At 33.1% G+C, this 123,760-nt stretch overlaps 9 protein-coding genes, 1 long non-coding RNA gene and 1 other non-coding gene across 15 annotated transcripts; 6 read left to right on the forward strand and 5 right to left on the reverse strand.

Moving 5' to 3' along the window:
* Positions 1-6,162: 6,162 nt before the first annotated feature.
* Positions 6,163-9,668, reverse strand: LOC112695350 (uncharacterized). Its single transcript, XM_025747664.3, has 3 exons — positions 9,428-9,668; positions 8,523-8,638; positions 6,163-8,276 (listed from the first exon to the last, which is right to left on the reverse strand). Exon 3 carries the CDS (start codon positions 8,172-8,174, stop codon positions 6,333-6,335), a length of 1,842 nt encoding a protein of 613 aa, XP_025603449.1. The 5' UTR covers positions 8,175-8,276; positions 8,523-8,638; positions 9,428-9,668; the 3' UTR covers positions 6,163-6,332.
* Positions 9,669-11,168: 1,500 nt separating this feature from the next.
* Positions 11,169-15,940, forward strand: LOC112695351 (uncharacterized). Of its 3 annotated transcripts, XR_011862075.1 has the most exons (9): positions 11,169-11,571; positions 11,679-11,808; positions 12,084-12,157; positions 12,514-12,603; positions 12,702-12,753; positions 13,457-13,516; positions 14,371-14,465; positions 15,000-15,045; positions 15,737-15,940. It is a non-coding gene; the product is annotated as an uncharacterized lncRNA (long non-coding RNA). The 3 variants fall into 3 exon arrangements; XR_011862076.1 differs by lacking the exon at positions 15,000-15,045 and having other exon boundaries at positions 15,737-15,873; XR_003150378.2 differs by lacking the exons at positions 15,000-15,045; positions 15,737-15,940 and having other exon boundaries at positions 14,371-14,895.
* A 1,413-nt stretch (positions 15,941-17,353) lies between these two features.
* LOC112695352 (putative F-box protein PP2-B12) lies at positions 17,354-18,965 on the reverse strand. The gene is made up of 3 exons (XM_025747665.3): positions 18,441-18,965; positions 18,215-18,333; positions 17,354-18,088 (listed from the first exon to the last, which is right to left on the reverse strand). The coding sequence occupies exons 1-3, from the start codon at positions 18,732-18,734 to the stop codon at positions 17,518-17,520; spliced, it is 984 nt and encodes a 327-aa protein (XP_025603450.1). The 5' UTR covers positions 18,735-18,965; the 3' UTR covers positions 17,354-17,517.
* A 19,386-nt stretch (positions 18,966-38,351) lies between these two features.
* LOC112695353 (receptor-like kinase LIP2) lies at positions 38,352-41,097 on the forward strand. The gene is made up of 5 exons (XM_025747667.3): positions 38,352-38,677; positions 38,780-38,955; positions 39,056-39,248; positions 39,324-39,715; positions 39,814-41,097. Exons 1-5 carry the CDS (start codon positions 38,569-38,571, stop codon positions 40,813-40,815), a joined length of 1,872 nt encoding a protein of 623 aa, XP_025603452.2. The 5' UTR covers positions 38,352-38,568; the 3' UTR covers positions 40,816-41,097.
* Positions 41,098-51,386: 10,289 nt separating this feature from the next.
* Positions 51,387-55,007, reverse strand: LOC112698026 (probable serine/threonine-protein kinase PBL28). The gene is made up of 4 exons (XM_029298795.2): positions 54,405-55,007; positions 53,855-54,301; positions 53,650-53,765; positions 51,387-53,501 (listed from the first exon to the last, which is right to left on the reverse strand). The coding sequence occupies exons 1-4, from the start codon at positions 54,874-54,876 to the stop codon at positions 52,944-52,946; spliced, it is 1,593 nt and encodes a 530-aa protein (XP_029154628.1). The 5' UTR covers positions 54,877-55,007; the 3' UTR covers positions 51,387-52,943.
* A 1,558-nt stretch (positions 55,008-56,565) lies between these two features.
* Positions 56,566-58,850, forward strand: LOC112695354 (violaxanthin de-epoxidase, chloroplastic). Its single transcript, XM_025747669.3, has 5 exons — positions 56,566-57,091; positions 57,172-57,326; positions 57,410-57,506; positions 57,589-57,980; positions 58,095-58,850. The coding sequence occupies exons 1-5, from the start codon at positions 56,828-56,830 to the stop codon at positions 58,594-58,596; spliced, it is 1,410 nt and encodes a 469-aa protein (XP_025603454.1). The 5' UTR covers positions 56,566-56,827; the 3' UTR covers positions 58,597-58,850.
* Positions 58,851-75,147: 16,297 nt separating this feature from the next.
* LOC112695355 (uncharacterized) lies at positions 75,148-77,421 on the forward strand. The gene is made up of 4 exons (XM_025747670.3): positions 75,148-75,990; positions 76,074-76,268; positions 76,615-76,869; positions 76,959-77,421. The coding sequence occupies exons 1-4, from the start codon at positions 75,967-75,969 to the stop codon at positions 77,013-77,015; spliced, it is 531 nt and encodes a 176-aa protein (XP_025603455.1). The 5' UTR covers positions 75,148-75,966; the 3' UTR covers positions 77,016-77,421.
* A 3,263-nt stretch (positions 77,422-80,684) lies between these two features.
* LOC112695356 (U-box domain-containing protein 9) lies at positions 80,685-83,437 on the reverse strand. Of its 3 annotated transcripts, none has more exons than XM_072196534.1 (3): positions 83,365-83,437; positions 82,544-83,149; positions 80,740-82,019 (listed from the first exon to the last, which is right to left on the reverse strand). In XM_072196534.1, the coding sequence occupies exons 2-3, from the start codon at positions 82,829-82,831 to the stop codon at positions 80,943-80,945; spliced, it is 1,365 nt and encodes a 454-aa protein (XP_072052635.1). In that variant the 5' UTR covers positions 82,832-83,149; positions 83,365-83,437; the 3' UTR covers positions 80,740-80,942. The 3 variants fall into 3 exon arrangements, with proteins under 3 accessions (XP_072052636.1, XP_072052635.1, XP_025603456.1); XM_025747671.3 differs by lacking the exon at positions 83,365-83,437 and having other exon boundaries at positions 82,544-82,897; positions 82,993-83,216; XM_072196535.1 differs by lacking the exon at positions 83,365-83,437 and having other exon boundaries at positions 80,685-82,446; positions 82,544-83,301.
* A 662-nt stretch (positions 83,438-84,099) lies between these two features.
* On the forward strand, positions 84,100-84,172 carry TRNAA-UGC (transfer RNA alanine (anticodon UGC)). Its single transcript has one exon. It is a non-coding gene; the product is annotated as a tRNA-Ala (tRNA).
* A 9,348-nt stretch (positions 84,173-93,520) lies between these two features.
* LOC112695357 (germin-like protein subfamily 1 member 7) lies at positions 93,521-94,600 on the reverse strand. The gene is made up of 2 exons (XM_025747672.3): positions 94,412-94,600; positions 93,521-94,277 (listed from the first exon to the last, which is right to left on the reverse strand). Exons 1-2 carry the CDS (start codon positions 94,530-94,532, stop codon positions 93,727-93,729), a joined length of 672 nt encoding a protein of 223 aa, XP_025603457.2. The 5' UTR covers positions 94,533-94,600; the 3' UTR covers positions 93,521-93,726.
* Positions 94,601-112,239: 17,639 nt separating this feature from the next.
* On the forward strand, positions 112,240-112,993 carry LOC112698046 (germin-like protein subfamily 1 member 7). Its single transcript, XM_029287750.1, has 2 exons — positions 112,240-112,357; positions 112,458-112,993. Exons 1-2 carry the CDS (start codon positions 112,240-112,242, stop codon positions 112,991-112,993), a joined length of 654 nt encoding a protein of 217 aa, XP_029143583.1.
* The last annotated feature ends 10,767 nt before the right edge of the window (positions 112,994-123,760 follow it).

The raw sequence follows: 123,760 nt of genomic DNA on the forward strand, positions 1-123,760 counted from the left end.
AAAATAGTAGTCTTTAGCTAGATGGAGAGTTGTCCAACAAATAGAATCTTCTTGCATAGAGTGGTCAACCTCAAAGATAAACTTGTTCCGCTGAAACCAGAGGATATTCATTGTGCAAATGAAGATCAAGGGTCAAGGGACACCTTGGTGGTAGGATTGAGCTGATAGATTTTTCAGGAGCCATGGATAAAGAGGCTTACTGAAAAAAGTATCCATACTCAATGAATTATCTATGCTTTTCCATGTCTCATGTGCGACTTTACAATCTCGGAGGACATGTAGCACAGATTTAGGATAAAGACCACAAATACAGCAAAGATCATCTGGTGTCATTCTTCTTTGAAAACAAAGCTCATTTGTGAAAAGAGCATTGTTTGTTACTAGCCAACAAGATGCACGAAGTTGCTATGAAGCTTGCTATTTCTAGACCTTTGTGAAAAGCATAGCTATAGAGTGTAACCAAGCAACTTGGTCCTCTCCCATACCACTCTCCGATGGTTTAATTGCAGTCAAGATAGGAACCCAATCTTCATCTAGAAAATTACCAAGGAGATTAAAATTTCAGCTTGAGCCAGACACATATTCTAGCACCTTTGTTCTCCATCTTATTTTCTATAAGAAATTTAGGGACAAGATCAGCTAGTCTCTACACACTAGGTATCCAATGATTAGTCCACATGTTCACCTGCACCCAATCTCCAAATGAGATTTTGCCCAAAAGTTTTCCAAACCTAGTAGATATATTTTTATATATTAGAACAAGATTAAGGCTTGTTAATGATCAAAGTTTGATTACTTCCACATCTATATTTGCTCTGTAGGACTTGTACCCATAGAATATCCGAATGGTGAATTATCTTCCAAGCTAGTTTCATCATGTGAGCATTATTAAGAGCTCTGGCCGGTCTTAAACCTAGTCCTCCCTGCATCTTTAGTAGACAAATTTTTTTCAAATAAGGAGACGAGGCTTCTTACCATCAGAAATTTATCCCCATATGAAATGTCTACAAATGCCATCAATTTTGTCACAAACACTCAGCAAAATTTTAATTGTTTGCATTAAATCATGGATGGTAGCTAGCACGGATTGCCTGCAAGAGAAAGATTTCGAGCCTTCCAGGAGCTAATTCGGCTGGCCATTTTATCCAGAATAAATTGGAAATCTTCTTTCTTTGTCCGTAATGACACATCATCTTAAGCGATTTTTAGAGTTCTTTTTCATTAATTTTCTTAGATTTTACTCAAATTTCTTATGTTTCTAATAAAATTATATAAATAATGAAATATTTGGAGTTAGAAAAGTGTTGTTGTGTTTTTAGGAGTTTATAGCTCAAAATAAGCAAGAATTAAAGCTTTTATTACAAGAAAGACAAAACTACAGCAAAAACGTGGCTTAAGGAACAAAAGCGTGTTGTAAGGAAAAATGAAAAATGGAGCCAAAGCACCTAAGGACACATGCCTGACGGCCAAGAGCACACGCTCGACGGCCATGCTACACACCTGGTGGCCCTCTTTCCTTGCTTTCATCCGCCGGGCGTCCCCCAAGTTTCCAAGATATACACGCTCGGCGTGTGTGCTCCTTAAAGGTGTATGTTTGGGCTTACGCCCAATGATTGTCTCTAATGCAAGATCGGACGTAAAGACAATTCCAACACTAAGAGGTAACAATTAAGGCTCAATCTTACTTATTCACATCATTAAAAATCTTAATCACATCCAAAACATTTAAGATTCTAGAAGTTTAGTTATTGATTCTTTCCAGAAACATAAGAGATTTTGTTATTAGGATTTGATTTGAATTATTGTTTTTTATTTGAAATTGAAGTCAGTAATTAGTTATCTTATCTTTTTCTCCGAAAGATGAGATTAGGATAATTTGAAGTTAAATTCTATAATTAAAATATAAATAAGTGAACATTGTTCACAGAAAGGAGACATTTCGTCCTTCGATACAGTCTTCTTTTTGTTTTTCTTTCATTCCATGGGTAACTAATCTTCTCTCAAAGGGTTAGGAGCTTTGTTTATGTTTTCTATGGAGTATTAATCTAAGTTTATTTTATTCTAAAGTCTTTCATTGATCTATTTCATGATTGAGTTATTCGTTTTTCATTCGAATTAGTAGCATGAGAAGGTACCCTGATTTCTTTTTGAATTCTTCTTTCATAATTGGAAAATTCGATATTTGGATTAAAGTTTAAAAACTCTTTCACTTGACTCTTTGAATTTGGCTAGCGATAGTGGTTCAATCAATGTGCGACATATGCATGATTTTCAATCACTTTGATTTTGAATAAGTGATATATAATTCAGATTAGAACATTTTTTGAAAATTATGTTTTGTTCTAAGGTTTAACTGGACAGAACTAACTTGAATATGTGACATATAATTCGACCTAAGGACTACTTTTAATTCTTATTAGAAACTAAATAAGTTTTTGTGCTTAAACTCTTTAATTAATTAATTGACAACTATTGATCAAAGAGAAACTGAGAAATCAAGGAATTAGAAATCAGCTACTAAAGATTTGTCGTAAAAGATCTTTGCATATTTCAAAATAAGTAAATAAGGTTTGGTTTTTCTAAGAGCATAAATATCTCCGAAGCCCTTGATTTTTACTATCATTGTCTTCTCTCAATCAACATCTAAATTCACTATCTCTCAAGTACTCAAGATTCCAAGTAAGATACAAGTTTTGCCCTCATCAATCTAGGTTATTTTAATCTAATTAGGTATTTAATCTAACATTTGCTTGCTCAATCCATTAATCCTCGTGGTAACGATATCTACTTACTGTGGTATTACTTGAACGATTTGGTGCACTTGCCAGTATCTATGAGTTTTAATTTTTGCTCATCAAATTTTTAGCACAGTTGCCGAGAATTAATTGAGATTAACAACATATATCTGATTAAATTCTAACTTAGATCTTGTTTATTCTATTTACTTTTGTTTCACTTTCAGTTCTTTATTTTCTTTTCTTCTATTCTACATTCTTTTTTTTTCTTTTCTTCTCTTTTACTTTTTTTTACATTCTTTTAGTTCTTTATCTTGTCAAAATTATTTCTTTCTCCTCTTTATTCCACAAGGTACGTTTGATCTTTTTTTATTGTTGTCTTGCATGCAAAAAGAAGATCACACACCTCCTCTCCAATATGATCCTAAGATATAGTTAACTCTGATTTGATTGAAAAAGAAAGCAAGAGCCAAAGAAGAAGAAGAAGAAGAAGAGAAAATGGCAGACGAGCAAAACAATGCAAGGAGGACTCTTGGAGACTACAACACACCCACCCTTAAAGCTGTGGAGACAGCATAGCAAGGCCCATGGTTCAAGAAAATAATTTTGAACTAAAGCCTTTACTCATCCAATTGGTATAGAGGGACCAATTTAGAGGTAGCCCTCAAGAGAACCAAAATATTCACATAGAAATTTGGTCATTACATACTTCATCCGCCTCAGCTTCGACAATAGGTTTAACCGCCTCAGCATCGACAATAGGTTCATCGCCATTGGGTTTGGCCTTCTTTATATCTTGTCGAACCAAATTTTTTTTTGGACGAACTTCTTACCCGCCACCGCCGCACGTCCGCTCATGTGGAGAGAAAGAGAGCAGACCCTCGATTGCTTGCACTAATTTGATTATTCGCTGCACCAAAGAGAAAGCCCTAGCAGAGCCGTAATAGGAAATCACTAGTCTTGTTCCTTTTAAGAACTTCTGTTATAAAAAAAAAATCAAAGTTTTAAAAACCAATTTATCTTTCACTTAAATAATCTTATTGATTTGGTTTTTATGTGAAATTTGACGTGTTGATGCAGGAGCATATATCTTTACGTTTGTATCGTTAATTAAAGTAATATAGTTTAGCATATATTGTTATATTGTGTTATAAGTTAGTCCCATATTTTCCAATTTATGAAGGTTTTTCTCTCCTACTAGTATAAATATACATATGTACCCCTTTTATTATTCTTCTTCGTCTGAAGATTTGTCCACACGAAAAGCACGATACAACACGACTCACAAAGCTAAAAGACTTAGGAATTGATATTCCTGAGTTTGAAGGGAGACTCCAACCTGATGATTTCATCAACTGGCTTTGCACAGGGGAAAGAGTGTTCGATTTAAAAGACATTCTAGACGACAAGCGCATGAAGCTTTTAGCAATCAAGTTGAAGAAGCATGCGTCAGTATGGTGGGAGAATCTCAAGCGTTAGCGAGAAAAAGAAGAAAGAAGAAAGATCAAGACATGGGATAAAATGCGTCGTGAGCTCAAGCACAAGTTCCTTCCTGAACATTACAGGCAAGACACCTTCGTCAAATTTCATAATTTGAGACAAAAATAATTATATGTAGAAGAATATAGAATAGACTTTAAAGAGTTTCTTATGAAGTGTGACATTCAAGAGCTTGAAGAACAAAAAATTACTCGTTATCTTGGAGGACTGAATATAGAAATTTCTGATATCATTCAACTACAACCATATTGGATCTTGGATGACGTCGTTAGGCTGTCATTAAAGATTGAAAAGCAAAGAACACAAAGAAGCAACGCTCAGTCACCGAAAGACAAAGAAATCATCCTTGATATTCAACAAGAAATGAAGACAGGATCTTTTAAAAGCAACAAGGAGTGTGGATCATCAGGTAAGAAATGCTTCAAATGTCAAGATTTTGAGCATATTATTGCTGATTGTCCAAACAGAAGGGTTATTACTCTTGTCGAGAAAAGGGTTAACAAATAACCAATCCAGGAACAAGAGGAGGAAGGTGAGGTTGCTTATGCTATTGAAGAAGTTCCAGCCAATTGTGGAGAAGTTTTAGTAATTCGTCGAAGCCTGAATACTGCAAGGATAATAGAAGATGAGAGTTGGCGACGCCACAACATCTTTCACACAAGATATATTGTTGAAGAGAAAGTTTGCAAGGTCGTCATAAATAGCGAAAGTTGTGAGAATGTTGTTTTAAATTATATGGTAGACAAATTGAAGCTTCCAACCGAGTTACATTCTCATCCTTACAAGTTGCATTGGTTAAAAAAGGAGAATGAAGTTAAAGTAACAAAGCGATGTTGTGTTCAATTTTTCTATGGGAAGCAAATGCAAGGATAAAGTATGGTGTGACGTCATCCCGATGGATGCGTGTCACTTACTGTTAGGACGTCCTTGGCAATATGATCGTCGAGCTATTCATGATGGTTTCAAAAATACATACTCTTTTATCAATGATAGCAAGAAGATCGTATTAACTCCGTTACAACATATAGATAGTCAAAAGAATTAAGTTGAGCTGTACCTTTTCACATCTTTCAAGACCAAATGCACTCACCAATGGAATCTTTCGCCAATACAAGATGAGCCTTTTTCAACTCAGGGAGGATATGCAAGAGCTCTTTCCAACCCAGGAAGAATGATGCAGGAACATATATCTTTACGTTTGTGTCATTAATTAGAGCAGCCTAGTTTAGCATATATTGTTATATTGTATTAAGAGTTACTCTCACATTGTCCAAGTCATGAAGGTTTTCTGCCCTACTAGTATAAATATGCATATATACCCCTTTTGTTTATGAAGTTGAATTGATTGAATTATATATTTAAATAAATTGTGTGCTTATTTTCTTTTAGGCTCTTTTAGAGTAAAAGGTGCATCGTTGCCTTAGCCAATCAAGATGGATTCTTGGTTATTTTCATCATAATGGGGTTGTTAACTCCACCAAGACATAATGGGATTGTTAACTCCATCAAGATTAATGACTCAAACGACGTCTCAGCGTCATGTGTAATGTTTATTGGTTATGTGGGTAGTCCCCAATAAAAATTGGACATTTGTTAAAAAAAAAAACAAATTAATAATAAATTAAATTTAAATAAATACATTTTTTAATTCTTATTAGTAAAACATGAATTAGAACATGATACTGAGACATGTGATCCCTTTGCCATACATTTTTAATTCTTATCAGAACATGATGCTGCACGTACTGCTGTGCCTCTTTTATTCCTCGGATCGCTGATTAGGTTTGAGTCAGTGACTTGGCTTCCTCAAGCTGAACTGTCATGGTTAAGACAGCAGCATTTTGAGTAAGGATGATGAACCAATTCATTTTGCTTCAGCTTGAAATCGTGAAATTATGTCACAATCCCCGTAACAGACAACAGATCATGCAAACGGCCCAACAACCGAAATGTGGATTAAGCCAAAAATTAATTAACCTTATTCGCCACTGACTGGTTCAGCATACATTTAGTTTAAATTACAATACTAACACAACATTCATTCTACTTGCTCTGATGTTGCTGAATCGAGATATTTTGACATGTAAAGTACTTTTGTCAAATGGGCATTGTGCACTTCTTTTGAGAGTGTCCTAACATATGGCAGCGACCACATTGAACTACCCTTTTGGGTCGCTTAAAGTTCTCCACTCGTAGAACCTTCTTTTTTGGCCTTCCAGGTGGTCGGCGAGTCTTTGGTGGGCGAATCATAATATCAACCCTTGCACCTCCACCTTCTGCTCCTTCCCCAAGTTCTCTCCATTCACTCTTATCTGGAATGGGATTTATTGTCTGTGAATAGGTCATTCTGTAACTTTGTACAGTGAAGCATGGTTCGGCAAACATATGGGCATTGTGTCCACAAGATATAAGGGCAGCAGCAGCATGGGCACAAGGTAAACCATAAAGCTGCCATCGACGACAAGAACACTCACGGCTTCTTATATCCACAATGTTGGTCCTCTCAGTTGAGACAATCTCAAACTCAACTTCATTTGCCCGGAGTACTTGATAGCAATGAGCATCAGCAATTGCTTCCATAATCCGCTTCTCAGCCGAGGGTACAAGGATTGATGTATACCTCATGCCCGTATCTTGCCGATCATTAAACCAAGACACCATCTGCTGCCGGATGTGTTCCATCATCTGCACTATAGGAAGCTCATGACATTCAAGGGCCCAGTTGTACAGCAATTCAGTTACCCCAAGAGTAAAATGGCCATATCGAACACCCTCAAAGTATGCCACAGCCCAAAGATGGGGAGGAAAGTGTTGAAACCAAGGTATAACATCCTGCGAGATTTCTATCATCTCACTAATCTTGCTTTCAAATTCAGCAGCTGTAAGGGCATAGACAGCATTCCAGAAGATATTCACCAACTTTGTATTTTTGAATGTATCGCGAAAATTTTCGCTAACATAGCGTAGACAGAAACCATGGGAAGCAGTGGGAAAATGTGTTTCTACAGCCTCCACAATGCCTCTTTGCCTTTCAGATAATATTGTCAGTCTAGGCATGTTGTCAGTGTTTACTCCAAGAAGCTTTCGCAATTCCGACATGAACCACATCCAGTTTTCATCACTTTCAGTATCAACAATAGCAATGGCCAAGGGAAACAATGCATCATCAGCATCAACAGCAGCAGCACAAAGCAATGAACCCAAGAACTTCCCTTTAAGATGTGCTCTGTCAAGCTCTAAAAGTGGCCTACAAGCATTTATAAACCCATAAATTGATGCACGGTAAGAAATAAACAGGCGCTGAAAACAGTTTTCTTGTCCAGTGGCAACAACAGATGCAATGCTACCAGGGTTGGTTTTCCTTATTTGCTCACAGTATGCAGGGAGAAGACGATAACCTTCTTCAAATGTTCCATGAAGTGCAGCCATGCTCCGCTCCTTCCCACGCCAAGCTTGCATGTAAGAAACAGCAACTCCATGCTGATCACGGATATCTTGCAGTATTTCCCTTGGCTTGTATTGTGGATTGTCTCGTATGCGCGCTTCTACAGATCTTGCAACCCAACCTACTGATGCCTGCTGATGATGAAGGTTGCGAACTCCCTCACAAGTATGGTCTCCATGTAGGGTTCTAATAGTAAAAGTAGAAACCCCAGGACATTTTGCAACATGAACACGCCATGGACACCCTTCTTTGGAGCATTTTGCTATAAAACGACTGCGATCTGACTTAACTATCCGAAGGTCAAAATGCATAGCTATGGCAATATCTTTCAATGTTCTTCGGCAAGTTTCTACATCTGGAAACTCTTGCCCAATGACTAATGGTTGTTCTTGCCTAATGATTAACGGTTGTTCTGCTACAGTCTGAGAAGCATTAGTTAATGCTAAAGAATGAGTAGCCATATGTCCACCAAAACAAGGAAGGAGCTGTGTCATCTGAATCTAAGGGTTTCCATCATACTTATGAATTACTAGGGGCTTCCATGGATAGACACCGAAAAATATCACCATAATTAAACTTTCTGCCGGTTACAGACACTGCAATTCGTTGGAGGAGACATGATTAAATTCTATAAGTAGCTCAAAACAGAAGACAATCAAGGAAAAAAGAGAATATGGAAATGTCCTATGAATAAAGAACATAAAATGCAGTAAATTAAGTAACCAATAAACTTATAACAAATATTCAAAACGGGAAAGAGGACAACAGAGGGAAGGAAATTGTAGAAAATATCCTGATCCACCATCAGACATGAAAAATAAATCTATAAACAATGCACTTACATAAACGGGGGAGGGCTGTGAATGACTTATTTCTTGTGCAGCATGAACATTGTGAATACTGAATAGACATTCTCTGAACATGGCCTTGCCTAAACTGCTGATATGGTTGATTGGCCCTTCACACAATTAATGCAAAATAATTTGTTATCACTTGCATAGAACTGCTTCATTCATTTATTCTTTGTTTAACAAAAAAAAAAAAAACAAAAAAACAAAAACTGATTTCCAATCAGTTGCTCTCATAAGTCATAACCAAAGCACACTCTTTCTACTCAATACACTGACTTCTCATCTTTTCGGAACTCAAAACCAAGATTTCGTGTTTATATTCCCTAGCTCTCATGTAAGGGTTTCTCTTCTGAGAGAGAAAATGAGCATGGAAACAGGATCAACTGCCAGGGAAGCAGCATAAAACCGATGTATAACATAATCCATTGAGAACATATATGAGTGATTCAAGTTTCCAATCACGGTTACAGTGCCCTACATTACTCACCTAAATACCTAGGTCACAAAATCTGCATCAAGATAGGGGTTTGAGCACAACAACCGCTAACACTCACTGCGGATCCGACAATTACAAATCTGGATACCTCAGTTTTGGTGTCTATTGTCTGGAATTTCGTGAAGTACGAGGCGGGATTTTCCATTGACAAAACAATTCTATGAGCGAATGAACAGGCTACCTAAAGATTCAACAAAAATCAATTCCATTTTGGACAGAAACAAAAATCGAAACTTCTAGAAGTTTGTATGTGGAACTAATCGAGGGTATGATGCGGAAGAGAACAAACAAAAACGGTGAAGAACGGGCTTCCATTGAGAACATGTAAAATTTAATTCTCCAAAAAAAAAAAGTAAAAAGACGGGAAAGAAGAAGAGAGAAATAAAATTAGAAAAAGCACCTTAATGATTATTACTGTTATAATTGATTTGATTATGTAACGGTATTGTGTGAGTGGTGAGCTGCTGCTGATGCTGCTGTTTCTCCTTCTCCGTCTTTTGTTTGTTATTTTGTTTTGTTTCAGCTTTCGGTTCTGCAATTTGAGGAGATTATGGACTATACCAGACAACTCTTTTTCCCCTTTTTTTTAATGTTTCCATGATACGCACAATTAATTCTAAAAAGTATTACACTAAAAATCTAAGACAAAATTTACTTGTACTTACTTAATAATAGATAAATAAATATCAGTACAATTCTTTCCAACTGATAATAATTGATAAAGAATTACATTTTGTATTGGTAATTAATTTTTAATTTTTTTATATAGATCATAGAATATTTATTAAATCTTATTGTTAACTTTAAAGTTTTATTACTTATTAAATAAATTTAATTTTAATGTGTTAATCGTATAAATAATTTTTTTATATAATCATATGATTAAATTCATGAGTTTAAAAATCATGCACTGCTAGAAGAAAGGAAAACTAATTTTGAAATAATTAAGTATATAATAACATATGTTTAACTCTCCTAATTTTGTTATGATGGGTATACGTAATAATACTATAGTTTAATTTGGTATTTTATAGAAGTGTTTTGACACAGAAAATTATCAAGGCTAATTACTGAAAGAGAAAGTTTAGAAGGTCAGTACTTTTATTAAAATTTGATCCGTATTTAATTATAAAAAAAATTATAATTATATACTATTATATATTATCTTAGACAATTAAAAATATTGATGACGACTTTTTACTGACTATACATCACGAATTCTAATGACTTTCTAGCACTCATTTTACTAAAAAAAAATAAACTTATGTTTTTATTTTTACTTTATTTAAACTAATATTTTTTTAAATATACTTCATCTCAATTTATTTACTTGGCAAATAGTAAGATTATCAAAATTTATTATTTTTAGACAATTATTAACTTAATTTTTTTAATTTAATAATTTAATAATATATTTTATTCTATATTTTTAAATATTAATGACTAATTGACTAAAAATAATAAATTCTAATAGTCTTTTAATATTTTTTTTCTTTCTTAAAAAATGTAATTCATCCTCATATTAAAAAAGAAAACAAATTCTACTGTGGGAATTTTGTTTATTTTTAAATCATACAAAAAGATTAGATAAAATATATTTTTGTCTTTAATATTTATAATTTTTTTAAAAAAGATATTACTAAAATTTAACTTTATTTAATTTTGTCCTCTAATTTTTTTAATTTGTGTCAAATTTACCACTTAAAATCTTTAATTTTATCTCTAATATTTTATATAGAATTAACAAGATAATTTTGACACAAATTAAAAATATTATAAATAAAATTAAATACAACTAAACGTAAGAAGCATCTTTTAAAAAAAAATCACAGACGTTATGAATAAAAAATATATTTTATTCAAAAAATTTTAATCAGTTGTCTTTTGAATTAAGTTCTATTTTAATCTCTGACATTAACAAGTTGTATTAATTTAGTTTTTGAAATTTTAATTACAATAAATTAATTTTTTTATTCAAAAAAATATACTACATTATGTCATATTTAAAATTTATATTAAATTATAATTATATTTTAGAATATTTATTTATAATTTATTTATTATTTATTCTAAAATAATTTTTTAGTTAAATTATAGTTAAATTAATTAGACTAATAAACTAATAAATTAGTAATTAGAGCGATTTAATCACCGGTGTGATTTTCAAAACCTTGAGTCAAGTCACCAGGATCGGCTGGGTAGTCCTGTTCATTAGAATAGAGCCGGAAGTTGCAAATGTCTTCGTCTATGGCAGCAAGGGAAAGCCGTGTGTCAAAGGAGAAAGAACTGAGTGAACCCCGATGAAGAAGAAGGTTTAGCTGCAGAGACTATGAGCACAAGGTGAAGAGAACAGCGAAGGGTATCCCAGTAACCAGTAGGGTCGAGATTGTAGCTGAAGATTTGAAAGTCGGACTAAATGGGAAGGGAGATTTCGGATCGGAAAAGTGGAACGGCGTTGGAATCTGCTGCACATCACGCGCTTGAAAGCAGGAAAATATTCTTGCATACGTCTTCTTCTTCCTCCAAATACATACTGTTTCTACTGTTAGTTATTTATTCCAAAGTGGGATTAACACTATCGGGCTTCAGGTTTCAATATTTGTGTTCTTTTCTTTTGCTGTCTTTTTCAAGTATTCATTTTTTTTTTGCAGTTTAGGGTTCCAGACATATTCAAACGAGTTGCAACTTAAAGTGTTGTCGGTAATGGTTCTATAATTCACGGATAAGCATAGGATTCTTGCATAACTCAAGCGCCTCGATCATGACATCAAATTCCTTCAGGTTCTTTCTTTCTTTCTTATAATTTTGATTTGCTTACTAAGAAAGTGGAATCTAATTTAGTTGCAAGCAAACTTCTTTGCAAATTCTGAATTGTCTGTTATCCGTCAGAATTTCTTGCCAAGTTTATTGCTATCCATTTTTCTTTAAAATTCATTTTCTGTGTTTTCTTAAACTATGCAGGAAAAAGCAGATAATGTGTCAGTCATTTTATTAATATCTCTGCCTCTCTTTTTTTTTTTTTTTTGTTCTTGACCATTTTCCTTATCTTCCCTTAGGAGGAACAAGGTGTAGAACATCTCTTCAAACACTTGCAGGATTTTCCAGACAATACGTACAGCATTTTGATATTGTATGCATTATTTTTTTATTTCCTATCATACCTATTATTCATTTGTTTGTTTCAAGTCATTCATGTTTGATAAAGATATGTTTCCAATGAAAATTGTGAATCAAATAGGTATCTAGTTAGAATCACCCCTATAGTGTTTTGACAAACCCCAATTCAATTTCTAATTGGTTTGGCTGAGCTAATTACTGCTTCACATACTTGAATTTCATATGCTTTGTATTGCTCTGTGATACATTCCATTATCACATATAAAAAGTTCTCATCGTTTCATCAAGTTTGTTTATTTATTTATTTATTTGAATTCTATTATTTTGGTGACTTTGTTTTAACTGATATCGTGCATGCTCTATTTTCAGGTCCTTTATTTATTTAATTAATTTTGTTCATTGCAAGAGGTCCGTTAACTCTTTCAAACCTCTATATTTAGGAGGATAGGTGGGAACATGGTAACTAACTTCATCCATTCTAATAAATTTTTTCATCAAATCTATAATTGTCCTTTATTTATATATTTGGTCATTTATTTGTGTTTTGGCTTCTAAAGGTTCAAGTTGGAGAATAACCTTTGTACAAAGTTGACAGTAAATTGGGTGAAGGTGAGCGTCTATTGCAGCCTCTGGGTTTTCAAAGTTATTTGAAACTTTTGGTTTGAGAATTGAGATTGATTTTAGTTTTAGTTGACTTCTACTTTTTATTTCTCAAATGGCACTAAAATTTGGGATAAGATCAGCAAAGGCAAAAAATATCTTGATTTGGCAATAAATTTGGGCACTATAACTATAGCCCTTCTTATGAGTGACAAATTCATTATATATTCCTTTAATATCTTGATTGTAAATATCCTTCATTACACATTTCTATATTGATGAGGTAGAGGATACTAGCAGAGATAGAGACAATTGACAAAAAAAGGTCAATAAAGTTTGTTGTCATGTCTGTGTATTACAATTTTCTTCAAGATAGGTATCTTTTTAAAATGGGATTTTATCTAAAATGATTGTATATTCAAAAATATTAGAAAATACTAATTTTTTTATCTTACAATAAAATACATAACAGAAAATGAGTGAAAAGAGAGAATAAAAATGCCAGATAAAAAGAGATAATACTGGTAATTTTTTATCAAGGATCTAATTCATTTAAATTAAGATGTTTTTAATAATTTGATTAGTTCCAGTACATAATTAATTTGAGACACTTATTTTGAAATTGATATACCCTATAGTTAATGTATATAAAGATGAATTATGTTTGTATCTATAGATTGTGATTTGAGTTGAAATGATATATCAATTTCAGGTTATGGTTACATCCTGACCTTTAGATAAGCATACATTGGTGAGAATTGTGAGAATTGCGGTGAGTGAGTACTTCCTTGCAATATTTACTACAACTAATCTTTTAAATACTGCCATAGAAACTGTGGTCACTATCTAGATCCAAAAAAAAGATCAATAAGGTATACTGAAATGACTGCACCACCATTTCTTGTGAATTAAATACAATTTTCTGATTTGAACTGTTGACAAAATAAGTCTATATTATTTAGCTTGAGCTTGATACTTTTGGTTTGAGATGGATTAAGGTTTTAGTTGATTTCTGTCTTTTAAGCAGCTCAATGTTTTCCCCTCAACTGGAGGTTCTATACTTATCCTTAGAAATGAAAATTTCATACTGATATATCTGCACCACCACTTCCTTTGAATTAAATACAATTCCTAATATAAACTGTTGACAAAGCTATCATCATATGCACATAATGTTACATTAGTATTATGGTACTAATAGTAACATCCTCAGTCACACCAAAGATCGAAGGCTTGGTGTTTATTATTTCAGGTTGGGGTGAAAGTGATGTTATAGTAGAAGCTTAGTGATCTTTTTCTTTGATTTTGTAAATTTATCTTTCGTAAAATTTTGTTTGTTTTTGTTTATTTTTTTATTTTCACCCTTCTCCAATAAAAGTGCTCTTATTAGTGTATTTTCTATTCCATGTTTCACATAAATTTGAAATAATGGGAATTACAGTTGACTTTATTATTTTTATTAATTTGCATAAGCTTGGAATTTTCTTATGTTTACTTTTTAATATGGTGAAGTTTTGCTTCAGTTACTATTTGCCCTTTGGAATTATCTTAATGGCAATGTGCAGGGATTTTTTATTGCATTAATGCCCCATTCCCCTCATATGTGTATATACTATCATTATGTAGGTTGTGCTCAAGGGAGAAGTACTTGGGGTGGATTGTTTGATACAGATGACAATGGCATTTTTTATTCCAATGACCCAAACTATGACAACACTGAGGTAAATAGTGCAAAGAAATCGAGCATTCAAGTGCATATGACTAATATTGGAAGATGAGCATTCAAATGAAAGGAAAAATTAATCACCACCACCACCTGATTTGGTGGATTACAAAGAAAAAGCAACCGTAGATATGGACGAATAATTTGTAATTGATGATGTTATTGCAACAATTGATGAACTCAAAGAACTTCAAATGCCACAATGTAGTTACTATTTTGTTTCATTGTTTATTTTTCATTAGTTGAAGTTAAGATGATGGCATTGATTGTTTTTAACCTTTTCTTCCTACTAGCTGCATCTTTGATTGGTTCATTTGCCAATTCAAAAATTCTTGCTGCATTTTCTGTTCCTACTGGGAAGAATTCATGTAATATTTTGAAATACAAGAGTCTGATCCTGAAGTAATTTCAAGACCTTTGCTATTTTTTAGATTTCATTTGATATATACATTTTCTATTTAAGAGGCATAATCTATTGAATTTGCATATATGTATCATTAGGTAAGTACTTTAATAATTGTCTCTTTGATAGTGTGATTGCTTGAATTGGTGGCATGCTTTTTGGCTATGATACGCAGGTATTTATTTCATTTCATTTTGGATTTCATATACACGATTTAAAAAAATCATTATTCCTTCTTTAAATTCGTGTTTATTATCATCTGCCTCTAATGATTCTTTCTGTTTCTGATTGTGTGCATCAAAGTTACTGATTTCATCTGATTTCTTACTTATAGTAGTTTATTTGTGAAATTCTAACGTGTGTTGACTGAAGATATGAGAGATATATCAAGGCATTTTTCCTCCTTCAATCATACTCCAAGTGTAATTAATAACCAAAACTTCTATTTTACAATTCATTCTATTTAAAGTAAGAACTGAGTTGTCACAATCAAAACAAGAAAATTTTGATGCAGCTTTGTCTTTGGTGCATCTATTCTTTTATAATATTTGTTTTATACATAAAAGAAAATTGTAATCTAACTTTATGTTACTTACATATATCATATGTCTAGACTGATAAAAAGGTAAGTGAGGTGATATAGAGTTTAAAATAGTTAAATTATGTTATTCACCTAAGGCTCCGTACCATCCCATCTAAATTGAACATTGCTAATTGCCATTGTAACCGATGCAATTTTCAATTCTCATGGCCGCATTCAATTTTTTTTTACATTTTTGAACTTCTTAAATATCAGTTTGTTTATTTATTGTTGTTTTGATTGGTGTCGAATGACTAATATGTGATTAATGACCCGGCTTTGTCAGGTTGAGGCTTAATTGGTCACGAATCTCATCTCGCACAACATTGTTTAAGTGGCTAAAGCAAATTACAAATTCCATAAAAGATATTTTTTTGTTGGTTTCATGGTTTAATTGCTAGATGCAGAGAAGATAAATCTAATGGCTTCTTAAGAATATGTGCTTTTTTTTATCCAAAGAACATTGGAGGCCAAAAAACAGGTAGATTAATGTCCACATGATGCTTCCAATGAGCCTTTAGGTAAATATTGCAAGTTTGTTCTTTCTTTTTGTTTCTTCTTACATTTAATTTTTGTATTTTTAGGAATACATTTAATTCTTGATGATGACTCGATTTTAGAGAAGTTCTCCGCAGCAATTAGTGCATCCATCATTGGTGTAATTAGAATGGAGACATCACTTGGAAGATACAGTATTAGGGATGTTTTTTGTTTAGTTTGTGTATAATTTTATATTCCATGAATTTTGTTCTTTTGTTTCCAACTTACCAAGTGACTACATGGAAGAGTATGTTAAACAACAATGTTAAAAGAATGGAGTTAACTTTGAGGGTGTTTAAAAGTTTTTAATAAGTTAGAATTTAATAGAATGTTTGAGAGAATTGAATTAATTATGGAGAGAATTCTTTGATTAGGAACCAAAAGAATATAATTGAAATAGAACATGTAGAGTGTGTTTGAAATAATTATTTTGTCCTTTAACTATTACCACTAAAGTGAGGATAATTTTAATAATATCATAGTTCATGAGAATAGTTCATGAGAATACAATTGAAAGTGGTTTGATTTAAACTGAATCATGATTGATTTCTTACTAGAAATTAAATCTGCGTTACCTTTTACTAAAGTATAAAAAAGAATTTTAACACTGGAGTGAATTAAAATCACAATGTTTCTAAACACATTCCTTATCTTACATTTTTTTAAGTTAAGAATTTTAACACATCACTGCATCTACAAACACTAGAATAGTCTAATAATCTTCATGTCTTCTTTTTTTTTTATTGAAATGATTACAATTTACTTTAAAATTTACAAATATTTTAAAAATAATAAAGATGATCATTTTTTTTACACCAGATAAAATAACCAACAATTTTTTATATACAATTCTTTATATTCATGTTATTCTAATCTATGTATGTGTTGCCCGTGCATAGCGGATACCTTATTAATAAAAATATAAAATTATGCCTAATAAATAAAATATAAATAAAATTCTTATATTTTAAAATATTAAATTAATATATTTTATATTATTTTAAGAAAATATATAAAAATATTAGACAAAGATATAACTTATTATTTTCTTTTTATTTATTATCATTAATTTTTCATAATTACATTTTTTATCCTTTTATTTTTTTCTAAATTTTATATTAAAAAATAATTTTTTTATTATTTATTTAATTTTATATTCAATTTATTATCAAACAACATATAAAAGCACTATTTATGTCTTTATCTTATTCTGTGAAACCAACCGCAGCCATTTAGTACAAGAAGACGGGATACAATTGATTTTGGGAGCTCAATATTGCATGGTGTAAAAGATCAAAAGCACAACCCAATGAAGTTGAATGAAGTTGTAGGAAATGCAGAGAGCGAGATACATAGCAGTCCATGCAAATAAGATCATATTTCATTAAACTACCCAAAAATTTTGGTCTACAGAGACACTATTAAATGGAAGAAAGACATTGAAAACGAAAAGAAAAGAATGCAGAAACATGTACTAATCATAAAGTGATCAGAAGAAAACATGCCCTTCTTGGGTATAGATTATTACTAATTTGATTTGATTGAATTGATTGGGTTGAACTTAGACCTTATTTCAATTCCTTGAACGACAAGCCCACCCTTCCAATCGCCACTCTTGACTTCATAAACAGCCATTTCCATTTCCCTGTCTTCACATCCTTTGTTGAAGAACTCGCCCAATTCAATCTCCCACCACCCGTCATCTCTCTTCTTCGGACACTCACTCCCACCTTTGCAATTAGGAACACTCTCCACAGAAGGTTCAGGAGATGGCGGTGGCGGCAGTGGGGCTGGCTCTTCAACGTCGGCCATCAATCGATAACGACGACGGGATCTGCGAGGAATAATTTGGCGCATACTTTGCCCCTGGGGCTTTTCTGCGTCCAAATAGACAGTTCGCTTTGGAGGATCGGACTCTCCGGCGATGCCAACGGTGACCTCAACCGGCTGGTAATCGAAACCGTAGGATCTACCCATCAGGCTTGGCTTGTAGACAAGATAAGCTCCGTACATTGTGTCTTCAGAGAGCATGGCTGTGTTGATCCACCCCCTAATTTCCAGCCAGCATACACTTACAAGTTCTGCTACCTCCGAAAACCTGATATCATTAATCATCATAGCATGTTAGGTGATTCAATCTCATTGATCTTCCTGCCCACCAACTGTTCGATAGAATGTGAAACTCAGAATTAAATAGAGAGGAATGGATGGTGAATTTAGTCACCTGGTGTCTGGAAGAGAAATCCATCTCCAGTACCTGGGTGAATCTCCCCATACAATAGAGAGAGACCTAGCCGAGAGCATGTAACATTTCTTCCCGTATTTCTTATCCAATGCAAAGCTCTGATTTCACAGGCAAAAAAGATATACAGCTGAGTCAATATCACTAGTTCAATTATTGCATATAAAGGTCAAGAAAAAGAGAGAGATAGAGAGTTAAATTATTTTACTTTTTTGCCGGAGTCAACGAGGAGGGGCTTGTGGCAGAGATGGAAAAACAGGTCCTTCTTGGAAGAGAGATGAGGGAATTGCGATTGGGAGAGGATGGATAGGTAATCGGAGGGGAGGAACCTCTCCCAAACGAGGTCAGATTGGGCCGCGGAGCGGAAGGAGGAGGAAACCACTGAAAGGGCGGAGGCGTCGCGAGGAGTCGTGAAGGATAGCACATTTGCAATGCATCCTTCTGGAAGGTTATCAAACTCCATTACTCTCTTTGGCTCTACCGCCTTTGCTACCATTATCATTATATGAATGCCTTCTTCCTCTGTGTTGTGTTGTGTCTGTCTTTGGGTGTGTTGCTGTGGTTTATATTGGGGGGAGTGCGAAGAGGTGAAAGTGCAGGGTAGCTTAGCGGTTAAGAATGCATTATATACTTCGCATATTTATTTTTGGTTGCCGCACATTTTGAAATAAAAAGCCTATACGTATGCTGCCCTTCCATGTAATATCTGATAAAAGGAAAAGTAGAGCGAGATAAACTATTTCCGTTTTATCACTTAATAAACTCTCTCTTTTAATTCAAGCTTACCTTGTTAAGCTTCGTCTAATTAGTCAATTAATTAATGAATTATGTTGAAATCCATATTTTTATAGCTCTTTGGATAACAAATATTTTAAGAAGACGCTAATAACGAAAAAAATAAAAATAAATAAATTTTATATTTTTAATAAATATATTAAAAATTTTTAAAACTTTTATTTTCATTTGTTTAACAGGTGTCAAGTTAGTTTTTTTCCTGGTGCCTAGGTGTCAAGTTAGTTTTTTCTTGGTGACTAGGTGTCATTTTAAAAAAATTTCAGATACGTAACATCTTTATATTTACATTACATTTAAATTCTAATATTTTTTGTTTTTTAATTAAAAATTGCTACTTCATAATATTTCCTACTGTTTTGTTATCATATCAATATAATTCTAGCAAATTAATTCCAAGTATATATACATTCGTTCTACATAGATTTATTGATTTCTATTTTTATAAAGCAAATATAAAACTCAATTTCAAACTATTCTTATTCTATGAAAAGGAAAACCAAAGAATAAATTAAAGGAGCAAAAGGACCTTTATCTTTATAGCATAAAAGTATCCGTCTAATGAATCCCACGTCAAACAAGTCTTTATTAAGCATTTTAAAATGCCATATTGCTAAATTGCAGCCTGAATATGCCTTATAATGAGTTATGCACTTACGCCTTCAATTTCATATAACTGCAGGATAATGTGGCCTTTTGTACACTTGTTTGTAGGAAACATGTATCGATCTAGATCAGCTCAGCTGTTCTTTCCTCCTATTGCAGGAAAAGAATTGAAAAAATTCTTAATAGCAATTTTAAGTTTATCTATTATTTTTAATTTAAATAAAATAAAATAAAATAAAATAAAAACTAACATTAAATTAGCTCATAGGACTAAAATGGAACTTTTTCTACGTGCTTTAAGAATCCGACACACTTCGACGCTCTAAGTTAGTTTTTGTAAGGGAATATAGTAATTCTAATATTTTACTATGGCAGCAATTTTTGAAATTTATAGCCATCAAATAATTATTTATGAGATTTTTAATAGTATGAGATTAATGTAAAATTTTATCTAATGACTAATTCTTTTTTGCTGATTATATATTGATCAGAATTTGATAAAATTACTAATCCTTTAAACTTTTCCTATCTCAACCTATCTCTTTATTTTATTCAAATATTTTTTTTATAAAAGGGACTGTTCATGTAAAGATTGCAAAAATAACTTTTTTTAAGTTGTTTATTTCATCACAATAAAAAATTATACTCTAAAAATGTAAATTAATATAAAAATATAAATTATGAATAAAATTAAAAATTTTAAAAAAGAAGTAATTATATTAATAATCTAACTAATATTAATTCAAACGACACTGAATTTTTTAAATTTATACAAAATCAAGTTTTTAAAAATTTTTAATTTTACAATAAATGTTATTTAAAGAATTCAAAATAAATAAAAATTACTAGACTAAAAATAGAACAATTAGCAATATAAATTAGTAGATTAAAATATAAATTTTCAAAAATAAAAAATATTAAAAGAATTATAAAAATTATAAATAAAAACTGAATTCGTAAAAAATTATTAATTCGCAATATGAGAAAAATATCAAAATATAATAAAATAAAAATAGAAAAATAATATTATATATTTTATAAAAAATAATAAAACAGTCTTTTAATAAATTTTTTATTAAAAATTTAAATTTTAAACAAATTAAAAAGTTGATATTAGAATTAAAGTAACGATTTTAAAAATATATCAATATTTTTTAATAAAAATAATATTTTTAATCTATATCATGTATCAAAAATTTAATATATAATAATTTATTCAATAGACGAAATTAAACATCTCTTATTTAAAAATGTTTTTAACGATTTTGACATTTCTTGTAAACATATTGTTTGTTCAAAATCCTTGTTCAGAATCATCAATTACGTGACCAGAAATAAGTATCTATCAAAATGTGATTAATTTCATAAAGTCTGACATAAATCGTATTATTTACAATAATAAATATCAAAATGTAAATCTATTTTCGACCAAATTATAACATATAGATTAAAAAAATAAATAAATGAATGACATAGAGCAAAATCAAACATTTGCTCTCATAACATAGAGAAAATTCTCAAAAAAGAAAAAATTATCTCTATACCATGATTTAAAGAATTACACAATCTTTTTTTTAATAAACTTTATATCACTATTTTCATCTAGAGAAGCTTCAACAAAATATAAATAAGGTAATACTAAGAGATCAATATTTTTATTAAATAATAAAAATAATTAACATTAACTCAAATATAAAAAAAATTGTTGACTCTTAAAATTTATAATTTCACAATATTTTTGTCTATATTTTAAATTTTGGCGTGGTATAATATAGATTCATTCCTAACTAGAATTATTATTAGTTTATATTTTACGCAATCTTTTGTAGCTTATCTTAGTAGTACTAATTGCCTACTTGATCTTGTTATTTACTAAAACACAAATTAATATTCACCAAACAAGCAGTGCAAATTAAAAAAAAAAACGAACCAAAAGAGACACGAAGCGAAAGATCGTGTGATGCATGCATTACTCTAAAAGATATATATACGATGATGCAAGACCACTTTAAAGATAAATTGTATCTGAACGATGGTTTTGTTGTATCGTATGTGACAAATTATATAAGATTAAGATGAAAGTAGTTCATATACGGCACATGGCTAGAATGAGAACGGTGGTTTCGTCCAATACACAATAGGCGGTTCATTAAGATACGGATGAACTCTAATGAATAATGACCACTTTAAAAATAAATTGTATCTGGATGATGATTTTGTTGTATCGTATGTGACAAATTGTATAAAATTAACATGAAAGTAGTTCATATGCGGCACATGAATAGAATGAGAACGTGGTTTCGTCCAATACACAATAGGCGGTTCATCAAGATACGGATGAACTCTAGTGGGTAATGACCGACTGAGGGGTGAAGAGTGATATAAGGGATTTTTTTTAGAAATAAAATAAAAAAATAATTATTTTTTCATATTTAATTTTTAACTTTAATTTTTTAAATACGATTTTTTTATTTAGGGCGAATTCGCTTCACCCTCCAGCGAAATTTATATTTTTTTATAGAGTTTGTCTAACTCTGCGAATTTTACTTCAATTTTTTTTTAAATTATGAAACGCAAATTTTTAAGCTATTATCATCGATTCTAAGAGTATATAGGAGTACACAAAAATATACCTATAACAACCGTCACTTCTTATAAAAAATCATTATTTTTTCGATAAAAATATAATTTATTTTTGTATATTTTTGTGTACTTCTATATACTCGAAAACGATAATAATAGTTGCTATTACCTGTTGTGAAGTTTAAGAATTTGAGTTAGTCATTTTTTTAGAATTTAAAATGAAGTTAGCCGAGTGCAGTTGTAGAAAAAAATTATATTTAAAAAATTAAAATTAAAAAATAAAATTTTAAAAAATAATAATTTTTTATTTCAATAAAAAATCTGTAATATAAGTGGCTTTTGAAACCATTGTTAAGACTCATCTTATATTGGTTTTTAAAAAAAATATTTTATTCTTTTTTATTTTTTTTAAAAAATTATTAACAAAAATTATTTTACATTTAAAAAAATTTTAAGTATTCAAAACTTTTTTTTTGCTTTTTTTTTAAATAAGATATTATTAATTTTAAAAAAATAATTTATTTTTTTAATAAAAACATTTAAAAATATATATCTAAATAAATTTTAAATTAAATAAAATATTTTATTAAAAAAATATTTTTTTAACCATAAAACTAATCCAAACTAACATTAAAAAATGAAAAACGCAATATTACTTACTGTATCTAATATTCACCATGTATCCTGCTTCACCTACAAACATGCTCTAAGAACAGCAACGCGGTGAATACTCTCCCTTTAAAACTGTCAGTAGTTCCTCCAAATGTTACATTAAATTTGTCATGGGTTCATCGTATTAGAGACAGAGAATCTTTAGGCGCTTGGGAGTCTATTCAAAGATACATTAGGTGCACATCTTCTGTTAGTTGGATACCACCTTCTTGGTGGATAAGTCAACGGCCTATGACCACGAGAAGTATCTACCACTACTCTAAAATTTTGAGCGGATGCACACTTACAGTTGGGGGCAGCAACGCACACTTTTACAGAGCACTGTGTGTCGTACATCACGGTATAATTGTAAGGAGATGGATAACCCTTTTAATTTGTTGTTTGTTTAGGAGTTAAGTATGATTTTGGTCCCTAACGTAGAGGCTGAAAATTTATTTCGTTCTCGACCTTTTTTCGCTACAAAATGGTCCCAAAAGTTTTAGTTTGTTTTAAAACCGTCCTTTGGACCAAAATGCCTCTTCCCCTTCTTCTCCAAAATCAAGCACAAGTAGAAGCACAAGCACAAGCAGAAATAGAATCAAAACCAGAAGCAACAACAACAATGAATCAACAATATAATCAAGCATAAGTAGGAACAGGACAACAACAACAACAATGAATCAACAATGGAATCAAGAAGAAGCAGGAGCAGGAGCGAAAACAGAAGCAGGAATAAAACAACAACAACAACAACAATGAAATAATATAATCAGCCCAGAAGCAGAAGCAACCAGAAGCAACAATAATAAAAAATTAACAACATAATAGTAGAAGAAGAAGAAGCCGGCAAACCACCCGAAACCGCCATCACAGCGCCGATACGCCATCACATCCTGCGACCCTTTTTTCTTCTCTCTTTGTGCTACCATAGCGCCACCATCACAGCGCAACCTCTTCTCCTCTTTCAGCACACCACAGAAGCCTTCTCCTGTTCTTGCCTCAAACTAGAACTCACCGCCATTGAACACCTCTGTCGAGCCTAGAGGAGCAGCAGTGAGATCCAGCCAACGAACGACGACGAGCAACGGCGGCGGATTGGAGCAGCAGCAGTGGCCCTTCCTCCTTCCCCCCTCTTCTTTCCTGAACCAACTCTCCCCCCACCCCCGCGAATCCCTCCCCCATTTCCCCGCTTCCTGTTTCCCCCTTATTCAACGTTTTTATTTTTTTTATAGTTAGGGGTATTTTTGAAATAAAAATATAAAATTCATAAAAAAGACGATTTTAAAACAAACTGAAACCTTCAGGATCATTTTGTAGCAAAAAAAAGGCTGAGGATGAAATAAATTTTCGGCCTCTACGTTAGGCACCAAAATCGTACTTAACCCTTTGTTTGGGTGTGGGAGCGAATGTCGTGGCTTGCGCCCATTTTGAGATAACAACTTGCACCAGTTGAAATACCAGGTACTCAGAGGTAACAATACAATATTTAATCTGTCTTTTACTTTATTTTATTTATATTTTACTGACAGTACATAATTTTACCTATATTTTAATGTTATGTGTTGCATGTGGAGTCATTATCCATGAAATAAAGCGTGGACATCAAAGATCACAACGTCTTTTAGGTAGGAAATAGATGACATGGACGAGGTCAGTATTTTTATTTACAATATTAATTTTCTAATAATATCTTGTAGTTTGTTTAGCGGTTGTATGAAAGACTAGTCATACACGCCGACTTATATGGATATCTTGAAGTGTGTGACACAGTGCTTCCATTGCTATCATTTGAGTGTGTCGAATGACACCCTGTGGATGATTGATGCGCCAATTCAGATATGTACAACCCATCCTGGAGCCAGCAAAAGTCATCGGAGTGGATCAATATTGCATCACTCTTCGCAGAATACAGGGCCATGAATGGAGCGGGTTACATGCCTAATGGATAAAAGATTGGCACAGACGATGCATCGCTCGATTGCAAGAGCAGCATCAGCTTCTAATCACTGATTTTAGATCCTCTGCTGATTACCAGACTTGGTACTTGGCTGCCTTCGGGATGTAGATGAGGTTGTCGAAGGGAGTTCCTCAACAACCACCTCAGCAACCACAACATGATGCAGCATTTCAGTTATTTTCTTATTACCAACAATAAACACCACAACCACCATAGCCAAGCCTAGCCAAGTATTTTGGTAATTGATGGTATAGCTAAACCTAGACTAGACTTCTACAATTATAGTTTCACCTTCATGGATGGGTTGGCTTCAACTAATGGTCTATTAGCCTCAGCAATCGTGTCTGAGTCTAACTTGGAATGATTTTGTGAAATCGTTCCCATGGTTCACATGTGCCTCTTGTTGTATCTCTGTATCTCCTAACAATTTTTTTTTTTCCATATCAAGCTATCTCGAATAAGCCAATCGCACCCACGACATACATCTTGCATAGAATGTATGTGGCTCAAACTCATAAATAGTGTAATTGACTCCACTAGAGATAGTATAACTCCTAATTACCGCGATGACCAATTTTCTATAACTGTATTCCATTCTGATCTTGAACTCCTCGTCCTCAGGATTAGTAATATCTACAGAAAAAATAAATCGCACTCATTGGTCCATCCAAAATATAAATTGATAAAAATGTATTCCTCACTCCTTACATTCTTATGTTTGCATATTCGAAAAATTCTGGTGCATACATGGTGTCAAGATCCAAGCTACACATAAAAGATAGAACATCCATGGGTTAACTGACTGCGGATGAAATCACTACATTTTTCACCATTGCCTCACCTCCCCCATCAGCTTCCTCCTCTTCATCACCGGCTCCGTAGGTAGCTTTGAAGTACCTAAGCTTAGAAAGCACCCGAAAATGAAGCATCGAGAGGTGTATGATTGGTTTGTAAAAAAATGTAATGTGTACCTCAATAGCACATGCATCACTAGGGCTCTAAAAGCAGCTAGAAAAGTTGTGGAGGGTGATGAGATAGCACAGTATGGGTTGGTGTGGGATTATACAAATGAATTACTTACTAGCAATCCAGGATCCATAGTACAAGTTGGTGTCATCCCCATGCCTGAGAGTCCTCCTCTATTTGATCGGTTCTATGTCTGTCTTGAAGCTTGTAAGCAGGGGTTTAAGACGGGTTATAGACCTTTAATTGGACTAGATTGTGCATTTCTTAAGACTTTACATGGAGGACAAATACTTACTGCTTGCGGACAAGATGCTAACAATCACATCTACGTGATTGCTCATACGATTGTCAGTGTGAAAAACAAGGATAATTGGCAATGATTTCTAGAGCTCCTTCACAATGATCTTGGAGACTATAGAGAGAACAAATGGTGCTTCATTTCAGACATGTAGAAGGTAAGAATGTAATTGATTCACAATAACATGTTTCAAGGACTAAATTGATTTAATGAATATTATATAAGGACTAAATTGATTTAATGAATACTTTGTTGGGGACTTAAATAATTTAATATCTTTTTGGATTTTGTCTTTGGTGCAGGATTTAATCCCTGCCATGCAGTAAATGTTTCCAAGAGTCCACCATCGCTTCTGCGTGTGGCATTTGTGGCGCAATTTCTCAAAGCAATGGGGTAGCTGTGAGTTAAAAGACCTTGTGTGGGAATGTGCTCCGTCAAAGACAACAACTAAATTTAATAGAAACATGAACAGAGTTAAGTTGATCAACGAGAAAGTTTGGGAGTATCTTGATAAATGGCCGAAAGAGGCATGGATAAAGGCGCATTTCAGTGAGGTTCCGAAAGTGGATAATGTATGCAACAACGCATGTGAGTCATTCAATGCGAAGATCAAGCACGAAAAGAGTAAGCCCATCCAAACCCTAGCTGAAGAAGTTCGAAGAATCATCATGAAGAGTATGGTTGATAACAGGAAGAAGTTGCAGAACTATCAAGGAATTCTCTCTCCTATTCAGCAAAGTATGTTGGAAGCAATGACAACGTTGTCTTGCCATTGGGCTCCTCAGTGGTCTGGTGATGAAAAAGAAGAATTGTACAAAGTGCATGGCTGGCCAACCAATATGGTGGTTGACCTGGGCAAGCACACATGCACTTACAGGTTTTGGCAGCTCACAGGTAACAACTTTTATTTGTTCTCTCAATTAGTTAATAATGTCTTCATTCATGATAACAAATTTAACGGTTCTTTTTATTTGGTTTGGAAGGAATACCGTGTATGCATGCAATATCAGCCATATAAGACAAGAATGACAAGAGAGCTGAAGAATATTGTCATGACTGGTTGAGATGGAAGCGTATAGGCAAACTTACTATTTCAACGTCAACCCGATTAAGGGGCAGGATCTATGGGAAAAACTCCACATCCAGCACCAGTCCCCCCCCCCCAATTAAGCCTAAACCAGGAAGGTCGACAAAGAAAAGGAGAAAGGACAAAGAAGAACAACCAACTGGGTCAAAAACAAAGAAGAAAAGGAAATACAACCCAATCCGGTGCATGTACTGTGGTGAGGTTGGACACAACAAAAGAGGTTGTGCAAAAAAAAAAAGCTGTAGAGACTGAGGAACATGCCAGGCAGATGCAGCTGTAACTGCCAGTTGTTGCCCCTGCTACAGAAAGTGCTGAACCTTAACTAAATGCTGTCCCTACTGATGCTGATATTGCTACAGAAGCAGAAGCACCTATGCCTTTACTTCCATCACCCATCCAGCTTCCATCTCCCATCTAGCCTCCATCAGAAATTGACATCAGCCAATCTGAAAATATCCCACCAACCCAAGATACACCACATGTAGTATCATCACTCTCATTTCTAAAAAAAATCAAACTTTAACTAATCATCTAACAAATTCATTTGGTACTGGATTATATAAGATCAATTGGTAGCTAGGCCACCTAAGTTACAAGTGATTAAATGAAAAGCGAGGTTAAGATCCTTCCCTAAGCCTACTGCAACTGGATCTGTGGCTGTTTCTGCTGAGACCATTAAAGGGACAAGTTCTAGAACTGCTAAGAGACTGGCCAACTTCATGACTTTTCTGCCTACTCTAGGCTTCAAGGCTCCAAAAAAGAATGATGATAAAGTTTGATTTGTTAGGAATGTTTTGTAGTTGATCTTTTTTATATGGGACAGCATTCTGTTTCTTGTTTTTTTTTTTGTATGGTATTTAAGTCTAAAGACAATGTATTGTGGTGACATGAGAACTTTATAACTTTGTTGTGGTATTTCTCTGTTAAGACAATGTGACAATTAGTCTTCAATGACAAGTTATTGCTAAGATTACTTACTTTGTTGCTTATTTTATTTATGGCTCAACATAATTCATATGAACAGCGACAGATAATTGTTTGCCAAATTTGATACATTTATAACAATTGACAGGGAATTGTTTCCAACTTCAAATAACTACTCCCGATCAAGACATACAATTCATTACACTATTACATTTACAATAAAGCATAACTGGGTTTATTTAGAAGTACATAACAAACAACAGAGTATCACAACTACTCCAAACATCAAAATCATTATCAGTTTCAAAACTCTAACTTCAGCTTCCAAGCTGCCCAATTTCCATGCCACCTTCACCTTCCATTCATCATAGTCACCTTCAACCTCCATGTCAGTTCCTGCATCTTTCTTTGTACCACATACTTCCATTGCTTCATAGTCATCATCATCGACCCACTTAAAATAATTGCAGTGACTGCCCTTCTGCATTTTCAGAAAGGAGTAAACAAAAAAAATCAAAGAACACCCAACAACACAGAACAAGATAAAAAATATTTAACTTCTTTCAACATCACTCACCCGATACCTTGGACATGCATGAAATAATCTATTTGAATTCTCTGTTGTCCCAGATTTTTTAGTTACAGTCTTCAGCCCACAGAAACATGATCCATCATGAGTATTCAACCTCCTCCTTCACATCGAAGCGCTAGAACCAGCACTGCCGTGCGATGCATGCGACAAACCATCACCACAACCCCCATTTCCTATCTCCATCGAGGCAGCAAATCAAGGATTACAGCTCCTATTGAGGTCTATTGCCACTGAAAGTGTTCACGGTGTTGTATTTATCATTAAATTTGGGATTAGGATTTATCCATTTCAAAGACTAATTTGACGTCTTAAACAAGACTTATCTTGTCAGCAACAACATCCTACAAGTTGGCATTTGCCACTTTGGCAGTTAACGGCCCACGTCAGCAGACGTTTGCCAACTCAGCCACGGAAATAACGAAAAGACGAACATGACCAGATAGGATATTTTTAGGGGATAAATTTGATTAATCTTATCTTTCGACGACGAAAATAAAGATTAAGGTATCTTTTAGAAATAGTTTTAACATACTTTTTATTTCATTATTCACATTTCCACCGGTTCATAGAAGTATTTGATATCATATTTGTAGATAATTATTCAATTTTTGTCCAAAATAAATAAATAAATATTCAAATTAATCTTAAGAAATTAAATCAAATGCTCTTAGTTTTTGATAGATTTCTATTATTTTTAGAAGTCTTTAAAAATTTTTCCTTTTAGTTGAAATAGATTTATCCATTAGTTTTAATAAAAATTTTAATATGCATATTAAACACATAAGTTCTTAACAAATTTTATTGTAAGACAGTTATATTTTAAAAATATTATTATAAGATAAATTAATTTTTTTAAGAGACCGTTTTGTTTTAAAATAATAAAATTTGTTAAGAACTAAAATTTAAAATGGTAAAAATACACGAAAATGTGTTAAAATTGTGCTTTTAATCTTTTTTAAAAATCTGAAACAAAAACTTAAAAGTTTTCAAGTCTTTAGACCGGTATGTAGAGATAGAAAATGGGTAAGTCCATGTTGCTCCCTTCCACCTAGCAAAAGCGCGCGACAAATTTTTTTGTAAAATTAAAAATATTATCAAATTAATTAAAATAAAAAATATAATTTATAATTTGATAACTAATTAAGGAAGAGGCGAAACATAATCAAGTTGAATTCGAGACAGCTATTCGAAATTTTAGTAAAAGACTGGATTTATTATCTCATGTTTGCTTTTTGTAAAAACATACCAATTGAAGTGAAAATTTTTTTCAAACAATAAGAGATTGGATCAACTGTTCAATCAAATGATATTGAACATATTTCCATCTCTTCTTGAGAAACAAGCGGGCTTATGCGAAATAATTAAAAAATTAATAAGTCTACAAAAAAATTGATTTAAAAATATAAAAAATAATTGATTTTTGTGCACTTTATTAAAGTAAAAAAAAATTGGCGACATGGCTAGCACTCCCTACCTCATTCCGTCAAAGTTAAGCGGGACAAGTTTAACAAAAATTTTCTCTTTGACAGAATTAATTTTTAAGCCCGATTTTTTGTTTTTAGTAGGATAAACGGGCCGGTCCAATAAATTTCGTCCTGTTTGTTACCCTTACTTGTATATATATAACAAAATAAGTTTGTGAGTAAGTTCAAAAGTTTTATTCTTTAAATTAGATCTTAAGATACTTAGATTTTGATACATATGTTCGGAAATTTTACAAAACATCATATTATTTTTAAAATATTTTCTAAGGTATTTTTAACAAAATTAAATGTGAGAAACTTACTTTCGAACACAATATAAATATTAAGCTATAAATAAGAGAGATAAAAATTCAAAATATATACTGATTTTGCCTAAAATTATTAGGTTCAACCCTCAAGTAAACTTGAAAGTTTTATTATTAGAATAAGTGTACAATTTTTTTTTTTTTTGAATCTTTTCAGATCAAACCTTGACTTAGACTAGATTTGACAATCCAAGAACTTTAGATATTTTCTTAATTTTTTAAAAAAAGACTTAAATTAGGTACCCACTAATTTAAGAACGTTGAATATTATTTCCTCAAGTCTTATCATAATACTTAGTGACTCATATTGACTCTTTACTAACATAAGAATCTTAAATATTTTTTTATCAGTTTTTTTTAAAATTAAGAAGCGACTCAAATTGGTAATCCACCCATCTAATATCTTTATATATTCTTTTCATATACTAAAAGTCTGAAACAGTTTACAAAAGAACTCTTTGAAGTATAAGACGTTGAAAATTTTAAAAAATTGATAATTTAATTCAAAAACTTATACTAATTCTGAGATGGTTTAAAGATGTTATCTCAAATATATACCAAATATTTTTAAATATAAAAGAATGTAATATAGACTAGAATATACAAGACAAATTGCTTAAATTACAATTTTAAATTTTTTTTCTAAAAACAAGAAAAAAAGATTTTTTTTTTCAGCATCTAATTTCACCATTCTCTCTACTAGCTTCTTATAGGGTTTGAGATCATATATATATATAAAAGATAGAGTGCATTAAATTTTTTTGAAAAATTCTTCGTCTATTTTTATCTCAATGTTCATTAAAATATGTATAATTGACAAGTATTTTGTGTTTATATCTGCGTTATTATCTTTTTAGATAGTTTTGCACTATATTTTATAGATGATGAGAAAAAAAACTTTTAAAAAATATTTAATTTATTAAATACACTGATATTAAAACGATTGTATTTTTAATTCTTTTTTACTTATAAAAGAAAAAGTATAAGGTGATAAGATATAAATCTGTCAACTGTCGCCAATAATAATTAAAAATAATTTTTTATATCAATTAGAAATTTAGTAAAGAATTAGAATTTAAATAATTTCATTTAAATTTTATTCTAATTTTATTTTGCTTTTACTCATCTATTACTCTCTCTGCGTTGCGCCTCCTTCTTCTCCTTTCCTCTTTGGCACCGACGTTGCCTCTCCGAGAACGCCACCTTACTCAACCCCGTCATTGCCTCTTTCTTCCTCGCCTCGCCGTTCTCCAACGCGCCGCACCCTGTCCTCGCGTCATTCGTCGTTCTTCAGATTTATTCATCGCGCCGTACCCTCACAGCACCATTCTCATCGCGATTCACAGCCTCGCCAGCACATTATTGCCGTTCTTGTCGGAATTCGCAACGCCGTAGCCCTCCTCCCTTCGTGGTTCGTAGATCACCGCCGCAGCCCTCCTCTCCCGCCACCCCGTAGCCTTCCTTTTGCTCCCCTCAAACAAAACAAGAAGAAAGTGTTGGCTTATTATTAAAGCATGATTTTAATCATCTAGTGTTTATGATATTTTTTTCAGGTTATCTTATCTCAGTTGATTTTTATACAAATTTGCAGGTGTATATTTTGAATCATTCTCTATTTGTTTGCTATTGTATAGTTTACTCGTGTTAGGATTTTTAGTTTCTAGCTACCAACATTATTATTTTTGTGTGTAGATGGATCTTTTTATAACTTGTTAACACTAAAGAATACATTGAGGGATAATTTATTAAAAATTTAAAAAAAAATTTAATAAGGTATGCACTATTCAAATTTTGGTACCTGTGATGCATTTACTTGTTTTTGCAGTAGCACATATATATTAATTTTATTTGAGATCTGAGATTATGAATTGTGACTTTGTATATTAATACTTACATTAATATATAAATTGTGGATTTTTGTGGAATTTGTAGGTTTGCTGATTTTTGGGGTTTGTGTTCTTTTATTGTTAATAAAGATTATTCTTGTTTTATTGATTTAGTAATTTTTTGTATTTATTGTGATAATACTTGTAACATCCTATGTTTTCTTATGATATCATGGTTTTAAAGTTGAAAATAAAAAATGATTTTGAGAATATGTAATCACAATAATAAATTTTTGTATTTACTATGATAACGTTTATAACATCTTTTGTTGCTGATGAATATTATTCTTGTTTTGTTGATTTGTGAAAGTTTGTAGTCTGATTGTTGTTGATGGTTTTGATGATGTTGTGGATGAAGTTTTTGGAGATGGTGTTGTTGCTGAATTGGTGTAAGAATAGAAGGTAGCAAATATGAGTAGAAAGAGAGATAAGGACAACTGAACATACTTCAGTTTTTATAGGAAAAGTATGAGGAGCCAGTAGAATATTTGTACAATATATACAATGGAGGTTTATGGAGAATTAGAGATATAAAGGTAGCGTTTGGTGGAGAGACAGAGACAGAAAGACTGATACTGAGAGACAGAGACTAAGAGACAGGGATTGAAATAAATTTCAATATTTTGTTTGGTGTAAAATGGGAGACAGGAATTGAAACAAGAATGAAACTCTAATTTAATTTGCACAAAGGGTAAAATTGGAATTAATTAATTGAAATGAAAGTATGTTAGGTATAAAATGTTATTAAAATTTCAGTCTCCATCTCTAAAAATTTCAGTCCTCTGTGTCCCTACTTTTTTGAGGTACTGAAATACTGAAATGTTAGAGACAGAGACAGAAATTTTAGTACCAGTCTCTGAACTAACAAACACGATACTGAGTCTCAGTCTCTCAGTCTCTGTCTCAGTACCTCAAACCAAACGCTACCTTAGTGTTACCTTTTCTCACCAGCTGAAACTTTTGGGATGAGTGGTATCATGGCGTGGTATTAGAACGCTAGATCCGAAAGATCAAGAGTTCCCTAGTACTCGGATGGTTATTCTAGATAGTATGGGAGATGTTTATTTTGTAACTTAATAGCCTATTGTACACATTGTACAAATAGTCCATTGTCTCTCTAGCGGGATCCATTTTTTATATAGTTGGTAGTCAAAAGATGAAAGTGAAGCAATTTAGTTTGATTCTTATAAATGAAAGGTAGTTAATTTAAGATATAACTCATCTATCACGGAGATAATAAATCTTTCATCTTATTATTATTTTTTAATTCAATTTTAAGCCAAACCTTGATGGATATGCTCTAAATTATTGCATAGATCCGCTTGTGGTGAGTTATGAATTATATACCAATAATATTTTGTATGTTGCATCAGTAAAATATGAGCCTTATAACTAAAGAGCATATACAAAACCTTAAGCTAGTTCTCATTATAATTTTAAATTATTATTATTATTATTATTTAGTAACATACCTTGCTTAGAAATAATTTAAGATTGTAGAAATGATTGGAAGGCAAAAAGTTTGTTAATTAGTTATAAAATTAATGACACATTTAATAAAGACACGTCCAAGCAAGTTTTAAATAGAACACAAATTTATTAATGACACATCTAACGAAAGATACATTTGAGTAAATTTTAAATAAAAGACACATCTATTAAAGACACATTTAAAAAAGTGTAAAACAAAAAATATAGTCATTAAAGATACTTTTAATAAAAACATATTTATTAAAGACACTTTTAATAAGAAATACATTTATTGAAAATACTTCCAATAAAAGATACATTCAAATAAATTTTAAATAGAAGATACATACGATAGAAAACACATTCATTAAAAATAAAATAGGGGATAAATGTGATTGTACGGTGAAAATTTTGGATAAATTAAGTTTATAATAATAAATCTGAGATATTAGAATTAATCTTAGATAATTAAGAATGTGACTTTTTGAATGAAATGGACTTTAGAATCCAATTCAATTAAAGTTGGTAAGAGTTGACAAAATTTTCGTTGATTATTTAACGAAATTGCTTATAAAATATGAAAGTTGTTTTTAAGGTGTGCTATTGCTTGAAGTCATATTCTTAAGGTGAACTATTTAATTACTCAGTTTTAATTTATGTGGTTATTTTACACTTTTTTATATTTGGATATTTGCTAGTTTGTTTATATTGCTTAATTTTTTTTTAAATATATTACACACTTGAGCGCACGTTAAATAATAATTAATAAAATTATTTTTTTTACACCAATTTAAATATTTATTTAAGAAAAAACTAATCTAATTTATCGTTTAAAGTTGAGAAATTTTAATAATTGTTTATATGTTAACTTTTTATAGTAATGATTAAGAATGTAAAATTAATTATTTCTATTTAGGATGAAAGTTGACGTTAATTTTTTGGGTAAAGTATAGTTTTGGTCATTAAAATATAAATTAAAAATATTTTTTGTTTTTAATTTTTTTAGTTATTTCTTCACACAAAATCGTCTTTAAAGTCTCTTTATTTTAAAATTATTCTTCGGATAATTATACCCTCACCTCACTTTATCACCATCTCACTCACCTGTCCCTCTTAATCCTGCTCTGCTTCTCGGTTTTTCCTCTCTTTTTTTCCCTCTCCCCCTCCCTTCTTTCTTTTTCTTTTTCAAAGAATTATAAAAAAAAAAACAAAGACGAACAACAAATTCCAACCTCAATCTCAACATCTCTAACAATCAGTTTAGTGACCACCTCCTTTGAAACTACTCTCCAACAATAAAAGTTTTAAAACAGAACCACTCAAATAAGGAAACAACAAACAACAATGAAAATTTTAAATCAACAAGCAGAAATAAAGCAGAAATGAACAACAAAATTGGCATTTCAAATAACAACAAAATTAACAAATCAACAAGTAGAAATGAAAAAAATTTGCAGTTCACAACATCAACAAGAAGTAGAAATCAGTACCTAAGAATCAATAAATTTACATTTCAAATTTATTAATAAATTTACAATGAAATCAGAAGCATAACAACAATGAAATCAAAGAAAAAGAATCAGAATCAAAAGTACAAAAATAATGAAATCAGAATCAAAACCAGAAGAAACAAAAAACAATCAGAAGCAGAACAGAACAAATCAGAATTAGAAGCAGAACAAATCAAAAATAGAATTGGAATCCTAGGGAGGACCAGTGGCGAAGACGCGAAGAGGCGGCAAGATTAGTAGCACCGGTGGCAGTAGTGGTAGCGGCAGTAGTGACAGAGTGCGACGGCTACAAGACACCCCTCTTCCTCTCCCTAGCCGTGCTTTTTCTTTCTCTCTTCGCGAGCTCTTCGACAGCAGCAGCAAAGCGTAGGTATCCTCTCTCTCGCGAGCTCTCTTTCCCTCTGATTTTGATTTCCGACGGCGGCTCCAAACCTCGCCAGCACCGTTTCCCTTTTTTCCCTCTTCCTTTCTTTTCTCTCTTCTTCGCTTCCCTCTTCTTCCTTTTTCCCCTTTCTCTTTTCTTTCTTATCCATTTTGTTTCTGTTTTTTTTATTTTATAATTTATTTAGTTAAAAATAATTTGATAATAAAAATTTAAAATTAAATTAAATCTTAAAAAAAATTTCAATCTATACTTTAAGAACAAAAATCATACTTAATCCTAATTTTTTCTTTTCTCTATTCTCTTCCTCTCGTTCTTCGATGCATGTATTGTTGAGCGGAAGTATAATCTCAATCTTTGAGGTAATTATCAATACATGAGCAATTATTATTATTTTATTCACTTTTGTTTATTTTATTTAGCTTGAATTTGAGTTTATATTAAGCTAAACTAGGAAATAAATGCATGCTCAGCAATAAGTTCAACAGGCATACAAATTCGTGAACAGAGCATTTTAGTTACATATTGTTTAATTAATTTTTGCCATCCTCTTGGTTCTTAATAATTAACAGATATGTTACACATTTAAATTTTATTTTCATCTAAGTTTAACCAAGCAGGCCGAATATTAACAAAAATTATTCTTATTAAAACCTATTTTGATGCTGCCTCTTTTTCTTCTTCCTTTTTATTTTCGTTATCTTTCTCTTTCGTTATCATCATCACCAATAACACCAACATTTTGCTAACATCTTCATTAGTTCTGATTTTTTCTGGTGTCATCATTAAATAATTTCGTTTTATTTGGATTTAAAAATAAATTCGATGTGTTTTTATTGATGATTGAGTTTTTGAATTAATTTCGGTTCATTTGTATATTAATTGAGGTTCAATTGATGTTGCTGAGAAGTATTGACCAAATTTTTTATTCCTTAAGTAATTTAGGTTTATTTTTTAGTTTAATTGATATTCATTTGGATTCAGCAATAAATTCGATGTGATTTTGTTGATGATTTAGTCTTTTTGACTACTTGTTTAAATCTGAACTAATTTCGGTTCATCTATGAGTTAAATGAGGTTTACTTGATGCTGCTGATAAGTATTGATAAAATTTTTTATTTCTCAAGTAATTTCGGTTCATTTCTTAGTTTAATTGAGGTTCATTTGAATCCAAAAATGAATTCGATGTACTTTTGTTGATGATTGAGTCTTTTTTTAGCGAAGAAAAATGAAATTATTCATTATCACTTTATTCATTGCATTAGATTTCATCCCATTCCATTCAATTTAAAATTGTTGAAGATGATGATAATAAAAGAGAAAGATAATGAAAAAGAAAAAAAGAAGATACAGCAAGAAGAAGAAGAAGAAAAAGAACCTCATTCTGTAAATTTAGAAATTCCAGCATTTTATCCAAATTCTATTCATTATCACTTTATTCAATTGCATTCCATTGCATTCAAAATCGTTGAAGAATGAACCAAAAATATTATCAAAACGAAACCATTGTGTAATACCAAATGAACCGAAAATTTGTCTATTATATAAATTCAAATTTAGAAACACTTGCGTTTTGAATGAACCAAAAATATTATCAAAACAAAACCATTATATAATACAAAATGAATCGAAAATGATGTTCATAAACAACTGAATTTAGCAATTGCATTCCATTCCATTGAATTTAAAATTGAATAATCTAAATCTCGTCCACTTGATTCGATTCAAAAGAATAATCTAAATCGCTCTCATTTAACTGATTTGAACTTGAATCATTCATTGTTTTGATACGCTATTGAAATCTAAAAATGAAGAAAAAATCTGAAAACAAAGAACATAAATGCAATGCAAATCAAAATCTGAAAACGAAAAAGAAAACAAAGTTTTATGTTGAAGAAAACTAAGAAGAATACGAAGAAGTAAATTAGAAAAATATGAGTAAAGAAGAACGACGAGAATCTCTAAGAAGAAGAATAAAGAAAAGCTTTACATTAAGAAAGAGAAGCTCTAAGTGAGAAAGAAACTTTACGTTAAAAGGTGGTGGGTGCATGAAACAAAAACAACTTAATTGATTGGTTAGGGAAATTACATGGATGTGGAATTTATTGAATAATTAATTAGATTTTGTTGAAGTAGTTGCAGTTACCAAACACCCTTTGGGTTTGGGGAAGTGAACGCCAACTGAAAGTACTAATTTTAGACTTAATATTATTAGCAGATATCGTAAGTTATAACGGGCTTGCCCAAAAATTAAAGTTTAACAAGGATAACAAACCATATCTGCATTATTTATGGAAATAAATGGACTGAAGTAAAAAATAAAAACCATAAAAACTAGCAAAGGCTGGATGTGAAACATTTATGCCCTGGAAAAGACAATAAATCCATAAAAGATAAAACCATAGTCCAAATTTTCATGAAACTGATACCAAACTAAAAACTGAAACTATGAATTCCACCTTTGTCGGAATTAACTTAAAAGGAAATGCACCTCCTAATCCATGACCACTCAAATCTTTATGCCCCTCCTTTTTCTCGTCTCCGAGAGTTCTAAGGGAACAACATCATACCACATTCACCATTATGCATGCATAATGGCTTCTTCTTCCTCTTAGTTTCTTTCACCTTTTAATTTTCTCTTAATTAAATCGTTTAGTGTTAATTTGTTATTATAGCCTCTGCTCCTCTCCTCGTGGGGTCCTTCAACCTTATTTGGGGGAACCTCCATCCATTTGTATTCATCATTTGCTTAGAAGGGAAGAACCTATATTATTCATACATATACCCAGGTGTATATTTGTTTAATTATTATATAGAGATCCTTAGAACTTAGAAGAATATAATGAATTGCTTTCCGTGCTTCACTTCTCAAAAAAGCAAGAAAAGCAGTAGCAGCAAGGATTTTTCTCCTCCTCCACAGGAACAGGAACAAGTTGTAGCAAGACCACCAGGTATTAAACTAATTGATAATTAATTAGCAAGATATTAAGAGGTCGTTGTATGTGTGTATTTTGATGAGGAAAGTAATTAAGCGCGTGCATGCATGCATGCAGATATAAAGAAACCAAAGGCAGAAGACATAAACCAAGTAGACACATCGAATATTAAAGCACACAATTTCACATTCCGTGAGCTAGCAACTGCAACAAAGAATTTCCGGCAAGAAATGTTGATGGGTGAAGGTGGCTTTGGCAGAGTCTACAAGGGCACAATCCCTGCAACCGGCCAGGTCATATATAAATTAATTAATTAACACAACAATATCATTCATTTCTCCTTTCAATTTTATCATTTTATGTTTTGTTTGTTAATAATTTGTGTGTGTACAGGTGGTAGCAGTGAAGCAACTGGACCGAAATGGAATGCAAGGAGGAAGCAAGGAATTTCTGGTTGAGGTTTTGACTCTAAGCCTCATGAGCCATGAGAATCTCGTCAAACTCACTGGTTATTGTGCCGATGGTGATCAACGTCTTTTGGTGTATGAATTCATGCCTGCTGGCTCTCTAGAAAAGCGCCTTCTCGGTAGCCAATCTTTCTTGCTTATCTTTTCTTTCTCTCTATTCTTGCTTGTTGTGCTAATTTATTATTGCGGAGCAGAGCGGGGACCGGAGCAACCTCCATTAGATTGGTACGTGAGAATGAAGATAGCATCTGATGCGGCAAAAGGACTATGGTACTTGCACGACATGGCGAATCCCCCTGTCATATTCAGGGACTTGAAATCCTCCAACATCTTGCTGGACAATGATAACAATGCAAAGCTATCCGATTACGGACTTGCAAAACTTGCTGGTAAAGATAAGATGAATATTGTTCCTACCAGAGTTATGGGCACCTATGGTTATAGTGCCCCTGAATACGTAAGAACAGGTCAACTCACCTTGAAGTCAGATGTCTATAGTTTCGGTGTTGTCTTGCTAGAGCTCATCACTGGACGCCGCGCAGTTGACACCACTAGACCCAACGACGAGCAAAATTTAGTTTCATGGGTAAGTAACTCATAACAATCTTTATGCTGAGAAACAGTTATGATTGTATATATTAACTTGGCATAGCTTGGTTTTATTTTTGTAATATGATTAAACAGGCGCAACCCATATTTAGAGACCCGAAAAAGTATCCAGAAATGGCAGATCCACTTCTGAAAGGCAAGTTTCCAGAGAAGGATCTGAATCAAGTTGTTGCAATAGCAGCCATGTGCCTACAGGAGGAATCAGCAGCGCGTCCTCTCATGAGTGATGTGGTGACTGCCCTCAGTTTTCTCTCAACAACTCCGCCTCCGGAGGCCAATCCTCAGCCTGAGCCTGAGCTTGATCCCGAGCCTGAGCCAGAGCCTGAGCCTGAGCCTGAGCCAGAGCCTGAGCCTAAGCCTATCCCTGCCCCTGCCCCTGCCCCTCTTTCTGCTGCGCGCTCGGCCAAGAGTGAAGCATCCGCAAGTGTGAGTGGCAGCGGCAGTGACAGCGCAAGTGATAGTGGAAGCTACAGCCAGAGCCAGAGCGATTATGATGGATCTGATGGTGAATCAGACTACTATGAAGAGGATGAAGATAAACGAAGCTACAGCCCACAAGATAGTATACAATCTAGGGAATTCTACTCCAAGTCAAGCCGCAAAAGCAGCACCAGATCATCGTCCAGGGCTCACAGCGATGTAACTTCGAATTCCGAAGATGAAAGGAGAGGACCATCCCCACGCAAAGCCAGTAGGAAACATTTAAGCCAGAAGATTAGCAAGAAGTCTTCCAGCAAGGAAAAAGAATTAGGCCAGAATAGCAGTAAGAAAGCTGCTTCTCGGAAGAACAGAGAATTAAAGCAGAAGAGTAGCAGAAACAAAGATAGAGAATTTAGCCAAAAGAGCAGTAAGAAAAAACCATCATCTTCTTCAAAGAGGAGAACCGGGGTGGGACCAGAGGAGTCAAAGTCAAGGGATGAAGGTGAAGCCATGCTTAGTGAGAGATCATCACGAGAGGATATATCTTACGGTCACGACAACCAAGAGAGTAGTGAGAGCATCCCATTCGAGTATGAACGCAGCAAGGAACCATCAGCTATCCCGCCATTGCCACCAACAGCAAGCACTCTCACATAATTTTTCTGTCCAAGTCTGCTTGTTTATTATACATATGGTTTGTTATGCCAGACAACTACACTTGACACTTAACCATCATTATATATACGTTCCTCTTCTTTTTCTTTTCTTTTTTTTTTTCATTTACTTCGTAGGCTTCAGGTATATTCTGTATCTAACTTTAGTTGAAGATCAAGAGTGAATGGCAATTCTGTATTATATATGTGTATGGCAATTGTATTGTTCTTGCTGTTGCTGATATACGCATGTTGAATCAATGAATCAAGTATATATTTGGTCCAATTGACAAATTATTCCTTAAACCAAATCTGTAATGTATTTGTTTAGTATATATGTAGCATCCTGATTCCCAAGGAGAATTATTATTGAATCTATCAACTATCATTGACTTGCTTTATGAATATAATCTTCTTTAATCTTCTCTGTGAACTGTGATTAGTCATTAAACATTGGAATTCTCATCTGAAACACTCATAACACTTGACAGCTAAATATCCTTCAATGAATTCAAGAAACTCTTCCGTTATAGATAGATGGACATACATAACATTCAGAATGTTTGGTTGGATCAAACCACACTGAGACTTCAGTCCATATTTCAATTGATGAAAAGCAATCAGAGAAAATTCAGGAAGGCAAGTCTAACCTGACATAGAACTCACGCTGCAATTCTTTGTAACCATTCATTTTACATTGGAAGAGAAAGAAATCAAAGGAAATGACTGCAATTAGAGGAATATTTATCTTCCTTAGCTTCCATTTATTATTTGACAAATCGCGGTTAAAAAGGCAGTGGTGTGAGATTAAGAAGATGATCATGTAAGAATTCCTCATCCTCTGGGCTATATGTTTGAAGTGAGGACACCAATCAAGATATTCTTATTATATATATAAAATAGAGAAAATCTAGGAGGCCAGCACTTTTATCGCACTCCTCATAAATATATTCATATTTAACAGATCATAATTATCTATGCACATGGTCAAGTTCCACTAATCTTTTTATGATACAGTCCCCGATTGCTCTAGGATTTTATTTATTAACTAACTTTGTTTGGCGCGCCTAATAAGATTGAGAAAGTTGTGATGTGAATGAGGTTGCGTGGTTGAGGTCAAGGTCGTCGAGGTCATGATGATGAGTGGAGGCAAATCTTACTTTAAGATTTCGGGATCTGGTAGCATTATTGTGATTTTCCTTCTTCCTGAGGCAGGGCTTTAACTCAGGATCAGAGAGGTGGTGATGATGATCGCGGCGGTTCAGTAGTAGTCCCTTAGAAGGAGAAACTCCTTCGTCACTGATACAAGAATGAAGCATGTTGGTGGTGGTAAAGCTACCTGCCGCATTGTGTTTCTTCATGAGATTTCGGATAGTGCGGCAAGGGACGATGAAGAAGACGTTGCCGGGAGTGAGGATGGACTGGGGGCTGACTACGATCCAAGGGAAGCGGAAGATGTCGGGGCGGGTAACACAGTGTCTAGGGTTCCGGCTCATGACGTCAGAAGCTCTAACTGGCTTGCTGTGAAGCTCTACGAAGCCTCCAGGGTGAACCAGTTTGAGCAAGTGGCTCTCTTTCTTGCATACTCTCCGCTGTGACTGTGACGACGCCATTAAAGCTGCCGGATCGGATCGGAACGGAGGTATTTGAGGAGTAAAGGGAGCTCAGAAAGCGGACAAGGTAGTTGCTCCCATGTATTCAGCGGAGATTGCAAGGATCACAATGTAACATGGAACTCTTCGTTCTAAGATATCATTTTTTTGTAGTAGTAGGACAAGCAGATGTGCCAAAAACTTTGTGTTCAACTTGTAAGTTTTTAGAGACAAAAAATTAATTAATCTTTAAATTTTTTGTGATATTTATGTAAATATTAAATAAAAAGAGAAATAAGCAGGTTATGACAAAATATAAGATTAGTCATCTTTATATTAATTTGATAATTAAAATAACTATTAACTTCACAATTACAAATGAATTTTAATATTATGTTATTATCAAATTTTATAGATAAATCTTCTCTAAAATAATATATAAGTTATTTTTTTATGTGTTATATTCTAATGGGTATTTATTTATTTTAAATTTTTAATAAAATTTATTAAATGACTAATTTATCTAATAAAATAAAAAATAAGAAATTGATTTCAAGTCATTAAAATTTGTTGAAAATTTAATAAAATATTTAAAAAATAATGTTATATATTACTTTTTTATTTTTCACACAAATTCTTTAATTTCTAACAAAAATTAAATAAAAATCCAGACCTTCATAAAAAAATTACAAACTAGCTACATTAATTTTTAAAAATTAAGATATAAAGTGTTTTAATTTCTTCTTTTTTTTCATATAATTCTAAATCAAATTGTATAGAATAAATTTTTAAATTATCTTCTTGACACGATAAACTTTTTAAATTGAAATTTTTACGGTGACACTAATTCGTGTTTCTATTTTTAATTTGTCACATTAATATTTTAGTTTAGAATTTAGTTAATATAAGAAAATTTTTAAATTCATATTTTAATAAATATATAACAAATATATTAAAATAAGCATTGAATTAGAATATGACACATCAGAATGAATAACTTACATGTTATTTTACCAATGAGTAATAGCTCAAATGGCATAATCTCCCCATACTCATTTAAGAAGTTGCGGATTCGAGTCTCCTATCTTTGATAAAAAAAAACTTAGTTACATTTATATTTAACAACTATGTTACATGTCAATCACTAAATTAATTACTTATATAAAATAAGTGTTAAAATATAAAATATATTTTAAAAATAAATTTAATAAAATATGATAACTGGTTTTGTGATTATCTTTATATATACATAATATTTTTATATTTTTTTTACCTTTTTTATGAATTTATAAGTCTAGTATTTTATGGAAATGATTTAAAATTTATTTAATATTTTATCATAAATTTAAATCTATCACTTTTTCCAAAAATTCTTAAGAGACCAATATTTTTTAAATTCTACTTATCCTAATTCTACATCAATTTTTTTAAATTTAATTATTTTATTAGTCTCTATAATTTTATTAAATTTTTAATTAAGTCTTTGTATTTTTTTATCAATTAAATTTTTATACTATATTAAATTTTAAAATTAAATTTTATGATGACAAAAACGTTATAATTAACAAAATATTCTATTAAACAAAATGAATATATATAACATTTGTCTAAATATTTTATTAATTTTAATATTTTTTATAATTATAAAAATTTAATAAAAATATAGAAACTCAGAAGTAATTAAAACTCTTAATCACTGGAAACATGATCGATCAACATTATTGAACATCACGATACCAACAACGACATCACATCACAAAACAATATAAATCCTTTATAGTAGTGTTTGCATTGTTACCCCCCTTTGCCGCGTCAAACAATGTGACCTTATGTGCTCAGAGAAACCAATGGGTGAGTTTACCGAAACAAACGAATAAAAAGTTTTCTTGTTTCTTTCTTTAAAAAAAAAAAAAAACTGAAAAAATGTAAAAGATAAGCTTTAAATTTAGCAAATGAATTAACGTAGGAGTGTCCATTTGAAATTAATATTAGTAATTTATTCCAATTAAACTGTGCTCATTTAATTCGGGTAAAACTATTTGGATTATACTGGATTTATCCAATTTGTTTACACTCCTAATTCTAAGAATGACAATGGAGCATAGCAGAAGCAGAGAATGCCTCCTTGCTTTTTGTTTTCCTTCTTAGATTTATTTTTCGTTTCTATTTTTAATTTTGCTGTGAGAGAATATTGTTTTCTCATCTTTATTTTTTATAAGCTTCATTTTTTGTGGAGTTTATTTTTTAATAATTCTGACTGATGATCAATTATTATAAGAGTAGAGTTGTAAGTATTTATTATATATAAAAATTAAGGGTGTGCATGATTCGGTTCTAAGACTCGTTCGGTCTCGAGTATTTTAGGAGTTAATTTGGTGTAATTTCATTAGGTCTAAGGTCGGATAAGGGTCTCAAAAATAGACCCTATCATTATTTTGGGTCGGATCCGAGCTATGGCTTGGGTCGCCCGAAGTCGGCCTGGTGGTCCGGTCATCATACACAATTAATATTTTGTATTATTAGTGATGGATGATGGCTATTCTTATGTGGAATTTAAGTATTGTAAACCTTAATATTTTGTGTTATTAGTTATTATAAGACTATAAGTTAATGTTTTATGTTTAAAATACATAAGATTTTAGACTAATGCATAATATTGTGTTATTTGTATTGATTTAAATATTTGGTGTCATTATACAATATTAGTATTGATTATGGTTATACTTTAATTTTAGAGGAGTTGGTTCTTGTTATATTTTTCTAAGTAAATTTTACCATGTCAAATAATAGTTGGAGCATTGGAAATTTGGATATTTTCACGTGCTAGCTTATAAGAAGGTATCAAGATAATGTAATGTAACGGCCCGGTTTTTACCCGATTTTTACCCGGTATAATCGTGACCCGAAAGTGTATAGGTTTCATCGAGTCTAGAACCGGGTTCAAGTCTAATAAATAGGCCTGGTATATATTTCGAGTCGAGTTTGAGTCACATCAAACCCGGTTTCACCCGGCCCATGCACACCCCTAATAAAAACAACAAAATTTTATATAAAAATGCTAAACGACAGACGGTAATTTTTTCGAACTGACGCGGTGGAGAGACGCAATGGTGAGGTGGAGCACAGAGCAATGAATGAAGTGAAAAATGCGACAACAAAAAAGAAAATGGACATAACGGCGGAGTTGTGGAAAAGAGAATAGACGGACCTCGAAGAGGAGAAAGAACATTGCGAACAGAGAGAACGGTGCGGTGAGGGGTGACGGCATGGTGAAGGGTGACGGTGTGGTGAGAAGGGAGAGTGACGAGGGAGTGGCTGCAGATAGATTGAATGGAGTATGGACAACGCTAGCCACTAGGGATATCCATATATATATATATATATATATATATATATATATATATATATATATATATATATATATATATATATATATATATATATAGTATGTGAAATTACTAAGAAAACATATATGAAAAATAAACTATGAAAGATAATTACGTAAATTTATAAATTTTGGGGATTAGCGAGAATGGGGCGGGATCTTTGCTCGGGTTCCTGGACCTGCTTTGGAAAAGTTTTACCCCATCTCCATCTCTGCAAAAAAAAAAAAAAAAAATTCATAGTTGGATCTCCATTCAAAGTGGTCTTTATGGAAACTTTTGTGTCTCAGAGAGAGAGATACGATTATACCTCGGATATGCATTCAAAATATTTTCAAATAAACAAACAACCCAATGTAAAAAATTGCCTCCAACCCTCTCAAACTCGCCTTGAAACTCGGAGATAGTGGTGAAAGGCCGTTCACTTTAAACAACGATAAATAGCAACGCTATACGACTAAAAGGGACAGATTCAGAAAAATAAATCACAATCCTAACATTTTTAGTTCTGCTTCCACTTTAAGAGATATATTATTGACTTGAGCGTTAGAGTTCTTTTTGCAGGTTCTACGACCAAGCTCAGGCTCCGAGGATCTCACATCTCTGCTATCCTGGAAGCTCGAAAGCATTCACCACACAGTAGCGACAAGTTATAGCTCGGAGAGTATCCTTGATAGAACATTTGGCACCCACCATGGGGACAAATTCTAATGTTACCCCATAATTCTTTTTCTTTTGCTTGTTCTATCTCCCTTTTCTTGTAGAATTCTGAGCATGGCTGATGACTTGTCACCACCACCCCTTCCTACTCATGTTGAATTGATAGCCATGAATGCAATTCTTCAGGCGAAAGTGAAAAAGATGCCAGAACTTCTAGCAGGAAGAACATGTGGAGATAGGGACGATGATGACAAAAAGAATACGAGCAAGGAAAACCTGGAGGACGAACATCAATCTGGAACAAATAAAGGCAACAGAGGTTACTCCCCCGAAATCTACAAAGAAAAGGACAAATCCTTTCTCCGCATAAATAATGAACTTCCAAATACCAAAGAACTTAACACTCCTGACCACATTAAAACCCTGTAAAGGTTTCGGTGACCCCAAAATCCACTTCACTAAATTTGAATCTATGATGTTTTTAAATGGCACTTCTGACCCCATCTTATGTTGTTCTTTTCTGACCCTTTTGGACGAAGTTGCTTTACTATGGTTTTCTAGTCTCCATGCAGGTTCAATTTCTACCTTTGATGAGTTCGCTGACCTTTTTGTCAACCATTTCGCAGCCTCGAAGATTTACGTCCATGACTCTAATTTTCGTAGTACCATCAAATAAGGACAACATGAAAACCTAAAAGACTACATGACAATATTTTTCAAAGTCGCAATGAAAATCCCTGACCTCAATTTAGACGTACACCTGCATGCGCTAAAAAGCGGATTACGTCCGGGAAGATTTCAGGAGACTATTGCAGTCATTAAACCTAAAATATTAATCGAGTTCAGGGATAAAGTCTCGGAACAAATAGAAATCGAAGAGCTGATATAAGCCAGAAAAGCCAAGAAACAAACGCCCCGAAGAGAAGAGGACATACATGGAAGATCAAGTCAGATGTGAGAACAGAAGAAAACTTTCAAATTGACGCCAAGGTTCAATTGGTACACAAAGTTCAACACAAAAAGAGAATACATAATAAAGGAAATTCTTCTTGCTAAGATCATAAAACCACCCAACAAAGCAGAAAGTTCTCAAGATAAAAAATATGTGGACAAAAGCAAGCACTGTGCATTCCATCAAAAGTTTTGCCACACCACCGATGAATGTATAGTAGTCAAAGAATTATTATAAAGACTTACAAGACAGTGGTTGCTAGATAAATACATCAGTAGCAGGATTAAAAAAGAAACAACAAGCCCAACAACAGATCAGCCAAACTATAGACGATCCTGTCGTAATCTTGATAAACATGGGAGACCTGACAGTCAGAAAGGTCTTACTTGATCTAGGAAGCAGTGCTGATGTATTATTCTATTCAACTTTTAAAAAGATGTAACTTAGGGAAAAATCTCTGCAACCTTCAATTGGAGAATTGGTAGCCTTCTTTAGGAAAAGAGTATCCATAATAGGTTATGTATGGCTATGAACGATACTAGGGAGCACCCATGCTCAAAAACCCTAGATATCCAATTTTTAGTAGTTGACTGCGTCAGTCCCTATAATGTTATTCTGGGACGACCATCCCTTAATTCTTTTGGAGCTATTATTTCTACTGTTCACTTGTGTGTAAAGTAATATGTGCAGGATAACATCGTTAAAACTGTACACACCGACCATAAGGATGCACAACAATGCTACAATACAGGCCTAAAATTGAAGCCACTGCCAACAAAAACCATTTGATGGGTCAACTCTGTCTATAATACAGAGGACATTCTGACCTTGGCTGAACTCGACCCTCGAGACAACATCTCCAACCGACGTACTCCAATGGATGACCTAAGTAAGGTATAACTCACCAAACTTGAAAATCAATATACTAATATCAGATCTGCTTTTTCATCTTAGCAGTGACATCTATGATAACATCTTCTTTCTCCTTCATAGACTTTTCCAAGTTTTTTATCTTTTCTGACACACCTTTATCGTCGGCACCTAGCAGCTCGGTGGTCTGACTTATACACAACAACCTCGACACAACTACCTATAAACAAAGAATCGCATCAGACTGAGTAAAAAGCAAACAACAAATAAACAAAAGAAAAAGAAAACTACCTGCATGTACTTTCCAATACCCTCCCTTCCAACTCTCTTTAGCATCCTAACATCACTAGCATGTTGAGAAAACTTATCAGAAAGCTCCGCCACGAGAAATTGTTCACTCTACAGAGACTGTGGTCCAACTCTATCAACAAAACCGTGTAATTTCTTTTGCTTTTCAAAAACAAATTGATCCCCAGTCCCCACATCTAACTCCTTCTCAGAAAAAATCTCTAAAGACCTCTCTGAGTCAATATTTTCGTTTCACTTGATGAACAGGGCGAACACTTGACTGAGCACCGTCAGCGCCAACCTCTTTCTCCATACCCGAAACACCACCATCTTTTTCACCTTTCTTTTTCTGGCTTAAGAAAGACTACAGCTAAGAAGTTGTCAAGTTCGGAACTCTTCCACCTACAACACAACAAAATACACATCAAAAACACGTTACAGTAGCATAAACTCCCTAAAACCATTCACGTATCTATATATACCCCTAGTGCCTCTTTATCTGATTCAACTTTTACCATTTCAGAAATCGACAACAAATTACATGCTGCAAAGCAATCTATCAAGAAATCCAAAAATAATTTTTCATCTTCATTCCTCCCAGTGGCTTCCAATATTTGCATTGGCTCTGGACATCAGTAAAGGAAAAAATTTTCACCGAACTCATCGTCTAAAAAGAAGGGGTATTCGGTCTCTCATGACTGAACTTTACAAACATAACTTTAAAATCTTTAAACGAAGATTTATACAAAATAAATAGCGAACGACCAGGATAGCTACTGAGGTTAATTCAAACACCTTTTCGATCACCCTTAGATTGAAATAAAGAGAAAAAGATATTTAGTAAAGGTGGGAAATCAAGAAAATCCATCAAGAAAATCCATTAGGCATTGAAAGGCCCACAGAAAAGCCCATGCATTTGGGTGAAGCTGTAAGAGTGCACAGTTCAACTGAGTTAAGACACTACACTCAAAATCTAAAAATGAAAATTTCAAATTTAATTCTATCAAACACGAAAAGTACAGGTAAAAGTACATCCAATCTCCTCTTCTCTCGCAGACTCTCTCCTCGCTGCTACAAGGGAGCAACTCTACACCGATAGCAGCACCAACCTTTATCAATTTCAAAGAATTGAGTCCATGCTACAACTCAACATTGTTGAAGGTTAAAGCGTGATGCTTCACGTCAACGTGAACCCAACAATAGATATCCTCCTTTTTAAATTTTACCACCTTATCCCTAGCCATTACTGAAAGAAACAAAGTCAAAAGACAAGAACTACTAACTTTTAGAAGTCATGTCTTTTTCTGCTTCACACTAAGATGCAGTAGATAGCCAATGTCATTTTTCAAAGCACAACAAGTAATAAAGAAATCCAATAAACCCCATCACACCTTCTCCTACTACTCAACAGTTAGATTTTAAAACTGTTCAGTTAGTGTGGCGGTAATTTTCTCGAAGTAGCCGCCAAAAACATTATTACACCCATCACACTTTTTGTATTCTAAAAATATAGAAAAACCAAGTTTGCCCATGCCTACCGAAGTGACGCGCGTTGAACTTGGGAGCTCAAAGGATAAGGATTAATCCGAGGTATAACACCAGGAGTAAAGCCTAACGACAGGATACAGATCCAGCAAGTCAAGTTTTGGGGGCTGTGTTCTTTAACTCTCATAACTCGGAGAGATACGGTTATACCTCGGATACGCATTCAAAATATTTTCAAATAAACAAACGGCCCAGTATGAAAAGCTGCCTCCAACCCTCTCGGACTCGCCTCGAAATTCGGGGATGGTGGTGAAAGGCCATTCATTTTAAACAACGATAAATAATAGCACTAATACAATTAAAAGGGACATATTTAGAAAAACAAATCACAATCCTAACATTTTTAGTTATGTTTTCACTTTAAGAGATATATTATTGATTTGAGCGTCGAACTCCTTTTTGCAGGTTTCACGACTAGGCTCAAGTTCCGAAGATTTCACATATATGATGTCTAGGAAGCTTGGAAGTATTCACCACACTGTAACGACGAGTTATAGTTCGGAGAGTATCCTTAACAGAACAATATATATACGATAAAGATGGCAATAACTAGTTCTATAATAAAACAAAATATTATACTATTGTAAGAAAATTTGATTATACATTTATAAAATATTTATTTATTTTATTACAATAAATTTGATTATTTTAATAATTACAATGTGTATAAAGATGAACAAATATATAACATCTAATTTTGTGTAATCATTTTGTATTTTCGCAAAAATATTATAGATGTGAAAATTAAAGAAAAATAATGAATTAATCCGTTTTCATGGATTTATGTATTATTAGTGTTTAAAATGATTACACATACACACAAGTTAAATATGTTAGAGATATAACTATTTAATAATTTTATAAAACAATATATATCAAAATTTTTATGATTTAAAAGTTTAGAGATGAGATCAAACCAAAACAAATAGAAAATGTATAACTATTAACTTTATCCTGTATTATTTATTTTGTATTTAGACGACAAATATTCACTTAAGAGTTAAGTATATTTTTAGTCCTTAATATATAAATCCCTTTTTGTGAGTTCGAAATCATCCCTAACATTGACTTTAGATTTAAAATTATCTTTCAGACAAAAATATCCTTATTAGTTTCTCTTTCTCTTTGTCACGGTCTTTTTCCCTCTTCACCTCCTCTATCACTCTTCATATTTGCCAGATTTTCTCAAGCTCTAACAACAACAACAACTATATAACTACTGTCATTTTAAAACTCAAGTAAATTAATTAAGCAAATAAACAAATTAATCAAGCATCTTAACAAATTAACACAATAAAGAGAGAATTCAGTTCAATTTAATAGCCAAACAACTGCAATAGAGACGGACGGCAACGGCGGAGATGGGAGAAACCGGAAACACACACAACGCATACAACGGGTCACACATACAATGCAAACATAAGACAGAACGAAGAGCAGAAATTGAGAGAGATACATTATAGAGAGAGAAGAGAGAATCCAAGAGCAAGTTTGTATCAACTTCAGTTGAAGAACAAGATGGTGGTTAAAGATACCTAGAAATCAAGCATCACTGACGACCAAATCACCGTAAACCCTAATAACGAAAACGAAGAACTTGAGGAGGGAGAGATCCTCAACGATAACTCCTTCACCACCTCCAGGCCACCTTCCTACTCCGGCGCCGATGCCCTTGCCCGCAACCCCGCCCCTATTCTCTTGAGAATTCTTCGACCTTCTGGTTCGATAACTCCTCTGCTAAGTCCAAGCAAACAGTTTGGGAAAGCTCCATCAGACTGATTTACACCTTTGCTGTCGTTGAAAAATTCTCGAGGTCAAGCTTCTTTCTTTTCCCATTTTTTTCATTTTTGGGCATGATCAAAATGGGATGGCGAAGGGGGAGAGGCGTGGGCGGAGGAGAGGCGGGAAGTTGGGATGGCAAGGAGAGAGAGGGAGGTGCGACCGGCGAAGTCAGATGAGACTGGGGAGAGGAGGATAGTAAATTGGAAGAAGTCAAGGAAGAAGGAGAGGAGGGCCGTGAATTTGGGAACTGATGATGGTGAGTGAAAGGAAAGAGGATGGTATTTTTATCAAAAATATTAAACAACGATTTTAAAAACAAGTTAAATATTAGGAATGATTTTGTGTATAAAAAAATGTTTGGAAATGAAAATTTTTCAATCTATAGCTTAAGAACTAAAATTGTACTTAATCCTTTATTTAATTTAGATAGCAACAATAAGAATATCATTGGTATAGTAGCTATAAAAGCATATGATTTGTTTATAAACAGGTTTTGATTCCGACGGAATACCATTGAAGAATACCCTTAAAAGGCACATGATGCCTTTCAGGGAAAACTCAAGTTTTTACTCTTTAGAATGATCACGAGCGAGTTGAAAGAAGAAGAGAAAAGAACGTCGCCGATTAATTGAGAAATAAAGTAAGTTCTATTAATCGGTTTCCGAATTATTCATTTCAATAGTCTAGTAGTACAATATTTTCATAATAAAAGTACAAAAGAGATTTGCTACCATAGGTCTGCAGCATTGTTGTTATGTTTTGTTTTGGGTGTATTTGCATAAGAGGAAGACCTAATGAACTCAATTGAGTCCTTTTGAGGAGTGTATTGGATCTATCGGTCCCGTTTAGCTGCAGTAGGGGCGCTATATGAATTACCATTGGAGGCGCAGGAGTATATAGCTTGTTCGCCAGAACAGAGCACCTTTAATGGGAGTATTGGGAGCATTTCAAGATGGAGAGACACATATATAGCATTCACACCACACCACTCCATCGCTGCATAGATAGAGTTGCAAGCTGCAACCTTATATATAGTCCATGTTTGTTTTGTTGACATGGATCAAACAGAGATCTGTTTGGGGGACTTGGAGCTTGAGCTGGTGGATGGAGTTGACGAAGATGGCGGGCGCTTATTATTGTCTTGCTTTGCGGCGGAGATGCGTAAACAGGTGTCCTTATAGACGGCGTCGAGCTCGTCAAAGATAACTTCAATGGTTGGACGACTCTTGCCGTGTTTTGCAACACACAGAACCGCTATGTGCAATATAGATTCGAAGTTCGCCTTGTTAACCTCGCCTCCTAGCCTCGGGTCCTCAAAATCCCTCAGCGGACGCTTTCCCATACTTACATCTCGAGCCTTTCTGGTCAGCTGGTCTCTTGCATCAAGATCCATCTCTATCACTTTCTGTCCTGAAAGGATTTGTAAAGCCACAATCCCAAAACTGTACACGTCACTTGCACAGGTTAGCTTCGCATTGCTCATGTACTCAGGATCCATGTACCCTATTGTCCCTCTAATGTCTGTGAATACCTTGCTCTCTTCTACCCCCATCATCCTTGCCAATCCGAAATCCGACAGTTTCGCTTGGTATTCCTCCGTCAGAAGTATGTTTGTCAGCTGAAAACATGCAAGCATCAAATTTGTTAGAATATGTAGGATAATATTATAAATTTACGGTCAAAATACAAAATATACATTAAAAATAAATTAAACAACATATATTTATATATAAATACATAGTGATTGAATTAATCAAGGTACATACCTTTATATCTCTATGGACAACGCAGCCTTCTATATGATGGTGGAGATACTTTAGTGCATATGAACAATCCCTCAAAATTTTCACTCTTGTTTCCCAATTCAAATGGCAGTCTTTTTCTGAATAACCAATGTTATGGTTTATTTTTTTATCACACTGAAGATAAAGTTAAAGGAGCTAGCTAGATAGACGAGAATAGATGACTTACTTAGTAGATGTTGAGCTAGATTTCCGTTAGCACAAAATTCATAAACTAAATATTTCTCGTCACCTTCAATGCAACAACCAAAAAGACAAACAAGGTTGGGATGGCGAAGTCTAGAAAGGCCTTGAATCTCCCGAGTGAATGAATCAGAAGGGCTGCTCTTGGTCAAATGCTTGATGGCAACAAGCTGACCGCTGGGGAGAACGCCTCTGTAAACCTGCCCGGCACTTCCGCGTCCTAGGCATATCTTCTCATCCCCGTAATTCATTGCCTTTTCGATTTCTTGTTTCGTGAAGCAGTATAGTCCTGCCCATGATGTTATCTCCTTCAATTGAAATGGCCTCAATGGCTGCTTCTTCTTCTTGTGTGTATACTTTACCAGTAGAGCTATCAACAACAATACTACCACCACTACTGGCACGCTTATTAACACTAGACTTGCCGAATATTCTGACACAAATTAAAGTAATAATCAACACTTCATACCAAGTTAATAATTAATTAATTCAATTTGATCTAAAGTTAGAGGTTGGTATTTAATTTGTTAAGTTACTTGATTTTTTGACCGAAATCGGTGGCAAGCAGCGTAAGAATTTGTCAGCGAGAGATGGGTCATTTTGTTTGCCACCCATAACAGCAACAAGAGCTGCCACCCCGCATACGGCTCTGTCTGCGCCATCTCCGTTGCCTCCGTTCAAAGCGTCTCTCAGGCTCAATATTGCAGTGGTACAATCCGGACATGCCTCAACAAACGGTTGATCGAAGTGTGAGCATTGGTTCAAGGTATCTTGGTACTGCGGCATGGATGCAACATCTTGCATAGCCAAGTTGGAGCAATGGTAGATTTCCTTGTCCATGAACAACGCGTCAAAGCCACACGAGTGTGCTGGCATCTTATATTGGGAGTAGAATAAGGTGCTGCAGTTCTGCCATTGACGCGGGGAAACGAAGAGTGGTCCATGTAGGCTGTGATTATGCAAGGCCAGTGCCTCCGACAAAGCTGTGAGGGCATTGCGGCAACACATGGTGGCCGGGAAGCCATCTGCGGTCCAGCTGCTTATATTCTCTTGGACATTCCAACACTCACCAAACGATGCCACCAACGGGTATGTCGTGAAATTCAAAGCACATTCCACTGCCAATTCAGAATGACAGCTTATATAAGGTATAATGTCAAATTTTAAAGTGTGTTATACCCTTAGGACAAAGGAAAAAATGTCATGTGAGAATATTTTTTTATTTGGTCAGCCACTAAATTAGCTGACTTTTTTTTTTCTTTTAATATTAGTGGGTTAAAAGTTTTAGTAACAAAATTTGGTTAAATATAAAAAGATATTTTTTTTTTACTAAAAATATCATCTTTTAATAATTTTGTTTAATATATTATCAATGTTAAATAGTCTAATCTAATTTAAAAATATAAAAAATACATCATTACTTAATATAAAATACAAATATAAGAATATAGTGAGAATGGATTTTACCTTGTGGTAGGTCATTAGGTGCAGTAGAAACAATCAAGGAAGAATCCAAGAACACTGAGAGAAAGATTAAGAAGGCAAACACAGAAACTCCGGTTGAATGAAATATTGTTTTCATATCCATACCAATCTTTTTGTTTTACTACCAACATATATTAGATTAGATAGAAAATGATTGAAGAATTGCCAAAATTTTCTTGAAAGGTTAGAGAAATTGGACATATATAATAGATCGAATACCTTAAGACATCGATTTTATAAGAATATTCTTTTTATAAAACTCTCATTGGCACATCACAGCTTTGTATCTCTTCTTGCTACCATCGTCATATCTTTTAACATGAGTTGTATAATTAACTGAATAAAGCATTTTTTTATAAATAATATTAATTTTGATCTAAATTTTCTTTAAATAAATAATATTAATAAAATTGAGTACGTTTTGTAATACATTGTACTAAAATATTAATATAAAAATTAACAAAATAAATCATGCAATAATACTAAATCTATTTAAAAGAATTTAAAAAAAGATAGACACAAATATTTTATAAAAAATATATTTAACATTCATTAATTATTAAATTTTTAAGACAGCTAACATTTATACCTTATACAATGTATGGTATTTTTTTATAATTTTGATCTCCAATTGCGGCTGTTATTATATTTCTATCTTATTATTTGTTAAGTATTTGTCCAATAAAAAGATTAGTTTATTTATTATCACCAAGTCATTTACACGGATATAAATTATTGCTTTATAAATCTTTATCAATACTTCTTTTAATAGCTTTTTTTTGTAAGATTACTCTTTGCTTTTAAGTAATATTATATTGAATTATTTTAAATTTTTATATTATTAATTTTTATTTTATAGTTTAGACATAACAGTTTTTTTTGTTTTTTTTTTTTTGTCTTTTAATAGAATAACAATTGAAAATTTTTCTATTTGTAAGTTTAATTTTTAGATATTATAATTAAATCATATAAAAGATATTATAATTATAAAAGTATTCTATATACACACCTATTATAATTTGATAAGAGATATAAATTTATTTTATTTCTAAATTAAACTATCTTTTTATATTTAAAATTCTGGATACTCATTTTTTTCATCGGATCCTAAAGTTTAAAACTTCTGGTGGAGTATGTTTTTTTTTTTTCTGAAAGAGAATTTTAGGTTTTTATTTTGTTATAGAGAAGGTTGGTTATAGTCCAATTGCGATTGTAAGGCCTTCGAAAAAGACCCAAAGAAACATAGTTGAAGGGAGGATGTATGTTATTATGGCAATTACAGCTTGCAAGCTTACGAGTTCGTTTACAGTCCACACAAAGTCGATGATGAATTTGTGTCTTATCTTATTCTCCGTCAATTTGTTGTGCCACGCGTTCTCTGTTGTTTCTCCTGCACCACTTATCCTTCCTTTATCCGCCTCTCTTTTCTGTGCTAACATTCCTTCGTTTTTCTCTTCCTATTACAATATCTCAAATGGCAATCTTGACTGCAAATTCAATGTTATTATCTTGTCACGAATCCACAGTCATAACTAATGTACCATTGATAATGAAGTTAGGTCAAATAAGGTTTCACAGAACAGTAGGTTTTCACTCCAGTAGTCTTGTTTTCAGACTATTCTCTACTACCACAAATCGAACTACACGCTTCAACTCCTTAGTATCTTTTAGAAATCAATCTCTCACTATCAAAGCCAAACTCCATCATCATTCCTCCTCTCATACTAATCGCCCATCGGTATATAACTCTCCTTTTTAATTCACTTGTTTTTTTTATAGTACTATTCTTCTGACTTTATTTTATCTGGATAATAATAGATGTTGACGAACAGAATACTTGAATTCATGGGAAACTGTAGATATTTACGCACATTGGAAGTGGCTAGTATTTTGGCCTGGTTTCTAGTAATTGTTCCTTCAGTTGATGCTGTTGACGCTCTCAAAACTTGTACTTGCTTATTGAAGGAATGCAGGTATACCATACCAAATATATTAACTATAATACAATAGAATAAACCTGGAATTTATCTTATTAATTTTGTGAATATAATTACAGGATAGAACTAGTTAGGTGTCTCTCAAATCCATCATGTGCAGCCAATGTTGCTTGCCTCCAAACTTGTAATAATAGACCTGATGAGACAGAATGCCAAGTTAGTACTCCTACTCTTTAGTCCAAATTCATCATCTTATAGTTAATTCTTCTCAAAACTTCTATTTTTTTTTTCTTTTTAGATCAAATGCGGAGACCTGTTTGAGAACAGTGTAGTTGATGAATTCAATGAGTGTGCTGTGTCACGGAAGAAATGTGTGCCTATGAAATCAGATGTGGGAGAATTTCCTGCTCCAAATCCTGATATCCTTGTTCAAAACTTTAACATTGCAGATTTTACTGGCAAGTGGTTCATCAGTAGTGGTTTAAATCCAAGTTTTGATACTTTTGATTGTCAATTACACGAATTTCACACAGAAGACAACAAACTTGTGGGGAATTTATCATGGAGAGTAAAAACTCCAGATGCTGGATTTCTTACTAGGTCAACCCAGCAGAGATTTGTACAAGATCCCAAATACCCTGGCATCCTCTATAATCATGATAATGAGTACCTTCACTATCAAGATGACTGGTAATTTCTTTAAAGTTATATTTTGAGTATTATATTATCTAACATGTATTGACAATGACAACTTCTTTAAAGTTATATTTGACCTTTCTAAGGCTTACCAGCAATGATATGCAGGTACATTTTGTCATCAAAGATTGAAAATAAGTCGGAAGACTATGTTTTTGTATACTATCGAGGTAAAAACGATGCATGGGATGGATATGGAGGTGCTGTTGTGTACACAAGAAGTAAAACTTTACCAGAATCTATAGTGCCTGAACTCGAAAGAGCTGTGAAGAAAGTAGGAAGGGACTTTAGCAAGTTTATCAAAACAGACAATACTTGTGGGCCAGAGCCTTCCCTAGTGGAAAGACTGGAGAAAAAGGTGGAGGAAGGAGAAGAAACTATTGCTAGAGAAGTCGAGGAGTTAGAAGGAGAAGTAGAGAAGGTGCAGAAAACTGAAATGACATTATTTCAGAGGTTGGCTGAAGGGTTCAAAGTGCTTCAAGAGGATGAGCAAAATTTCTTAAAAGGCTTGTCTAAAGAGGAGATGGAAATACTTGACGGACTCAAAATGGAAGCTACTGAAGTAGAAAAGCTCTTTGGAGGTGCTTTGCCTTTGCGAAAACTAAGGTAGATTTGAAAAGTGAACCAATTTTTTGTTGCTTCTTTTTTCTATGTTGCATGGATTTAGACAACCTTTTAAGCTATTCAAGTATTCATTGTATTCATAAGTTATTTTGGCACGATTAGGTGTAAAGATTTAGTGTACTGTACAGAACTACAGATAAAAGATTCTTCCTCTGGTTCTATTGAGATTGTATACTCCTTAACTATGTTAGTCATATTTTAATTAATGGAAAGATGCAACGAAATTGCTAAAGAGCAAAAGAATATGTTCTTGGCATGGGAAAATAGATGTAAGGCAGAGTACTAAGTACGGACTAGAAGTGAAATAGTTAATAATAAAATTTTATTAATTACTGGGAGTTAAATATATCCTAAATAAGTTTATCTTATCATTAACAAAACACATTCAATTTTCATTTATATCACGTGTTGATTTTTTTCTAATTATTTAATATTCAATCTACTTATAAACCAAAAGAAATGGTTTACTTTTTCTATTCTTTTTATTAACTTAAGTTCTTATTTATATGACAAGTTGAGATAATCTGATTTAACAATGGGTGGAATAAAAATATTTAAAATGTTTTTAATACAATAGTATTTTTATATATGGGTGCACGGAATCTTTACGCAAACATTATTTTTGAAATGCTAAAAATTAAAAACTTTTATTGCATTTTCATTAGCCAATAAAAATAACAGAAAAGCTTTACATACAAGTCATTAGGGCTTGTATGCTTTACAAGTTTATTAAGCAATAAACCCACAAAACGCGCTGCATGCCCTACGTCCAATACACGCGCTATATAAAGATCCCGCGTATATATAACTACCAAATTTAAAAGATTTGTTTCCTTCTTCGTTCTCTTTATCGTTCTTCTTCTTCTCGTTCTTCTTCTTCTCGTTCTTCTCTCTTTATTTCTAGATTTGTTTTCTTCTTCGTTCTTCTTCTCGTTCTTATTCTTCTTGTTCTTCTCTCTTTCTAACTCTAGCTTCGTTTTCTATCGATTTTTGTTTACTGAAATCAAAGTTTGGATTCGTTTTGAAGATAATGGATGATTCAATCTCAGATTCTCAGCTGAATCAGGGGGAAGTGGATTATGAATTTGAATCTAACGAAGTTCCTGAGGTTTGATTTACATACGTTTACTCTGAATTTTGTTGCAGTCATTTGTATAGCATTGTGTAGCTGAATAATTCGTGAACATTGACTGTGAGACTAACGCGTCAACATAAATCTGTGGATTGAATGTAATGTATTTGATTGATTATCTAGAATTTATAGCAGACGTTCGGGTGTAGATCAGAGCTTTCTTTGGGTGTATTTGTTTCGGTAGTGTGGGTGTATTTACATTTATGACTTTTTCTGTTATTTTAGCTGAGTTGTTGTCGTTCGGGTGTATTATATGAGACATGATTGGGTGTGTTTTTAGTTTTCATCATGGTGTATTCTGCAGCCTGTGTATTTACAACTTATGGCTTTTATTGTCATTTTGGTTGAGTTGGTGCCGTTCGGAAGTATTATATTACCAATGATTGGGTGTATTTATAGTTTTTGACATGGTGTATTCTGCAGCCTCTCTCTGTTGTTGATGACCAGTTTATTCTGAAGGTTGGAATGACCTTTACCACCCTTGAAGATGCTAGAAAATTTTACAGGAACTAGTATTTCGGAGATGTTATTTCATTTGACACCACATACAATACAAACAGGTAATAAACTGTCCCTTTTTATGATTCTAAATTAATGTGTTTTATGAATCTGCCACAGAGGTGTATATTGGGTGTTTTTTGGGTGTATACAAAGCATTTGTTGGGTGTACGTAATGATTTTCCATTCTGCACTATGGTAATTTGTTTCAAGTATAATTTGGTTGGTGGTTCTTTTGTCGGGGTGAATCACCACGGTCAGTCAACACTTCTTGGATGCTCTTTGATGAAAAACAAAGAAATTGAATCATTCAAATGTTTATTTCAATGTTGGCTTTGTTGCATGGGAGGAAATGCTCCGAAAAGATTTTTCGCCGATCAATGCACATCAATGAAAAGGGCTTTAGAGGCCTGTATGCCAACAACAATTCACCGTTGGTGTATTTGGCACATCATGAAGAAGATTCCAAGCAAATTAAACAGGTACAAGGGACATGCAGAAATTAAACAAGAAATGAGCGAAGTTGTTTGGAACTCTCATAGTAAAGACTCATTTGATAGGAATTGGAATGAATTTCTGCTAAATTTTGGTCTTGTGGACAACAAGTGGCTTTCAGGTAATGTTTGTTTAAAATCTGCAGCAGAGGTGTAAATTTAATTTTCTTCGGGTGTATTTATAGTCTGTGTTTGGGTGTATTCTGCAGATCTCTATGAAGACCGTCATATATGGGTTCCAATCTATCTGGATCACCACTTCTGGACAGGGATGAGAAGCACGCAAAGGATCTCTATGTTATAAAATAATGTTTATTTTTTTTACAATGTTTTAAGGGTTTTGGGTATTAGGGTTTAGGGTTTTATGGTTTACGGGGTACGGGTTAGGGTTTAGGTTTTAAGTGTTTCGTGTTTAGGGTTTTAGGGATAAAGCATCAGGGGGATAGATTTTTTGGTGTATATTCAACGTTCTTTGGGTGTAAAAAATGGTAAGTTATAGATGTATATTTGGTTTGATTTTTTTCTTTATATTATAGTACCTGTAATTCATACATTTTAAATACAGCAGAGAGATTTTAATTATTGAAAGAAATTTTACAATAAACAGAACTATAATTGAAAAATTTTTACAGCATGTGTTCAATTTGTTACAGGACTATATAACATTTATATTAAACAGTGTCAATATCCTCAGAATCTATCTGACAATATGGACTCAATAAAAATGAGGATGGCTTGGACAGTCTTATTGCATTACTTTTCCTAATGGCTTCACCTTTGTCTAGATTCATGTCATGGAATAGAATCCTGGAAGCATATTCCACTTTAAAGTGGTTCACCTCGTCCTACAGTTAAAAAGAATATTCTGTTTAATCAACCATGTTAATTGAGAAATGTAATACAGAGTTATTTACTTTTTAAACACATTTACCTAGCTGACATTTATTTCATCTAAGCACACTTACATTTCTTCCAACTTGGTTTCTGGCTGCCATTTTTTCTGAAATAAAAAATACACTCATATATATCAGCAGGATACACTCAAGGATATAAATAAGATACACCCATAGATATGAGTCAGATACACCCATAGATATCAGTCAGATATCACTCAAATATGCATTAATATACAAGGGCAAGCAACATTATAAGGTCAGGCAATATACACCCATGGACAATCAAATATTAGAATAGTGAAACTGTTGAATATATATTACAGTATATCAGTTCAGAAAAATACACCCATAGATATCAGCAAGATACACCCAAGGATATAAATAAGATACACCCATAGATATGAGTCAGATACACACATAGATATCAGTCAGATATCACTCAAACATGCATTAATATACAAGAGCAAGCAACATTACAAGGTCAAGTAATATACACCCATGGACAATCAAATATTAGAACAGTGCAACTGTTGAATATATATTATAGTATATTAGTTCAGAAAAATACACCCATAGATATCAGCAAGATACACCCAAGGATATAAATAAGATACACCCATAGATATGAGTCAGATACACCCATAGATATCAGTCAGATATCACTCAAACAAGCATTAATATACAAGGACAAGCAACATTACAAGGTCAAGTAATATACACCCATGGACAATCAAATATTAGAACAGTGCAACTGTTGAATATATTACAGTATATCAGTTCAGAAATATACACCCAACAAAGTATGTGATATACACCCAACAAGTTACTCCATATACACCCAGCAAATTATGCATTATATTCCAAACAATCAATTACCAAAAGAACTAGAAAAACAACTACAGTAATACCTAGAACAACTAAGAAGAACACTATAACCTAGAACCAAGAATAACAGTAAAACTTAGAACAAGTAGAATATTAAAAACTGTAAAATGAGACTTAGAACAAGAACAGTAAAACCTAGAAGAATGTAGAAGAACAGTAAAACCTAGTTCTTCGTTTTCGAAATCTGAAAAATATAGAATATGAGTGAAATAGTAACATAACATACCTTGAGTATTATAACTTCGTTTTTTCTTGAGATTCTTGATTGAGAGTTCTACGTTGTGTTGATGGAGAGTTCTGATCTTCGCGAGAAGTGCTATCTCTGCAGTTTGGAATGTTGCTCGAAAATGGACGGTTTGTATTTTCTTTGAACGGGTTGGAGAAGTGGAAGAGTGCACCATTAAGGAGCGCTATTTGCGAAGAGAAACCGTTTGAGTGGGACGCGTGTAATTTACGCTCCATTCAAAGTGAGATGAGTGTGCGTGTGAATGATGTGTGGGTTGGAAACTTGTAAAACTTGTAGGGCCTTTTTGCTTGTATGTGTAGCAGGCCCGAGTAAAAATAAATATGTCTTTTGTTCATATTCTAACCCAATAAATAAAGTCATACCCACTAATAAGGATAAAAGATCCAATCTAAAAAGGAAGCTTTTCAACTCACACTCGGCCTCTTTAAAGAGATTGAATACCGCAAAGGAGTCCACATCTACTTGTCCAAGTAACTAATTGTCTCCGCGAATTTCTTCCACTATCTTTATCTTTTTCTGAAAGATAGATTTCAACAAACTCCCAAGATAGAGGGAACGGTTATCTATCAATAAAGATAGAACTACTCCAACAAAAGTTGTTATCAACTCTACTTTAAATACACTAACTCCCCTCAGGTATAATTTACGTTCTAATCGACTAAAAATCTGCCTAAAGCCTTGCTAACTTAAGTATCGGAGTCTCTTGCAGGTACCACGTCCACCTCCTCACGAGGAACTCGGACGGCAGCACCTCGACGTAAGAACAAGTCGGACGCGGCCTCAGAAGGAGTCAGGACCTCACGTTCAGGCCCAAAATCAATGTTTCAGGTAACCTTCGGAACATTGGCGCTGTTGCCGAGGACCTTGAATTTGACCCTTGATAATGGCTGATGATCAATATGAAGACGGCCATACAGCATCTGAATCTAAACCTAAGCCCCAGCAGGAGGACCATGCCCTCGTCATACTCTCACCACAATGAACGCATGTTCCTCACAGAGAAAGAACGTCCAGAAACCCCCTTCCAAGGCGGATATAATCAGAGATACATCAATCGGAAGAGGAAGAAACCCCACATCCTCTTAAGATTCTAGGAATGGTCCATGGCCATGGCGGACGACTGGAGCATCTCGAGTAGGAAATTGAGTGACAATGGGAAGCGGAACGAGAATTGCGAAGAGAGGTAAGATTATGAAGGGAGTTCGAAGAAAAGTTCTTAAAATTAGAAGGCGATCTTCGAAAACGAAGTAACCGAACATATCAGGAAGAAAGCCCCCTAGAGGGAGAATATCTGTTAATAGAAGAGATCATGTGGACCAAAGTTCCAAGTCATTTCAAAACTCCCAATATAAATCTCTATGACGAAAAAATTGACCCTAGACACCACCTCAGTAATTTTAAAAGTCGGATGTACCTAGCTGACGCTTCCGACTCTACCCGTTGCAAGGCCTTCCCGACAACCTTAAATAAAGCTGTGACGAAGTGGTTTGATAACTTACCCTCCAAGTTAGTAACTTGCTTTGACGACTTGGCAAGGGAGTTTCTTACTAGATTCTCTATTCAACAGGATAAGGTAAAACACGCCCCTAAGCTTGTTAGGGGTTAAGCAATAGGTCGGGAAAACTCGCCGAGATTACATGGAAAGATTCAACAAATCATGCTTGGAGATTCAAAACTACCCACTGAAGCAGTAACAATGGGATTAGTTAATGGCCTTAAAGAAGGACCATTCTCTCAATCCATATCCAAGCGACACCCGGCCTCCCTGTACGAAGTACAAGAACAGTCAAAGAAGTATATCAACATCGAGAAGAATTCACGACTGAGAGAACCACTTCTGAGACCCAGCCTGCCTTATCCACCTCGGGAAAAATATAAAGAAGCTAAGAATAAGGAAGAATACAACCCAAAGAAACCTGGAAAACACCATAACTACACTCCCATCTGAGTCTCTCTTGTGGATGTTTACAGAGAGATATGCCAATCAAGAAGCTTCCACCTCCTTGTCCGATTAAACACAAAAAGGCAGAAAGCAGGATTGAATATTGTGAGAACTAAAAATTCTATGGGAATTCTACCAACGATTGTTATGATTTAAAGAATGTCGGAAAAAAGTTGGCCAGAGAAGGCCGACTAGACAGGTACTTGGCAGATAGATCGGACGACCCGAGCAAGAGAAAGAGAGATGAAGAAGGAGGACGACAAGAACATCCACCTCAAACTCTTGAGCGACACATACACATGATCAACGGGGGATTTACTGGAGGAGAAATATCCAAGTCATCACGAAAAAGACATCTTAAAGAAGTGTACCAAGTCAGAGAAGATAGCAGATTTTCCGACTTGCGTGCCATATCCTTCACTAAAGAAGATGCTTAAGGGTATAACACCTCGTCATAATGATCCAATTGTGATAACAATGATCCTCACCAATACAAATCTCCACAGAACCTTAATAGACCAAGGTAGCTCGGAAGATATCTTGTTCAAGCCAGCTTTTTACAAACTTGGGCTAGAAGAAAATAACCTAAAAGCATACCCAGATAATCTTTTTGGATTAAGGAACACGTCGATCCGATCTCTTGGGTACATCTCACTATACACCACTTTTGGAAAAGGTGCAAAGTCAAAAACATTAAGCATTGATTACATTGTGGTTGACGTTACTTCGGAATATAATGCCTTAGTAGGTTGGATAAGCTTGAATCGACTGGTAGCAGTTGTCTCTAAACCCCACCTGTGTATAAAGTTTCATATTGCTGAGGGAATTGCTACAATAAAAAGGGATCAGAAACTAGCACGTAAGTGCTACAATGAAAGCCTTAATTTAAAAGGAAATCCTGGGGGAAAGAAGGTCAACACTATTGAACTTGGTGGTATCCAAACTCGAGAAGAATTACGCCCCCAACATGGAGGCAAAGTAGAAGAAGTACAAATCAGGAATCACCCTAAAAAAACAACAAGTATAGAGGCTAACTTGAAAGAAGGTCTGAAAAAGCAACTCATTGACCTTTTAAGGAAAAATTCCCACCTCTTCACCTGGAAAGTCACCGACATGCATGGCATAGATTCCAACCTGATGTCTCACAAGCTCCCTGTTTACTCGGGTTCTAGACCTATCCACCAAAAGCGCTAGAAGCTTGGGCTCGAAAGGACACAGGTCGTGGAGGAACAAGTACAAGCCCTATTTGAAGCAGGATTCATAAGAGAGGTAAAGTATCTACTGTGGCTGGCCAACGTAGTTTTGGTAAAGAAACAAAACAGGAAATGAAAGATGTGCGTCGATTACACCGACCTCAATAAGGCTTGTCCCAAAGATCCATACCCCCTTCCGAGCATCGATGCTCTGGTCGATTCAGCCTCCAGCTATCGATACTTATCCTTCATGGATGCCTACTTGGGATATAACCAAATTCTGATGCATAAGCCGGACCAAGAAAAGATCTCTTTGGTAACCCCAAAAGTAAACTATTGCTATGTGGTAATGCCTTTTGGGTTAAAAAATGCTGGAGCCACATACCAGAGATTGATGAATAAGGTGTTTTCCTCCCACTTAGAAAAACTTATGGAGGTATATGTGGATGACATGCTTGTTAAAACCAACATTAACTCATTTTTGTTCGATCTCTCCGAGGAATTTTCTACCATAAAGAAGCATGAGATGAGGTTAAACGCTTTAAAATGCACATTCGTAGTAGAAGTAGAAAAATTCCTAGGCTTCATGCTAACCCAGAGAGGCATAGAAGTAATCCCGAAAAAATGAAGGGCTATTCTCGACATGAAGAGCCCGACCTGCCTTAAAGAAATTCAACAACTAATGGAAGGTTGGCGGCTCTATCCAGATTCCTAGCAGGATCAACACTAAAATCACTTCTTCTATACTCAATTCTCAGAAAGGAAAAGCAATTTGAGTGGAATTCAGAGTGCGAGCAAGCATTCTTGGGACAACCCCTCATACTTACCCGTCTAGTAGCAGGAGAAGAGCTTATCCTCTATCTAGTAGTGGTGAGCTGAGCTATAGCTACATCATTGATAAGAGAAGACAAGGACGGACATAAACCTGTCTACTTTGTTAGCAAGGCTTTACAAGGAGCAGAACTGACTACCAAAAGATATAAAAGTTTGCATATGCCCTTATCCTCAACTTTCGAAGGCTCTGACCTTATTTTCAAGCTCACACTATTAAGGTCCGTACCATCCAACTAATGAAACACATTCTACAAAAGACAGACTTAGCAAGATGGATGCTATAATGGGTTGTGGAGCTATCCGAGTTCGAGTGTTCGACCTAAAGTATGAAGCCCGGACAGCAATCAAGTCCCAATATCTCGCTGATTTCATCACTGAATATACTAAAAGTCAGGGAAGCCTAACTATATAGAGCTTGTATGTAGACGGATCGTCCAATAAAGCCAGAAGTGAGGAAGGAGTCATCCTGAAAAGCGAACAAGGAATTCGGATAGAACTTTTGTTAAGCTTCGAGTTTCCTGCTTCTAATAACCAGGAAGAATATAAAGCCTTACTTGTTGGTTTAAAGCTGGCTAAAGAAATGGGGGCAAAAAAACTAATAGTGTTCAGTGACTCTCAAGTAATAACTTTACAGATTAACAGTACCTATTAAGCCAAATACCCCACCATGAAGAAGTGCCTAGACGAAGCACAAGAACAGCTAGCATACTTCTCAGAAGGAGAGGTTTGGCATATAGCCTGAGAATCAAACATCTGAGCTGATGTCCTCTCCAAATTAGTCAGCACCAAGCCAGGGGGCAATAATAGAAGCATTATCCAGAAAACTCTACATGCACTATCAATATCAAAGGGAGTTGACAACTCGCCGGACATAATGACTATATCTAGTTAGAATTTAGGATAGATGATCCCTATAGTCAACTATCTTAAATTTGATGTCCTCCATAAAAATGAAAAGGAGGCACGAAGACTTATAAGGGAGGCACAAAATTACACGTTGGTCCACAATGTCCTATATAAAAGAGGAAGATCAACACACCTTTTGAAGTGCGTCCCGACCTCTAACACGTAAGAGGTCCTAGAGGAGGTACACAATGGCATATGTGAAAACCACCTGGGGGCCCGATCACTAGACAAAAAGGTAATCCGGAGCAATTTTTTCTGGCCAACTTTACAAAAAGAAGCGGCCGAGTTTGTTAAGAACTGCCCGCCTTGCCAGAATCATGCCAACTTCCATGTTGCGCCTCCTGAAGAGCTTATTAGTGTTACCTCGCCTTGGCCATTTGTAAAATGGGGTCTTGACCTCCTCGGACCATTTTTCCAAGCTCCAGGACAAGTCAAATACCTCATAGTAGGGATTGACTACTTTACTAAATTAATCGAGACAGAACCACTAGCAACTATCACTGCCCAAATCGAGTCAAATACATCCTAAGTGTAAAGCTCTGTGTGGTAGGGTGTTATAAATGGCACGTAAATCAGAGCATCGTATCTCAAGTTATGAGCAAAAGAAGAAGAAGAAGAATAGTGTAACCCTCTTCACTTTGTGAAATGTTTGGAATGTGATTAGGAAGTTTGTATAATGAAATAGCCTTTAATGAGTGTGTATATATATGTTGGGCCTAACTTGGTCTCGGTCCAACCGCATATCGTTTTTGGTTCATTTGGTCTAACTTTGGGCCAAGACCTTTAAGATTAGCGCCCGATTTTCAATTCTAAATATTTTTCTAAGTTTTCTACTGTTTTATTTTCTCTCACGCAGTACCAAACAAATTTAAGCCGGTACTGACGACTATTTTACCAGTATGTATTTTTACGCAATTTTCTGCAGAAAATTATATTTTTTCACTCGGAAAAATCTACTGAATCAAAATCTCACCTTTAAATTTTATAATTAATATTTTTAAATTTTTGAACCTATTTCTGGTAATTAAATTATTATTTTATTTTATCTAAGTGATTAATTTAATTCTGGTTCTTACAGTAAACACGAGCGTTCCCTTCCACACAGTAAAAGCAAGATCTTCAGAGGACCCAAGATGGAGAAATCTTGGAACTAAGAGCGGTAACGAAGCAAGGAAAGAAGGAGAAATAGAAGGTTCTTTGCGAAGAAGGGAGCAACGAAAGACTTTCAAAAATGTGGAAAATAAGAATAAGAAGAACTAAAGCGTTTTTATAAGAGAGAATGGGCAAAAAGTCCTTTCAACCCCCTCTTAAAGACATGAGCGGATCCCAAGGAGTACTCGACGAGAAGGCCACGAATTGCTCGAGTACCCAACCTCTAGAAGGCAGAGTACCTGACGTCGAAACAAAGGCTACAAATTGCTTGAGCTCGACCTCTTGAAAGCTCAAAACTCAAGTAAAGGCACTATTTATACCCTGACCTAACAAATAAAGCTAGCCCCAAAAAGGATAAGAGGCCCAATAAAAAAGGAGGCCTCTAACCCACACCCGAACTTTTTAAAGAGATCAGGCACTATGAAGGAGTCCAGCTCTACTTGCCCAAGCAAGTAACTGCCTCTGTGAACCTCTCCCATTATTTCTATCTTCCCTGAAAGATAGATTTCAACAAACTCCCAAGATAAAAGGAACTGTTATCCATCCATAAAAATGGAACTACTCCAACAAAGATAGTTATCAACTCTACTATAAATACACTGACACTCCTCAGGTATAATTTATGTTCTAATATACTAAAAACCTGCCTAAAGCCCTTTCTAACTTAAGCATCAGAGTCTCTTGCAGGTACCACCCCCACCTCCTCATGAGAAACTCGGACGGCGGCACCTTGGCGTAAGAACAAGTCGGACGCTGTCTCAGAAGGAGTTTGGACCTCACGTTTAGGTTCAAAATCAACATTTCAGTTAACTCTCGGAACATCCCTTTAGTTTAATCTCATAAAAATAAAATGCCTCATTCAATTTCCTAGAACTCCTTAATAATATCAATCTCCCTTACTCTCCATTTGCACAAAATTACCATAAAAAGGAGAAATAAAAGTGTTTTATGGCTTAGACCTTATCATTTATTTTTGGCAAGGTTGCAAGAACCAGACCGGTCAATAAACCGATGAGATGACTAATTTATTGGTTTAATGGTTCGACCGAAGTTTAATCGAGGTTTAACTAGGATTTGATTGGTTTAATTAAATATTAAATAAAATTTTTCAAAATTTAATATATAATTTAAATATTTAAATTCAATAATTTTTAACCTAATAAAATTCAAAATTTCATAATTTTACATAATAAATTATCCATAATTTATCAATAAAAATTCATAAACAGTTTTAAATATCGAAATTTATAACTAAGATAGATCAAAACACATATAAATAACAAATACATAATGTTCTCAACAGAAATTTCTCCAAAACTAAAATATCCATTCTCCTAAGGGCTCAAACTCCATGGACGCGTTGTCTCATGAGAGATTTGAGATACACCACTAACCACTAAATCTACCTGTGAAGTTCAGATGGATGTTCTTCCATCTATATAAAACAATATAAGGTCACTTCCAGTATTAGTTATTTGTTGAGTATCTATGTAAAAGCCATCCTTGTATTGTTGCACGAAGAGAACAATTATGGTGGATTAGGCATAAAAGTTCATGTCAGGAGATCAACATCAAGTTAATGTAAGAAAAAATATGATAAAAGCACATCCCAATGTTGATGTAAATTAATAGCAGAAAAAAGTATAGATCATTCCTTAAATAAGTAGAAAGTAAAAGAGTCATACTAATTGTCAATGTTTGAAAAGAAATTTTTAATTGTTATCTATAACAAGTAGATGACAATAACTTAAGTCATATCAACTATTTGTAGAACTGTAAGATTCTACATAATTCAACGACTAAGATAATTACTAAAACCAACAGAATATGAACACGTTGGTGAGATTCATATGGGTACATATCCATGTATTGAAATAACCTCACACAATTAATTAAAACAAAAGTGAAAATTTAACTATGAATAAGTAAACTCAATCGATTCGCCTTTCTAGAAAAGCTAAGTTTGGACATGACTTATACACATGAACTAAAAAAGAGCTACCAGATTATGGTGGCAATTTGAAAGGGGATGTATCTAAGATGCGAATTTTTTTTTTGAATTAAGAAAAAAGAAAAATGTATTTAAAAAAATAGAAAAGGAGATATCTGATAGGTGGAGTGAGAGGTAGAAGCACCGCAAAGAAGAGAGGAGGGGCTGAAGAGAGGAGAGGAAAGGCGACAGAAGAGGGAAAGTGAGCTCAGGCACGGAGTGGGATCGAAGATAAAGGCTTAACGCGCACGAGAGAGAGGGATCGACGATGAGGACAGAGACACGATTTCAGGGTGGCCGATGACGACGAAGACAGAGGCAGTGACGCCAACAGCAGCTCTGAGTAGAGTAGGTGAAAGGATCCAGGAAAAGAGGATTGCAACGGCGGGGCTCGACGCTTGCTGAGGAAAAGAGTTCGTCGGCGACAACAACACTAGCCGTTGGTTGCTGCTGGCTGGCTGGGAGAGAGAGGCTGCTAAGGTTCCGTCTTCTATGGAGCTCAGAGAGAGAGAGAGAGAGAGAGAGAGAGAGAGAGAGAGAGAGAGAGAGAGAGAGAGAGAGAGAGAGAGAGAGAGAGAGAGAGAGAGAGAGAGAGAGAGAGAGGCTATGTGGGGTGTGTGTGAGAGAGAAAGGGGAGAGTTTATGTATTTTTTATTTTGTTTTTTATCCAATTCAATCAGTTTACTAGTTAACTGCTAGTTTGATTTGTTTTTCACTAATTTTTTTAGACAATTTTTCTCTTCAACCGGATCGATTAGAAAACTGGTTTCCGGTTAATCCGATTAAACTAGTCGGTTTGATTCGATTTTCAAAACATTAATTTTTGGTCAATAAATTTGAAAAACCGAACCCTACTGGATATATATGGGCCTTACCCTTAATTGTCCAAGAGCCTCGTATACCAAAACTTTAAACTAATAAAAATTCAGGATTGAAGATCGCGGTAGGACCAAATGGTGGAGGCTTCAATTACATGGGTCCTGAAGCCCGGACAACACTACCAAAAGTTGAAAGGTCTACAATTTTTGTTTACGACACAAAATAAAAATATTTAAAAAGTCATTAAAATTTATTATTTTTAATTATTAATTGTTTATTGATATTTAAAAATATAGACTAAAATATGTTGTTAGATTATTAAATTAACAGAATTGAATTTATAATTAAAAATAATAGTAACAAATAATAAATTCTGATTATATTTTAATATTTTTCAAAAAATAAATATATAAATATTTTTTTTAAAGAAAATAAACAATAACCTTTTTTATATTTATTATTAAAGCTAATATAAGAACACAATTTATTTACTTTGTGGCCATCATCAAAACATGATTAGCTTAAGATATAGCAGTCATATTGCAAGGATTTTGTTTAGTTTAAGGTTTAAACTGACATAGATGTACTATAAATTAAATAATTTTATTTATGTAAAGTAGTTCTAAAAAATCAATATGCAAATTTGACAAGTTTAAGTGAACAAGCTCTGCGTTATCGTGATTTGACTTATGATTTATCTTTTTGGAAGAATGGCTTTTCACAGTTTAACTTTTATCTAACGAAACTCCAACCCGAAAACAAAATCTCGAAAAAGTCTGTCAGGCATTAACGAAAATATAATGGACTTCATAGTATTTTGCAAAACTTACGTTGAAATGAATGAATTTGTTGGGTAGTAAATAGTACAATAATTGAAGTGAATTGAATTGAATATACAACAGTAAGTAAGTGACAATGTCGTAAATTTTCGCTGCCCAATGCAATATTGTGAGATCATCAAAGTCAAGAGTTGCGCAAGCATAGAGGATGGGGATGATCACGTGGAGCAACTTAATTCCGCGGTGTGATTTGTTGGAGGTGAGTGAGAACTGATAAGGGGGACAAAACTTGCTTAGTTTCGTATTATGGAAGGAATCATAAAGATTTTGGCGTGTCATGTCATGTGCTCAATTTGCGCGTCCTCTTCACCTACTAATACGTGTGAAAATAATATTGTCAAATGTCAAAGTTTTGGTACTAAGAAAAGGCCCCCCAATTCCCAATTAATTAAAACTACTAGTATCACTAGTCCTCTTAACGGTGAAATTCAACGGTAGATCCTAGACTATACAGTAAAGAATAGAGTGGATCTGGATTGGGGGCACAAAACCCCATGGGTTTGTGTTGATAACAATGACAGAGAGAGAGAGAGAGGGGGAAATATGGTATTGTAAGTCAAAAGTCAAAACTTGCGACAATAAATCACTTCACGGGGCACGATGGGTTACTTATGTTTCGCGTTTCGCTTCCATGCTGCGCTCTCTGCTCTCCAATGCTGCCTGGCCTGCTCCAAACTCCAATACCCTACCTCCTTCATTCAATCCCCCTCAACAACTACTCCAACTCCATGACCATGCCTTCTAAATACTCTTGTCATCCATTTCTTTCTAAAATAACCCTTCTAATTTTACATAAATAAAATAAAAAAAGTATAGGTAACCAACAATATTTTTAAATAATGTGTAAACAATGTGAATTAATAAAATTAAAAAATAAATTTAAATTAGTAGCATTAAATTAGAGTGTAGTGTATTTTTATTTGAAATTTGAATTTCACTTTAGAGAGTAAAATGTGATTTTCTACCATTGAATAGTTTCTCTTTCATATTTATTATTGATCCCACCTATAAAATCAGTGGTGAGAGATCACACTTTATTCTCTAAAGTAAAATTCAAACTTTAGAGGATCTAAATCCTTTTATTTGATTGATAGTTGTTCATGTTGTTTAAGATAGTCATTGTCTACTTAACATTCTCAATAAAATAAATGGATTCGAAATTACATAAATATCTTAGATACAATTCAAAATTCAATTTTTATAATTATAAGTTTATCTAAAATTAAAATAGTTAAAATTATAGTAATATATTATTTGTATTAACAAAAAATTAATTCAAATTATATATTTATGTATGAATATATATATATATATATTATGTAATATATTTTTAATATATATTTTATATTTTATATTAATAATTCATTTAGTTGTTAATTTTTTTATACTGATTGTTGTCCTAAGTGTCTAAGTTTTACTTACAAACCATTTAAAAAGACAGACAATTCACAAAAAATAAGTGTGTGATATGCATGTTTAGAGTATTCAAATGAATGAGTGGAGATATGTAACTAAGCTAGTCAAGACTCAAGTACCAGTAGCATATAGTTGTGGCTGTGTGATCTAAAATCTAATATGTAGATTTGGTAGCATAGATAGTGTTGACTCGCTGTTCCTTCTCCTTTGACTACGGTTTTTATCTCTGGATCTGTCCCACTCGCATGGCATCCGTTTTCCCCGCTGAGACGCTGACTACCGCTATCTATATTTGACTATTTTTCATCTTTTTAAATAGAAAAAAAAAATGCATCCACGTACAGGTGGCATGATACTTCCTTAGTAGAAGCTAGAAAGTGCCTTTCTGGGAACAAAAGTAAAGTATTAAGCCATCCTGGCTTCCAAATCTGGCTGTTTATCAAAGCCATGAGATCCCGCATGTGCTAACTAAATGAGCTACGTTACTATTTTTCTTTTTAAAAAGATCATAGAATCTTAATTTAATTGGGGATCATTCAAGACAAAAGAAAGGTTTTGAATATTGTATTTTCCTTTTATGGTTAGTTTGAATAGTATTTTATTTTACATATATTTTGCACGTTGAAAATTAGAAATTTATAAACATTTATAAGTGACAAATTGATACAATATATTGAAAAATAGTTCTCGTGAATATTAAAATTTAATGGTTATAAAATTGGTATAAATACCAATTAGCATATCATAATATATAGATATGAACTTATTAAAGATGTAATTATTAAAAATATAATTATTCATCTTTTTGCATATCAATTTAAATTCTCAGAATGAATAATTTATGACATGATCTAATACTTTTAGATCTAAAAAGTTTAAAATTCAATCTTTACTAAATACTAGAAGTTAAAAAAAATATAAGACAAATAAAAAAATTATACAATAATTTTGTAACAGAACTTACCCTATAAAATAAATAAAGTTTTCACTTAAAAAGTTTCTTATGATTATTTAATAAATTACATTTATAATGTTTTTAATACATCACTAAATATAAATATGAAAAGAAAAAATATAAATAGATAATAAAAATATTAAATAATATGAATAATGAATATATCAAATATTTAATTTATTAGATATGTAAATAATTATTTTAATATTAAAATTTAAATAAATAATTAAAAAATATAATATATTTTTATTTTATTAAACTAATTTTAAAACATATTATTCACGTTATTTATAAAAATTATTATCTATATAAAGAAGTCCATATAAAAAATATAGATATAATATAACCTTGGTGATATCCGGACAAAGTTTTATTTGTTGATAGAAAAAGTTGGAGAACGTTTTTAGCTAATTGAAGGCAAAGAAAAAGACGGAGAGAGAAAAAAGGGCAGGGGGTATAAGAGGAAGAGAAGTGGGTCAAGAGGGACAGAATTGCAGCGGCCATTGGCATTCCACTTTGAAGCTTTATCAGATATTCATTCATTCATAGCACGTAGCTCATAGGCTCTGCTCTGTAGTTCTCAGTGGTCGCTTACACAAACACAGTAACAGTAATACCACCCACCCACACCTACTTGTCAGCAACAGTACTCACTCACTCACTCCTTCCTTTACTAAATTCCCCAAATCTAACCTACATACATACAACACAACCACCATCCTCTTCTCTTTTGTCATGTCCTTTTCCTCTTTATCCCATCTCCATTTTACTCCCCCTTCAATTTACACTTCTTCCAGGCCAGGCCCCCTTTTTGTGCCTCTTCTTCTTCCTCCTCCATACTTATTGCTATCACCGCAATAACTGGAAACATTATTATAAATTAATGAAAAGCCTTTCCCCCTGATACTTAGTCACCGTCAGCCTCGTCCTTTGGGTTTGCCTTTACTTTTTTGGTCGAATTTCTGAGCAACGAATTTATATCCCCTGTCTCAGTGTTTTTATCGGGAGAAACAAACAAAGCCCAGGCCACAGGCCCCAGGCCCTAGGCCCCGCTCCTCTCTTCACGTTTCTCCTTCGTTTTAAAAACTAACACATTCTAATCCACTCTTGTACTTCACTTCATCTTCTTCAATCTGCTTCTCTGCTCTGTGTGCCTGCATGTTTCACTCTCCAGCTATGGATGTGAGCTGAGATTTCTTTCATTTCAAGTTTCTCTGTAACCATGTATGTTGTGAATGATTGATGTGCTGTTGCGTGGTGTGCAGGAATGGAAGAGAAGTGCGCAGATACCGGCGTTTGGGAACTGGGAATTCGCGAACGAGTTGCCAATAACTCAGTACTTCGAGTGTGCAAGGCAAGCTGGCTTGGTTCGTTACAGTTCCTCTTCCGGAGAGAGTGATCCCTGCGTTCGCGACCTTTACTCTCTTGATTTTCACAAACCTCCTTCTACTCTCAAAAAGGTCTCTCTCTTTTCCAGTATTATCAATTTTTGTTTCTATTTTATTGCTCTAAAAAGCTCTTTGAAATTAGCTATGGAAATTAAATTAAATCGAGTTAAAAGGGCCTTGCTGTCATTCCTTGTCTTTACTCCTTGCACACGAACCCTCAAGATTTTGAGCAGTGGGTGGCACATAAATGTGTGTTGTGGTGACCCATGCCTCGTGAGGGAGGATCTGGTAGTTGATACAGTACGCTGGTTCTGTTTTTGAGTCATTTATTTCTGTCTCACCAACCACATTAAAACCCTTTTAATTTACCATGGTTTTGGAGTTTGCAAATAAACAAGGAATAGTGATTCTTGTGCAGGGGAATAGGAACAACAGGAACAGAGAAAGAGAAAGGAGGTGCTCTCATGGGAACGTTAACGTTAAGGGAAATGGAAATGGAAATGGAAACATGAGAAAGCTTAAGCAAGGGAAAGTATGGGACGTCACGGAACAGCAACGGAGCAAGCAACACGACGTCGTTCCGCTTCCGCAATCAGCGGCCCCTCCTCGACCAAAACCCGTTGACGAAGATCTTTATAAGATCCCTCCCCAGCTCCTTCGTTCTACCAAAAGGGTATCTTTTTTTTTTAATTATTATTTTCACTTTCTTTTTGTCCATAGCACTACTCTATTATCCTAATAATATTTTGTTGACTTTTGCAGAAGAAAGTGCTGGGCTTCATTTCCAAGTGTTTGGTACCCGCTGCATGTGTTTCATGACCATCTTTCTTTCTTCTAAGTGAAGCTGCTTGCTTATGCGGTGATTATAGTTTTTGATGCACCTCAGATGCTGAATGAATGCCCTTTTTTCTTTTTGTTTATTATAGTGGTAGTATATAAATTATAATGATCAATGTAGTAATAGTACTACTATTTGATATTTGGTCGTCTTCATTCATTTCAGTCGGTGTTTGCAATTATATTCTACTATTAATATTATTTTGAATTTAGAATTAGTAAATGCTTATTTTGTTGGTATTAGGTGGCAGAGTTGATGTTACAACTTACAATGTCGGAATTCACGGATGCTTATCTTCTTTCTCGTTAATGTTGGACTTTGTAAAAAGTCTCTTGTTTTTTACTTTTTCTTTTATCTAATAATGCCAAAACAACGTTGATATACAAATCCAATGGCTATGAGTAATTAAGCTATAGTAGGCCTTGCATTTGCAATTATAATTTGATTTGGTATCTACCTTTCTTCTGCCATAGAAAGTTCCTAGCTATAATTTCTAATTAGGGGAACTTTATGTCTAAAACACCCTGGCTAATGGATCTTTGTAATTATGTAGTTTGAAATATACTATTCTTTAAAAAAATTATATAATTTAACAAATATGGACACACACTGCAGTTAAAAGATAAAAATAAAAATCGTCACACACTGAAAAGGACAGAAAATCACTATTCACTAGTCAATTCCAAGAAAAACTTTTTACGTGGTCGCCAATCGCTAGATGGGGCTGTAAAACTGTTTGGCCTCGAATCACATTAGAACCGAGGTGGCTAATCAGGTAACAAATATCGAAGCCTATGTTATATGCACAGGAAACTCTGATAGGGATTATTTACTGTGATAATCGATGTGATTATTCATGTTTTGGAAATTAATAATAAAATAGTTGTACTGCCAACTGATATATGGACTTGAATTAGCTAAATTAGCAAGAGAATATATGTTCCATGAAAGATATAGAGTACCAAAATGCTTTCTACTTTTCTATTAATTCCATGAAAAAGATAGTACATAATTCCCTTTTCCTTTTGTATTTTTCTTTTGGTCAGACACTTGTATTTTTGCTACATATCCGCTGTTTGTAGCCTGTTTTTGGGTCGCAATCAGTGATAAATTCTTTCTTTCTAGTAGATGTTTTTTAGTGTCAAATGTATTATTGTATTCAGAGATTAGTGAGAAAAATGCAACTTAAGACGGAAGATTAAATATATGGGGAGTTGCATCAAAATAAATAGTAAGTGAGAAGAAAACTTCATGTACACTTTTTTTTTTTGTCATGACTTTCTTGTAGAATTGGTGAGAAAATTAAACTACACTGAACTGGGCCTCTACTCTGGCCTTTGTCCAAGAAGAAGGGCTTTAGCCTTTTGTTTCTTAAGTCCTAACTCCTTAGGTAGCCCTTAGCCATTACCATTGCGTCTCTTTAATCTTTTCTCGCCTCTCAATTCAATTCATCCATTCCCATATTGTAAGTTGGAACCCATTCAGAAAGGTCATTATGCTGTACCTTTTTCACCATTTCAAGCAAAGTAGCAAACAGAACTGAAGCTATAGTATATACACATCCATATAATATTATAATTAAGTAATTAACTTCTTGCTATGTGTTCAATTTACATGGAAGCTCTGCACAATTAAAATTAAATTTCATTTAAAAGAAAAAAGAGAATATATTTTCTAGGCAGAGCATCCGCTTAATTGTTGGGAATTGATGAGTAAGATGAAGGTGGTGTGCAATGTCAATCCTTTATGAAACAATAGAAATAAAAATAAGATACTTTTATTATTATTATTATTATTGTTAATTAAGAGACTAATGAGTATCATTTGGATTTAGGTAGAACAGGGAAGAAAGGTATAAAACCATATAATAAAACAAATGGCGGACCCTTTGTTTTTTGTTTTTGAATGTTAAATGGGGATTGGTTAATGGTTATTAAACCATCCTCCTCTGTTTGCTTGTCAAACTCAAAAGGATGCGCCCTCCACTCTCTAAGGACCACCTAACCGAAACAAACAACTTTTAAAATAAAAGGGGCCCCAAAAATGGTACTTTATGGTTTTTATATTTATGTGCTAATCATAGTTCAAGTGTTAATTTAAACATCACATTTTGTTAGCTTAGATGACAAGGAAGTTCATCTTAAAACATCATTACAATATAGTATACAATTCTCTCTGTAAAAAAAAAATTGGGACATGTGAATAAGACGATAGAAAGAAAGAAAGAATTGAAAACACACAGGCATTTCAAGTGATGAGATAGACACCCCCATTCGTCCATTTCATTGTCCTTGTGCACTATGAATGGTAACATTATCCCAAAGGCTGTGTAGCCAAAAAGTTGAAAGGGCCATATATTCCATTCCATTAATAATGGAATTGATTCCTTTAATTTTCATTTTCTGCTACCAAAAATAGCGAAATTATTGTGTGTGTGTGTAGGCACAACAATAATGGTGGCCGTTGTAGTTTAGTAAGTTGGGAATGAGCCATGTGGAGCCCGTGAATGAGTCTGAAGAAAGGACACGAAGCATGGCTTGGAATAATGGCTTTTTGGGAAGCAGTAGGTGGGGTTTTTAATGGTGGCCATGACAAGGACCTTGTAAATTTCTGTTTTTATCTCTCGTTTCTCAATTTTATTTCTGCACATCCATTTTGGTCCATCCACCTCCACCGTTTCAAAGCCTTAAACTCAACACGTTGAATTGTGTGACCGAGTGATCTCACTCGCACTCACCGCTCGTTTGCAACAATTATTGTATATTATAATATAGTGACGACAATGGGAATGCTGTGTGTGTTGAATCATTATTCATTGTCATCTATTTATTGTGGCAATGAATTGAATTGGGTATGGTATTATAACTCTAGGTACAATGAATCTTGTTCTAGAAAGGAAAGGAATCATTACATAAAGTACCACTGAGCACAAATGGTCCTTATTTTCAATCAATCAATATTTTATAAAGACCAAACAATTCCAATGCCTGTTTCAGAGGACGTTTTTGAGATAGATGGGTGGAACAAGTAACTCCCTACTCTACATAGGAAATGAACACAACACAGATACGATGGAAGAACGAGTCAGCACTTCATCTAGATAGTTAGGTATTACTGTCAGCAACTTTGAATATTCGGGACTGTCGGTGGTGCCAAGAATTCCATCACTGAATTTAATAACTATTTTAACGAAAAAAAACTATATTATAGTAGCTAAAACACAAGTCAAATTACTGATTATTGCAATATGTTAATTTAACGTGTGTGAGTGTGTGACCTTCATACATAGCATATTAACCCCTATTGCCGATGGGTGAGAGTTGGGTAAATAGGAGAAACGAATAATAATAATAATAATAGGGTGGTGGCACTGCCGACACTCTTCAAAGGTTGGCAGGGGAACAAAAAATAAAGAGAGAACCTACAACATCCATGGCCTCGCACTTTGATTAGAGATATCTTCTCTCTGCTTTATGATGGTGACTTACCAACGAGCAATACCAAATACAATGGCACCAATAACAAACAAACAAAACAACCAAGCAAACTGTGAGCATTCTAAATTGGCTGAGTACATGACAAAATAGTTACAAAGTTTTGGATATCACGGGAAGTGAGGCAATGAGGAGAAATTGAAGAATAATGCAACATTTTTGCAAACAAGATAACCTTTTCTTGAAAACAAACAAAGAATAGAACAGAATAGAAAGAAAGCAAAAAGCCAGAACACTTTGCTCATACATTCATATGCTTGACTGCATGTGAAGGTGAAAAAAAAAAAGTACTGTATGCAGGTAATGTACACAAACAAGTGAAATTTCCTTTCCCATTTTTTACAGCTACCTGATGAGGCCGTTTGTACAGAAGAAGAACACAAATTATTTACAACGAGGTAGTCCAATACCAACTTAAGCAGTGTGTGTTAAGCAGGGTGATCGATTGAGCCTCTCAAGAATTCCATTAGCCTTCCTTTTTGCCCTTGAAGTCCCGTGTCGTGCAAGTTTAGACAGGGTACCGTTGGCTTTTTCTTCTTCTCTAACTTCCTTCAACTTTGTTCTATCACCGTAACAGATTGTATATAAAATTGCAACACAATTCTCCTTGGTTCGCTCTGACGTGCCCTCCCTTATGATAGCCAGCAAGAAAGCTACAGCTCCAAGATCCCCCATTTCTTCAATGGCCTTGGGATGGCTGGAAAGGAGTGCCAATATAGCGAGCAACTCATCAACTAGAATGTGGTCCATGATCTTCTTCAGAATGACCCGGACTGCACCTTCTCTCACGGTCCTCCCTTTATTCTCGTGCACAAGACATAGGTTGAATATAGCTGAGGCAGCATCTTTCACGGCTAATGGCTGTCCCTCCTCTAAAAGGTCAAGCAAATGTTTGATGGCTCCAGACTTTCCAATGATGTGCTTGTTGGAGTCAAGAGCCGATAATGTGAAAATGGCTGCTGCGGCATTGCTCCTTGTTTGAATTGTTCCGGATTTCAAGGCATCAATGAGAAGAGCAATGACAGTTGGATCCTCTCCAAATACTTTCTTATTATCGTCTTGAATCGAGAGATTTAGAATAGTTGTAATCAAGTCCTCATGGAGATCGGGGTGAACATGAGCCGTATTAGGCGATAATGGACTGAGCAACTGTGGAATCACATCAACCGACTCCCCAAAGAGGGTTCTAAAGGAAGGCATTCTCTTTGTTAGGAGGCGAAGCTCTCTTGCAGCTTCTTTCTGATCAGAGACAGACAATGACAGCTTATGAAGTAATGAATCCAAGTGGTCTCTATCCGCATTACTTACTACTTGGTTGATGTCCTGAACCGGCTTTGGCATCTCAATTGCATGCTCTTTACACCACTGCGCAATCATGTCCCGGACCAAGTAATTTGGAGTAAGATTAGTGTGAGAAAGGACTTGTTGGGTTTGAGGGCATGTTCTATGCCCTTCATCCAACCACCTCTGAATGTATGCCCGATCATAAGTCTGCATTTGGCAACAACACATCAATGAATGAAAACACCACCCCAGATTTCTACTCTCTTGTTATATCTATTGGAGAGCTCAGCCTCAGAGCCATTATTCTCCCAATGCACACAATAACCTAGCCTCAATCTATGAACAAATCCAAACAAGAACTAAACATGCAGCCAGTGCACCCCAAAAAAATATGAAATTGATCTCACTAATGGATCAAAAATCAAGGAATGAGTTGAAAAGGGATGATTTTGATTCCAAGGCACAATCCATAATTCTGCATTACGTCAATAATGGGAACCACTCTGTTCTATTTACCATTAGCAGATAAAAATAAATAATTTTACCAACAAATAAAATAAAAAGTACAGAACAATAATGAACAGAACAATTGGGTTGTCGGAGAGGCAAGGAACATGCGGAAGCGGTTAGATGCCTAAAAAGGAAGAACATAAAAAATAAAAATAAAATAAAACAGCGTGAAGAGAAAAAAAAAGTAAATAAAATTGAAGGGGAAAGGAGGAAAGAGTGACCTGTCCGGTGGCCAAGATAACAGGATCCGTCATCAACTCGGTGGAAATGGGGCATCGAAATTCAGGAGGAACGGGGAAGCTGAAATCATAGAAGGATGAGGGCGATGCTCTCTTCAAATCCCTAAGAGTCGATAGAGTGGCGATGGCGTCTTCAGCGTGGCGCGTGGTGTAGTCGTCGTCCTCCAAGATGGCCTTCACCAGCCCCCTCAGCTTCTCCTTCAATTCCGCCGCTTTTCCACCACCTCCATCCGCCGCAGATGCAGACAAACCTCTCTCTCTCCTCGCCATTACACCTCAAAATTCACCACCTCACACAATTCATCTCCTCCTCCTTTTCTTTAGAATTTGTGTTTGCTTTGCACAGAAAACAGAAGCGTAAGCCGTAAGCGTGTGGGTGGTGGAGGGACAGAAATGTAATTGAGCAATTAAGCGTAGTTAGAGGCACCGACCTCTTTCTTACACTGAGTTCACGGGAGAATTCACAGCACACTGTTTCCACGCTTTTCTTTTTTCTCTCTTTATATTCTTATTCTCTTCTCATCCCTTCTCTTCTCTTATTCTCCTCCAACCAACACCTAGCCAGTAGCCACGCCCCCCTTTCACCATCTAAACACAAACACAATTAGAAACGACGCCATCAATGGATTTTGTTTTCAAACTCCACAATCACAACACTACAAAAATTAGTAATTACTACAACTATTTTATTAATACCTTCTATTCTCTGTGATATTTATTAATTAATCATATTTAAATCTTTGTTCTATATTTAATTCATTCGTTTATATATATATTCTAATAAAGAAAAATAGTTTTATCACCTAAAGATAAAGAATATCCCTACTAAAAGTAGGAGATAGGAAATTAATGGACATGTGAAAGAAGAAGACACCACGTCAATTGCAACTTATTGTTAGTAAAGAGTAAAGACTAAAGAGAATAATTTTGTACTATTGTAACTACCCTTTTCGGTTGTAGTTTGAAGAATTATTAGGCCTAAAGCATAAACACTTTGATATCTAAATAACATTAACTATTAGGGTTAAAAAATTACTTTATTCCACTAATTAAACTACGGATCATATACTTCAGCCTACAATTTTTGAAGCATTTGTGCTGGCCTCAAAAATTTTTTCCAACAACTTGAATCATACATTTTATATATTGCTGGCCTCAAAAACCTCATATTATATTGTTCAAATTAATTGGACTGAAATCATATTGTAAAAGAAAGTGAGGATAAATGTTAGGAAGAATTTCTTTGGAAAACAAAAAATATTAGGAAGAATCTTAAGTGTACCTAAAAATACTAATATTTCGTAGTGATCTTAATTATAAAATATATATTAATTAAAATAAACTATTAAAAAGAGTGAGATACATTTGAAAATTTTCCTAAATGTTATATATTGCTGTTTCTCTTTGTAAAGTTTAATATACTTAGTATTTTTTTCAAATATATTCATTCTCATTTTATGAGATGCCGATACGACTCTAAATTAACTCATAAACAATATTTTAGTATAATATATAAAATAGTAAGACTACCTTGTTGTGGGGATGTAGCTCAAATGGTAGAGCGCTCGCTTTGCATGCGAGAGGCACGGGGTTCGATCCCCCGCATCTCCAAATTCAATTTTTTTATTTTGTGACCGGTTCTGGTTTTATCCTTTCATTAAAGGCCCAATTAATTCGATTCTGTTTTTTATTTGGGCCTCTAAACAGCCATCTTCATTCTTAACTCTTAAGCCACTTAGTCTGTGTGAGATTCTCAAAGACTCATTGACAGATGTTATTATCCATGTAAAAAAAAAGGGATGTTATCCGGACAAAATCAGTATACCAAAAAAAAAAAAAAAAGATGCCAACCCAAAAAATCCTTATATTATATATAAACTTTAATAGTTTTCTATATAATAAATGTTTTTAAATTTGAAATTTTTCATTATTTTAATAATGTTCTTTTATTTTTATCACATTTTTAGAATATTTATTTTCAAAATGCTTTGAAAAAAAAAAAGAAAAACTGAAAATAGAATATAAAGGCATAGAATGGAAACTAAAATTGAAAATTTCAAATTTACAATCATACATGAAATTACAATTGACTAGAGATTTGAAAAAATAATAAAAAGGGATACTTATATAACATACATGCTTATTATATAGATCTAGAGAAGCTTACAGTATATGCTTAACTATATATATATATGAATGACAATTAAACAAGTCTTAAACCCGCAAACAAAAAATTGAGCAATAATTACACAAACAATTGAACAAATAGACATATAAACTCAGAAGATTAATAATTTTTAAAAAATTTCAAGCAACTGAACAAACCCTAAACCCCTAAATATTGAAAAAATTCAAAAAAACTAAACAGAGAAAGGAATTTAGCACAGAAGGTGGCGACAAATGAGAGGTGGCGACGATAGAAGGAAAAAATGACGAGGTGGCGATGATGAAGCTCCGGGAGGCAGCATTGATGACCGAATAAGGTGCTGCTGGAGGCGACGATGACACTACTAGATGTGTTGACAATTTTGATGGACGCAATGACGATGAGGGAAGTCCAATTGGAGGAGGCCGCGACGATGATGAACGAACGTGGAGCTGGAGGCGCTGCTGCTGTTGAACGGGTGTGGTGCAGGACACGGCAACGTTGAGGCGGGGACAATGACTGTGTGACAGTAACTAGTGATGAGAGTGGGTAAGGGTGGTGGTGAACGGCGAAACAGCAGCGAATGGTGGCAATGCGAGCTGACGGCGAGAGAGAAAGTGAGAAGGGAGAGAAGTGAGGTTGATGATGTTGAAGAAATGGAAGGGAAGGGTTCACAAATTCTAATTTAGGGTCAATTTTACTGGCGAATTTACCATGGAAAAAATTTGCCGGTAACACACAGCTTGCAGCCAAAATGGTGCGTTTTATTTAATTATGTTACCGTCGAATTTTTTCGCCCCTCAATTATACGGTAATGATTGCGCCAAGTTTTTTTTCCCTCCAATTATTACCATCAGAAAATTGAATCCGACGGTAACTTGTATACCAACTGTTTAAATGATAGTATTTATTACGAAAGTATTAATAAAGTAAATCTTTTCAGTTATACTGATAGTGATTGGTTCAAATATATAGAAACAAATAACTACTTCAGGATTTTCATTTTATCTTGGTTATGGCACAATTTCATGGTCATCGAAAAAACAACTAGTAATTGCTCTCTCTACAATAGAAACAGAATATATAGTAGCAGCAAGTTATGCTACACAAATAGTAAGGTTAAGGAGAATCCTTAAAAAATTAAACGAGAAACAAAATACTCCAGCAACAATATTTTATGATAATAAGTAAGCTATTGCACTTTGTAAAAATCTAGTATTCTATGAAAAATCCAAGCATATTGATATTCGATTTCATAAAATTAGAGAGTAGTGAATGAAAAAAAAATACTAATCGAATATTGTCCTCCTGAAAAGTAACTGACAAATATATTTATAAAGTCGTTGAAGATTAAACTATTTTACAATACAAGTTGAAGAAGTTGGAAATCATTAATTCTACAAACTTAATTTAAGGAAAGAAATGTTAATAATTAGATCAATAATGTTCAAAAGCCTTTGTCAACTAACGTGTTTAGTTATTAAACTAAGAATGATGACAATTTGGCTTTATCACTTTAGTACCACCTCAGCCTAAGTATGCAAGTTCAAGAAGACATTGCTTCCCATTACAAGTTGTTATATTTGGATATTGAAAGACACTAGCACTTTAAAAAGTTAAAGCCAAAATCCATCATGAAGTAATACATACTCTTCATGAGTAACCACTCGCAACACAAGTACAACTAAACTTTAGTTGTTGGAAAAAATGAAAAATTATATTATTATTTTAGCATGAAGTATTTCTTGTATAAAGACATGTATACCTAATGTATTGAATATGTGTTTTAGAAATTAAACGAGCATGATTTTGAAATTTGAGTAATGCTCTTTTAATTTTTATTTTAAATTTGAGTATTAGTGAGTTTAAAAAATGAAGTATATATATATATATATATATATATATATATATATATATATATATAATTGTGTCATTTATGTGAGTGAATAATTTGAACTTAATTAATCATAGGCTATATACTTACACTAACTCATTATTAAAGAGTGAATTGAATCATCCAATAAAAGAAAAAAAAAATACAGAACAAACTTCTAATTTCTTTATACAAGAGAAATAGATATAGGCAGAGGCGGAGCTTTTCTTAGGCAATGCGGAGCCATAACTCTCCAAATATTTTATAAAAGTATTAGTAGCATATATACCAAAGAAATTAGCTCAATTGGTTAGTATCATGTTCTTCCGGCCAAACAACTTAATAAACCTATATTTAATACTAACACAATCTCATTATTCAGCGACGCTAGATAGTCAAAGAGTTATATACAATATAAAAATATTACAAAAAAATTTCATTCCCTTGATATGCGCGTGAATAACATATACTTCACTATCAATCTCTTTTCTCTAAATGCTTGGTATCATTAATTTCCTTCTCAAAATCAATTTTAATTTCTCTTAAATCAAATTCCTAATGTCTCTCAATCACATTCTTATCCATTAAAATGTAATTTCTCTCCAAAAAATTAACATCCAAAAAATCCATCACACTAAATCTAGTAAAACATTCATACTTCCTCCGATCCTATTCCAACCATAATCCCACAAGAAAGAAAAAGGAAAATAGCAGAGACAACAAAATTCCAGAATCTCATAATCGGAGCATCACATAGCATTGTCTTCTATTCATAGAGATATATTATCTATTTGTATGTTTCGATTAATTGACATAAAAATACTTCATTATCACCTGTTGCATATATTTGAGTTGGATGAAAAATATGAAAATTTTAACCTTCATTTTGCATTGAGGGGTTTACGGGGAGGGGAAAGCCATCGCGGGCTAATTTTGTGGTTGCATAAATGGTGTTTTGTGGGTGGAGATGATGAGATAGTTGCAAGTTGATAGGAGTCTATAACGTTCATATCACGCATCGCAAAAAATTTGAACTTTCTTAAACATGTTGTAATCTAGAACTATAAAATATTATTGGCCCTGTTCTCGGTGATTTGTTCAACCACTTTAGATTGTGCTTGGCGGCCTGTTTTTGGTAATTAATTCTACACCATGCAACATTGATTCACAATTTGATATTTTATTTTATATTATTTTATTTCATTTTAACCTTTTTTATTTGCGGAAAGAACTTAGTGACATTTAAATACATATTTTAGAGATTAATAATGTTAAGTATATCTATTGAAAAGTAGCCAGAGGGTTGATCGAATTAAAAATTATGTATTATTTCATTATTTTATTAGGAATATGTCTTTTATCTTCATGAGTATAATCATGATACTTGGTGAAGTACTGAAAATTGGATTTGGGTATAGTTGCAATTGTGATTTGTTTAACTCTTACATCATGGATGTTATATTAGTTATATTTAAGCAAAAAAGTTATTGTAGCTATGCCAGTAAAAAATTTTGGACTGTTATATTTAAGTTAAATAGTTTAGTTAAAGTATATATTTATGTTGTTCATGATTAGGTATTCAAAAAATAAGCATTAAGAATGTTTTGTACTAATAGCCATAAAGATACACATAAGCGTAATACTCTAGAAAAAGGACGGCCAAAAAAAATAGGTAAACCAAAAAAAAAAAACGTTAAATGGCTAGGGATAAATTTACAAAAATGTAAATTTTTTGTACCTACTACATAATTAATAAACAAAATAAGGTAAATTAACTCGAGATTTTGTGCATTAATAGTAAATATTAATACCGAATTTCTCATCGGTTGTTATTGTGTGTTTATTATGATTGTCTATGTAGGAAACATAGGTCTCTAAGTGCTTCCCATATTGCAAGACTTTAGATATGAAGCATTTAAATTAAGTAGTGGGCAGAGAGAAAATGAGGGAGGTGGAGAACATGGAATTTAGCTGGCTGAGATATATACCTGATTGGGCAGTCAATCAAGATATCATGTTGGCCTTAGCATCATCATACAATCAGGATGAGAAGTTATTGATTGTCGACACCAAAAAATTTCCATAATGGTTGAATTCATTATGCGATGTTTTGGTCTACTGAACCATGGTAAGTAAACCCCCAAAAAAAATAGGAAGAAAGGCAAAAAAGAAAATTTTGTCACAATAACCTCATTGAATATATGAAATTAACTAATAAAAATTTGTGCGTTGACTTATTTTCTGTTTGGCAGAGACGAGGTTTCAAGAATCCAAGAACACTAGCAGAGCATCGAATTTTTAACAGCTTCACAGGAAATACACATGCTGATTTGAAAAAGAATGTTATCATATACTCCATGTAGACCGATGAGGATAGAATCATTTTATGGAGACACTTCATCATGTTGCTATCGAAGTATTTGTTCTTTCCCTCTACAAAAATCACTGTTTCAAACATACATACATGGACTACCACTGATGTATCGAATCCAAGGCAGATCTATTGGACCAGGTACATTTACAATCAACTAATTACATGGGTTGAAAGGTTTTAGTATGTGGGCAAGAAGACAATAGATGGTTGTATATTCGCATTGCTGGTGAGTCGTATATCCCTAATCTTTGATTTGTTGTTTGTTCGTTTATAACATACTTTGATTATACTAATTGCTATAACTTTCAGATAATATATCTCCATGCTAACAAGAATGGAGATTTAGAAAGATACAATAAAGAGAACTATGGACCAGAGACTAGTCGCTTGTTGATCTAAAGACGATGAATGAAGAGGAAAGGCATAGGATAATTATAAATATATAATTTTTTAATAGTAATAAGTGTGAAAGATATGTTCACGTGATCACTTCTTTTATGCTCCAATGAAAATAAAGCTTATAATTTGTCCACTGCAGGGACTTCTAAATTTAATTGTGATGAAGTCTGATCCATCGAAAAAGCACAGTCGCGTATCAAAGATATGATGCGTTAGAGAGAAAACAAGGTATAAGAGGAAGACATGTAATGAAACTCCCATGAAAATGAGACTGAGATTGACACACAAGTTGAACATGCATCAGCTAATAAACTTGATGAAGGTCCTTCAAAGAAAAGACAAGTTAATAATTTTCTAGCGTTATTTTTAGTTCGAATAACTAATATTCTTCATTTTGATTCGCCGTTAATGGTTTAACTGTGAGTTGATACTGATTATGAAAATTTATATGTAAAATAAGTATTGGTTATGTTGTGATTTTTTTTTGTTCTTGTATGTTATATATATTTAACACAGAATGTTATCCGTGTGTCTTAGAGATGTTAAACGTTTGAAAATGGGTTGTTATTCTTCTTTTACTTAAGTTTGCACCAAAACTTTTGAAAAAACTTTCAAATTAAAGTCCTAAATACATTGGAGAGCAATAACTTTACTTGATCAAGTTAAATTTGTGTTAATCATTTGTTTTTCTTCTATTTTTACTCAATCTCGAATTTATTTAAACAGAAAGCGTAGACGAGATTCCAAGAAAGGACGTGTTGGGGCAAATATAGGTTGTAAGAAGAAGACATGTAAAAAAATGTCCAAGAGAGATGAGAATATGCCTGGCACATCAGCTGGAGATACATTGGCTGATAACTTTGACGAAGGTCCTCCTGATAAAAGTAAGTTAACGGTTTTCCAACTTTAATATAAAATTTTATTTTTTAGTCTGCTTCTTATTAATAGTATAACAATATCATTTTTTTTAAATTTGGACATATGTGTTAAAATAACTAATTATTACAATTATATATGAGGTTATACTATATATAGTAATTTCAATATACGTGTTCTAGATATAATGTTGAACTTAGGTGTTAAGGATAACAACTCTATACTTCTTTTTTAATTTTAGAAGTGTGATATTATTTTTTTTTAGTTTCTAAATCTATCTTTAACAGTCAAAATTTTTTATTTTATTTCTATAATCATCTATTTTATCATTAAAACACTACTAGTGCAGCTACTTATATTGAGCATGGCAATTGATTTATTACACTTTTAACTATGTATCTTTTTATTTTTTGAATTGCTCACTTCACAAATTAAGAATTTTACAATTTAGGTGCGTTTTAATAGATTAATATGTATAACATCATTTCTACTTTACCTAATATGCATACTTTAATTAATAAGGGTAATGCTAGGTAAACAAAAAAAATAGTCAGAACTTGTCTTATTTAGTATTTATTAATCGTAGCAACAATTAATAAATACTAAATAAGGCAAGTTATGGTTGTTTTTGGCTGATTTTTTTTGTTACTAAATATTTCCGAATTAATAATTGGTTGCTAAGACGTATATTGAACTTACCACGTTAGCTCCAAAGAAAAAAAACAAAAAACAAAAATGAACGAGGGTTCAATTTGTTTTCAGGTTGTTTGTCTTAGGACTTGGTCTTAGTTATTGAGAGTTGTTGGTAGCTGAAATTTAATTTACTATGCCTTTTAGAACTAGTAAGTACGCATCATATTATATTTTTTGGTTGCCTCTCTTCCAAGTTTATCTAGTATTTGAGGTCCAAAAATGTTGTAGTTTATACTATTTATATATTGTAATAATATGAAAAATTCCTAGAGCAGCAGTTGGGGGAAAAGGGATATAGTCATCATAAGGAAAAGAAAGAGACCATTTCAGATTCACATATGTCCCCAAATTGAACAAATGGCAATCTAATAATATTGTGAGCTGATTGCTTGCTTCTTCTACTAATATATGACAGTAAAATATTATGCCCATAATATTCTGTGACCTTGCTAAGCTTAATTAATCCTTCTTGAGAAAGATAATCATATTATTTTAGATACAAATTGTGGCCTTAGCTATACGCAGTTATAATAATAACAATCAAAATAATCAACGTACAAAAGCAATAATAACAAGTAACAACTTTTTTTAATTGGCAAAGGAAAAAATATAGTCGTCACATGAACTCCTCCTTTTATAAGCTGTTATACTAAATTTAATAATTTGAATAAATGACAAATAGATTTCTCATTATATTTTTGAGTCGATCTTGTTAAGGATATAAAAAAAACAATTATTAATTTAAAAAAAATTGCACATCCAAATATTTAAAGATTAAATATTAAAAATTTTAAATTTCACTGATATTTTTTATTTTTTATATTTATCCTTAATTTTTTAAATAAAAATAAAAGTTTTCAAAATCTATTTATTCTTTACACTTTGTTTGGAGGATAGACGATTGGAAAATAAAAGAAAAGAAAATAAAAAAATAAAATAAAAGGAGAAGTGATTTTTTTATCTTTTTATGTGTTGTTTGAACGAAGAAAAAATAAATGAAAAAAAAATAAAAAAAAAATTTTGTTTAGTTTAAATAAAAAAAATAAAAAAAGAAAAATCATAATAGAATAAAATTACGTTAATATTCTTATTTTCATTATATGTAAATTAAAATGTAGATTATATATAATAATAAATTTATCCTTTTCATAAAATAAAGTATAAATATTTTTATTGTATTTTATAAATATTATAAAATATTATAAAATATTATAATTTTATATATTTAATTTAAATTATTTATTTAATATGTATAATATTTAAATGTAAATTTTATTATAATAATATAATTAAATTTAAATTTATATTAATAATTAATAATAATAATATAACTAAGTACAATATTAAAAATACATAAAAATAATATTTTTTTACCTGTGATGAAAAGAATTTTTTTTATAAAACCCACACAAAAAAATTTTTCTTTCTTAATTTTTATATTTCCAAACAAAAAAAATTCATATATTTTTTTTTCTCTCAAACCAAACAATACCTTATTGTAGTAATTGTATTGATTCTGCATGTTTTCATATGAAATTTGACGTATAGTGTATGTACGTAGTTACATAGATTGAAATCACCTATCTGCTCATTATCTTATTCTGTTATTCACATTGATATTCCACCAATAAAAATGGGACATTTGTTAAATATAAATATAATAATGAAACATGTAATCTTTTTTCTGGATAATGTTAATTAAAAAGATATAATAAAATAATAATAATTTAAAATTATTTTATTTAATGTAATACATTAACAATTTTATACAGATAATATTTATAATTAAATATTTATTAATTATATCTAATATCACTTATAATTATTTTGATCTAATAATTTTCTATTATGTCGGAACATGCATTTTATTTTGTTATAAGGTTGTTCAGTTTAAATTATTCATCTTTCCAAAATACACCAAATTTTTTCTGCACGTACTGTTGTGCCTCTCTAAGATACAAGCGAATCCTATTTCTCGAAGCGCTTAGCTTCCTCAAGCCAAACTATTGTGCTTTGAGAATTGAGATAATAGGACGGAGATCGAGTCAGTATTATATTTATTGATTTAAAAGTTGATATTTTAGTCTCTATTTCTAAAATTTTATTATTTTAATACTTCTAAAAAGTAAAGACAGATATTGAAACTTTAATAATATTTTATACTTAAAATATTTTATTTTAATTAATTAATTTTAATTTTATTTTTGTACAAATTAAATTAGAATTTTATTCTTATTTCAGTCTCTATCTTTTACTTTATACTAAATACAATATTGAGACTTATTTCAATTTCTGTCTCTCAATTTCTGTTTTTTCGTTTCTGTCTTTCCGTCTCAATTTCTCTTTCAAACGTTACCTAAAACTTGGATGGAATTAAGGAATTATTATTTTCTCCCCAGCCAAGTAATTTTATGTTATTCTTACTTTTCAATTCTCGGAGTTAATTTGTATTATTCTTTTTAATCGGCTAAAGGATGGACATGGACAAGAAGTTTAAGTCCATCAAAATTTAGAGTAATAAATGCTAACAATTATGCCATGATCGCTTAAGTCTGCCACACTATGGGAGAATGGTAACGCTTTGAAAAAATTGACGGATTCTATACGAAGAAACATGATTTATTTTTATTAAAATCACACACTTAAATAATTAAATCAAAGCAGAACATGGATACAACGTAGTGCATATGAATTATAACAACTCATGCGATTTATTATTACAGGGAACTGCATGAGGCATATGCATAACACTAAATCAAAGTACAAGTAGAATTATTCAATGATCGGTGTTCTATGTCGTCAAACTAGTTGTTATCATACCAAAACTGCTTTTGGAGATAGTTGATTACCTTGTTGTCCACTTGGAAAGCTTTAGCCAAAATTTCAGGAGAAATAGGAGGAGTCGATCCAAACACAGCATTTGCAATTGTGATAACACCTGGATTTTGACTGCTAAGAGCAGCAATAGCCAAAGCGTTGCCATAACCGATGTTAAATTGAAAGTGAATGAGGCCAAATGGGAATACAAACACATCACCCTTGTTGAGCACTTTGGTAAAAAGACGGTTGGTGTTGTTCTGATTGGAAGTCACAAATCCAACTAAGAGAGTTCCTTCAATAACTATCAATACCTCAGTGCCTCGAGGGTGAGTGTGAGGAGGATTTAAACCCTTAGATCCAAAATCTATGCGAGCAAGTGATATACCCAATGTGTTGAGTCCTGCTAGTTCGTTAACTGTCACTGGAGTTACTTTTGATCCAAGTTTGTTAACAACATTCCCAGGATCTACGTGCTTGAAAAAATCCTCAGCTACCACAATTTTAGGGTCTTTGCAAAATTTTCCGTTCACAAATACTGCAAAGTGAAAAATCTTATATTAAAAACAACTAGTCATAAGATGCTTAAACATAATATTGAAAGGAAACTAATTTGAGTAACAAAAACTATGTGATTATGTGGATAATATGAATGTATATATGCACAGATACCAGCGTCTTTGATGCTGCCATCGGGGAGAGCAACACAAAAGTCTTGGAGAGGGCTGGGATCATAGGCAGAGGCAAAAGAGGCCAGAGCCAAGAATGCAACCAGCAAGTATGCAGCTTTCATTTTTAGTTTTGTATGATGCTGTCTATATAATTGCTTGTTAATTGTGAGAGACTTGAATATCTTCTGCATGGAACGCTCGCTATTTATAGCATGGAACCATTGAAGTGGCTTTGCAATTTATCCACGCTGCAGTAGGTAATTAATATTATTCTATAGTATTTGCATTGTGGAACCATTCTTCAACAACTACGTGCATGCTAGTTCAAAGAATACATTTTAAAATACAAGAAGATGCTCCCCATAAGTTAAAGCCAATGGAATTATTTTTGGTATATAATCTCACGTTGAATTGGCCTCTTGTATTCATTTTATCTACAGATTTAAGTAAGCATTCATTTCAAATGTGTTATTTAATTTGATTGTCAATTTTTTTTTCCAAAAAATTAGTTAAGATTTAATATTTTTGTTAATTAATTGGTACTAATAACATGTAAGTAGAGAGAGTGAATACTCATATAAATAAATAAAAAATGGGTAAGTTTATATAATTAATTTAATTTTAATTAAAACAAAATCTTTATTTTAATTATTATTTGTTAATTAATTGGTACTAATATGATGTAGGTAGAAAGACAATAAATACTCAAATAAATAAATGAGAAAAAGTGTCAAGTTTATATAATCAATTTAATTTGATAAAAAATTACAATAATAATTATTTGTGTAATTAATTAATTAATTATAATTCGACACTTTTTAAAACCAAAAATAGTTTAATGCATTGAATGAAGTAAAAGTCTAAAATATTTCTATATATTATTGAATAATAATAAATTAATTGTATATGTATTTAACATATGAAATAAATATCCCTATATATTTTATTTAAATATAGAGTATTATGTGAATTAAATTCTAAATAATTAATTTATGACATTATTTTTATTCTCACGATACTATGAAATATTTGGTGGTTTTAAGTATATTTAATGCATATTTTAAAATTTTATTTTTATTTAATTAATTTATTATATTCTTGAGACATAGTCGCCAAAATTTGATGTGTAGTTTTAGAACTGGTAGGTGAATTAGTAAATTACATTACTCTTTAAAGTAATTGAGCCTCTTCTAAGCTTATACATTTATCCATGCATAGTGCGACCTTTATGTAGAAAGTTAGCTTGTGTGTCTACAAAAGTCAAGAGCAGTTAGGGTTAAAGGGAAAAAGTTGTAAGCAATTTAGTGTCACAATTTACAAGAAAAGTTCGTTGGTACTCGTTTGGTGTCCTTTAAATGATTTATTATATTGCAGCGGAAGTTAGTTAAATTTGAAGAAATCCAAAATTAATATGTAACGTAGGGTTAGTTATAATGAAAAAAATAGAAAGTTGTTATGCGGGAAAGAATTAAAAATTAAGAAAGTCTAGGAACAGTATTTTTATCAAAATTTGATCAATATTTAACCATTAAAAGAAAAGTGAGTAATTTCATATTATTAGATATAATCTTACATTATTAAAAATACTAATAATAATTAATTGATGACTATAAATCATAAAATTTACTGATCTCTATCATTCTTAAAAATTTCCATGAGTATAGTGGTTGGCTCCAAATTATGTTTCATGAAGCAAAGATATAATTTAAGCATAGCAGCCTGGAATATCCGATGGAGGGATTGTGGTTCTTTTCTGATATTCCCATTTAAACCTAATTTCCTATATCTATTTCTCTTATTGTACGAAAGAAATTAGAAGCTTATTCTGTATATATTTTTTTTCTTTTATCGGATAATTCACTTTAATAATATGAGTTAGGAATAATTTTTTTTGTTATCTTTTTTAGAGAATCCCTTAAAGTTCCAACTAAAAAGATGAAATGATTTTTTATTATCTCGATTGAAGTAATGAGCCCTAATATTAGTATATTCGGAGTTCATTACTTCAACTAGTTTCTGTGTTCTTCGAATGGATCTTTTAGTTGTTGAGAGGGTTGCCCAAAGCTTTCATACCTGTTTATTAGATTAGAGTAAAAAAAATACAATCATTCAAATCAAGATTAATCAAATTTTCTATGATTTAATTTTATTATTTACTGTCTCTTTGTTGTTGTGTAAATCTCTCCTTTGTTTCCTCCTCATTTTCTGCTGTTGTTTTTTTTTTATCATTATCACTATCTTTTTTTTTTTTTCTTATTCATCTTTTTTTCTTTTATCTTCTCAAGTTTCTTCTTATTTTACTCTTTTAACAAAAATAAAAACAAAAAAATCAAATAAAGAATAAGAAACACATAATGCTGCAAAATTACTTAGAAGAAGATGAATTTATATTCATTCAACTAAAAGAAAAAAATAAAGAAAAGAAGAAGAAGAAGAAAATGCAGTATTAGAGGAAATATTTTTCTATACAAAAATGCTATTTGAACACTAAAATTAGCCATTAAAACCAGCCACCAATGTATTTGTGTATAAATACATATGTGATTTAATTTATTTTCAATATATATTTGTATTCCAGTATGTCTTTTATACTGGTGGCTAACTTTGGTGGCTAATTTTAGTATACACGTAGCATAACTCATTTCTTTATTTGCAGTAAATTTGGGTGTAAAACGAAGATATTTGGGTGTAACACGAAGATATTTGGGTGTATTTTTATTCTGATAAGTTCTGCATAATAATTCAGAACTCTTTCTTTTTTTTCTTCCTCATCTTCTGCTGCATCTTCTTCTTCATCTTCTTATTTCATATTCTCATAATTCTTTTTGGGAGGAAAAAATCAAACAAAGAAGAAAAAAAATACATAATGTCGCAAAATCAAAAGAAGAAGGAGGAGAAACACAACGATGAAGATGAAACACGCGAAGAAAAGAAGGAGAAACACTAAGAAGGAGGAGAAGAAGAAGGAAGAAGAGGAGGAGCGAGGAGGAGAAACACAAAGAAAAAATGACAGTTGTAGTTTTCATCGAGGAAGAAGAAGAAGAGTCATTCGTGTAGTGCACTTTGGAAACAAGAAACGGTTGAGTAACGCGCGTGTATTTACTCTCGAATGTGGGAGTGTAATGCGCGTGTGTTTTGTTGGGTTTGTGCCAACTCGTAGGGCTTGTAAGCCAAAAAAGCTTGTATATGTAGAATACCTGTTGCGATGACCCCTAGATTTTGACTGCTAAGACCAACAATAGCGAAAGCGTTGTCATAACTCACGTTCAATGATCACTATTACATAACTAATTTAAATCCGTACATTCAAAGCAAATTTTATACAAATAAATATTATAAAATACTTCAAATTAATTGCTCTGTTTCTAGTAAAATTGTATATCAATTTTATTGATTTATTCAACTGCTCAAAATGAACATCACATCTATATAATCAAGTATAAACTAATAAATCATAAACAAAGGCTTATAATCATCAATACTCAAAATTATATAAGCTATAACCTGTATATATGTTGTAGGATTATTAACAATGGCTACTATTATTTTTTTTTTTTAGTATTCTTTGAAGTACTCTTTGTTTTGGTGATTCTAAATTAATGAAATAGTATTGTTACTGAAGGAAAAAATGGGTAAAAAATCAAAGATAATAGGCTTCAAAATAGATTTTGTAAATGATAAACAATAACAAAGAATAAACATACTTGTACCAATTATTAGTCGCAGACAAACAGTATTAATTTTAATTAATGGAAAGAATGAAATAAGAGAAAAAAAAAGGAGAACAAAGAGCGACTTACTTGTAACAATTTGCAAATGCGGAGAGCGTGACAGTATTTAGTTCAAGAATAAAGAAATTTGTTGTGTTGACAACTTTGAATGGAAGAACATTAAAAAGAACGATCGTATTGTTTTGGGTTCCAACAACAAATTAAAGTCAGCGATTTTAAATGGAAGAACAGTAAAAAAATGATGGATTGTTACAGCAACAAGATGGATGACTTTAGAATATTAGAAAAAGGAAAAGGAAGGTATATCTTGAGAGTGAAGCAAAAGGAAGAAGACGAAAACGAATTTTTCATATGAATATAAAAAAGAGAAGAAGACGAAATTAGATGAAAAGAATTAGGGTTCTATGTTTTTCCCTCTTTCTCTAGTAGTACATACAATGGCCTAATTCTAATTTTTTAAAATAATTTATTTAAGATTTACCACATATGGTGATTTGATTTAATAACCATACTTAAATGTATGTGCAGTATATTAAAATATTTATATATAAAGTATTTTATATATGTATTAAATTTATTAATTTTTGATGAGTTTGAAAAACTCTTATTTAATTTTGATGATGAACAAACATTATTAAAATGTTTAATTACAAAATTATTAATTTGATCTTAATTTATATTTGTCTAATTAATAATTTTGTTGTGCAGATTTTATATTGGGCCGAAAAATGAATTTCTGGCTTAAGCCCAATAACCAGCCTTGTTACATACTAAGTGGCTGAAATTTTATATTGATGGGCCAAGCTTAATGTTGATTACAATCAAGCCCATGGTTAATTTTTTATGAGAGCTTTCTATGCTTGATCCAAATCCATCAGGAAAGCAAATGTTATTAATTGGGCCAGATTTAATTTTTGATGCAACTAAAGCCCAATTATATGCAATGCTAATTCCTCATGCATTACCCGAAAACAATGAAGAGGGAAGCCAAATTGTTTTCAACAGATCCAAAAATTCAAACATAAGTTGGATTTCAAATATACTCAATTATCATTAATAGCATGGGAACTATGAGAGAGAAAATGAAGTGACATGATTGATGTGCTCAAAGCTACACGCCACTCTAAGGGAAGAGAAAGCACTTTTTCACTTGATTTGATCAACTCACTTAATCACTTTCTTTCCAAAGTTATATTCTCTCTCATCTCTTTCTTCTTCTTTCTTCGGTCCTTGTCCAGGAAACAATGGAAGAAATGCTCTTCAACACCGAAAGGAAGATGTTGCATGCGTCTAAGACCATCAAGCTAATGATGGCAAGAAAACACACCAAAATAAAAGTGAGCTGTGGCTAAGATACTTACCAAATGTGGTTAGATTTGGTGAGATTGTCTTGAGCCTTTCATACTCAAAAATGGAAGAAGAAGATTCGGCCAAGAGGAGAGATTCTTGAAGCATGGCTTGTCTTTGATTCTGCTCAACCACCACAGGGAGTAGCTAGAGTGGCGAAGTGATGGTTGAAGGCAGAGATTGAAGCAGATGAAGTCATCATCATCATGAGGCATCAAGGGCCAGAAATCCATCTTGGAGAGGAAGCCAAGGATGGAGAGCCCGGATTGATGAAGGGTGATGATCAAGAAAGGACTAGAGGTAATTGCATGTTGGTTAATGCATGGTTATCTCTTCTCTCTCTGTGTGGCCGAACCGGTTCTGTGTTTGTTGAAGGAGGAAGAAGTTGGTTCGGTTTTGGCTTCAAGTGTGGAGGCTTTCCTCTTCTTTAAAAAGGGGGAACAACCATTGTTTGAAGCAAGGAGAAAATTTGAGAGTGCAAGGCACAGAGTTCTCAGAGCTACCTGAGCTAACAGTTTTTCTCTTCTCCTTCAATGTATTCTGTTTTGTATTTTTCTGTTTAATTTTGTCATGTCTTGAGTCTCATGGAAAAAGGCAAACAAATGAGGTTTGTATGAAAAAGCCATAGAGCGGAAAAAGGCAGAGAGTGCAAAATTAAAAGAAAAAAAGCCATAGATGTCTTAGAGTTCCTTTGTTCATCTATGTTGTGTATCATGATTCTGTGGGAATCCCCTTGTAAGTTGGGTTAGCACTTTACAAGTTGTAATCAGATTGATTATAGTGAAATTCCATCATGTTTGTGATGGAGACTGGATGTAGGCTGCACTGCACTTGGCAGCCGAACCAGGATATATCTGAGTGCAATCTTCTTCTCTTTCTACTCCATTTCTGTTTTCTACTACACAGGAGCAAAAACCATAATTATCTCGTGCCAAGTGACGAGACAAAACAAAAAATCTCGTGGCAAGGGACGAGACAAAACAAAGTTGCTCGTGTCAAATGACGAGCAAAAACAGAAAAGTCTTCTCTGAAGTTCAGCAAGTGTTAGCACCGAAAAAGGGGGCTAAGATTCAACCCCCCCTTCTCTTAGCCACTGAAACCATCAATTGGTATCAGAACTTGGTCTCAAAGAGATCAAGCTTTGCAGCTTGGAGTAAAGATCCTTATGGCAGAAAACAGTGGCGCAAATGTGTTGTCATACAATCTGGCTGAAGGTCAATCAAGCAACAGACCTCCCCTCTTCAATGGGAAAAATTATACCTATTGGAAGGAGAGAATGAAGATATTTGTACAAGCCGTGGATTACAGACTTTGGAAGATCATCTTGGAAGGTCCTAAATTTCCAACTACCACAAATGCTCAAGGAGTAATCTCTCTTAAACCAGAAGCAAGCTGGACCGAGGAAGATAGAAAGACGGTGGAGTTAAATGCCAAGGCAACCAATCTACTCAACTGTGCTATCAGCTTTGAGGAATACCGACGAGTATTACGATGCACAATGGCAAAGGAAATCTGGGACAAGTTGCAAATCACTCATGAAGGAACTACCATTGTAAAGAAGACTCGGACAGACATGTTAAACAGGGAATATGAAATGTTTGCAATGAAGGAAGGAGAGTCCATTGATGAACTGTTCGAACGGTTCAATATCATCACTGTTGGCTTAGATGCTCTTGGAATCACACATTCAGAATTTGTGCTAGTGAGAAGAGTGTTGAGATGTCTCACAAAAGAGTGGGAAACAAAAGCTTTAATTATTTCTGAGAGTAGTAATTTAGATTCCATGACACTTGATGATTTGAGAGGAAATCTTCTTGCTTTTGAAAACTCCTATTTAAAAAAAGATTCAAAAAAGAAAGGAATTGCTTTTTCTTCTATGACTAACCCTCTGGATGATGAATCCAGTGATAACTCTTCTGAAAATGAGTTTGTGTTGTTTGCAAAAAAATTCAGGAAAATGGTGAAACTCAAAGGGAAAGGCAGCGGCTTAAGGAAGATGAAGAAAGACCTTAGCAAAGTAACCTGTTACAATTGCAAGGAAATGGGTCATTTCAAATCTGATTGTCCCAAGTTGAAAAAGGAAGAGAAGCCGAAAAAGGTGAAGAAGAAGGGACTGATGGCCACATGGGAAGATTTGGAAAATGACTCAGATGATGATGATGAAGAGTTTGAGACTAAATCACAGCCCTGTCTCATGGCAAATGAGATAGATCAGGTATCATTTCAAAACCCTGACACTGAAGACCTTCATCTTATGATAGACCATCTTTCTGAAAAAATAAGATGTTTTCTAACTGAGAATCAAGATCTTGAACAACAAAATTTCATTCTTAAAGCTGAAAATGACTTTCTCAAAGAAAATCTAAGAGAGGCCGAAGCTGCTTGTGATCTTGTGGAAGAGAATAAGCAGTTAAAAGCCCAAGTTAGAAGCTGTGAAAGTAACCATTCTGTCCTTGCATATGTAAATTGTTTTAAGCAAAATGAAGAGTTGCTTAAAGAGGTTAAAAGACTTAAGGAAGACTTAGCCAAGTTCACCCAAAGTTCTGAAAATTTGAATCAAATATTGGCTAGTCAAAAACCTCTTTATGATAAAGCTGGGTTGGGTTTTTATAAATCTGAAAAATCACATTTTGAAAACATTGCTTCATCTTTGAATGATGTTAAGTATCAAGACCCAACTTCCTTTAACAAAACAACAACTCCAAGATTTTGTAGACTATGTAACCGAAGTGGTCATTTTCCAGTTCAATGTTTCTTTGGAGAAAGAATGATAGGTGATAAAGTTTACAAGGTTGTTTTTTATTATAATGATCTGGGACACAAGAGATGGTTTAACGTGAAAGGATCCAAGAAAATTTGGATACCTAAGGTCACTTGAATTTATTTTGTAGGTCTGCCTAGCATCTAAGAAAAAGGAAAATATGTGGTACATGGATAGCGGATGCTCTAGGCATATGACCGGAAAGACAACCTTCTTCATAAAGCTTGATGAATATGATGGAGGACTTGTTACCTTTGGTGATGATTGGTGCACGAAATTGCAATCACACTTTTGCAATTCCGCACAACTAACCAGCAAGTGCACTGGGTCGTCCAAGTAATACCTTACGTGAGTAAGGGTCGATCCCACGGAGATTGTCGGCTTGAAGCAAGCTATGGTTATCTTGTAACTCTTAGTCAGGATATTAATAATTATCAAGGTTGATTGTGAAAAGTAAAAGAACATGAAATAAGTACTTGTTTTGCAATAATGGGGAATAGGTTGAGGTTTTGGAGATGCTCTATCTTCTGAATCTCTGCTTTCCTACTGTTTTCTTCTTCAAGCACGCAAGGCTCCTTCCATGGCAAGCTGTATGCAAGGGTTTCATCGTTGTCAATGGCTACCTCCTATCCTCTCAGTGGAAATGTTCAACGCACCCTGTCACGGCACAGCTATCCATCTGTCGGTTCTCAATCAGGCCAGAATAGAATCCAGTGATTCTTTTGCGTCTGTCACTAACGCCCCGCCTTCAGGAGTTTGAAGCTCGTCACAGTCATTCAATCATTGAATCCTACTCAGAATACCACAGACAAGGTTTAGACCTTCCGGATTCTCTTGAATGCCGCCATCAGTTCTAGCTTATACCATGAAGATTCTGATTAAAGAATCCAAGAGATATCTACTTAATCTACGGTAGAACGGAGGTGGTTGTCAGGCACACGTTCATAATTGAGAATGATGATGAGTGTCACAGATCATCACATTCATCCGGTTTAAGAACAAGTAATATCTTAGAATGGAAGCAAGCATGATTGAATGAAAAACAGTAGTAATTGCATTAATCCATCAAGACACAGCAGAGCTCCTCACCCCCAACCATGGGGTTTAGAGACTCATGCTGTGGAAAATACACAAAGAAACGTGTAAAGTGTCATGAGGTACAGATACAATCTCAAAAGATCCTATTAATAGTAAACTAGTAACCTAGGGTATACAGAAATGAGTAAATGACGTAAGAATCCACTTCTGGGTCCACTTAGTGCGTGCTTGGGCTGAGCATTGAAGCTTTCATGTGTAGAGACTTTTTCTGGAGTTAAACGCCAGCTTTTATGCCAGTTTGGGCGTTTAACTCCAAGTTTTATGCCAGTTCCAGCGTTAAACGCTGGAAATTCTAAGGCTGATTTGCCATGCCGTTTTGGGCCATCAAATCTCGGGCAAAGTATGGATTATTATACATTGCTGGAAAGCCCAGGATGTCTACTTTCCAATGCCGTTGAGAGCGCGCCAATTGGGCTTCTGTAGCTCCAGAAAATTCACTTCGAGTGCAGGGAGGTCAGAATCCAACAGCATCTGCAGTCCTTTTCAGTCTCTGAATCAGATTTTTGCTCAGGACTCTCAATTTCAGCCAGAAAATACCTGAAATCACAGAAAAACACACAAACTCATAGTAAAGTCCAGAAAAGTAAATTTTAACTAAAAACTAATAAAAATATACTAAAAACTAACTAAATCATACTAAAAACATACTAAAAACAATGCCAAAAAGCGTATAAATTATCCGCTCATCAATGATGCAAAAGGAAAAATAGTGGCTGTTGGGAAAGTTGGTAAAAACTTTTCTTCTTGTATAAATGATGTGCTTCTTGTAAATGGCTTGAAACATAACTTACTTAGTGTTAGTCAATTGTGTGATTTGGGTTTTGAAGTTATTTTTAAGAAGCTTGTTTGCTTAGTTGTTTGTGAAAAAACTGGGGATGTTTTATTTGAAGCTAAAAGATGCAATAATGTATATAGATTAACTCTTGAGGATTTAAAGGAACAAAATGTAACATGCTTTACCTCTCTTGAATCTGAAAAATGGCTTTGGCATAGAAAGTTGGGTCATGCTAGCATGTACCAAATTTCTAAGCTAGTCAAAAAGAATTTGGTTAGAGGAATTCCAAACATCAAGTTTGATAAGGATCTTACTTGTGATGCTTGCCAATTGGGCAAACAAGTAAAATCCTCTTTTAAATTAAAAGATGGAATCTTAACCAAAAGGCCATTGGAAATGTTACATATTGATCTTTTTGGTCCTACTAGAACTCAAAGTTTGGGAGGTAAACATTATGGTCTTGTTGTGGTTGATGATTACTCTAGATTCGGTTGGGTACTTTTCCTTGCTCATAAGAATGATGCGTTTTATGCTTTTTCCACCCTTTGCAAGAAAATTCAAAATGAAAAGGATTTGAAAATTGCCCATTTGAGAAGTGATCATGGAAGAGAATTTGAAAATCAAGATTTTGAAAAATTCTGCGATGACTTAGGGATTTCTCATAATTTTTCATGTCCTAGAACGCCCCAACAAAATGGGGTGGTTGAAAGAAGGAATCGAAGCCTTCAAGAAATGACTAGGGCCATGCTATGTGAGAATGAAATTCCTAAATTTTTATGGGCTGAAGCTGTGAACACAGCATGTTATATTTTGAATAGAACAATCATTAGAAAAGGGTTAAAGAAAACTCCTTATGAGCTATGGAAAGGAACCCCTCCAAATCTTAAGTACTTTCATATTTTTGGATGCAAATGCTTTGTACTTAACAATAAGGAAAACCTTGGAAAATTTGATCCAAAATCTTATGAAGGAATGTTTGTTGGATATTCCACCACAAGCAAGGCTTATAGAGTTTATCTCAAAGAACATAGGACAATAGAGGAATCCATACATGTTACTTTTTGTGATTCTAACTTAATTCTCAGTACTGTGATAGATAATGATTCAGATGAAGAAGGAGCCGGAACAAGCAAAGAAAATCCTAAATCTGTCCAGAATGAAGAATCTGCCAGTCTCATTTTGTCTCGTCAGATTGAAGGAGAAACTTCCGATTTGTCTCCTGAGCAGGGACGAGAAACTGAAACAGTGAGACCACCAGAAGTTAATCAAAACTCTACACCTGTCCGAAAGCCTAGAGAATGGAAGTCCATGAGGGGTTATCCTCATGATTTCATCATTGGTGATCCTTCTCAAGGAGTAACAACAAGATCATCCACCAAAAGGCAAACCGAACCTAGCAATCTTGCTTTCTTGTCACAAATAGAGCCCAACAATGTCAAACAAGCTCTTGAGGATCCATCATGGGTAAAAGCAATGCAAGAGGAGCTGGCTCAATTTGACAAGAATAAGGTTTGGACACTAGTACCTCATCCGGATGGTAAGAAAGTTACCGGTACTAAGTGGGTTTTTAAAAATAAACTTGGTGAGGATGGACAAGTTGTTCGTAACAAGGCTAGATTAGTGGCCCAAGGTTACGATCAAGAAGAGGGTATTGATTTTGATGAGTCTTTTGCTCCGGTAGCTAGAATGGAAGCAATTAGGTTGCTTCTTGCCTATGCTGCCCATAAGGGTTTCAAAATGTTTCAAATGGATGTTAAGTGTGCCTTCCTTAATGGTTTTATTGATAGGGAAGTGTATGTGGCTCAACCCCCCGGTTTTGAACATAAAGAATTTCCAAATCATGTTTTTAAATTAACTAAGGCTCTTTATGGTCTTAGACAAGCTCCAAGAGCTTGGTATGAAAGGCTTAGTGCCTTCTTGTTGGAAAATCATTTTCAAAGGGGAACCACCGACACTACCTTATTCATTAAGGCATCTAATGATGATATCCTTCTTGTTCAAGTTTATGTTGATGACATTGTATTTGGTTCGGCCAATGTTTCTTTGTGTGAAGAGTTTGGAAAACTCATGACTAGTGAGTTTGAGATGAGTTTAATGGGAGAGCTTACTTTCTTTCTTGGCCTCCAAATTAAGCAAACTCCTAGTGGTACTTTTATTCACCAAGGAAAGTATGCAAAAGAACTTATCAAAAAGTTTGGCCTAGAAAATTCCAAATCAATGGGCACTCCTATGCATCCCAATACTAAACTTGAAAAAGATGATGATGGCCAAGATGTGGACGAGACAAGGTATAGAGGAATGATAGGTTCACTCATGCACCTTACCTCCTCTAGACCGGATATAGTCCAAAGTGTGGGTGTATGTTCAAGGTTTCAATCCCATCCAAAAGAATCCCATCTTACGGCTGTTAAACGCATCATTAGATACATTAAGGGAACTTGTAATTATGGATTATGGTATCCTAAATCTGATGACTTTTGTGCAGTAGGCTTTTGTGATGCAGATTATGCGGGAGATCGAGTGGATAGGAGGAGCACCTCAGGCATGTGTTGCTTCCTTGGAAGCTCACTCAACATGTGGTCAAGTAAGAAACAAGCCACAGTTGCTTTATCCACTGCTGAAGCCGAATATGTTTCCGCATCTGCTTGTTGCTCACAATTAATTTGGTTAAAAACACAATTGGAAGATTACAAATTAAAAATCAATAGTATACCCTTATTTTGTGATAATATGAGTGCTATAAACATTTCAAAAAATCCTGTTCTGCACTCAAGAACTAAGCACATTGAGATAAAATATCACTTTATTAGAGAACATGTGCAAAAGGGTACTATTGATATTCAATTTGTAAAATCTGAAGACCAAATTGCTGATATTTTTACAAAACCTCTCTGTGAAGATAGATTCTGTACATTGAGAAAAAGTTTGGGAATGTTTGATTTGAGTTTCATTGAAAATCTGTGAATTTGTGACTCTGTTCAGTTTTACTCGTAGGTTTGGACGAGATGAAAATTAATGGCATAATGGAAGAGCTGTGGTCAAGGGGGAGGCAACGCAGAATTCAAATTTTTATGGGCCCCACCAAAACTCCATGACCCCACCATAACAGTTTTGTTAGTTATCTCTCCATGCTAATAAGAATCTTCTTTCTTGTGTCATCATATCTTCTTGGAAGTGGTTATTGTCAAATCAAATCCCTCTCTCCATCTAATCCCTTGATTTAAGGAAACAACTTTTCAGTTTTAGATTTCAAAAGTTAAAAGGGAAATCATTTTTTGGGTAATAACCACCCCATAATGGTTATTAACCGCCCACTAATGATCATTATTTCCATCATTCTCTCTCTCCAAGCCACATTTAATGCGTCACCCACCTTGCTTCTCTCCCACTCCACTCGGTTATCAATCACACCCTTTCATATTCTCATCCCTCCATTACTATGAAAAAGAAAACCGCGCCAAGAAAGAGTGAAAGAATTCTTCTTTCTCAGAAGCCATCAACGCCTCAAACCCACACTCATATCCACATTCATTCAACCTCATCATCTTCTCCTTCACCACCATCCAAACAAACAACCACCATGAGAAAAAAGGTGATTGCTCACAAGAGTTCAGGCCGAGGCAAGAATAAGAAACCCGCAGTTGAAGAAGAAGAGCAATAATCTCATAGTTCTCCTACTCCTTCACCTCCTCCCTCATCACCGAAGAAGACTACCCCCGGAAAAAGCTCAAAGAAGAATCAAGGGTTTGCACTAAATGACACAACTGAACCTCCAAACTTGGAATCCATGGAATTTCGAGACAAGTATGGCAAGTCTCACTCTCATTTTGATCCAAGCAGATTTAACTCCTGCACTTCTTTTGAGTTTCACAAAGAGGTCATGGAGAAACGTCATTTGTGCACTACCTATCTTGTTAGTCTCGAAAATCTCAAGAACACCAACATTCCCTCTCTGTTTGAACTTCTCAACTAGAAGCCTCTGCTCCTTATCAAAAAACCAGTGTACCCAGGTCTTGTTCGAGAATTTTATGCTAATATGCGACTCATTGATGGCACCCTTCATTCCTATGTCAAAAGGGTTCAAATAGCCCTTGATGCTGAGACAATTGGAGCGGCACTGGGCTTCAAGGATGAAGGTCCGCGAGCGTATATGGTGGAGAAATGGGACACACAAGTTGGCGTTTCACACAATACCGTTCTCCAGCACATTTGCAAGAATCTCTCTGGATTGCATGGCACCATTCCAACCCACAAAGCCCTTGGACCGGTCAATTCCCTGCTTCACAGAATCATCACTCATATTCTGACTCCCCAAAGCCACTCACACAACCGAGTAACATTTTCTGACTGTCTCATATTGTTTGCTTTGGTTACCTCTACTCCTATCTCCTTCGGTTATATTATGATTAGACACATGTGGGATTCTGTTAGAAGCACCAGAAAGGCTAACCTGCCTTATGGTATGTTTTTAACTGGAATATTTGAATACTTTAAAGTTGATTTGTTGAATGAGAAGGTAGAAAATGATGTGTCTACAATCCGAGGTGGAGGAGCAACTAAGGAAACCAAAGGGCGAAAATCAGACAGTGAGCATGAAGGCAGGCCAGAATCTTCCAAAACAATCAGATCCATTCAACAGATTTTGGGAGAGTTTTCAAACATGGCAGACCTGATGTTTCGATCTCATAAAGAAGCCCGGAAGCAAGCTTATGAGAATGAGAAAGCTTGGAAAAACTGCAAAGAAAGGGTCAACTTGATGCTGGAACACCTTAACAAGGATTTGGGAGATGATAGTGAAGGAGGCGCTGAGGAAGAGGATATTCAATTCTCTGATGATTAGTGTTTTTTTTAACTCTGTTTGATATTGGCTACATTAGGCTCAATCTTTTTTGTATAAGCATGACTTGATACTCACTGCTTTAGGATAATCTCTAGGATGCTTTGATACACTTTTGCTATTTTATCTTGAACTTTTTGTTATGTTAATCATGGTTTGTGCAGGTGCCCCTTTGATGACAAAAGGGGGAGGAAATTTAGGTTCCAAAATTGAAATTGGAACGAAACAGGGGCTGGAAAAACAGGGCAACAAGGGTTGAAATTTTCAATTTTGAAAATTCATGATTACCCTTGTTTAAAGAATGCATGTTGTTATTGCATTTGTTTTACTATGATCATTACTGTTTGAACTGCATTTTTTTAGTTTATCATGATTAGTTTATTTGGCATCAGGTTTATAATGATTAATTTATTTTGATGCCTGACTGATTGATTCATCATTGATAAACTTGTTGGATTGAAAATTTATTTTTGGCAGTTCCTTTAATTTGTGTAAAATATCAAAACTGCCTTGTTTTGTTCTTCAAATATTTTTCATCATGTTGATTTGTTCTGATATCCTAAACAGGAAAATGTTTGAAAAATATTTGGATACTTTTAGGTTGAGCAGTAAATCAGTTTATGATATCAAATGAGTTTTGATTATCAATTAAAACTGCTCATAAATCAAGCATTTAGCATTATAAAATTTGCTAAATAACATTGTTACTTGAAGCTTGATTTTAAATGTTACAGGTTAGTGCTTCCCTTGGTAAGATAAGCATACATCAAGGGGGAGCTATGTGACATTTAGAAAGGGGGAGAAATTCAAATTCAAAGGGAGTATTCTTTACTCAATCTCAAAATTTCTTTCCATTTCAATTTTAATAATGTTTGTCATCAAGGGGGAGATTGATGAGTTTGGAAAACTCTTATTTAATTTTGATGATGAACAAACATTATTAAAATGTTTAATTACAAAATTATTAATTTGATCTTAATTTATATTTGTCTAATTAATAATTTTGTTATGCAGATTTTATATTGGGCTGAAAAATGAATTTCTGGCTTAAGCCCAATAACCAGCCTTGTTACATACTAAGTGGCTGAAATTTTATATTGATGGGCCAAGCTTAATGTTGATTACAATCAAGCCCATGGTTAATTTTTTATGAGAGCTTCCTATGCTTGATCCAAATCCATCAGGAAAGCAAATGTTATTAATTGGGCCAGATTTAATTTTTGATGCAACTAAAGCCCAATTATATGCAATGCTAATTCCTCATGCATTACCCGAAAACAATGAAGAGGGAAGCCAAATTGTTTTCAACAGATCCAAAAATTCAAACATAAGTTGGATTTCAAATATACTCAATTATCATTAATAGCATGGGAACTATGAGAGAGAAAATGAAGTGACATGATTGATGTGCTCAAAGCTACACGCCACTCTAAGGGAAGAGAAAGCACTTTTTCACTTGATTTGATCAACTCACTTAATCACTTTCTTTCCAAAGTTATATTCTCTCTCATCTCTTTCTTCTTCTTTCTTCGGTCCTTGTCCAGGAAACAATGGAAGAAATGCTCTTCAACACCGAAAGAAAGATGTTGCATGCGTCTAAGACCATCAAGCTAATGATGGCAAGAAAACACACCAAAATAAAAGTGAGCTGTGGCTAAGATACTTACCAAATGTGGTTAGATTTGGTGAGATTGTCTTGAGCCTTTCATGCTCAAAAATGGAAGAAGAAGATTCGGCCAAGAGGAGAGATTCTTGAAGCATGGCTTGTCTTTGATTCTGCTCAACCACCACAGGGAGTAGCTAGAGTGGCGAAGTGATGGTTGAAGGCAGAGATTGAAGCAGATGAAGTCATCATCATCATGAGGCATCAAGGGCCAGAAATCCATCTTGGAGAGGAAGCCAAGGATGGAGAGCCCGGATTGATGAAGGGTGATGATCAAGAAAGGACTAGAGGTAATTGCATGTTGGTTAATGCATGGTTATCTCTTCTCTCTCTGTGTGGCCGAACCGGTTCTGTGTTTGTTGAAGGAGGAAGAAGTTGGTTTGGTTTTGGCTTCAAGTGTGGAGGCTTTCCTCTTCTTTAAAAAGGGGGAACAACCACTGTTTGAAGCAAGGAGAAAATTTGAGAGTGCAAGGCACAGAGTTCTCAGAGCTAACAGTTTTTCTCTTCTCCTTCAATGTATTCTGTTTTGTATTTTTCTGTTTAATTTTGTCATGTCTTGAGTCTCATGGAAAAAGGCAAACAAGTGAGGTTTGTATGAAAAAGCCATAGAGCGGAAAAAGGCAGAGAGTGCAAAATTAAAAGAAAAAAAGCCATAGATGTCTTAGAGTTCCTTTGTTCATCTATGTTGTGTATCATGATTCTGTGGGAATCCCCTTGTAAGTTGGGTTAGCACTTTACAAGTTGTAATCAGATTGATTATAGTGAAATTCCATCATGTTTGTGATGGAGACTGGATGTAGGCTGCACTGCACTTAGCAGCCAAACCAGGATATATCTGAGTGCAATCTTCTTCTCTTTCTACTCCATTTCTGTTTTCTACTACACAGGAGCAAAAACCAGAATTATCTCGTGCCAAGTGACGAGACAAAACAAAAAATCTCATGGCAAGGGACGAGACAAAACAAAGTTGCTCGTGTCAAGTGACGAGCAAAAACAGAAAAGTCTTCTCTGAAGTTCAGCAAGTGTTAGCACCGAAAAAGGGGGCTAAGATTCAACCCCCCCTTCTCTTAGCCACTGAAACCATCAATTTTTATTTTTAAAAATTAAAAATTTATTTACTGATTAAAATTAATAAATACACATGTCATCAATTAATTGGAACATACAAAAAAAATATGTAATACTCCAAATTAATTGGGTATGAAAGAAATCACCCTTAAATATAATATGATGTACTTACTTGTTCTAAAAGGCATAGTAAATTAAATTTCAGCTACCAAGTCTCGATAACTAAGACCAAGTTTTAAGGCTGAAAACAAATTGATCACTCGTTCATCTTTTTTTGGAGCTAACGTGGTAAGTTCAATATACTCTCTGAACAAGTACACACATATAGCTGGTATAGAAAGGTTCAACAATCATCAGAGATACAGCAACGTTAATTTGCATGCCAATTCAATGACTCATAGCTCGCTTTAAATACCAAGCTTCCCATTCATCATATTCAAATCTCATCATAACTTAAGTAATTATACCTACATAGCTTCATAAGAGATTAACACTCACAAACACACACAAAAGAAGAAGAAAGAAAAAGATCATATTAAAAGTCAAAAGATGAAAGCAATCTACTTCCTTGTTGGTTTGTTGGCTTTGGCATCCTCTTTTGCATCAGCCTATGATCCCAGTCCACTGCAATATTTCTGTGTGGCTCTCAATGACACCCAAAATGCTGGTATATATCGTTACATACTCAAGTATCAAGCTCCTTTCAATGTATATGGTTAAGCTTAAGCATCGTTATAATTAATTCTTCTTAATTTTTTATTTTGCAGTATTTGTGAATGGAAACATTTGCAGAGACCCTAAAGTTGTAGTAGCTGAAGATTTCTTCAAACATGTAGATCCTGGGAATGTTGACAATAAACTTGGCTCAAACGTGACTCCTGTCAGTGTTAACGAATTACCCGGACTTAACACACTCGGCATATCACTTGCTCGCCTAGATTTTGCACCTAAGGGTTTAATCCCTCCTCACACTCACCCTCGAGCCACAGAGATTTTGACTGTTCTTGAAGGCACTCTCTTTGTTGGATTTGTCACTTCCAATCAAAACAACACCAACCGTCTTTTTACTAAAGTGCTCAACAAGGGTGATGTGTTTGTGTTCCCAATTGGTCTCATTCATTTCCAATTCAACGTCGGTTATGGCAACGCTGTTGCTATTTCTGGTCTTAGCAGTCAGAATCCAGGTGTTATCACAATTACAAATACTGTTTTTGGATCCATTCCACCTATTTCTCCTGAAGTTTTGACTAAAGCTTTTCAAGTGGATAAAAAAGTAATTAACTACCTGGAAAAACAGTTCTGATATGACAATAACTAATTTGATGAAGTGAATAACTGCTTCATTCCATTTGTGTGATATATTGTTTGAACTCATATATAATGTAGAACAATAAATAAAATTCACGAGGAATATATATACTAGATTTATTGTATTTGATTTGATTTTTGGTTCAATAAATTATGTATTGAGTTTAATTAGTGAGAAGTTATTATTAATGCCACTTTTTTTTATATATTGTTAATGTTCTAGTCAATCAAGAACATAGCCATACCACCATTTATGAAATTAATAACGACATTTATTAACAAAATCTATTCTATGTTCTTACTATAAATTTTACAGTGATTCTATACGTACATTACTACAAGAAAAATGTTAAATACTTAAATATTATCAGAATTTTTGTCAAATTTAGCGTTAAAAATTAGCAGTGACAATACCAACAGATTCTTTTTTTCGATAGAAATAATTGGAGGGAAAAAGAAAAAAATTGGCGCGAATATTATTGTCGAATTTATCGACGGATAAATCTGACAGTAACCTTAATTAGGGCAACGCTATGTTTTAGTCACTTGCAAAGTGTTATTATCGGATTTATCTGCCATTAAATCCGACAATAAATATTCGCTCTAAATTCAAATCGTGAACCCACTCCCTCATCATTTTCGAAGTACTCCCTCTCTAACCTTCTTTCCGAACATATCCTTTGATAACTAATCTTGCATGATAAGGTTCCACCTTATCATTACTATCTCACTTGATCTTGTAAACCCATTTGCTATTAATGATTTTTTGACCTTCTAAAAGTGCAACACATTTTCATATATGGTTTCTATGTGATACTTTAATTTCTTTTTGCATTACTGTCATCAACATAGAAGCTCTTAGATTGCACATAGCCTTCATAAAAGTTATTGGTTCTCCTTCTTCTATTAAAATACAATATGCACGTGGCTTGTAAAATATAATTTGAGTGTCATGATGGTACTTTTCTTTATCAAGTAGATCGACAAACTTCTATGTCATTGATTTTTTGTTCTTGTTCTTCGTGCTCTGATTTTGCTTAAGAAACATCACCTTATCTGTATTTCTTATCTATTTGAACAATGACTATCTATTTAATAATGCTGTCATTTTCTTATTTTCTTGTCAGTTAATGTTTCGCAAATATCACATATGTGCTGACAACTACTTTGAGGGCAGTGAATCCCATCGCCGATGCTTCTTAATTTCATCAGCATAACCCAATAATATATATTTTCTATACTTTGAATCTAGTTTTGCTCTTTTCTAGAAAATTGTAAATCACGTAAGCAAAACACCTAAATATAGATAAAGAAGAACAATTAGATGGCTTACTTTACCATGTCTCCATTAGTGTCTTCAACCTAATTACGATTGACGGTGACCGATTTATCACATAATAGGTGGTTTTTAATAGCTTCTGCCTAAATTGACTTTGCTAAACCTACAGTTTGTAACATAACTCATGCTCTTTCTAAGAGAGTTCTATTCATTTGCTCTGCTACACCATTTTGCCGAGATATGTGTTGAACTATGAAGTGTCATTGAATACTTGCTTGCTTACAAAATGTTAGAAAATGACCATCTATATATTCTCCTCTATTATCTAATCTCAAACACTTGATCTTCTTTTCAGATTCAAGTTCTAATTTTGTTTGAAATTCCTTGAATATCTCAAACACATCTGACTTCTTCTTGATCAGATCCATTCATAACCTCTTAGAGAAATCATCAATAAATGATATAAGACATTTTGCTCTACTTGAAAACATCTCTGATGATTCTCATACATGCATCAGAATGAATCAATTTCAATATATGTTTGCTCCGAGTAGTCAATTTACCAAATGTCAATCTATGTTTCTTGTTTGTAACACAATGCTCACAAAATAGTAAGTTTACCGACTTGAGCCCGGCAATTAGATTATGTTCCACATGAATCTTTAAGCCTTATTCTAACACGTAACCTAGTTTGAAATGCCATGTCATCATCATTTTTTTATTTTTGCTTGATGAAACAACTGATGCCTTTCTCTTTTGCAAAGTATCTTCCATAAACATATATAGATTTACGGCAATCTTTTTTGCTTTTATTACCACAAGAGCATTTTTAACAATTTTTAAGATTCCATATTCAATATGGGTCTTGTAAACAAGTTCATCTAGTTGTCCAATTGGCAATAAATTCTCCTTTAAGCTTGTCACATGTTTAACTCCTTGAAGTGAACAAATAGAACTATCAAACATTTTTATTTTAACAGTATCCACTCCAACAATTTCTAAAGCATGATCATTTTTCATAAATATAGATCCTTTCAAGAAAGGTTTATTTGTACAAAATCAATTACGATGAGGAGTCATATACCAGGTTACTCCTGAATTAACAATACAGACATTACTAAGCTGTTTGCTACCTTCAGAACCAATTATTGTTTTACCATACATGATTTTTCTTTTTATCAGAGGTACTTGCATCACATTATTGAGAACTTGATCCTTCTGTAACCTTCTCTATACTCTTCTTATTCCGACAATCTTTCTTAAAGTGCCCTCTTATGCTATATTTGTAGCATTTGAATTGCTTCCTTCCTCGTAACTTTGGTCTACTTTGGCTCCCACTAAAAACACACTCCATTGTTCTCCTTCTCGTCATCAACAACACCTTTACTTGCTTTGAGCTCTTTAATCTATCTTCTTTATTCTTGCGCTTGGATTCTTCTTCAAAAATCGCAGTAGCCATACAATCAAAGGAAAGATATAATTAGCCAAAACATTATTAGTTAAGTTAATAATGAGTTGATAATATGTATCTGATAGACTTTGAAGTAGAAATTATGCACATTTATTTTTTGCTATGTTGTAATCTAACGATGACAGTTGAAAAATAACGTATTTAGATGGTTGATGCATGTGATTCATCGTCGATGTAGATTCACTCATTCGAAGAGAATAAAGTTTTTTTTAAGAATATATTATTGTAAAGTGACTTGATTTCATATAATTTGATGAGAGCATCCCAAATTTTCTTTGCTGTCTTTTTCTCTACTTTACTTGACAAGACTGAATTAGCTATTGTCAAGTGTAAGTTTGCAATGACATTGTCATCTATCTCCTATTTTTTATTTGTAATCCCAGTATACTACAGGAAAAATGTTAAGTACCATCGGATTTAGTGTCAGACGTTAGTGGCGAGTTTTCCATCGGATTGATCATTGGATTTGGCATTAAATTCGTCACCCTAAAATATTACCATTGGAACAAAATTTTCGACGGTGACATCCACGGTAATTTTTGAAGGGAAAAAAAGAAAATTTTGGCACGCCAGTACTGTCAGATTTACCCACGAGACAATCCGACAGTAACAATGTTTAGTGAAATGCTGCATTTTGGAGGATATGGAAAACGTTACCGTCGGATGAATCCCACGGTAATTCTGACGGGAATAATGCCCTAAGTGAAAGCGTGAATGTCATCTTCCCCATTTCGAATTTCACATTTTCTCTCTTCATCTCCACCCTATCTCTCTCATCATTACCATCACCTCAGCTATCTGCCGCCTCCCGTCGCCGTCGAGAGCACCGCTGTCGCCACCCTTCTCCATCGTTGTCATCCCTTTACAGATGCCCCTCTTTCTTCTCCTTCTTCCCCTGCATTTCTCTCTATTCTTCACCGTAACCACCATCTGTAGTCACAGTAACTTCAGCGACCACCACTGCAACATCCACGTGTTCCCTTATTTCTTGCTCTGTTCTTTGTTACAAGTTCTTGAACAACTCTTTTTCAATTTCTTTAATTGTATTTTAATGTAGTTTTGGTTTGAGTAGAATTTCAATATTAATTAGGAACCAGTTTTGAAGTGTGTTCAGTTTAGTTTTTTACTTTTAGTGGATTTAGGTTGATTAAGTTAGGTTAGATTCAATACATTAGGTTTGGAATAGTTAAAGTATTCGAAATTGTCTAATTGTATTAATTGTTGTGTTAATGACTATTTTGCTGAGAAATTGTTGCTGAGATTGTTAAATAATTTTTTTAATTTTAGTTTAATTTAGTTTAGATTTGAGTAGAATTAGAATTTTAATTTTAAATCAGTTTTAGAGTTAGTTCAGTTTAGTTTTCTAATATTAGTGTATTTAGGTTGATTAAGTTATGTTTGATTCAATACATTAGATTTTGAATGCTTGAAGTTTTTGGAATTCTCTAATTGTGTTAATTGTTGCGTTGATGACTGTTTTATTGAAAAATTGTTGATGAGATTGTTAGATAATTTTTTAATTTTAGTTTGATTTACTTTAGGTTTGAGTGGAATTAGCATTTTAATTTTGAATTAGTTTCTAAGTTAGTTTAGTTTAGTTTAGTTTTCTAATCTTAGTGGATTTAGGTTGATTAAATTAGGTTAGATTCAATACATTAGGTTTTGAATTGTTGAAGTATTTGGAATTGTCTAATTGTGTCAATTGCTGCATTAATGACTATTTTGCTGAGAAATTGTTGATAAGATTGTTAGATAATTTTTTAATTTTAGTTTAATTTAGTTTAAGTTTGAGTTGAATTAGATTTTTCATTTTAAATAAGTTTCAAAGTTGGTTCAGTTTAATTTTCTAATATTAGTGTATTTAGGTTGATTAAGTTATGTTAGATTCAATACATTAGGTTTTGAATTGTTGAAGTGTTTTGAATTGAGTAGAAATTGTTGCTGAGATTATTTGATAATTTGATATTTGATAATTTCCTCTCCCTCTGCTACGACCACCCTGGTGACGCCACAAGTTACGGATTTAGAGAATCAGTCGTTCATCATGGTCCCAAACCCCAATTACGTGCCTCCGTTCACGGCGACAACACCGCCTCCTACCGCTCAGCAGCTCGTATCCACGGCAATGCCACCTCCAGGAACGGATGCAGTGGATCCGGAGTCTAGCCACGAAAGTGAGGTACTAGATGATGCCCCTCCACCACCTCCCACCACACGGTTGTGCATTTCGCCTGACAGTGGCACGAGGTAAGTATCATGTTCAATGCTCATGTATTTTCTGTTAAAGCTGAAAGTTTCTGAAACTTGATTCTTGTTTAGTAGATTTAGGTTGATTGGATTGTTGGTTATTGTTTTCTAGTTTTCATGATTATGATTCCTATTAATGCTAAAAGTTGCTGAAATCTAATTCCTGTTAAGTGGATTTAGGTCGATGTGGATTGTTGGTTATTGTTTTCTAGTTTTTATTATTATGATTCCTGTTATTATTGAAAGTTCCTAAAACCTGACTCTTATTTAGTGGATTTAGGTTAATTTGGATATCTAGTTATTATTTTCTAGTTTAATGATTATGATTCCTGTTAATGCTAAAAGTTTCTTAAACCTGATTCTTATTTAGTGGATTTAAGTTGATTTGGATTGCTGGTGATTGTTTTCTAGTTTAATGATTATGATTCCTAATTCCTATTTTTTACATTTAATGATTAGGATTCCTAATTCCTGTTTTCTAGATTTAATGATTAGGGTTGATTTTCGTTTGTGGATTGTTGTTAGGTTCTTTCCAAACCCGAACACATATACTCAGGAAATAACGAATGTATTCATCTTAAATCAAATAGAATATTGAGATATAACTCAATTTTATACACTTTATACAAAATATAATATAAAGATTTAATTTAATTTTTTTATCTCTCAATTTCTATCTCCAAATCTCTATCTCTCTATTTAATCTCTCTTCCAAATGCAATCGACGTGTAATATTCTTTGTATTTGGTTGTTAAACTAAAAGATATGTAAGACAATGTTCTTTGCATTTGGTTGTTAAACTGAAAGCTATATAAGACATGTCACTTTCCTTGCAATAAGTAGTGCATATTTTCCAATCACATTTTTTAAAATCGTGTATTGCTCTAATCAAATCACTGTTGTAGGTGAATCAGCCTGGTTATTATTCCTCCCTTCTCTACATACATTATGTCTTTTCTTTTGAGTGTCTGCTATCATCGTTTGTTGCACAATAATACAACACGGAACTTGAGACGCTGACCTCGGAACCATCGAGAAAAAAAGAAAAAATAAATAAAGTGGGATATATGTGTATATAATAAGTTGGATTAAAGATCTTATAAATAGTGAGGTTCGCATAACAACAAAGAGACAGTAGATGATAAGCTAGCTAACTCATATTATTAAAGTGAATCATATATCCGATAAAAGGAAAAAAAATTATACAACAAACTTCTAATTTCTTTCATTCAAGAGAATAGATATAGGAAATTAGGTTTAAATGGGAACATCAGAAAAGAATCACAACCCCTCCATTGGATATTCCAGGCTGCTGTGCTTAAATTATATCTTTGCTTCATGAAACATAATTTGGAGTCAACTACTGTACTCTCATGGAAATTTTTAATTCTTTACCGCATAACAACTCTCTATTTTTTCATTATAACTAACCCTACGTTACATATTCTTTTGGATTTCTTCAAATTTAACTAACTTCCGCTACAGTATAATAAATCATTTAAAGGACACCAAACAATCACCAACGAACTTCTTGTGATGAGTTGTGACAATAAATTAGAGGAGGTCAGTATGTTTGACCCAAATGCTTACAACGTTTTCCCTTTAGCCCTAACTGCTCTTGACATTTTGTATACACACAAGCTAACTTTCTATATAAAGGTCGCACTATGCATGGATAAATGGATAAGCCTAGAAGAGGCCCAATTACTTTAAAGAGTAATGTAATTTACTAATTCACCAGTTCTAAAACTACACATCAAATTTTAGCGACTAGGTCTCAAGGATATAATAAATTAATTAAATAAAAATAAGATTTTGAAATATGCATTAAATATACTCTAAAACCACCAAATGTTTCCGAGTCTCGTGAGAATAAAAATAATGTAATAAATTAATTCTTTAGAATTTAATTCACATAATACTCTATATTTAAATAAAATATGTAGGGATATTTATTTCATATGTTAAACACATATATAATTAATTTACTATTCAATAATATATAGAAATATTTTAGACTTTTACTTTATTCAATGCATTAAACTACTTTTGGTTTTAAAAAATGTCGAATTATAATTAATTAATTAATTAATTACACAAATAATTATTATTGTAATTTTTTATCAAATTAAATTGATTATATAAATTTAACCCTTTTTCTCATTTATTTATTTGAGTATTTATTGTCTCTCTACCTACATATTATTAGTAATTACTTAACAAATAATAATTAAAATAAAGATTTTATTTTAAATTAAAATTAAATTGATTATATAAACTTACGCATTTTTCTTATTTATTTATATGAGTATTCACTCTCTCTACCTACATGTTATTAGTACCAATTAGTATTTTTATCCGTAATAATATTATAGAAATATAATTTTTTTAAAATTACGGTCCACTTTGTCCTGACAGTATAGATTATGCATGACACAAAAGATTTATATAATCAAACTAATTTTACAGAAAAAAAAGTCATAGGTTGACAAAGTCTCCGCCTAAGAAGACCAAGGTCTTTGTAGATAAAAAATCAAATAATAACTTAATAAGTTTTTAGTTATTATTTTTATATGAAAAATTATTTTTTTTATTAATAATTAGTTTTAACATTCGTTATCTAAAATTTGAAACAATTTAATGTGTATACTTTTATATTTAATTAGGTATTAAGTCTATTGTACAAATAAAAATAATTAATCTTTATACTTGCTATTTAAAAATAATACTTTTCTCTCTATGTATATAAAAAACATAATTAGATATTAGTATAAAAAAATTATATTGATAATTATAAAATTAACTCAATTTTTTTTTAAATAATTGATAAGAGAATTTAGGATGAGAGTTTATTAATTTTGGAGGAAAATGTTTTCTCTCAATTTTAGTAAGAGAGTGTCATGTGACAAATTTGGTTATTAAATTAGATAGTAATATATGATACATAATATAGGTATATTTTAATTTTAATTTTAATCTTAGTATTTTAATTTTAATTTTAATAGAATTAATAAAGAATATCATGGTGCACATTTTGATTGTCAAATTCATAATTAGTCATTGATAATGATATATAAAAGAGATAGAGTGGTTGAAGGAATGAGGGAGATAGAGAAATGAAGAGGGAGGAGGGAAGAACTCTTTAATTTTAGAGGAAACATTTGATTTCAATTGTAATAAAGGAGTGACACGTGACACATTTGGTAATTAAATTAGATAGTATTCATAGTAATATATGATACATGATACATAATATAAGTACATTTCAATTTCAATTTCAAGTTTAGTATTTCAATATTAATTTTAATACAATTAAAGAATATCATGTTGCACATTTTGATTGTCAAATTTGTAATTAGTCATTGATAATGATATATAAAAGAGATAGAGTGGTTGAAGGAATGAGAGAGATAGAGAAATGAAGAGGGAGGAGGGAAGAACTCTTTAATTTTGGACGAAAAGGTTTAATTTCAATTGCAATGAAAGAGTGACATGTGGCACATTTTGACTCAATTTTAATAAGAGAGTGTCATACGACACATTTGGTTATTAAATTAGCTAGTAATATATGATATATGATACATAATATAAGTATATTGTAATTTCAATTTCAATTTTAGTATTTTAATTTTAATTTTAATGCAATTAAAGAATTTGATGTTGCACATTTTGATTGTCAAATTCATAATTAGTCATCGATAATGATATATAAAAGAAATAGAGTAGTTGAAGGAACGAGAGAGATAGAGAAATGAGGAGAGAGGATGGGAGAACTCTTTAATTTTAGAGGGAAAGATTTGATTTCAATTTCAACAAGAGACGGACATGTAGTACATTTTTGCTCAATTTTAATAAAAGAGTATCATGTGACATATTTGGTTATTAAATTAGATAGTAATATATGATATATGATACATAATATAAGTATATTTCAATTTCAATTTTAGTATTTTAATTTTAATTTTAATGCAATTAAAGAATGTCATGTTGCATATTTTGATTGTCAAATTTGTAATTATTAATTAGTCATTGATAATGATATATAAAGGAGATAGAGTGGTTGAAGGAATGAGAGAGATAGAGAAATGAAGAAGGAGGATGAGAGAACTCTTTAATTTTGAAAGGAAAAATTTGATTTCAATTGCAATGAGGGAATGACATATGGTACATTTTAGTTGTAGAATTAGTAGGGAGGAGAAAATAATTCTTTAATTTTAGAGGAAAATATTTAATTTCAATTACAACGAGGGAGTGATATGTGATATATTTTGGTTATAAAACTAGTAAGAAGGAGAAAAATTTTCTTAATTTAAAAAAATTAATTTCAATTATAATAAAAAATAACATGTAATATATTTTAGTTATAAAATTAATAATATATAATAAAATAGAATATAATAGATATAATAAATTAATTACTTACTTAGAGTGAGTACTTACTTAAAGATTTTATTTTAATTAAAATTAAATTAATTATATAAACTTACCCATTTTTCTTATTTATTTATATCAGTGTTTACTCTCTCTGGGTACATATTATTAGTATCAATCGATTAGCAAAAAGTTTGTCAAATATTACCTAACTTTTTGGAAAAAAAAAAATTGACCATCAAATAAAATTTATCAAATCTAATTAAAACTACGCATTAAATTTTAACGACTAAGTCTCAAGAATACATACTGAAGTTAATCCCAACTTTCAGTTTCCTAGATAATTTTTAAGGAATTAGCTACTTGTTTAGAAATTTAAAAATAAATTATTATTTTTATATATTATTACATAATAAATTTATTATTTTGTATATTTTTAACCTATAAAATAATCATATATTTAATTAATTGAATATATAGTTAAAGTTTAACTAAATATTTGTTTGTAAAACATATGTTAAATATACTGAGATTACCATGTATATTTCATCGTCTTGTAAAAATAAAAAAATACAATAAATTAATAATTTAAAATTTAATTCACATAATACTTTATATTATTTAGATAAATATATAAAAAATGATTTTATATGTTAAATATATACAATTAAATTTATTATATGATAATATATATATAAGTAATTTATTCTCTAATTTTCAAAAGATATTGGAATAATTTTCAAGGAATTAATATTAAAGAATATTTTAAGCTTAAAAGATGCAAATTATAATCAATTAATTATACATATAATAATTAAAATAAAAATTTTATTTTAATTAAAATTAAATTGATTATATAAACTTACCCATGTTTTTTATTTATTTATATGAGTGTTTACTCTCTCTAGTTATATATTATTAGTACCAATTAACTAACAAAAAGTTTGTCAAATATTACCTAACTTTTTGAAAAAAAAAAAAATTGACCATCAAATAAAACTTTTAAAGTGAGTACTTACTTAAGTATACTTATGAGTACTTACTAACTTATCAAATCTAACCAAAACTACGCATTAAATTTTAGAATACATACCGAAGTTAACCCAACTTCAATTTCTTAGTTAACTTTGAGGAATTAGCTACTTATTTAGAAATTTAAAAATAAATTATCATTTTTTATATATTATTACATAATAAATTTATTATTTTACATATTTTTAACATATAAAATAATCATATATTTAATTAATTTAATATACCGTTAAAGTTTAAATAAATATTTGTTTATAAAACACATGTTAAATATACTCTAATATTACTAAGTATATTTCATCGTCTTATAAAAATAAAAAAGATATAATAAATTAATAATTTAAAATTTAATTCACATAATA

The sequence above is a fragment of the Arachis hypogaea genome, chromosome 6 (genome assembly GCF_003086295.3).
Source record: "Arachis hypogaea cultivar Tifrunner chromosome 6, arahy.Tifrunner.gnm2.J5K5, whole genome shotgun sequence".
Classification (NCBI taxonomy): domain Eukaryota; kingdom Viridiplantae; phylum Streptophyta; class Magnoliopsida; order Fabales; family Fabaceae; genus Arachis; species Arachis hypogaea.

What these genes read in the sequence shown, in the direction of transcription:
- LOC112695350 (XM_025747664.3), bottom strand. Translation starts at nt 8,174, where the DNA reads ATGACACAGCTCCTTCCTTGTTTTGGTGGACATATGGCTACTCATTCT.
- LOC112695352 (XM_025747665.3), bottom strand. Translation starts at nt 18,734, where the DNA reads ATGATAATGGTAGCAAAGGCGGTAGAGCCAAAGAGAGTAATGGAGTTT. An exon ending in TCGTTGACTCCGGCAAAAAA is followed by an intron (nt 18,334 to 18,440) that starts GTAAAATAATTT and finishes CTGTGAAATCAG; the next exon opens with AGCTTTGCATTGGATAAGAA. An exon ending in ATTTCTCTTCCAGACACCAG is followed by an intron (nt 18,089 to 18,214) that starts GTGACTAAATTC and finishes TAATGATATCAG; the next exon opens with GTTTTCGGAGGTAGCAGAAC.
- LOC112695353 (XM_025747667.3), top strand. Translation starts at nt 38,569, where the DNA reads ATGAATTGCTTTCCGTGCTTCACTTCTCAAAAAAGCAAGAAAAGCAGT. An exon ending in AGTTGTAGCAAGACCACCAG is followed by an intron (nt 38,678 to 38,779) that starts GTATTAAACTAA and finishes GCATGCATGCAG; the next exon opens with ATATAAAGAAACCAAAGGCA. An exon ending in AGCAAAATTTAGTTTCATGG is followed by an intron (nt 39,716 to 39,813) that starts GTAAGTAACTCA and finishes ATGATTAAACAG; the next exon opens with GCGCAACCCATATTTAGAGA.
- LOC112698026 (XM_029298795.2), bottom strand. Translation starts at nt 54,876, where the DNA reads ATGTGTTGCCGCAATGCCCTCACAGCTTTGTCGGAGGCACTGGCCTTG. An exon ending in GATTTCGGTCAAAAAATCAA is followed by an intron (nt 54,302 to 54,404) that starts GTAACTTAACAA and finishes AATTTGTGTCAG; the next exon opens with AATATTCGGCAAGTCTAGTG. An exon ending in TCTAGCTCAACATCTACTAA is followed by an intron (nt 53,766 to 53,854) that starts GTAAGTCATCTA and finishes TTGGTTATTCAG; the next exon opens with AAAAAGACTGCCATTTGAAT.
- LOC112695354 (XM_025747669.3), top strand. Translation starts at nt 56,828, where the DNA reads ATGGCAATCTTGACTGCAAATTCAATGTTATTATCTTGTCACGAATCC. An exon ending in CTCATACTAATCGCCCATCG is followed by an intron (nt 57,092 to 57,171) that starts GTATATAACTCT and finishes GGATAATAATAG; the next exon opens with ATGTTGACGAACAGAATACT. An exon ending in CTGATGAGACAGAATGCCAA is followed by an intron (nt 57,507 to 57,588) that starts GTTAGTACTCCT and finishes TTTTCTTTTTAG; the next exon opens with ATCAAATGCGGAGACCTGTT.
- LOC112695355 (XM_025747670.3), top strand. Translation starts at nt 75,967, where the DNA reads ATGTTTCACTCTCCAGCTATGGAT. An exon ending in TTCACTCTCCAGCTATGGAT is followed by an intron (nt 75,991 to 76,073) that starts GTGAGCTGAGAT and finishes CGTGGTGTGCAG; the next exon opens with GAATGGAAGAGAAGTGCGCA. An exon ending in CTCCTTCTACTCTCAAAAAG is followed by an intron (nt 76,269 to 76,614) that starts GTCTCTCTCTTT and finishes ATTCTTGTGCAG; the next exon opens with GGGAATAGGAACAACAGGAA.
- LOC112695356 (XM_072196534.1), bottom strand. Translation starts at nt 82,831, where the DNA reads ATGGCGAGGAGAGAGAGAGGTTTGTCTGCATCTGCGGCGGATGGAGGT. An exon ending in TTATCTTGGCCACCGGACAG is followed by an intron (nt 82,020 to 82,543) that starts GTCACTCTTTCC and finishes TGCCAAATGCAG; the next exon opens with ACTTATGATCGGGCATACAT.
- LOC112695357 (XM_025747672.3), bottom strand. Translation starts at nt 94,532, where the DNA reads ATGAAAGCTGCATACTTGCTGGTTGCATTCTTGGCTCTGGCCTCTTTT. An exon ending in TGGCAGCATCAAAGACGCTG is followed by an intron (nt 94,278 to 94,411) that starts GTATCTGTGCAT and finishes TTCACTTTGCAG; the next exon opens with TATTTGTGAACGGAAAATTT.
- LOC112698046 (XM_029287750.1), top strand. Translation starts at nt 112,240, where the DNA reads ATGAAAGCAATCTACTTCCTTGTTGGTTTGTTGGCTTTGGCATCCTCT. An exon ending in CAATGACACCCAAAATGCTG is followed by an intron (nt 112,358 to 112,457) that starts GTATATATCGTT and finishes TTTATTTTGCAG; the next exon opens with TATTTGTGAATGGAAACATT.